General features: G+C 48.1%; 6 protein-coding genes and 3 non-coding genes across 11 annotated transcripts in view; 4 read left to right on the forward strand and 5 right to left on the reverse strand.

The window, feature by feature from the left end:
- LOC115409503 (toll-like receptor 13) overlaps positions 1-102 on the reverse strand; it is a 6,443-nt gene extending 6,341 nt beyond the window's left edge. The window contains exon 1 of the mRNA XM_030120714.1: positions 1-102. This exon is cut by the window's left edge and continues 16 nt beyond it. The gene's annotated coding sequence lies outside the window, so the exon portion shown is untranslated.
- A 10,133-nt stretch (positions 103-10,235) lies between these two features.
- Positions 10,236-14,706, reverse strand: LOC115409502 (toll-like receptor 13). Of its 3 annotated transcripts, none has more exons than XM_030120713.1 (4): positions 12,225-14,706; positions 11,783-11,900; positions 11,454-11,711; positions 10,236-10,498 (listed from the first exon to the last, which is right to left on the reverse strand). In XM_030120713.1, the coding sequence occupies exons 1-3, from the start codon at positions 14,704-14,706 to the stop codon at positions 11,480-11,482; spliced, it is 2,832 nt and encodes a 943-aa protein (XP_029976573.1). In that variant the 3' UTR covers positions 10,236-10,498; positions 11,454-11,479. The 3 variants fall into 3 exon arrangements, 2 of the variants coding, with proteins under 2 accessions (XP_029976573.1, XP_029976572.1); XR_003933961.1 differs by lacking the exon at positions 10,236-10,498 and adding an exon at positions 10,709-10,836 and having other exon boundaries at positions 10,946-11,711; XM_030120712.1 differs by lacking the exon at positions 10,236-10,498 and having other exon boundaries at positions 10,924-11,711.
- Positions 14,707-24,940: 10,234 nt separating this feature from the next.
- LOC115409966 (protein S100-A14-like) lies at positions 24,941-31,734 on the forward strand. The gene is made up of 3 exons (XM_030121332.1): positions 24,941-25,096; positions 29,620-29,751; positions 30,398-31,734. Exons 1-3 carry the CDS (start codon positions 25,088-25,090, stop codon positions 30,563-30,565), a joined length of 309 nt encoding a protein of 102 aa, XP_029977192.1. The 5' UTR covers positions 24,941-25,087; the 3' UTR covers positions 30,566-31,734.
- Positions 31,735-37,943: 6,209 nt separating this feature from the next.
- LOC115409919 (ADP-ribosylation factor-like protein 4A) lies at positions 37,944-41,760 on the forward strand. The gene is made up of 2 exons (XM_030121256.1): positions 37,944-38,076; positions 39,696-41,760. The coding sequence occupies exon 2, from the start codon at positions 39,769-39,771 to the stop codon at positions 40,372-40,374; it is 606 nt and encodes a 201-aa protein (XP_029977116.1). The 5' UTR covers positions 37,944-38,076; positions 39,696-39,768; the 3' UTR covers positions 40,375-41,760.
- A 132-nt stretch (positions 41,761-41,892) lies between these two features.
- On the forward strand, positions 41,893-121,059 carry LOC115409141 (uncharacterized). Its single transcript, XM_030120138.1, has 15 exons — positions 41,893-43,289; positions 43,490-45,667; positions 110,609-110,917; positions 112,316-112,460; positions 112,608-112,738; positions 113,190-113,327; positions 113,419-113,577; positions 117,671-117,836; positions 119,160-119,410; positions 119,550-119,714; positions 119,864-120,052; positions 120,191-120,304; positions 120,530-120,656; positions 120,740-120,854; positions 120,982-121,059. The coding sequence occupies exons 1-15, from the start codon at positions 43,148-43,150 to the stop codon at positions 121,057-121,059; spliced, it is 4,407 nt and encodes a 1,468-aa protein (XP_029975998.1). The 5' UTR covers positions 41,893-43,147.
- trnar-ucg (transfer RNA arginine (anticodon UCG)) lies at positions 55,588-55,660 on the forward strand. The gene has a single exon. It is a non-coding gene; the product is annotated as a tRNA-Arg (tRNA).
- Positions 58,087-58,159, reverse strand: trnar-ucg (transfer RNA arginine (anticodon UCG)). Its single transcript has one exon. It is a non-coding gene; the product is annotated as a tRNA-Arg (tRNA).
- On the reverse strand, positions 58,918-58,991 carry trnai-aau (transfer RNA isoleucine (anticodon AAU)). The gene has a single exon. It is a non-coding gene; the product is annotated as a tRNA-Ile (tRNA).
- Positions 121,060-128,038: 6,979 nt separating the features above from the next.
- Positions 128,039-133,343, reverse strand: LOC115409142 (gonadotropin-releasing hormone II receptor-like). The gene is made up of 3 exons (XM_030120139.1): positions 132,822-133,343; positions 130,234-130,435; positions 128,039-128,454 (listed from the first exon to the last, which is right to left on the reverse strand). Exons 1-3 carry the CDS (start codon positions 133,341-133,343, stop codon positions 128,039-128,041), a joined length of 1,140 nt encoding a protein of 379 aa, XP_029975999.1.
- Positions 133,344-136,999: the final 3,656 nt, after the last annotated feature.

The following is a 136,999-nucleotide window of genomic DNA, read 5'->3' on the forward strand; positions in this document are numbered from 1 at the left end:
TGACAGGTCCAGGTAAGTCAGGGCAGGAAGGGACTGGAAGATGGTCTCGTTGATGATTGACACCTCATTTTCACTCAGTTTCAGAAACTTAAGTGCTGATAGCTTAGCTTCAGCTAGGAAGTCCAAAGACCTGAGGTTATTGTTGGAGAGGTCCAGTTCCTCCAGGTTTGTGAGAGGCCAGAAGACTTCCGGAGACAATTGTAACAGATTACTGTAAATTATCTGAAGACTTCTCAGTCGAGGGGTGTACTTAAAAGTGTCTGGGTGTAAAGGGTTTGTGAAAAAGTTCTCCGTCATCAGTCGTTCCAAAGATTTCAGTCCACTCAGCACATCTGCTTTAATGAAATCATGGTACAACTCAACTCCTTTCACAGTGAGAGTCGTCAGGTTGACCAGATTTGAAAACAGCGAGATGTTGTATGGTTGAAATGTCCCTGGTGGCGTGCTGAATATAAAAAATACCCTCAGATTTTTCACACTTGGTAGCCCAGAGAAAAGTTCTCTGTAATACTGAAACAGAGACACAGTGAGACTTTCAAGATCATCAAGTCCATTGAAAGCCCCGAGTTCAACAGCAAAGTCTTTGTCTGTCCCTAAATCCAGATCTCTGAGAGATGACAGACTGCTGAAGGCTCCTTGCTGAAGTTCGTCCAGGTGATTATTATGCAGATTCAGTAACTTTAGTTTCCCAAAATATGGTAAAGTGAAAGCGCCTGCAAAAGCAATGACCTCATTTTCCCCAATATTCAGATCTTCTAAGTCCTTCAGTTTCTCAAAGACACATCCCTGGAGGACGGAGATGCGATTGGACATCAGATTCAGACTCTTCAGCCTGGTCAGATCTCGGAAGTCCAGACAGTCCAGCTCACTGATGATGTTCTCGCTTAAATCGAGGTATTCCAGCATCGGCAGCGCCTGGAGAGCCAGTGACAGTTTGGACAGCTTGTTGTTCTTTAGTGACAAGATTCTGAGGATTTTGGTGGACCGGAAGGCATGTTTGGACATCCTGACAAAGGCATTAGAGGTAAAATTGACCTCAGAGAGGCCTGAGCAGGACTTCAGCAGGACATCATCCACACTTTCTATTTCCGTTGTGGTTATAACCAGAGTTCTCAGTGAAAGACGTTGGCATGCAATGTCAACAAGGCCATCTTCTATCCATGTCTGCATTAAACTCAGGTCAAGTTCTTGCAGTCTGCCAGTGGTCCTGAACATTGCCTTGTAAGTGCTGAGGCTAAAGTTAGTTCCTCTAATGGATAACCGTGTCAGATTCCTCAGAAATGTCTTGTTGGCTACGTCCCACTCCATGTTCTCGAGGCATTCTTCAAAGCTCAGGTCCTGCAGGTGAGGGAAGATGTCTTTTTTGAGGCTGAACTTGGTCAGAGGGTTCAGGCTCAGGTCTAGAGACATGAGGTTTGAGGCATTCAGAGGCTCGTTGTCTGACTGGAAAGACAATAGCCCGTTATAACTGAGATCCAAAGATACCAAAGTTTTGAGTGTCAGGGCCGGAATAATATTGGCAATTTTTTGCAGTTGGTTGGCGGCCAGCTGAATGATTCGTATAGAGATCAGAGGCTCAAAGGCTCGGGCAGAGATGAAGAAGATCTGGTTTATGTTCAGATTGAGATGAATGAGTCCAGAAAGACCCTGAAACATCTTGTCTGTCAGCTTTGTCAGTTCATTGTTGGCGATGGTGAGATTCACCAGCTCTGTCAAGTCAATAAAAGCTCCATCGTCCATGAGAGAGATGACATTTGAGTGAAGCTGAAGAGTTTCGAGCTTTGATAGGCCTCGTAAATCCACCTTGGAGATCCTCATTATTCCATTCTCAGACAGCTCCAGGATCCTAGCATTCCTGGGAATGTCGTCTGGGATGACGGCCAGATGGCGACTCGAGCAATCCACATCCACATCATTAGCATTAGCATCTAAGTAGACTACTGTGCAGTTCTTGAGTGAAAAAGCGAGAGAGAAGTCAAGCAGAAATGAGCAGAGCAGAAGTGAAAGCAGCAGCAGAGCAGAACTTCCTGCAGCTCCCATCTTGACCCTGGTCTGAGGTCTGTCTGGAGGTCTGAAGGGTCCACACAGGAAGTCAAGACATCAAAACTCATGCTGAGCCATGAACCATGACTTCATCCAATTCACTGCTGAGGCTAATGCTAACATTAGCTTGACAAGAAAACAGCAAAAATACCTCCTGAAAACATCAGATGTCCCATGTCAGTGGCATTAGCATGGAGCTACAGTATACATCATTAGCATTGGCCTATTTCCTCTGTATTTGTCATTAGCATGTATGTACAGTGCCTAGCATTAGCATTAGAACGTGTCCGCAGTACGTGTCACTTGCCTGCATCCACAATATCTCTCACTGGCTTCTCATGAACACCCAGAACATTTAAAAAAGTTCCTTTGCTCTCCGGGTCTAATAAATAGTTACCTTACAAATACTGTACCAGTGGACATTAACTGTGTGAAGTAAAAGGTGCTTTAGTCCACAAGTTAGCTCATAACTCAAAGCAACTTTCTTGTTAACTTAAATAAAATTACTCTTTTGAAGAAGTAACATGGGCATCAGTATAGAAAGTGAATTCCTGATACGAACTTTTTGTAAAGTAACTTTAATAGGTAACTAGTAACTAGATAATGTAGTTTGTGAATTACCATGAAAAGCAGTTACTGTAGATTTAGCTGGTCACTCAGTGAAGTAACTTGTTTGCTAGTCATACAGGTAACTAGTTAGTGATAAGTTACTGTGTCCATTACTTGGAAAAATAGTATGTTCAGCAGTCAGCAGTCTCTCAGAGAAGTCAGAGGAGTTTCAAAGTAATCAGTGATGAGTTACTTACTCTGCAGGATGGAAGCGGCTGAGACGAGGGGCTGCAGGGTTCTGACTGAGGAGGAGGAAGTTCTCACTGCTCTTATCAGTTACTTCCTCCTTCGAGGAAAACATCTCCACCTGCACCTCAGTGCAAACAGTCTGAGAGTCATGTGGAGATGGAGGAACGCCTGGTTTGCTTTCGCGAGCAACTGAATAATAAAGTATCTCCAGAGTCAGACCACCTTCTTCCGGTCCAGGACCTCGGATTTGGAGGTATTGATTCTCATCCCTGTCACTTCACACTCGGCTGCAAACCGCCCCAGTGCATGATGGTCCAGGTTCCATGAAGCCAACAGGACAACACTATAAGCAAAAAGCAGAGAGGAAATTCTGTAGTCAGTGAACTGGACCCCCTCCGGCCCCTGGATGGACCTACAAATTCAGTCTATAAAAATTCTGAACAAGAACCGGTGATAGAGGGCAGTCCTGCCGGAGTCCCACATGCACCGGGAGCAGGTCCGACTTACTGCCGGCAATGTGGACCAGACTCCTGCTCCGGTCATACAGAGACCGGGCGGCCCTTAACAAGGGGCCCCGGACCGTACTCCTGAAATACCCCCCAAGACAAGACAGAATGAGTTGAACTACTTTAGACCAGAATCCAACCGACCGTTTTTCAGTATTTCTTTTTAAGAACAGCTTGTTTTTTTCAACTCAATGAGTTTATAATGTCCTTGTCACATAATGTCCTTGATGAATTCCAGTCTGGTTCAGGACAAATCACAGCACCTAGACGGTTTTTTTTTTTTAAGATTTTAAATGATGTTAGATCAAATTATGATGCACTTAAGTTAACAGTGTTGGTTCTGCTGGATCTTCTGGTGGCATCAATACAAGAGACCACACTGCTCTTTCAACTGGTTGAAAACACCTGGGCTTCCTTGGTGCTGTTGTCAGATGGTTTCTGTTCTACCTCCCAGACAGGACAGTCATGGTGAGTCTGGATACTGGCTCCTCCAGGGTCCAGAGTCTCATGTGGTTCATCAGCACCTCAGAGGATGTTCAGGTTTTTAAAACCAGAATCAAGACCTTTCTGTTTAGTCTTGCTTTTAGCAGATTTATGTAGTTTCTTGTTCTCTGATGGTGTTTCCTCGACTGGTGTCGGGAGAAAGAAGGGCTCTGAGGGGTCTGGAAGGTCATGTGGCCTCTGGGTGTTCTTGTCTGGGTGTTTTTAAACTGAAATGCTCTTTGAATTTTTTATGTATGAAAATCTCTTTATAAATAAACTTTGAGGAAGTGCTCATTAACACTCACTGGCTGCTTCCTCCTACTTGATTTGACACTGACTCATTACTTCCTCCTACAAGGAAAACATCTTCATCTCTTTTCTACAAATCTTTACCTGTAAGTGATCACTATTTTGATTGACTGATCCTCAGTGAAGCTTGATAAAAGAGGGAAGAATATCTCAGGTGTAATGAATCAACCCCCACTGCAGATATTATTACAGTTTTTTATGATTGCATAAACAGTAAAAACAAAAGAATCATATAACTATCAATACCTGACACTCAAGGAGCAAAACAGGACCAGATTTCCACCACTATAAACACAAAGGCAGACTCACTCTTTGCAGAACAACACACACAGTCATTTGCAGAACACGAAACACACTTGTATACATCAGTCACAGACGTTTATCCAGACGTCTCTTCCTTGCTGTTCCACAGCTCTGATGGACAAATGACCACAGCCATGAGCCGCTCGGTGAAACCCCCACATCAGGAGTGAAACAGGACTGCTTTACTGTAGACACACCGACCAGGTTTGAGCTCTATGAAAATGCAGCAGGGAGAAACATGATCGGCCACAGGGCTGTAACTACCGTGATGTCCCAGGGCAACGTGGGGGGAACATCAGCCTTTGAGCAGCCGTTTCCCTGAAGGGGGTCCTCCACCGGCAGGCCAACACGACCCTTACAACACAGATCACATGATCAGATGTTTGGACAGACTGCACAGCCTCCTCCCAGGAAATGACCAGATGCTCCAGGTCCTCCACATGGTCCTCTGGGACAAAGTGTCCTTCCTCCACTCTGCTCTGGTCCAGAACTGGTTTCAGCACCACCCACTGTTACAGTCCTGGACCTTCCTCCATACTCCCCATTTCTAAACCCCATCCAGGAGTCTTTCTGGGCTTGGCGGTGGAGAGTTTCTGACTCCGGCTCCAGACTCGGACGCCTCATCCAGGCCAGGGAAGAGGCTTGTGACCAAACTGACGCTGCAGCTGCGAGGAAGGATCCGTCGTTCAGGACGGTTCTTCCCTCGTTGTCTTTCCAACGAAGGTATTTCCTGTGATGTAGATGAAACTCTCTGGACAGATCCAGCTAGGCCAAGAGATGTTTAGTATTTCATTTATTTTACTCAGATTTCTTTTTGTTTTCTTCATTTTGTTTTCATATTGTTAACCTGTAGTTGTAGTACAGGACTTTTATTTGTCTGTTTAGTGGGTTTACAGTGTCGGGATGTGTTTTCTTGTGATTGTCTGTGTTGACTGAATGTGGTTATATGAAAAAAAACTTAAATCATATTTTCAAAAGTCTGCAGCATTGATCCCGTGACGTGTTTGAATTTACTATGTTGTATATTTGCTCTTTCTCTGTGTACTTCACTACAGTAATCTATTCCCTGAGAGGTCCAGAGGGAGAACTGCCACTGGTGCTGTAAGTTAAACACAGCAGTGTGTGACTGGTTCAAACAGATCTAAGCCTGATGCACTGTGTGTGTTTCATTTGGTAACACTGTGTGGTTTTTATAAAGGTGCATATAGTTTTTACAACAGTGTTTCATTTTGCACAGGATCTGAGGAGCTCTAACGTTCCCATCCGAGCTAATTGTGGCTAAGTTAGCGAAAACTGTCAGCTGACCCACCTGAAGACGGTAGACGAGCTGACTTTATGATAACACTGGTGATGGATGAAGAAATATAGCCGAAATGAGCGACTTTGCAGAGATTATGTCCCGCGCTGAAGCTCCCTTGCCGTGGCCCCCGCTAAGTGCAGCTAAATCGGTTGGATCTAAATAACTTCTGAAGGACTCCGAGCTGCACCATGTTTGTCTGAGTGAGTATATGAGCATGACACACCTAGAAATAAGGTCCAGGTGTCAAAAAACCGAAGTTGCTCTTTAAAGAGTTGGGACTTGAGCTACCTTGGGATGATGTGAATAATTTGGGTCTTGTTGATTTTTGTTTTCAGTTTTAATTCAAATATAAATATAATATCAAATACGACTGGATATAAGTGCAGACTGATAATGGTGTTGTGATTGGACCTTGTCAGTCAGTAAGTTAGTTTGAAGACACTTTTCCCTGATTAGTGATCAATATTAGATCAGGCTTTAGGTGATGTTCCACAGGCCTTGAACATTCTGTTATCTCTTCTGAAAGACCCACCTTCAATCCAGGTGTTCTAACAAGTTACAGGCCAATATCCAACCTTCCCTTCATTTCCACAATCCTACAGAAAGTTGTTGGAGTCAGTTTATATAAAAACAGTCTGGACTGACAGTCAGACTCAGACAGTCTGGTCTAAGTTACAAATGATCTTCTGGTAGCCTCAGATAAAGGGTGTTCCCTGTTCTGATCCCTGTTCTAATCCCTGTTATGTTCTCTGTTCTGGTCCTTGTTCTGGCCTCTGTTCTTGTACCTACTCTGGATTCTGTTGTTGTCGCTGTTCTGATCTCTGGTCTGGCCTCGTTCTGTTCTGATCTATCTTGTGGTCCCTGTTCTGGTCCCTGTCCTGATCCTGTTAGATCTCATTGATCCTGTTGTTCAGAACCTCCTCCTAGAAAGACTGGAACAGATGATCTGGATTAAAGGTCCAGCATTAAACTGGTCTGGATCATATTGATCAGAAAGGTCCCACTGGGTTCCTGTCAGTGACTCTTCAGCTCAGCTGAAGTTAAACATGGAGTTCCACAGGGTTCTGTGATGCTTTGACCTCCAGTAGCACTCGTTGTGTTTACACGGATCAAAACTAATCCCAGTGAACGCCAACCTGATTACTTCTGCATCAAATAAACATTTTGATCTGATCGTATTTGTCCCAGCAGATTGAAATTTCAGTTTGATCAGAGGGAGGCTATAGAGGTCAGGTAGGCTATAGAGGAGGTCAGGGAGGTTATAGAGGAGGTCAGGAGGTCAGGGAGGTTATAGAGGAGGTCAGGGAGGCTATGCAGGAGGTCAGGGAGGCTATAGAGGAGGTCAGGGAGGTTATAGAGGAGGTCAGGGAGGCTATAGAGGTCAGGGAGGCTATAGAGGAGGTCAGGGAGGTTATAGAGGAGGTCAGGGAGGCTATAGAGGAGGTCAGGGAGGTTATAGAGGAGGTCAGGAGGTCAGGGAGGTTATAGAGGAGGTCAGGGAGGTTATAGAGGAGGTCAGGGAGGTTATAGAGGAGGTCAGGAAGTCAGGGAGGTTATAGAGGAGGTCAGGGAGGTTAGACAGCTAGGGATGGGCTCAAGGGAAAGATGGGCATCTTATAAGTGGTGTAGAGGTGATTTCAAGGCTCTAAGTTGATTTTTGAAGATTTTAGAGGCCCAGTGCAGAATCCGACACTCACTGACAGATTCTGCAAAGTCAGCTCTAGCTCAGCCTGGGAAAGACCTAGACAGCTGGGATGGGCTCAAATGAAAGCTTGTTTATTACTAAACTCAGTTTATGTCTATTTTCCCTGTATCCCACCCAACCCTCAGTACCATTAGAAGGCTCCCAAACCTGTAAAGGTTCTCCTGTTGAGGAAGTCCATCTCCAGGTGAGGCCCAACTAGGAGGCCGAGGCGAGGTGAGGTTCCACTCTTCAGTGCAGCACAAATGGAGGAAGGCTCTCAAATACACGTTAAAAAACCCACTAAAAACCCAAGGCAAAAATGTGTCCTTTCCAAGGTTCTGAGCTCAGACCTGGTCCCCCGGATTAAAAATGTTCCTCATGGGAAAAAGAGTGCATTAAGTGTAAAAATGGGTGAAAAAAGGAGATAGGCCCGACGTTTCACCAGTAGGCTTCTTCAGGGGCACATCTGAATCAGCGTTTGAGGTGCTGCTGCCTTTTTGACTTCCTGGAGGAGGTAAAGGGGGCGTGGCTTTCTCCAGGGGGAGGGACTTTGGCAAGACGCCTTTCCCAGGCTTCCAGTGGTCTTTGTGAAGGATTTGGCTCCTTCTGGTGGTCTGGTTCCGTTTTGTTTTCCTCCCTTTCAGGACTCAATTGAACTCGCACATAGGTCGAACCCTGTCCTGGCTTTCCAAGGCTCTGGTGTAAACCACTGGGCCCCTCAGGGATATGCCGCAGAACCGGTGATCAGCTGGTTTTCCCACTTTAGATTCCTTAGAGAAGGGAAGAAAACGGTTCTATTAAGTTCACAGAGTGGCCCCGGAGCTTGCTGTGGAAGAACCCGGTGTTTTAGGTTCATGGAATGAAGGAGGCCAGCAGTTTGTCACCGGAAGGGATCCCTGTCAAGGGTCTGTGTAACAGGGGCCCCGTCCGCAGGGCCGGTTCTAGCTATGGGCAATGTGGGCGACCGCCCAGGGCGCAATCTGTATGAGGGCGCACTGGCGCCGTGCGCACGAGGAAAAAAAAAAAAAAAAAAACTTGCCAGTTTTCCAGACTTGCACCCATTTCCATGTCAAGTTAGTGGCGTGAGCGCTGCGGCGCCAGTCTCCGTTCAGGCTGTCCGGGGGGGGGGGGGGGGGGGGGGGTCAACGAGCAACTGCAGAGGTTGGCAAGGGGGGCGGTGCTGCGCAGTGGCGCGGGGAGGAGGAGGAGGGGGGGCAGACTGATGCCAACACATACTGCTTCAAAATTAATTGTATTTCATAATTAATACAGACCTACACGTAACTGACTGGGTTATGTGAAAAAAAAAGGAAAAAAAAAATCTACGTCAATTTGTTTACGTCACGTGACTCCTGACGGGTGAACCGTGACCGGAAGGCGCTGGCGAAAGGTGATGTTTTGATCATGGATCCAAGTAAAAGCCCAAAGAAGCCATCAGGTGCCCAGTTTAGAAAAAGAAGAAAAGAAGAAGAGGAGAAATGGACAAAAGGTTAAGGTATGCATATTTGTATGAGTGATGTGAATGATATTATAGGCCATTCATTATCCTTTTGCTAACATGTAGCTGAGCCACAGAAGACCACTGTATCTGGTATTTAGTTTTGCTGAACTACCAACTACTGTAATTGAGGCATCATGTCATGCAGCTAATGTCACCCAGAGGCAGCCTGGTACAGTTTGTGTTTCTAATGCATCAAGAAGTGTCTCTCTGGACTTGCCATCATCAGCATCAATCAGTTGCAAAAGAGATATCGTATGATGATATAATTGATGAATTTGCACCAGTGAAGGCAAGAAAAGTGAAGTTTTGGATTGCATTTCACACCTGTTGTTCATGTCAGTTCTAAACAGGGTGGAAAAGCCCAGGTTGAAAAATAGTTTACTGCAGGATTTTATTATTATTATTATTATTTTGCTTCATTCATTTTTAATTTATATGCTCTATTTTATTTATTGATTTTGTTTTTTCTTTGTTCTTGTTACTTCTTTGTATTTAAGATTATATATAGAGTTGCCTTTGTTACTTTGTTCGGATATTATTCAAGCGTGCACAATTTATATACTGTATTAATCTTGTTTATACTTTGTTTATGTATTTAAGATTATATTTAATAAAATAATCCAAAAATAATATAATGTACTTCTATATATTGTTGTTTTGGTGGTGGGGTTTGGCGGTAAGTTTTTGTTGGGCGTGGGGCGGGGCTTGGGGGGGGGTTTGGATGGCTCTCGCCCAGGGCGCAATTGTAGCCAGAACCGCCTCTGCCTGTCCGGATCAACGAGCCTGGAAGTCCTCCAAATCACTGTCTCGATGCTTTATGGGTGAGGGTTAGGTAGGGTTAGGGTTAGGGTTAGGGAGGTTACAGAGGAGGGAATGGAGGCAGATTGTTCAGACCATTGTTGCAGTGAGAGACCAGGTGATCAGTGGAAGAAGAGGACTTCATCACAGCTTTTATTAACATTTATCACTGACAGGAAGTCTGCTACACACCAAGATAACTTTTAATCTTTGAGTTCAAGGATTCAAACGTTTATTCTCCCACTTTCTTTACATTTTTTTTGAGGGACTAAAATAGAAAGTATAAAGACATACTGTATAATCATTGAAACATCCAGATTCATGTTGGAAATAAAAGAAAAAATCTTTTAACAAACCTACAACCCAGAGTGGACACATTATCAATCCTCTCCAGAAAGAATGAAAAGACAAACCAGTGAGAAAAGTTATGAAAAAACTGATGAAACCTGTGAGACACTTTGTGGAGACGAGAACAAGCCGTAATAAGGACAGATAATTCAGAAACAAGCCCAAAAAATAGTCAGTATTGACAACGAACTTTATAGAAAATCTCTGGTCCAAAGTCCCTGATAAAGAGCAGCCTGATGGAGACATGAGACCACCAAAGACCCTCACAGAGGCTGCTGGACATGATCCAGAAGGACAGACACGTGGACGGAGCACCAACCCAGACGAAGCTCCCACGTCAGGTCCAGATCCAAGCTGAAGGAAGGACGTCAACATGGAGACCTGGAGACGCTGGGGATTCCATCAGATCAGGAAAAACCTGGAATCTGGTCAAGAAAACACCCGATGGAGACAAAAGGACTGAGAAGACAACAGAAAATACATTTGTCCCACTTGAACTCCAGGCTCTACTGCCCCCTACTGTCCTCTACTGCCCCCTACTGTCCTCTACTGACCTCTACTGTCCTCTACTGCCCCAACCCTCTTCTACTGTCCTCTACTGCCCTCTGTTGCCCCCTACTGTCCTCTACTGCACCCTACTGTCCTCTACTGACCCCAACCCTCTTCTACTGTCCTCTACTGCCCTCTGTTGCCCCCTACTGCCCTCTACTGCACCCTACTGTCCTCTACTGTCCCCTACTGTCCTCTACTGACCTCTACTGTCCTCTACTGCCCCAACCCTCTTCTACTGTCCTCTACTGCCCTCTGTTGCCCTCTACTGTCCTCTACTGCACCCTACTGTCCTCTACTGCACCCTATTGTCCTCTACTGACCTCTACTGTCCTCTACTGACCTCTACTGTCCTCTACTGACCCAACCCTCTTCTACTGCCCTCTACTGACCTCTACTGTCCTCTACTGTCCTCTACTGTCCTCTACTGACCTCTACTGTCCTCTACTGACCCAACCCTCTTCTACTGCCCTCTACTGACCTCTACTGTCCTCTACTGTCCTCTACTGTCCTCTACTGACCTCTACTGCACCCTACTGTCCTCTACTGACCTCTACTGTCCTCTACTGCCCCAACCCTCTTCTACTGTCCTCTACTGCCCTCTGTTGCCCCCTACTGCCCTCTACTGCACCCTACTGTCCTCTACTGCCCTCTACTGTCCTCTACTGCTCTCTACTGTCCTCTACTGACCCCAACCCTCTTCTACTGTCCTCTACTGTCCTCTACTGTCCTCTACTGCCCTCTACTGTACTGACAGCTCGGCTGTCTGGATGTGAAGACATGTTCAAACTGCTGATCCAGTAGGTCTGGGTTCAGTTCTTCCTACTGTACCGGGACACTGCTGAGTGGCTGAAGGACTAGGGTCCACCCAAAAGGTCACTCTGATCCCGGGGGTCCCGGTCCGTCCCCAGAGCTCGCCGTACGTTCTGCCAGAAGACGGCGGGGTGCCCAGCGGCCCGCGGCCAGCTCAGGTAGGACCGCCTCTTGACCACACTCCTCATGCGGTGGTACGCAGTGAGGCGGTGGGCTGGGACGTCCTCCACGAACAGCAGGATCAGCACGTCTCTGTGCTCGTCGAACAGACGGTAGCTGTGAACGGCACGCGCTCCCATCAGTCGCTGTCTCAGTGAGTGCACTGAAAGGAGAGGCGGCGCCCCCACCTGGCCATCTGGATCTCTCTGGAACACCACTCGCTCTGCAGGTAGTGGCGGCTGATCACACAGATCGTCTTCCTGCTGCTGTAGATGGCGTCTGTGATGTTTTGTATGATGGGCCTGCCTGAAAAAAACAAACATCTTAGCAACATGCTAGCATGCTACCATTAGGTAACGTAGCACAAATGGCTGAACTTCAGTTTATGGAACGACTGGTACAGGAATATTATGACAACACAACACATGTTCACAAAAGAACTGAAAGGAAAATGTAAATTCAAGGAAGAACACTGAGGACGATCCACTTCAAACATCTGCTTCAGTAAAGAGACACTGCTTGATCAGAGTCTATATTGTTCGATCAGTTAATATTGTGTAATCTTATGAAGTTAAACTTCCACAGAGTCAACAATGTTCTGTCAGAATTCCTTCCTGGTTCCTCAAATACCTGGTTCAAAGTCTCTGTGGTGCAGACAGAGCTTCCAGCCCTGCTGTCCCTCCAGTTCTGGAACCAGCACTTCGTAGACCCAGGCCTCGTCACACACATTGTAGGAGACGAAGGCGTCATACTGGCAGCCGACGTCGCCCTTCCTCCTCTTGTTGTCGTAGAGGAAAGCCAAGAAGAGGTAGTAGGCATAGATGAGGTGAAACCTCAGGAAGTGGTGAATGAAGGAAGACAGGAGGACCAACAGGACGAGAGCAGCAGAGGAGACGAAGCAGAGGAAGCTCACATCCATCCAACATGAGCGCACATCAAAGTCCAGAAGCCGTTCTTCTCGCTGGCTGACGGGAAAAGCACAAATGTAGCGGTAGCCATTAGCTACCTGTGTCTGGTTGTTGCTTGTGGCCCAGCGGACGAACCCAGAATTGGAGCACTCACATGTCAGGGGGTTCTCTGACAGGTCCAGGTAAGTCAGGGCAGGGAGGGACAGGAAGATGGTCTCGTTGATGATTGACACCTCATTTTCACTCAGTTTCAGAAACTTAAGTGCTGATAGCTTAGCTTCAGCTAGGAAGTCCAAAGACCTGAGGTTATTGTTGGAGAGGTCCAGTTCCTCCAGGTTTGTGAGAGGCCAGAAGACTTCCGGAGACAGTTGTAACAGATTACTGTAAATTATCTGAAGACTTCTCAGTCGAGGGGTGTACTTAAAAGTGTCTGGGTGTAAAGGGTTTGTGAAGAAGTTCTCCGTCATGAGTCGTTCCAAAGATTTCAGTCCACTCAGCACATCTGCTGTAATAGGAACCAAAAACAACGGATCCGTTTTCAGAATGAGAGTTGTCAGGTTGGCCAGGCTTGAAAACAGCAGGATGTCGAATGGTTTGAAGCTCCTCAGTACGACCTTTAAGCTAAAAAATACACTCAGAGTTTTCAAACGTGGCAGTCCAGCGAAAGATTCTCTGTCATTCTCAATCAGAGACACACTCAGACTTTCAAGATCATCAAGTCCTTCAAAAACGTTCAATTCCACAGCATAGTTCCTGTCCGACTCTAGATCCAGATCTCTGAGAGAAGACAGACTACTGAAGGCTCCTTGCTGAAGTTCGTCCAGGTGATTATTATGCAGATTCAGTGACTTTAGTTTCCCAAAATATGGTAAAGTGAAAGCGCCCCCAAAATCAATGACCTCATTTTCTCCAATATTCAGGTCTTCCAAGTCCATCAGGTTCTCAAAGACACATCCCTGGAGGACGGAGATGCGATTGGACATCAGATTCAGGCTCTTCAGCCTGGTCAGATCTCGGAAGTCCAGACAGTCCAGCTCACTGATGATGTTCTCGCTTAAATCGAGGTATTCCAGCATCGGCAGCACCTGGAGAGCCAGTGACAGTTTGGACAGCTTGTTGGTTCGTAGTGACAGAACTGTGAGGATTTTGGTGGACCTGAAGGCATGTTTGGACATCCTGACAAAGCCATTAGAGGTCAAATTGGCCTCAGTGAGGCCAGAGCAGGACTTCAACAGGAGGTCTCCTAAGCTTTCTATTTCATTGTCTCTTATAAGAAGACTTCTCAGTGAAAACATTTGACAGGCAGTGTCAACGAGGCTGTCTATTACCCCCGTATCCATAGAAGACATCTCAAGTTCTCGCAGTGAGCCAGCAGTCCGTAACATTTCCATGTAAGAGGTCAAGTTAATGTTAGTTCCTCCAACAAACAACCGTGTCAGACTCCTCAGAAAAGTCTTGCTGGCTACGTCCCACTCCATGTCCTCGGTGCATTCGTCAAAGCTCAGGTTCCGCAGCTGAGGGAGGATGTCTTCTCTGAGGCTGAACTTGGTCAGAGGGTTACCGTTCAGGTTCAGAGACTTGAGGTTCGAGGCAGGCAGGTTATCTGATTGCAAAGACAGTATCCTATTCTGACAGAGTTCCAAAGATTCCAAGGTTGTGAGTTTAAGGGCTGGAATGACATCGGTGATTTGTTGCAGGCGGTTGACGTTCAGCTCAATGAGTTGTACAGCGAGCAGAGGCTCAAAGGCTCCGGCAGAGATGAAGGAGATGTGGTTGAATGACAGCTGCAGTTTGATGAGTCCAGACAGACCCAGAAACATCTCGTCTGTCAGCTCTTCCAGTTTGTTTTTGCACAGGTTGAGATTCGTCAACTCTGTCAAGTCAATAAAAGCTCCGTCATCCACGTGAGAGATGAGATTAAAGCTAAGCTTAAGACTTTTGAGCTTTGATAGGCCTCGTAAATCCACCTTGGAGATCCTCATTATTCCATTCTCAGACAGCTCCAGGATCCTAGCATTCCTGGGAATGTCGTCTGGGATGATGGCCAGGTCTCGGTTCAAGCAGTCCACGTCCACATCATTAGCATTAGCAGCTAAGTAGACTACTGTGCAGTTCTTGAGAGAAAAGGCGAGAGAGAAGTCAAGCAGAAGTGAGCAGAGCAGAAGTGAAGGCAGCAGCAGAGAAGAACTTCCTGCAGCTCCCATCTTGACCCTGGTCGGAGGCCTGTCTGGAGGTGTGAGGGGTCCACACAGGAAGTCGAGACGTCAACACTCATGCTAACATTAGCCTGACAAGAAAACAGCAAAAATACCTCCTGACAACATCAGATGTCCCATGTCCGTGGTATTAGCATTAGCATTAGCATGTACCATGTATGCAGTACCCTTACCTGTTTCCTTAGCTGTTTTCAGTTCCTTGAAGAACTCAGAGGTCCGAGACTCTTGACTCGGTCTGAAACAGAGAGTGAAGAAATGTTGACTTCTTTGTGATCCTCCTAACTCAGCAGAGCAGTGTACCCTCATTCAGGGGATCGCTGGTTTGACTCCCTTCTCCCTCATGGAGTCTGTCCTGTGCAGTTCCATCACGGTCTGGTTCAGATCGGCCACCAAACAGGACAGGCTCAGGCTGCAAACCCGCCCTCCAGCCCAGACCGGGACCTGTCCAGGGCCAGGAAGCGTCTCTGCAGACCCTTCAGCACAACACTGCTCTACCTGAAGAACCCTGGCTGCTGCACATCACACTGTCTTCAAGATGTTATTCTATATATATTGTTCTCAGCTTTCCTGTTCTTTCCTTTTTTTCTGAATAAATGTTCATTCCATTGTAAATATTGGGACTTCCTGTTTTTTCAGAATGTTTATATTTTATTTCTATTTCTCTTTATCCTGTTGCGATTTGTTTCGATTATTCTTTTCCTTGCATAGAGAGTGAACAAAAGCCAGAGTCAATTTCCTTGACTGTCATGAATTAACTTGGCCTTTAAAGCTGATTCTGATTCTGATTCTGATTTATTGATTTTACATCAGGGCTTTTGTCATATATTAAAGTTTTAAGTTCTTTAACCCCTGTGGCTCCTGAGTGGGGTCTCAGGAAAGCATTTTAGGTGATCGAGAGCACACGGTGAGGCATATAAATATGTGTGTGTGTGTGTGTGTGTGTGTGTGTGTGTGTGTGTGTGTGTGTGTGTGAACGACGGGAGGGGAAGCCTTTTTTCTTTTCTATTGGTTCTATCTTATATTTTAACTGCTGTAAAGCACATCGTGTTCTGTTTTACAGTGAAAGATCCTCTGTGAAGATTGATTGATTGATTGATTGATTGATTGAGTGAGTTATTAATTGATTGAGTGAGTTATTAATTGAAAATGTATTTTTTAGTCTCCAGATCTCAAAAGTAGCTACAAGTACTGTGAAATGGACAGTTACTCTGTAAAGTTACATGCTTTACTCCAAAAGTGAACTAGTGACTCACTGTAACTTTTAAAAAAAGTAACTCGTGCATTACTGTTGAAAGTGAATTCCTGGTTACGAATATACTATTTCTAAAGTAACTCGTCACTAGATAATGCAGTTTGTGAATTACCAGGAAAAGTAACTATTTTTCCAGTAACTGGTGGCTCAGTGAAGGAACTTGCTCATTACTCTCACAGGTAACTAGTTAGTGATAAGTAACTGTGTCCATTACTTGGAACAATAGTATGTTCAGCAGTCAGCAGTCTCTCAGAGAAGTGGAGTTAAAAAGTAATCAGTGATGAGTTACTTACTCTGCAGGATGGAGGCGGCTGAGACGAGGGGCTGCAGGGTTCTGACTGAGGAGGAGGAAGTTCTCACTGCTTCACTGACACTTACTGGTTACTTCCTCCTACAAGACAAACATCACTGCAAACCCAGTCGGTCAGATAAAGAAACGCAAGAGTTCTTTTCAAATGTAACTCACTCAGGAAACATGACAGCTGAAATAATGTCATTAACTGTAAAACATGTCATCAAATCAAATCAAATCAGATTTTATTTACAGAGCACTTTTCATATTAATAAAAACAACGCAAAGTGCTGAACAGTAAAAACAGTCATAAAAACAAAAAGAATAAAAACCTCGCAATCAAACAGTATGCACGCACCCACACACACACACACACACACACACACACACACACACACACACACACACACACACATTCTCCCATTAATTTGACACTGAGCATCTTGGGAGAACACCACCAGTGGGGCCGCCCACACCAGGAGAAATTGAGGGTCAATTAATACTGGGGCTCCAGCGCCTGACCCCCGACCCCGACAGACCAAGGGAACCCGCACAGCGAAGTGTGGACCCCCCCCAGGCCAGCCAGGACCAGAGGACCCGGGCACGGAGCTCAGTGGAGCTCAGTCTGCAGACTTAAAGCCGTCGAGATGGTTTGGATGCTTCTGATCTTCTCAGAGGTCAGAGGTCATAGTTGCATGATCACCGTCCCATTTGCATGATCACATTCATCTCTCGTCCCTCTTCATATTCTGCATGTGGACTGGGTCACCTCGTTGTCTTGGGGGCTGTTAGACTCATGGCTATCTGGATTAGCTCTCTCCTGATGCCCTGCTTTGTAATTTGACATCTGGATCCTCAGCTTCACATCCCAGATTGCTACGTTCCATGTACGTATGTAGCTATGTTCTCCAACAGACATCCGTAGGATGCTCTCTGTTCGATGTTCAGGTGTAGCAGCCGCTCGTCTGGAGTGTCGGTTCTGACTGATGAATCGTTGCTGTATGTTTCCTCTTTCTTTCTTTCTTTTCTCCACCTTTGTTTTTATCAATATTATTTTTTCCTGTGTTTTTGTCCCCCTGTCAGGTTCAACAATTCAGTGTGTCAGCATTCAAACTAAATAAAATAAAGTAAGAAATTACATTATCAAGAGGAGCCTTATTCCAGCTGCTTGGCAACAAGACAGCAGCCAGAACTTCATCCTCTTTGTCTTAATACTGGAGAGGACACACACACACACACACACACACACACACACACACACACACCCAGGAAGTCGGTGTTTTCTCTGAGCTGCTGTGGAGGAATCGAACCGGCCACTCCCTCACATGACGGCAGAGGCGAGGAGATGAGCCCAGACAGGTCGACTCAGTCCCAGCTCCAACGCTCCACGGCTCACCAGGAAGTGTAGTTCCTTTAATTCACTGCGAATGTTCTGCTCTCACTCGCCCGGCCTCGCTCTCCGGCCGCCGCTCGGCTCGTGATTTCTGAATCACTCTCTTTTCTCTGTGGGGGAATTCCGGGAGTGTCGAGTCTTTTCTCGGGAATGTTTGCTGTGAGTTGGGTGTGTGTGGGGCACATGCTTGTGTAGTGCGTGGGTTTTAATGCAGAGCACATGGGAGCCGCCGGGGGGAGCGACGCTGCTCGGGGAGGGGGGGGGGGGGGGGGGGGGGGGGGGGGGGGTTGTCTCTGCTGGGGCGTGGCATTCAGCCTTCCCTGTTCGTACTCCTCACACACCTGGAGGAGGAGGAATGCTGGGGGTCAGGGTGCCGCTCCCTCAGCAGCTGACTCAGCCCAGACTCAACATCTGCTGCTTGAATTCTGATGATTCACGTCCAGATTCCTCTGGGTGAAAATGGAGTGTTGCCCTCACTGACGATAACTCGTCCTGCAACTTGAGAGAACTGAGTGAAAAAACACCATGAAGAATGAAGATGCTGTCAGAAATCCCACCGAGGTACAAACACTCCAGTGCTTCCCGGAAAGAGTCTTTTTCTCACTTAAAACTTTAAATGAAGCAATTATAGCAAGCTGTAGTAGTTGTTCTATTGATCCTCTGTGTTACTGTTATTAAGTTGTCAAGTTTGCTCCTAGTGACTCTACAGCTCCTCTGTAATGACTCTACAGCTGCTCTATAGTGACTCTACAGCTGCTCTATAGTGACTCTACAGCTGCTCTATAGTGACTCTACAGCTGCTCTATAGTGACTCTACAGCTGCTCTATAGTGACTCTACAGCTGCTCTATAGTGGCTCTACAGCTGCTCTATAGTGGCTCTACATCTCCTCTATAGTGGCTCTACAGCTGCTCTATAGTGACTCTACAGCTGCTCTATAGTGGCTCTACAGCTGCTCTATAGTGGCTCTACATCTCCTCTATAGTGGCTCTACAGCTGCTCTATAGTGACTCTACAGCTGCTCTATAGCGGCTCTACAGCTGCTCTATAGTGACTCTACATCTCCTCTATAGTGACTCTACAGCTGCTCTATAGTGACTCTACAGCTGCTCTATAGTGACTCTACAGCTGCTCTATAGTGGCTCTACAGCTGCTCTATAGTGGCTCTACATCTGCTCTATAGTGACTCTACATCTCCTCTATAGTGACTCTACAGCTGCTCTATAGTGACTCTACAGCTGCTCTATAGTGGCTCTACAGCTGCTCTATAGTGGCTCTACATCTGCTCTATAGTGACTCTACATCTCCTCTATAGTGACTCTACAGCTGCTCTATAGTGACTCTACAGCTGCTCTATAGTGGCTCTACAGCTGCTCTATAGTGGCTCTACATCTGCTCTATAGTGACTCTACATCTCCTCTATAGTGACTCTACAGCTGCTCTATAGTGGCTCTACAGCTGCTCTATAGTGGCTCTACATCTGCTCTATAGTGACTCTACATCTCCTCTATAGTGACTCTACAGCTGCTCTATAGTGACTCTACAGCTGCTCTATAGTGACTCTACATCTCCTCTATAGTGGCTCTACAGCTGCTCTATAGTGACTCTACAGCTGCTCTATAGTGACTCTACAGCTGCTCTATAGTGACTCTACAGCTGCTCTATAGTGACTCTACAGCTCCTCTATAGTGACTCTACATCTCCTCTATAGTGACTCTACATCCCCTCTATAGTGACTCTACATCTCCTCTATAGTGACTCTACATCTCCTCTATAGTGACTCTACATCTCCTCTATAGTGACTCTACATCTCCTCTATAGTGACTCTACAGCTCCTCTATAGTGACTCTACATCTCCTCTATAGTGACTCTACATCTCCTCTATAGTGACTCTACAGCTCCTCTATAGTGGCTCTACAGCTCCTCTATAGTGACTCTACAGCTCCTCTATAGTGACTCTACAGCTCCTCTATAGTGACTCTACAGCTGCTCTATAGTGGCTCCAGAAGCCCTACTGGTCAGTCACATGTGCTGCTGGGTTGTGTGAGCTCCATTGAAAGGTAAGTTATTGCCTTTTTGCTTAAAGTTTGTGATAACATATTGATGTGTGAGAGTTTCCCCCGTGCATTAATTCTAGTTTTGGCTAACGAGACCAGATTTAAGACAATGGCATCCACACCTAGTGCTGCCTGTGAAGGAGAGCTACACAAACGTTAGTTGTTCCACTTTACTCAGTTAAGCTCATTTTTATGTTATGCTTGGTAAATCAGTAGAGTAAGCCAAGCAAGTAATATTTCAGTGTTTGCAACGTGCTACTAGTGCAGGACAGCTCTGCTAATGTTCGTTGTTTCACTCCAGTTTGTTTTGAACTTGTGCTTGGTTAATTAGTGGAGCTAATATAAAGCAGAGCTAAATGACATTTGGCTTAATGTAGTGCAACAGTAGCTCAGTTTGTGTTAGTACTTTTACACCACATAAAACTAAACGTATTTAAGTTATCAAAGAGATGGAGATTAATGTTTGTCAAGGGTGGAACGCTCCTGTGGAAAAAACCTTATCTTAAGTAACTTAATGTAGCTGGAAATGATTAGCTTTGTTTCAGTGAGTAAGTTAATTAATTAAATGCTCCAGGATAAACGTGCTGGCTTGTCTGTTTGGGGGCTAACTATATGTAAATACAGGGTTGACATTCTCTTGTCTGCTGAATACTCAGCGACACACTGCCATGCAGACACTCTGACAGAAAACTGTTTGCTCTCCTTGACACGTTACCAGGAGCTTTACTGATCTGTTTTTGACCACAGCGCTGCCTGCTCTTTAAACATAAAAACTGTATATAAATGCATGTATGGCTAGTTTACTCCATAATCAACAAAAAATGAAAAACAGACAGTGGCTCCAACACCATTCTTACACCAACGTTGGTACGTAAACCCAAGTTTTATTTTTTCTTTTAAAGCTCGGGTAGGCGATGTTGTCCAAAAGCACTTCTTGTCCTACTGAGTGAAATGCTCCCTGCCCCCTGGGAGAAGTCAATACATTATGTGGACGGAAAAAATCTGACAACTGTAGCGGCCACAGGACAGTAAAAACTCCGACCAATCGGAAGGCGCGGACCGCTCTTCAGGAACCAATCAGATGCCGTGCTCCACTGTCTGAACAGCCCCGTCTGCTCCGCTACGTCTGTGTGTGTGTGTGTGTGTGTGTGTGTGTGTGTGTGTGTGTGAGCGCGCGGCGCAGATCGCCTCACAAGACGCCTCTCGGTAATTACGTCGTGCAACAACGTATCATAGTTCATAGTAACAGTTCTTGAAGGCAAAGAGAGGCTGGCTGGATGCAGGACGACCTCTGAAGCTTGTGCACTGCTGATGGGGCTGATTTACGCCCTCATCTTTGCATATCCGCCAGCACTTTTGGGGGGTTTCAGAAACTTTTCCTGGAGCTGGATGGGATCAAGTTGTCCCAAATGTACAAGCTTTAAAGTCGAAGTTGCTGTGTGAAACGCTGTCACGCAGCAGGCATGTCTCCTCTTTTGGACTCTGCTTACACTCAGCAGTGCAGCAGCTGGTCTTGATGCGGACCTTCACTCTTGAGATATACACTTGGAACAAAAAGAACAAACTTTGTAGGCATTTGGGAAACTGTAGAAAGGTAAATGATGTTCTGCTTATGCCGTTAAGAATTGGCTCGTCGCCTCTGAGTTCACCTGCGCCCTGGCTAGCTAACTGTGGAAAGTCTCCCATTAGACCAGGGGTGGGGAACCCTGGTCCTGGAGGGCCGCAAACCTGCATGTTTTCCATGTCTCCCTACTTCAACACACCTGAATCGAATCAAGATTCATGGCCAAGTCCAGCAGAAAGCCAGATAACGAGCCTCATTGCAATCAGCTGTGTTGAAGCAGGGAGACATGGAAAACATGCAGGTTTGCGGCCCTCCAGGACCAGGGTTCCCCACCCCTGCATTAGACCAACGCACCTGTTTTTTTTCTCTCATTCTTGTTTACAGATTTATGCTAAAGATAAAGTTAACATTTTATTCTGTTCAATAGCTACTTTTTTAGTTGTTGATGTTTTAACACCTGAAGGCTTTAATTTGCATACTTCGACGTGCAGTAATCCAGCGTGGCTGGAGACTGGCTGAAATGTTCAGTTTTAGTATTTGAATGGCACAACTGCAAATTTGTGATTACAGAAAGAATTGTAGGAAGAATTGTTGTTTGGTGTTCATAAATAAACTATATTTTAGTTTTGTGATTTCTGTTATACTTCTATTAAATGTAAAGATAAATTGAAATTTGAGAACATTTAGCAAAATAAAATTAACATTTACAAAGTTATAGTAAGTAAATCAACTTAATACAGATCAGTAATGAATTGTTCAACAAATAAAAACTACCCAATTATTTCATAACATTAAAGGGACTTAAGGCAACTTTTCAAAATGTACCTCAGTGCTGCCGCGATAGGCGCTTTGGGGAACTGCAGCCACCAGCCGAGGCAGCACGGGAGCGCACACAAACATTTTACAGAATGTCCGGCTTCACAGCGCTGCACCAGGGATGCTCCTGCTGTTTACTACGTCGCGGATTACTGCAGGACCACAGCGCATATTATGTGATTTTTGTAAGCATCCATTTTCACTCCCAAATGCAGCTGAAGTTCCCTCCATGAATCAAACGCATATCCAATATTTATTCGGGTGCTGCTTCGGTCATATTTTTATTTTTTTTAATTTATTTTTTTGACTCACGAGATAACGCTGATAATAGGGCTGCGTTAATCGATTACTTTTGTAATCGATTAATCTAGGAAATAGTTCTTCGATGCATTGATTAATCTAACGATTCATTTTTAAATCCGTTGCGGAGCTCCTCTCCGCCTCCGTGTTCATGCGGCGGGTCCCTGCGTCTCCGCCCGGGAGCAGAGATCCGGAGCTCTCCCGTCAGCCTCCGTGGGGCAGCTCCACTCGGCCCGTGGAAGCCGCCGCCTGCTTCACGCGCCTCCGTGGAGCAAGCCGCGGTGCGGATCTCCGCTCCCGGGCGGAGACGCGCTCCGTGCCGGCCGCGGAGCGCGCGGGGACCCGCCGCATAACCACGGAGGCGCGTGAAGCAGGCCGCGGCTGCTGGAGCTCTCCCGTCGCCGCCGTGGAGCTCCGGGCCGTTTACCCAATCGGCCCCAACTCAGCAGGGAGCGCTGCTGAGACTGGCCGTCTGTGAGAGCTTTGGGACGGGGGAGGGGCTCACGCAGCACCGCTGCTGGCTGAGAACAGCGGAGATGTCCTGTCACGTCTCCAGAGCACCAGAAAAAGACGCTAAATTTGTCGCTAGTTACTTTTGACAAAAAAAGTTGAAAAGAGGCTTTGGAAAGTCGCCAGATTTAGCGAGAAAGTCACCAAGTTGGCAACACTGCCCGCCCCTGATCCCAGCAGTGTTTGAGTCCACGTCCACGGCGGCCATGTTCTTCCTATTTGGCAACGCGCATACAGCGTCAATTTACGTCACATCCCCACGATTCCGCGGGAAATTCGGACCCCGAACAGCAACAAATTATTTGGCACACAGCCTGTATAAGGCAGCAGACAGATACGCGGATTGGCCTGTTATTTTAGGTTTTTAATGCTTCACGACCCATTAGCATTGAATAAAGTGGAAATGCATGTGTAGTTTTTCACAAATCTTGCCTTAAGTCCCTTTAAATACAGATTTATAGTGTTAACATGTTGCTGTCTGAAGTAATTCACTTTATTTCAAATAAATACAACTTCTAACTTTATGATAATGAAGTGACATTTGCTTGATGTCTTCACAACTGTTACTTGTAATGGTACGTATATGTCACTTGTTTCTGGGAGGTACATTCTGTTTGATTTTATAGCAGTAAAATTTACTTAAAAAGAGTTAGAGCAAATTGTTACGAGGATTTTTTAAAGTAAATCTTAAAAGTTTTTTTTTTCAGCGCCGTGCTCTATAGCTGTAGCTCTGTCCTGTCACGTTGCATCAATAAAGTTCCTTCTTTCTGTATGATGATGTCATTTAGAACTTTACTGATTGGCTACAGTGTGTCAGTTTCATATGATGTTATCATCTAATTTGACCTGGATATGCAAATAACCAGCTATGCAAATTAGATGATGACATCATTAGAAGTTTCCTGACTGAGTTTGTCAACAATGTATCAGTTTTAAATCAACATTGTTGTTTTAAACACAAAGTGCCTCACATTTCACTCAATTATCAACATTTTAATGTCAGTATTGGTTAACATTATGCGGGCGGGGGGGGGGGGGTGGGGGGGGGATGCAGGGGGGTGTCAGCAGCAGCTGAAATAAAGTAACTTGTAATCTAACGTCATTACTTTTAAAACTAACTTTTCAGTAAAGTATTGAATGGTAATGAAGTTACTTTTTAAAGGAGTAATCAGTAATCAGATTACTTTTTCCAGATAATTGCACCAGCTCTGTCTGGAAGTGTAGAAAATGCACGTTAAAGACGCATCATGTGAACACATCTGAGCTGCAGCAGCATTTGTTCAAACGTTTGTGTGGTTTGAGTCCGGACTGCAGGGCTGTCCACTGATCCACAGGGACAGTGTGATCTGAGGGGATCACACACAGTTTGGATCCTGAAACTTCACCACTGGCCTCCCTCAGAAGGCTCCCCTGCTCAAAGTGGAGAAACGGTTTGATTCTCTGTGTTGCTTCATCGCAGACGGTCTGAGATCAGTTCAGTCAGAGAAGGAATGTGGCTCCACCTGTTTCCCTCCACCTCTCTCTCTCTCTCTCTCTCCCCCACCTTTTTTTTCTTTAATTTCAGCTCATTTCCACCCACATGTCTCCGGGGCTTTTCCCACAGTCTGACTTTCTCCTGTCGAGTCACATCTACCGAGAAGCTGCAGGGCGACACCGAGCCGGAGGGATCCTGAGTGACGGAGGCCTCCTGGTGGCAGGGGTCAGGGGGTCAGGGGGTCAGGGGGGGGGTCTTCACAGCCACCTTCATGCTGTGGTTCCATGCTCAGTCCATGCATTGTCCACTGCACGTGCAACAAAACCAAACAGTGAGACAGCTGCAGCAGGTTGTAATCAAAGCCTTTAACGATGGTTTAAATAAATGACTAGAAGCTTCCAGAGATCTGTCAGAGTCCTGCTCTCTTCATGTGACAAGATCAACCCAAGTCTTCCACATGTGGAGTGAAATGCACGCGCACGAGCATGAGCAGCGCGTGCAGGCTGGCGGTGCACATGTGGCACAGTGGAAAGCTGGGAACGGCTGGGAAGCGTCCTCTTCCTGGATCGTCTCTCTCTCTCCTCCCACCGCGCGGAGGGAGGACCCGGGAGCGCAGCCAGCTGCTGATCCACTGACACACACTCACACACACACTCTCACACACACTCGCAGCAGCAGCAAGACGCACGGCTACTCCGCTCCCACCGCAGACATGAGTCAGGTAAGGACTCCGAAAACCTCCAGATCCGAGCAGGTATTCCGGGGAAACGTGGAACGAGCGTCGGATGTTCCTGATCCTCACTGCAGAACCCGCAGGCTCCCTCTCCAGCCGGAGAACTGTTTCCTCTCGGTTCCGTTTGCGCACTTTATAAAAAAAAAAAAAAAAAAAGAAAAAAAAAAAGCGAAGTTTACGCACGCATTTTGCGGCGCGTGGCGGTGATCGGACGCGTCCGCGGAGCAGCGGCGAGTTTTCACCGAGTTTCAGGAAATTCTCGGCTTTTCCAAGCGCCAGCAGAAAGTTTCCAGGCGGCCCCTCCCTGAGCAGCAGCGCGCCACATCTCCGCGAGCACGCGCATCTCCTCTGTCGCTGCGCACTTTCTGTCACTTTGTAGTGGAGCGCGCGCTCCAGCTTCTGGTCCTGGCCTCTCGGAGTTGTTCTGGACCAGTCCGGGTCAGCGGGCCGCAGCAGCGCACGAGCGCGTCGCCGTGCGTCCGGAGGGTCATTCCACTCCTGTGGTCCAGTGGCCAGCCCCCCTGTGGGGACTCGAACCGTGTGACCGACTTCTGCTGTGGACGCCTCCCTTCACTGATGGGTTCCGTCCTCAGACGCTCCTAAGATCAGCCGGTCAGGAGACCCGAACCCAGTCAGGAGACCCGGAACCCAGTCAGGAGACCCGAACCCAGTCAGGAGACCCGGAACCCAGTCAGGAGACCCGGAACCCAGTCAGGAGACCCGGAACCCCGGCTGGAGGCCCGGAACCCGGCTGGAGGCCAATCCACAGTCCCGGCTGACCCTGGCCCTGGTTGATCCACGGTCCCGGCTGGTCCCGGTCCCGGCTGGTCCCGCCCCGGTTGAGCCCTGTTTGCTCCAGCCTCTCCCGCCCCCGTCCTACCTGAGTCAGTTATTTAAGGTGTGTCTCTGTGAACACAGACAGAAAGACAGTTTTCCTTCAGAGTGAAGCGTTCCGCCGTGCCGCCGCCGCCTGGATCCTCACATCCTGAGGTGTTTTCTGTCAGATACGTGTTTTATTAAAACTCATGGCCGAGCAAAAAACAACAAAAAGTATCGATGATTTCATTTCAATGAGGCCGTTGACTCCAGACGGCTGCTGGACCAATGGGAGCGCTGCAGTCAGCATGGAGACTCAGGTGTGGCTGATCATCAACGCCTGAGGAGCCCAGTCGCTGAACGGCTCAGAGTCCTGAGGTTTGAATCAACCATGAGGATGTGGTCTGACTGGCCCTCACGTCATGACACAATGGAACATAAGTAATGGTTCCGGTTTTGATATTGTAGTTGTTGTTCTGATGTTTTTGGGTCCAGAAAAGCTGAAAAGGAAAATGAAAAGTCGGTTTATTGGCTGCTGTTTATTAAAGGATGAGGCCAGACGCTGCTGCAGCGCTGGAGGGTTCAAACATGTGGTTTAGCCTGTTAGCGCCGCCGCCGCAGAACGTTCTGGATCCACACTGAGCCGGATGTCACCATGACGACGACACAGCGCTCCACTGTCAGTGGCAGGAGAACAGCACGACTCAGGAAACCAGGCGCTGTAGAACCTTCAGATCAGGAGCGGGGCTGAGGCTGGCGCTGGTCTGTATCCTGCAGTGACTCATGGGATCAGTCACAGGGTGTGGCTGTTCCCTGCGGTGGCTGTACCGTGCAGTGGTTGTACCGTGCGGTGGTTGTACCGTACCGTGCTGTGGTGGTTGTACCATGCGGTGGCTGTACCGTGCGGTGGTGGCTGTACCGTGCGGTGGCTGTTGTACCATGCGGTGGTTGTACCATGCGGTGGTTGTACCGTGCGGTGGTTGTACCGTGCGGTGGTTGTACCGTGTGGTGGCTGTACCGTGCCGTGGTGGTTGTACCGTGTGGTGGCTGTACCGTGCCGTGGTGGTTGTACCGTGCTGTGGCTGTACCGTGTGGTGGCTGTACCGTGTGGTGGCTGTACCGTGCCGTGGTGGTTGTACTGTGTGGTGGCTGTACCGTGCCGTGGTGGTTGTACCGTGCTGTGGCTGTACCGTGTGGTGGCTGTACCGTGCCGTGGTGGTTGTACCGTGCTGTGGCTGTACCGTGTGGTGGCTGTACCGTGCCGTGGTGGTTGTACTGTGTTGTGGCTGTACCGTGTGGTGGTGGCTGTACCGTGCGGTGGTGGTTGTACCGTGTGGTGGCTGTACCGTGCCGTGGTGGTTGTACTGTGCGGTGGTTGTACCGTGCGGTGGTGGTTGTACCGTGCGCTGGTTGTTGTACCGTGCGCTGGTTGTTGTACCGTGCGGTGGTTGTTGTACCGTGCGGTGGTTGTACCGTGCGGTGGTTGTTGTACCGTGCGGTGGCGTTTGCTCAGACAGGAGCAGCTCGGTTCGGTTCCTGCTGACTCCGCTGCAGCTCATTCAGGAGTTTTACATGAGAAAAGCTCCTCAGAGGCTTTTCTCATGTAATGAGAGAAACAGAGAACCAGCTGGAGGTGAAACTGTCCTCTTATGGTTTACCCAGAAGACTCTGCTCAGGTTTCACATGAGGAACTGAAGCCGTCTGGTTTCTCATCAGCAGACTCGGATTTTACTGGATCAAACATTGAAGTCTTCACTCTGTGGAACGCTGGAGCCTTCAGCTCATGAACCGGCTCTGAATATCCGGAGCACAGAAGTTTAGTTTCCTCTGAGTCTGAGACGATGTGGATGTTGATGAAGAGGGGCGTCGGCCGAGACGGACTCCGGTATCAGGAAGGCTCTTATCACACACGTCCAACCAGTCTGAGGCAGAACCTGCCAAAAGAGACGGCCGGCCACGAAAACAGGACTCTCCTGCAGCTCACTGTCAGTTTTATACTTTATCAGCTCTAAATCCATCAGCACTGCTCTCAGTACAGTATAACCCTATAGTCTCTCTTCTGTCCATCCTCTCCCTGTTGCTGAGTTCCTGTCGAGCCACCTCTCTCTTATTGTGTTCTTGCTGTCAGCGGAATTTTCAGAAAGTATTTATCGTCTGGATTGAGATCTGCTGGTAGGGTACATCAGTGTATTGTTAGAAAGTACACTCGATGTGAAAACCAAGAATTAATTGTATTTCTTTCAGCGATCTTAGTATGAAATGTAGAAGTTTTATTGATTTATTTTTTGAACAGAATAGAATAGCACTTTAGGCTGTGGAACCTGGTCCCAGAGGGGAACGGGTCTGGCTGCTTGTGTGGAGTCTTGGGTGCTTTGAGCTCTTCCTTGTAGATTTGGCCTCTCAGGCTGTCAGTTGTGGTGTTCATGAGGTCTCTGTCACGGTCATCGATTGTTTTGATGTACCTGTGAAAATGGTGTCTGGAAACGGTCCAAGCCGGTGTCAGACGAAATCATGCCTCACGGCTCAGTTCCTGAATCTCCAGTCAGCCCTGCTGGTCTGGGTCCCCGTCATGTGAGGGGACGGGTCGACGGGACCGACGTCTGTGGCATACTCCTGGTTTCTTCTTCAGATGGTTGGATTCCACTCAGAACGGTAGCTGGTATTTCCTCTGACAGGTCTGGTAGGACAGGTAGAACAGGCAGGACGGTCCCGTCTGTCCGGTGTCGGGGCCAGAGGAGCCCAGTACCGAGACCAAACACTTGTTGACCAACTTTACGTTTTCAGGCACTTTGTCCGTCAGTTGAAAACATAAATAACCCCTGATAATGAGACCTGAGCGTCCTCTGGCCTCTGGACCAAACTGTTGACACGTTCATGAGTGTCACGGGATGAAGCAGACTGGTTGATGTGAGTGACGCCTGATCGGTCCGCGTTCTGATCAGTCCACGTTCGGATCGGTCCTCGTTCGGATCGGTCCGCGTTCTGATCGGTCCTCGTTCGGATCGGTCCTCATTCGGATCGGTCCGCGTTCGGATCGGTCCGCGTTCGGATCGGTCCTCGTTCGGATCGGTCCGCGTTCTGATCGGCCCGCGTTCGGATCGGTCCTCGTTCGGATCGGTCCTCGTTCTGATCGGTCCGCGTTCGGATCGGTCCGCGTTCGGATCGGCCCGCGTTCTGATCGGCCCGCGTTCTGATCGGTCCGCGTTCTGATCGGTCCGCGTTCTGATCGGTCCTCGTTCTGATCGGTCCGCGTTCTGATCGGTCCGCGTTCTGATCGGTCCTCGTTCTGATCGGTCCGCGTTCTGATCGGTCCGCGTTCTGATCGGTCCTCGTTCTGATCGGTCCGCGTTCTGATCGGTCCGCGTTCTGATCGGCCCGCGTTCTGATCGGTCCTCGTTCGGATTGGTCCGCGTTCTGATCGGTCCACTGGACCTAAACAGACGTTCAGACTCTATTGGAGACATTTGGGGATATTTTTATGATTATTGGATTCATCTCTGCATAATTCAGTCAGCTCTGCAGTAGAACCCAGGTCCTGAATCAGGTGCTGAACCAGGTCCTGAACCAGCTGAGAGGAACTCTGCAGCAGCTTCGGTCCGTCGGTCTGTACTCGGTGTAGTTTTTGCTTGCGGAGCTGCAGGTTGAGTCCAGCACCTTGTCCCTGTCCTCACCGTCTTCTCGTCCTCTGTGTCCAGACGTCAGACCTGGAGAACGCCATCAACACTCTGGTCAGCCAGTTCCACTCTGCTTCAGGGAACAACAGCGGCACTCTGAACCCCAGCGAGTTCAAAGGCCTGGTGTCCTCACAGCTGCCCAACCTGATGAAGGTGAGCTCCTCCTCCTCCTCCTCCTCCTCCTCCTCCTCCTCCTCCTCCTCCTCCTCCTCGTCCCTCCAGCAGGACACACCCTGGACAGGTCTCCAGTCGATCACAGTTGATTTAAATTACCCCCCAAAAAACAAATGACTTAATGTTCCTGAAGAAATGCTGCTGCTTCCTACTGGAAACGTCTGTTTTCAACTTGTGTCAAAGGATCAATTTGAAGAGAAACACTTCAAAACAGACTACAGCGAAAAGGGCGACAGCCGGCCAGCTGAAGAAGCAGCCAGGCCCTACACCGCCCCCCGGTGGCTGAAGGAATCTGGATGTCTTGAATATTTCTTCCTCTTATCTGGAGGCAGACTGAGCTGAGTGCTCATGTTGTCGTCATGTTTCTTCGTGTATAACAGTGACACTCTTCAAACTCCTCCTCTGGTTACCATGGCGATGGAGACGCTGTCCTCCATCAGCATAGAGGTTGCTCACGTTGCATATCAGCCATGCTGGATGCTGAACATCGAGGCAAATCGCAGAAGAGGATCCTCAAAGGAGAGGATTTAGTTTAGTCTGCCGAGTTACGCCCTCACCCAGGACTGCACTGCATGCTGGGAAACCTGTCGATGTCTGACCCTGTGAACCCTCCTCTCCTCTTCAGGGTGTGAACCTGGAGCACGGCCTGGGAGACATCCTGCGGAAGATGGGCGTGGGCGAGGGCGAGGGCATCTCCTTCAGCCACTTCTGGAGCCTCATCCAGTCGCTAGCCGGCTCGCAGTTCGGCAGCATGAGCGGCGGCCAGAGGGGCTGCTCCTGCATCCTCCTGTAAGGAGCGGCGTGCCCGGTGTGTGTGTGTGTCTGTGTGTGTGTGTGTGTGTGTGTGTGTGTGTGTGTGTGTGTGTGTGTGTGTGTGTGTGTGTGTGTGTGTGTGTGTGTGTGTGTGTGGGGAGGGGGGGGGGAATGATCTGACTAAAACACCACAGTGTGCACGCCGCTCTCCTCATCACATGTCAGACAGAATACAAAGGTACAAAGTCTAATTGGCCTCAGTGAGAAATGACCCCGACCACACAGGCTCCATATCGCCGTTCTACCCAGCATCCTTTGCAGCAGCTCAGATTCAGACTGGTGTGCCCTTCGACCCCGCGCCCTGGCCGGACCGGGAGCGTCTGGCGGTGGCGTGGACGGGACTGGGCCGGCGGTTAGCTCGCTAACGGCAGCAGCGGTCTCTGTAGCGCAACGCGCCGGCGTCACGGCGTCACGGCGGCGCGGCGGACCTCTTCGAGGCTCGAGGCCGTCCTGGATGGAGGAACCGTTCCGCTGGGGTGTTTCTGACCAACAGCACCCCTCTGTGGCCATTTGGGGGAGTTACCGTCTGAATGGAGCTGCTGCAAAGCGACGCTGAGCCCCCCCATGTCCAGACGTGCCTCTGAAATGACCGGGTGTGGGATTTCACAGCTTTCACAGCTGCATTTCTAACCACTTAAAGCTCAATGAAACATTGGATTCCATTAATCGAGGCGCAGCCATAAAAAATGAAGATGCTTTTTTGTTTTTTGTTTTTTGTAGAAAAACAATAAAACCAGATCCTGTGGTGTTTTCTTTAATTCCTTCCTTATCAATGACCCCAGCTGCTTATTTACCCGCCAAGGCTTTGGATTATCTATAGAAATACTGCTTCATCAGCGCTGCTAGTAAAAAGGCTAATTCATCAAGAGCATCTGCAGCCACACATCTGTGATGTTAAAATCTCATTCTGAATGTTACGGTGGCTGTTGAGCTGTTTATGCTGTTCTAGAAATGCTTAACCTTCCATGCTGCTTTTGCTCCCTACATGTTTATCAGTGACGAACCGTGTCTCGTCCTGCGGTCCTTCACACCAGCAAACCGCCACCCTGTCGTTCCGCTTTTTTATGTATTTATATTTTGTAACTCTCTGTATTCTGTCCTGTGGCCCCGTTGCAAAGGGATTTAATAAAAAGTGTAGAGGGAGTTCCGCTCCGTGGTTGGTCTTGTTTGATTCATTTCGACATCAGTGAATAAAACCCAGTCGTCTGAAGGCAAGAAGAGCACCGAGAGGAGGCGGAGAGCAGGAAAACACATTTTGAAGAGATGAAACCTGCAGAACCAGACCCAGAGGAGACTCACTGAGAACCGAGGAACCTCCAGGAGGCAGAACTCTGAGAACCCAGTGTTCTGCTGGATCATCTGGGACTGACGGCTCTTTAGGACCTGATGGAGTCTGGCTGTTCAGAAGGATTCTAGATTCATTCTAGATCTATCAGTGACTGGTTCTCTCCTGGTTCCTGCTAGAACTCTACTGCAGCATGTGGAGTCCGATGAAGACTCTCCAGCAGTGGTTCTCCCAGTGATCTGCTCTGGTCTGCAGTAACTCCAGGTTCCTCTGTGCTTCTAGATGTTCAGATCATTTCTCTCTCAGGTGTTTTATGAGTTCAGCAGCACAAAATCGGGACTAGTCCAGACTTATAAGTGCAACACTGTAGGATTCATGTTTTCATGTTGATCTGATGTAAATGAAGGAGTTAGAAGCCAGTTAAAGCTAGTTAAGTTGTTTTTACGGTCCTTGCAGAGGACATTCTTTCTAATGGTAGCCTACACGACACCAAACTGCCTCACTTTGCACGAGTAACTGATAGATTACATCCACCTGAAACTGTTAGATTACTCTGGTCCTTCATGAAGTTCGTTTCCATTTCCCACCGATTTACATATAATCCAAGTCTGGTACTGGAGTCATTTCCATGAGAAGGTAAAGTTAATTTGGACAACTGAATGTACAGATTAAAAACATGAAGCGAGACTTTTAAAGGATTCAGGGTTTAATTCCAGTAAGAAGATCCAGCATCAGAGTGTCATGTGACATGACTGCATTAAGACACGAAGCATCTGGAAACCCAATAAACACACAAGACACTGATAAACAGCTTCCACCTGTTAACAAGCGTCAAACTGCTTTTCTCTCAATACGCCACCGTGTGGTACAACGTGGTGTTACGGGACTAGAGGGGTCGGCATTGGGCTGGGCTCTGATATATCTGCAGGGAAAAACAAAACAAAACATATCCAGCTGTTCAACAGTTTCACAGAATTGTCAAAAGTCCAACAATATCCTACTCAAGTGTATTTTCCCCCAATCAGCCTTGGTCCTGAACTCCATCCAGTCTAAAGGCCCTCCAGGAGTCCTCCTGAGAACAGGCTGTCTCTGCCCATGTCTGCTCCAGGACCATGTCAGGGAGAAGGTGCAGCGTTCTGGGTACCATACGCTAAAGTTTCTACCCTATTAAAGCTGCAGGCAGCGTGGGTGGAGACCTCGCCCGACTGCGACTGAGACACCAGTCATTGTACGTGGCGAGCTAGGCAGCGACCACGCCCAAAAGTTATGCTATGGCAAAGGAATCGTGGCCTTGGACCTACTCAGAGGTTACCAACATTTTGATTTTGAAGGTTTTATTGTGGTGGCACATGGTGCGCCGGATCTCCACCAGCGGGTCCCGGGTACTCGCGATGTGCTTGAGGAGGATGTTCTCAGGTTCTGTGAGCCACACTGGCTTCAGGCGCCTTGGTTCTGGAGCATAACCCGGAGCTCGCCTTGCTTCATTCTCCTCGAAGGGTTCCGTTCAGGTGCTCCAGCAGGGCGGAAGCTCCGGGCCGTCGCTCGAACAGGCCGACGGCCGATCGAACCGCCGCCGCCGCTTCCTCCATCATCACGATCGTCTGGTGGTTCGACGTCGGAGCGTCTTTCACGTCAGGCCGACCGAACGTCCCGTCTGCACGAGGACTTTCCTCCTGGTGGAGTTTCCTGGTCCAGACAAACCCAGAGACATCCGGTCTGAGTTCAGTGAGGCTTAGTGAGAATATTAGCTTGTGTTCAGAAGTTACTGCGCTAGCACTGGGATGGAGGGGAGCTGTGAGCTCTGCTGCCGTAAAGGTTAATTATCTCAACAGCCTGAAAATCAGAGCAGTCCGTCTCTTTCCACATGGCTCGGAAATACAGATACAAAAAAGAAATATACATTTAGATATCTGTTATTTTCATGTACTGGAGTGAAATTTGATCAGTTATAAGAGCCGTTTCATTTTGAGAGGCTTGAGGAAGAAATGCTGCATCTCATCATCATCTCATCATCATCTCATCATCATCTCATCATCATCTCATCATCATCTCATCATCATCTCTCAGCTTCTCTCAGCTGATTCAAGCATCGTTTGAGGCTCGAGGAGAAATGTGGAAGTGACCCAACACGGTGTTTTCCCGACGATCCAGAGTCATGTGACTCAGCTGTTACCTGGAACAGTGACGAACCACCAGGTCCTCACAGCGCAGGAAGCTGCAGTGTGTGTGTGTGTGTGTGTGTGTGTGTGTGTGTGTGTGTGTGTGTGTGTGTGTGTGTGTGTGTTTTATACCTCTTGTTACAGAGTTTTATTGATTAAAGCCCAGTCAGATGTAAAAAAGCAGCATTTGGGATGACAGAACACGTTTATAGAGAAATTGCTCCTCGTTTGGTTGATTTCAGAATCACTCGACACCAACATGACCGATGGAAACAAATCTGGTTTGATTCTAACTGAACCTCTAAAAACTAAGACTTGAGGTCAGGAAGTACCTGAAACGAGTGCTTCAGGTAAAGCGGACATGTCGGAAGGGTTTTTGCTCCTGATAGAAGTGGAGCTCAGGTGACTGAACGTTGGGTGTGTCTCCAAGGTTTCATATTCTGAAGATCTCCAGTTTCTGTGTTGACAGAATGAACGCTCTGTTGGGTTTTAACAGGCTTCACTGCAGCTGCTGAAGCTCTTATTTGGAAACAGGTAAAACCTTGAGCGAAAACTGGTTTAGATCGACCAGCTGGGTCTGCAGCTCCAGGCCCTGGACCAGCTGGGTCTGCAGCTCCAGGCTCTGGACCAGCTGGGTCTGCAGCTCCAGGCCCTGGACCAGCTGGGTCTGCAGCTCCAGGCCCTGGACCAGCTGGGTCTGCAGCTCCAGGCCCTGGACCAGCTGGGTCTGCAGCTCCAGGCCCTGGACCTGCTGGGTCTGCAGCTCCAGGCTCTGGACCAGATGAGGATCTGCAGCTCCAGGCTCTGGACCAGATGAGGATCTGCAGCTCCAGACCCTGGACCAGCTGGGTCTGCAGCTCCAGGCCCTGGACCAGATGAGGATCTGCAGCTCCAGGCTCTGGACCAGATGAGGATCTGCAGCTCCAGGCTCTGGACCAGATGAGGATCTGCAGCTCCAGGCTCTGGACCAGCTGGGTCTGCAGCTCCAGGCCCTGGACCAGATGAGGATCTGCAGCTCCAGGCTCTGGACCAGCTGGGTCTGCAGCTCCAGGCCCTGGACCAGCTGGGTCTGCAGCTCCAGGCTCTGGACCAGACGAGGATCTGCAGCTCCAGGCTCTGGACCAGCTGGGTCTGCAGCTCCAGGCTCTGGACCAGATGAGGATCTTCCGCTGGTCTACAGTGGCTCCATCAAGATTTGGTAACATTTTGTTGTAATAAACATTTTTAAGTTATTTATTTTTTAAGTTGTTTTCAAGATGAAACTCATATCTTATATCTTAGGGAGGGAAAAGGGATTTTCAAAAAATTCAAAAATAGCAAAAGAAATAAAAGTCTAAATGATCTGAAATGGTACAAAGGGATAAAAAGGATAAAAAGAGTTAAAAAGAAAGAAACTAAAATAGAAATATGACTTGAATGTATAAAACTGTTGAACTTTCTAATACTGGTTAAGCCAATGAAAAGAGAAGAAATGAAGAAAAACATCCAGAAAATCATAAAAATGAAAAAGAAAACCTCTAAATGAGATCTGCTGGAGTGGAACCCTGATAACCCAGCTCCAACAAGCTAATGAAACACTCCCCCCCCCACACCATTCTGCTGAAACCTGTGGGTGAGCGCGAGGCCGCCTTCAGAGCTAAACCTCGCAGCTCTCTGCTCCGTGGCTCCATCTCCATTCTGTTTGTCTGAAAACGAGGAAAAGCTTCTGTTGCTCGTCGCGGTTCGGAGTCCTGTTGGACCCGTCAGCCCTCCTCCTCAGAGACCGGACCGAGTCCTCTTCCTTTCGGACGCCGCTGCACGTCGGAGCTTTCCTCGGCGAATTCCTCAGACGCGTTGGACTCAGCAGTGCTGATTCCTGCTGCCGAAAGCAGCAGAGAGACGCCGGCGGCCAATCGGAGCACGGCGGTGAGCCGGAGGTCACTGAGCGCCCGGCGGTGAGCCGGAGGTCACTGAGCGCCCGGCGGTGAGCCGGAGGTCACTGAGCGCCCGGCGGACGGAGCGGCCTCGCCTCGTTCCTGCAGCCGACGGGTTAGATAGACATGGAAATGAGCAAACGCCACAGTCAGACATCAGCGACAGGAGCGCAGTGTTACTGTTACCGATCCAGAGGTGAGACGAGGCTCCCAGCTCAAAGCATGACCTTTGACCCCCATGGCTTTACCCTTGTTGATGCCTGCTTTTATTTGATTTCAGTTTTCCTTTTCTTTACTGTGGATTTAGGGTTTTATGTCCTAATCTTCACACATCACACTTTGATTCTTGCTGTTATCTTAATTTACCTTTCATTTTTGATAATGTTTTTTTCCTACCACAGAATGTACTACTTTGAGATTTTGTCCCAGATGTCATGTCACATAATAATAATTTTAATAGTAATAATAATAATAATAATAATAATAATAATTATTATTATTATTATTATTATTATTATTATTATTATTATAAATAGATTTTTTTGTCAAAATGACACTTTTTACGTCAAATATTGTTTAATTCTGAAAAATTGCAAAGAGCAGGCACAAATGACTTCCTGATTCCTGGATGACAACAAAAACAACAATAATAAGACTAAGAATAATACAACAAATAGCCTCTTAATATGAAATTTAAATGAGATAATATACAATGTAATATAAAGAATAATATATTTAAATATAATTACAATCATTTCTGAAGAGTTTCCTTTCCTGATCAGTGCCTGAACAGGATTGTTTTATCCTGGATTCATCTCAGGAAGCGTTCTGGACCAGAAGACAGAACCGTTCTGGAGTTTTGAAGCTGCAGATGGGAGGAACGACTGCAGATAAAGGAAGGTCCTCTACCGTCCACCAGGGGGCGCAGCAGCGCCTCCACCTCTCTCAGGTAGCTCTCTTTAGACTCGATCCTCACTGAATTTCAGCTGTAAACAAATAAACTGTCACTGCGTTCCTTAAAGTCAGCAACCTTCTCAAACATTCCTCTGAAAACCAGGAGAGAAATGTTCCTTAAAAAAATAACCGAGGAATTTCATTTGATTCTAGTGGTTGTTAAATTTCCGTGATGTCCGTGAAGGCACCATTCACCTGTCAATCAATAGGCTCACCAATCGTAGTGAAGCCTGTGAGATCCCCTCCTGTGATTGGCTGGGACGCAGGAGGGTGGGTGCTTACTGTGTGTGTGTGTGTGTGTGTGTGTGTGTGTGTGTGTGTGTGTGTGTGTGTGTGTGTGTGTGTGTGTGTGTGTGTGTGTCTCGCTCTCTCTCTCTCTCTCTCTCTCTCTCTCTCCATTTGTTCTTTAACTTTCGGTCCTCGGTTCTGGAAACGAGCTCGTGACTTTTTTTTTTTCCCCCACAGATGAAACAAGTCAGACAGGAAACAAGCTAACAGGAAGCACCACCAGTCATTTCCTGTTTCCTTCACAATAAACAAAGGGACCCAGATCATTGTCATCCGACCGCTGGAATCAGAGGCTCTGCCTCCACCTGGCAGTAAAACATCTCTGCTGGTTTCAGGCCTAAAGAGGAGCGAGAGGAGTGAGAAGAGGCAGGGCGGCGAGCACAGTGACGCTCCTTGTTACTGGATCCGGATCTGAAGCGGTTGTCTAGTACGCAGGATAAGGACGTGTGGAAACACCGCTGTGACTGACTGATCCTTTAATGACCCACGTGTTTCATATCCATCCTGTTTTCATTAGAAAGCTCGTCACAGTAATCGCTTCATGTTCGCCTGCTTCGTCTGATACAAACAGCAGAGACGATCAATAAATACAAACAGATCAATAAAGACTCCATCAGTTTCTCTCCACAGGAAGGCGAATCCTCCAGACAGCTGCGTTCGTTTGTACTCTCAGCTGAGCCGCGAATCGAACCCTGTAGCTCCACTCGGCATTATTTTGAAAAGCCCTACAGGAAGTGGGCGGTGCCCTGGTGGAGCTTGACTCCAGCTGGGTGGAGAGAGGAGCTGGGCTCAGACTCAGCCAGTCGGTCGGTGTGTGAGGATGTGAGGAGGCGACGGCGGCCGGGGCCACTTCCTTCGCTCACTGGGGCAACAGGAGGCAGCGGAGGTCCAGGTGAGTCCCTGATCCTGGCGGATCGGTCTGGGTTCTGCTGACATCCCATCAGGATGCTTTCATTCGGCTGCAGGAGCTTCTGTGACTGCTCTCAGTGCTGCCTCATCTCCTGCGTTGTCATGTTACATGTGCGGGCCTGGCGGTCCGGTCTGGTCCGGTCCGGTCCGGTCCGGTCCGGTCCGGTCTGGGGGTTCTGCTCTGACAGATGTGTGGAGCTTCACTGGATCTCCTGACCAACTGCTGCACCTGCTGCTGCGCTGGACCGGAGTTCAGACCGTCCGTCGGCCCCTCCCACGGGGGACGTCGATTTCATGTCAGTCCACTGAGGACGAGTGAGCGGCAGTTTCAGGGGTGGGGTCTCCTCACCCGGCTCTCCACAGAGCGGGGCCGGCGAGCGGCGCGGGGCGGGAGCGGTCGCTCTCACACACTCCTGGAAACACGACGTGTCACCACATCTGGACGGGCTTCACATGTGTGAGGCGGCGAGGACGAGGCTTCTCCCTCATCGGTCCGGCAGCAGAAGTCGGTCCATGTTGCCAAGCAACACGTTCTCTTTCTGTATGTTAGAGCGAGCCGCTGACCGGCTCGGCGCGAGAACCCCGGGTCCTGCCCTTCATCTTCCTGAATAGAAATCCTGCAGGGCTGTGCTGATGCAACACGTGCCGCTCTCCACCCTGCCGGGATTTTACTTTCTAATTCCTCGGTGCAGGAGGAAGGCTGAGGACGTGCAGACTGAAGGGAGACGGGACGCTTCAGTCGACTGGCGCTCCACAAAGCTCTCAGTCCCTTCCATTACAGGTTAGTACCTGGAGCCAGGTATCTGGAAACAGGTTAGTACCTGGAACCAGGTTAGTACCTGGAACCAGGTTAGTACCTGGAACCAGGTATCTGGAACCAGGTTAGTACCTGGAACCAGGTATCTGTAACTAGGTTAGTACCTTGAGCCAGGTTAGTACCTTGAGCCAGGTTAGCATCTGGAACCAGGTACTCTTCCAGTACCAGCTCCCCTGCGGTTTGAAGTGACCTGAACATGTGGCGTCGGATGCCAGCTGGCCTCTGATTGGTTTGCAGTGATTTTGCGATGAGAGAATCTGAAACACGCACAGCGTCTACATTTTGATCATGATGACTAGAAGCTGTTGGCTCCCGTCGCCGTTGGTCCAGTTCTTCCCCTCTCGTCTTCAGCTGGATTCTGCTGAGCGGCCTCTCCGGCCCGTCTGGACCTTCCCAGCGGTTCATCTCATCGCCCCCGACCTCCGGCTCTCTGTTTACCTTACGGCAAACAAAAAGCCACGGAGCGAGCGGCAGGTACCCCGTCGGCCGGATGGCCGCTCCGCCCCCGCTGAAGAGGCTCTATTGTCATGGAAATGAGTGAAACTCGTGGTGGAGTCGAGCGGAGCTGAATGTAGAGCTGTGTGATGAGGATGAGGATGAGGGTGAAGATGAGGATGAGGATGAGGGTGAAGATGAGGATGAGGATGAGGCTGAGGATCAGGGTGAAGATGAGGACGAGGGTGAAGATGAGGATGAGGATGAGGATGAGGATGAGGATGTGCCGTCTGCAGGCAGACAGGATGTTTGTGTGCTTTGGCTCACTCTGCGTTGTGTCTCCCCTCCAGCGCCTGCTGCGGTCCTAGAGAGGAAACCCTTTGAGGGAAGACTTGGTGACGGCGTTGTGCGCGGCGAGGCGCCATGGGGAACGGACTGTCGGACCGCGCCTCCCTGCTGCCCTGCGTTCCCTCCTTCAAAGCTCTGCACATCGTCATCCTGGGCCTGGACTGCGCCGGGAAGACCACCGTGCTGTACCGCCTGCGCTTCAATGAGTTCGTCAACACCGTGCCCACCAAGGGCTTCAACACCGAGAGGGTCAAGGTGCCTCTGGGAGACCGCCGCCGGACGGCGTCCTTCCACTTCTGGGACGTGGGCGGCCAGGAGAAGCTGCGGCCCCTGTGGCGCTCGTACACGCGCTGCGCCGACGGCATCGTGTTCGTGGTGGACTCGGTGGACGCCGAGCGCATTGAGGAGGCCAAGACCGAGCTGCACAAGATCACGCGGCTGGCGGAGAACCAGGGCGTGCCGGTTCTGGTGGTGGCCAACAAGCAGGACCTGAGGAACTCGCTGAGCCTGGCGGAGATGAGCAGCATGCTGGCCCTGGGCGAGCTCGGCGCCGCCACGCCCTGGCACCTGCAGCCCGTCTGCGCCATCATCGGCGAGGGTCTGCAGGAGGGGCTGGAGAAGCTGCACGCCATGATCACCAAGAGGAGGAAGACGCTGCGGCAGCAGAAGAAGAAGAGATGACTGGGCGCCGCCGCGGGGCGGAGTCTGTGAGCGGGCCCGCGGCCTGCTGGATCTTTGTGTTTACTGCGAAGGAAACGCGGCGTTCGCTGGATCTGATCTCTTCACCGGAGCTGTTTGTTCGGGTTGCGTCAGGCGACGGGCGGCGGGTCGACCTGTTCCTGTGGGCTCGCGGGAGGTGAAGGGTCAACCTGCACAGGAGCCTCCGTCACCACCGACGCCGTTTCCATGTTTACTGTTCAGTCTTGTGCTGCATCCCGTCACCAACAATCAAAGTTAGTATTTTTCTACCAAAGCTCTGAAGTTTACATGATGTGACACGCAGAGACCTGATTCCACAGAAAAACGCTGAATCACTTTAGCTTCGAGACAATATGTGAAGCACAGAGGCCGCCGGGTCTCCACCCACAGCTGCAGCCACACAGCCACTCCCAGTCCTCCTCATGCTTCAGTCAGTCAGAATGAGCGCACCTTCACAACTTCTACTGAAGCTACATCTTCAGTTGGAGATTATTCCCTTTTCGATGAGCTTTGCTGATGTGAAGTTGATTCACAGTCCACCGCCCACCTTGGAAGACTTTATCAAGCATTAAAACAGCACCTGTTATCAAACAGTCAGAGAGAGGCGGCGATGACAGGACCTGCAGGCCGGTTCCACGTAAAGACGCTGGCTGGCCTGTCAGTCTGATCAGAGATTTACCAATCCTGGATGAACCGTTGGAACGAGATGCTCAAGTACAGTGAACCGGATCACACAAAGCCGAGATGCTGGTTTCCTGTTGTTTCAGTTTCAAATCCACAGAAAGGACTTTTACAAACCTGCAGAACTGTTTTTGTCGCTGCTTCTCTGTGTTTTGTTTTACTTTTTAAGGTTTTTTTTCTCACAGTTTTCAGGAAAACAGAAAAAAAAAAAAACCCTTGGTCTGTTTGGCTAGCAGCAGTTTGTTCTTGTTGTAGTGGACTCTGTTGGCGTGGATCCAGGACTGGAACCGGGTCGTGATGTGGTCCGGGCCTCGGCTCCCTGAAGCCTCAGGGCTGAAACGCTGAACTGATCCCAGACTCCACTGCTCCTGTTTACCGTCTTTAACCTGCAGCACTTTACTGACCACAGTGTCCCCAACTGTGAGAGGAGGGAAGAGTGAAGACTGGATGAAAGACTCGACCCGGGTCCGACTGCTGGTCGCCGGAAAGCCATGCTCCCCGAATGCTGCTAAATGCTAAGCTAACGTGTGTGTTGGCAAACCATTGGTGTGGGCGAGAGAATGAGAAGAAGGAGTGTTTCTGCTGCTGTGTCTCTGCCGTCCTCCAGTGGTGTAACCATCGTACATATTGTGATCAGACGACAACAGAAACCACGCTGTGTTGACTTTATTAAACTTCCTCTCTGCACACGAGCCCATTTCTTTCAACCAGCAACAGTTCGGGAAGTCTGTGGAGGCTGAGTGTGTTTGTGCTCAATCAGCTTCAAACCAAAACTCTTTACTTCAGTTACTGCAGGATTTATTGAGACTCAACAGTGTTTTCTGCACAAGCATGAAATAAAGCTAAACTATTGAGAAGTCATTTCGGAAAGGCTCAAAATCTGTAACTTCAGCCGTGTGTTACGATGTAACTTCATGCGTTTTACAGCATAAATACATGCATGTTACAGCGTAATTTCATGCGCGTTGAGTGCAGTTATATGCATTACAGTGTAGTTGCATGCGTGTTAGCAGGGCCGGCTCTAGGCATAGGCGAACTAGGCGGCCGCCTAGGGCGCCATCTGGTGGAGGGGGCGCCGCGGCCGCCAGTCACCCGTTCGCCTCGTAAATCAGCCCCGCCCACTCCACATCCACATTTAGAATTCGGCGGCGCTGATATGGGTGTATAAAGACAATACAAAGAGAATTCACGGAGTAGCGCCACGGCCGCGCCAATCAGCGCCGCCACTTTCTGTTTTCAAATTTTTTCGGCGAATTCCGGTGGCAAAACCGGAAGTGACGCCGTCACTGCGTGTAGCGGAGATTACGAATTTTGTGTTCGCTTTCCCCTAAAGGGAAAATAAAAAAATAAATAAATGAATAGAACTTAAAAAATGAATGCCTATTGTCGCCCCCCCCCTTTCGTGTGTTGTGTCTTTAAAAATAATAAATATCAACAAATGACGTTCATCAATTGTCTGTTAAGTCACGTGACGGATCGGAGGACCGAGATCGGAGTTGAAAGTAAACAGATAAACAGAAAAACCGGTCGGACAGTGTTTTGTTGAAAGATGAAGAGGCCTTCTAAGCCCTCAGGTGCACAAAACAGGAAGAAAAGAAAAGCGGAGGATGAGAAGAAATCACGCTATAAAGGTGAGATTATGCCGTCATTTTTTTTTTCTGGCTCGTTAGCTGGATTGTTAACCCCGCTCAGACCGGCCCGCCGGCGGGCCGGTCAACTTCTCACGATGCATTTATCAATTATTTTGCATATTCCACAGACGTACTATGTACCGTTAGAAAGCTGATATTCTCATGAATCCGCTGGTATAAACCACTTTCAGATGTGATCTACTCTATGTCTGTCTAGATGCACTTAAAAAATATCTACAGACGCCCCAAACAGCTGCTGGAGAGGGCTCATCTGAGCAGACATCCACACAGACACCACTCTCTGAAGCATGTAAGCGGCCAGTTGTTGTCCCTGACACAATTCTGTGTTGTTGTTGTTGTGTTTTGTTACTGAATGCTACAACCTGGAAAGGAATTACAGTAATTGTAATCATTACAGACTTAAAATAAAGTTTATTTATTAAATGAAACAGAAGGACACAATAAACTTTATGCAGTGGTGTGACAGTATGGATGTACTCTGTTTGAATACAGCTACAAGTCAAGCATCATGCAGCAGCAGCAGCATGATCACAACCACTTCTGAAAGTCAGCATGAAGAAGGTGGTGAGTTCTGTTATTACAGTTGCAGTGGCATTACTGAGCAATACTACTGTTATTCATAACTTATGCTTCTGATGTGTTTATTGCTTGTCCTCAGTTTTGTTTATTGCTTCCTTGTCTTGTAATTTGTGAATTATTGTTTGACTTTATGAATACTGAAGGATTAATATCTATATTCTTCCATATGTTTGATTTTCTTGAAGGTACAAGCACACAGCCCGAGGACACCCTGACCCCGTCAACACATCCAGAATTACATGATGAGTCTCTCAAGGCAGCACCTCTAGACCCTGGTGACTGGCCATCGTTGTCTGATACGGCGAGGGTGGAGTTAGTCCACAGAGGGCCATATCAGATATCATCTGACTTTGATTTTCCTAAAAGAGAAGATGGGAGAAGTTGTCATCACCACCACTTCCATAGACAATTAATCAATGGAGAAAGGATAAGAAGAAGTTGGCTGGTTTATTCCATTAAGAACAATAGTTTATACTGCTTCTGTTGCAAGCTGTTCTCACAGAAGACATTTAAACTCATCGGTGATGGACTAAGTGATTGGAAAAACTGCAACGAACTTCTAAAAAGTCATGAGAACAGTCCAGAACATTGGAAGCACATGCAGTCATGGAAAGAACTTGAAAGTCGTCTTGACAAGGGCCTAACAATAGACAGAGCTGAGATGACACTAATAGAGGCTCAAAGGAGGAGGTGGCGTGAAATCCTGACCAGGGTGGTGGCCATCATACAGTCACTGGCAGAGAGAAACCTCGCACTCAGGGGAACAACGGACAAACTTTATGAACCAAATAATGGCAACTTCTTGAAAGAAGTTGAGCTCATGGCCAAGTTTGACCCTGTGTTAAAGCAGCATGTTGCTGATGTGCAAACACGTCTTCTCCATACATCCTACTTAGGGAAAAATGTTCAAAATGAACTCATTGAATGCATTGGTGGAAAGATTGCAGAGGCAATGGTCGAAGAAATTCGACAAAACAAATACTATTCAATAATTTTGGATTGCACCCCAGATTTGAGCCATAAAGAGCAGCTCTCAGTCATCATTCGACATGTTGCAGTTGAGGACACCCCACAAATCAAAGAATACTTTATGGGGTTCCTTGAGGCAGAGGACTCCACTGGAGAAGGCCTTTCAACCCTCATTCTCAACAGACTGGAGGAGCTCAGCATCCCATTTGAAGACTGCAGAGGGCAGTCTTATGATAATGGAGCAAATATGAAGGGGAAGAAGAAAGGAGTCCAAGCCAGACTCCTGGAAAAAAACCCAAGGGCTTTATTTGTGCCATGCGGAGCACACACCGTGAATCTGGTGATCGCTGATGCAGCAAAAAGCTCTACTGATGCCACTTCCTACTTTGGTTACCTGCAAAAGCTGTTCACACTGTTTTCTGCCTCCACTCAGCGATGGTCCATCTTAACAAAACATGTGACCACAACGCTGAAATCCTGGTCAGATACAAGATGGGAGAGTCGGATCATGAGTGTACAGGCTGTGAGATACCAGGCTGCAGAAGTCAGAGATGCACTTCTAGAAGTTAGGGACAACGCCACAGACCCACAGATAAAAATTGAAGCACAATCTCTCGCTGAAGAGGTTGGATCTTACAGATTCTCAATCTGTACTGTGGTCTGGCATGACATCCTGACTAACGTTCATCATGTCAGCAAACTACTGCAGTCAGAAACGATGCAAATGGATGTTGCAGTTGACCTTCTGAAGAAAACTGAAGCTTCCCTTGTAGCCTACAGAGAGAGCGGCTTTGCTTCTGCACAAGTGTCTGCCAAAGAGATGTGTGACAACATGAATGTGGAGGCTGCTCTGAAGCAGAAGAGACTGCGAAGAACTAAGAGACAGTTCTCCTATGAGGATCCTGAAGAGGAAATGACAGACGCACTGAAGAAAATGGAAATTTCCTTTTTCAATGTGGTGGTGGATGTTGCCATTGTGTCACTGCAGGAAAGATTCCAGACATTAGGTGAAGTTGAGAAGAAGTTTGGTGTGCTGGTCAACTTTCCTGACCTGACCAATGAAGAACTAAGGAACCACTGTGAAACACTCAGCAACACCCTGAGCTGCAATGGACAGTCGGACCTGGACTGGAAGGAACTGGCTCAGGAGTTGCAGAGTTTCCCAGACTTAAAAGGCAAAATGACAACCCTTGAACTCCTCAGCTTCCTACAGGAGAAGAAACTGCAGGAAGTTTACCCTAATGTGTGGGTGGCCCTGAGGATCGCTGTCACCATTCCTGTGACAGTTGCTGCTGCAGAGAGGAGCTTCTCCAAATTAAAGCTCATCAAAACATACCTGCGATCAACCATGTCTCAGGAGCGGCTGAATGGACTCGCACTGATGAGCATCAACCGTGAGGTGTCGAGGACAGTGTCATTCGATGATACCATAGAAGCCTTTGCGGCAAAGAAGTCCAGACGTGTGGACTTTTAGTGAAATGGAACGAAACGACACAAGAGTGACTTGAAAGTTTGCTGTGGCTCAACCTTTTCAGCCTAGGACTCCAACCCATAATGTTCATAGTTATTTAATATTTATTTCTTTACTTAAAAGTTTGCTGTTGTTGTGTGAATAAAACAGTTGTTATTGTTCATTTGGCTGCTGTCATTCAAGTGTGCGTGTGTGTGTGTGTGTGTGTGTGTGTGTGGGGGGGGGGGGGGGGGGGGGGGGGGGCGCCGTGGGCCAATCTCGCCTAGGGCACCAAATCGGCTAGGGCCGGCCCTGCGTGTTAGTATAATTAGATGCATTACAGCGTAATTACATGCACGTTACAGTGTAATTACACGCGTGTCAAGCATAATTATATGCATTACAGCATAATTATACGGAAGTTGCAGCGTAATTATATGCGTTACAGTGTAATTACATGCGTGTTAAGCATAATTATATGCATTACAGCATAATTATATGCGTGTTACAGCATAAATATATGTGTTACAGCGTAATTATATGCGTTACAGCGGAATAACATGCATTAAAGTATAATTACATGTGCATTACAGCGTAATTATATGCATTACAGTGTAATTACATGCGTGTTAAGTGTTATTATATGCGTTACAGTGTAATTACATGTGTGTAGCATAATTATGTGCATTACGATGTAATTACATACGTGTTACAGTGTAATTATGTGCGTTAGTGTAATTACATGCGTGTTACAGCGTAATTATAAGTGTTAGCATAATTATATGCATTACAGCGTAATTATACTCGTGTTGCAGCGTAATTATATGCGTTACAGTGTAATTACATGCGCGTTACAGCATAATTATATGTGTTACAACGTAATTATATGATTACAGCAGAATAACATGCACTAAAGTATAATTACATGCGCGTTAAGCGTAATTATATGCATTACAGTGTAATTACATGCGTGTTACAGTGTAATTATATGCGTTAGTGTAATTACATGCGTGTTACAGCGTAATTATAAGTGTTAGCATAATTATATGCATTACAGCATAATTATACGCGTGTTGCAGCGTAATTATATGCGTTACAGTGTAATTACATGCGTGTTGCAGCGTAATTATATGCATTACAGTGTAATTATATGCGTTACAGTGTAATTATATGCATTACAGTGTAATTACATGCGTGTTACAGTGTAATTATATGCGTTAGTGTAATTACATGCGTGTTACAGCGTAATTATAAGTGTTAGCATAATTATATGCATTACACCATAATTATACGCGTGTTGCAGCGTAATTATATGCGTTACAGTGTAATTATATGCGTTACAGTGTAATTACACAGATTACAGTCTAAATGTGTGTTACGGTGTAATTACATTCGTGAATTAGTGAATAAATAACAGTACTATTAAACATTCAGTCACTGATTTGAGCATGAATCATCAGACTGGCATAGCAAACAGAACAGACATTCTTTTGAAGACTCGGTTGGTGTTTTCATGCAAAACACATGAAATTGAAATGCTGAGCTCTGAGGACTATTTTCAAAATAGATCAAATATTGTAGCTTTATAGGAGAATCAGTCACCAACAGCACTTTACTCTGGAGAAGAACACATCTTCAGTGGCTTTAAAGCGGCTGTATCCTGCGTTTTTAGCTCGTCCAAACCCTAGAAATGGCATTAACATGGTAATAGTTTATTTTCGGCGCTAAGTTAAAGTCATTTTGTGTGAAATAAAAGATTTTCTGAGGCTAATTCTGAAACCCAGAAGAGAAAACGCTCTGTTTCACTGAAAATCCCGCCTCTCCCCCTGTGGACTTTGACTGACAGCGAACTTCAACCAATCAGCGCTTCAAAACAAATAGGCTGGCTAGCTTTAGCTCTTTAGCTCTAGCTTCTCCACACGCAAAAACGTCTTTTCCTGTTAGAAACTCACCAAGCGCAGACCCTCCAGACCCTTCAGACCCTCCAGACCCTCCAGACCCTCCAGACCCTCCAGACCCTCCAGACCCTTCAGACCCTCCAGACCCTCCAGACCCTCCAGACCCTCCAGACCCTTCAGACCCTTCAGACCCTCCAGACCCTTCAGACCCTTCAGACCCTCCAGACCCTCCAGACCCTCCAGACCCTCCAGACCCTTCAGACTCTTGCTCTTGCTTGACTGTTGCTTTCAGACGATGGTCAAAGTTTATCTCCGTAATCGGAGTTACAAAAAGCAGCAACGCTGATTGTCGAGGGCCTGCGGGAGGGAGGGGGGCTCAGGGGAGCCATCTTCTCTGTGTGACGTCAACGTGGGAAAACAGAGCGTTTTCACGGTGTGGGAGGGGCTGCCTCTCTGAGCAGCACAAACAGGAGGAAAGCTCAAACACACAGGCACGAAGGAAAAAAACGCTTTGGGGTGTTTTTGGTGAGAACATAACTATATAACAAGGTTAAAACATACAAAAGGTGAATTGTGCATGATACAATGATACAGTTCCTTTAAGACTGAAACTGAAAAATACATCAAACAAAATGACATTTAAAAGGATTCAGACAGGAGCCTGCACCTGGCTCAGGGGGCTGGATCAGACACAGGGGTCTGGATCAGGTACAGGGGTCTGGATCAGACACAGGGGTCTGGATCAGGCACAGGGGTCTGGATCAGGCACAGGGGTCTGGATCAGACACAGTGGTCTGGATCAGGCACAGGGGTCTGGATCAGATACAGGGGTCTGGATCAGACACAGGGGTCTGGATCAGACACAGTGGTCTGGATCAGGCACAGGGGTCTGGATCAGATACAGGGGTCTGGATCAGACACAGGGGTCTGGATCAGACACAGTGGTCTGGATCAGGCACAGGGGTCTGGATCAGATACAGGGGTCTGGATCAGGCACAGGGGTCTGGATCAGATACAGGGGTCTGGATCAGGCACAGGGGTCTGGATCAGGCACAGGGGTCTGGATCAGATACAGGGGTCTGGATCAGGCACAGGGGTCTGGATCAGGCACAGGGGTCTGGATCAGACACAGGGGTCTGGATCAGGCACAGTGGTCTGGATCAGGCACAGGGGTCTGGATCAGGCACAGTGGTCTGGATCAGGCACAGGGGTCTGGATCAGGTACAGGGGTCTGGATCAGATACAGGGGTCTGGATCAGGTACAGGGGTCTGGATCAGGCACATCGGTCTGGGTCAGACACAGGGGTCTGTACTGAGAGTGTATACCAGGCGAGATGCTTTTCTTGGTTTAAAAACAGAAATAAATGGTTTCAGTGGGAGAGAACATGAAGAACATGAATCTGTGAAGTGAAAGTTCATGATGTTCAAGACCAGATCAGAGATGTAGTCAATTCAATTCAATTCAGCTTTATTTATGAAGCGTCAATTACAACAGAGTCCTTCCTAGACACTTCTACAGAGAAAACCCAACAGGTTCATGGTGGGAAAGTCCAAGTGTGTGTGTGTGTGTGTGTGTGTGTGTGTGTGTGTGTGTGTGTGTGTGTGTGTGTGTGTGTGTGTGTGTGTGTGCCTTGCCCTCAGAGCTGGGTGTGGTGTCGGGCTGAGCTCCGCCCTCTTCCCATGACCCCCAGCAGCCGAGCGGCTCGGGTCTCAGGGTCACTTGTTCCCAAACATCCCGATCAGAGAGAACTTCCAGGAAACACAGGAGTCCTGACGCACTGGGCAGCGTGGAGCAGGTCTGCGTCAGGACCTGGAACAGACCTGAGACAGACCTGAAACTCCAGGACCTCAACCAAACATGAAACAGACCTGAAACACACTTTATGACCCCGGGGCCCGAAACCGGCGTGAAAATCCAGGACCTGAAACACAGGACCTGAATCTTCAGGACCCGTGTCTCCAGGACCCGTGTCTCCAGGACCCGTGTCTCCAGGACCCGTGTCTCCAGGACCCGTGTCTCCAGGACCCGGCTGTCCGGTCAGGGGGAACAAAGGACGACTGAGCTGGAAGCTGCAGAAACAGGAAAGGGCCGATCAGGATGAACGTCACGGAGGACACACAGGGTCAGGACATGAGGGTGGACAGGGACACACACACACACACACACACACACACACACACACACACACACACACACACACACACACACACACACAGAAATACAAGCTGAAGTGTGCTGTTATTCCAGGCTGCAGCTCTGTTCAGGACAGTCAGTCAGTCTCACACTGACGCTGCTCTCTGTTTTGCAGCTGCTTCACCAGTTCATCCATTCCTCTGTTTCCAGAACCAGAGCCCCAGATTGAAGACCCCCGTCCTCCTCCTCCTCCCCCTCCTCCTCCTCCCCCTCCTCCTCCTCCTCCTCCTCACAGTGTCACAGGTTCTCCTAGAACCAGACCTTCGGACTGAGCCTGATGGGATGCTTTACGTCTCCAGAGAGCAGATTCTGGCGAGCCGCTGACGTCAGCTCAGCTGGTAGCGTTTCTTCCTGGACAGGAAGCACCGCCGTGTGTGTGTGAGTGTGTTCAGCTCTGTTCTCTCAGAGTGTGTGTGAGGGAACCGGGGCGGGACGGTCGCCCTGCTAATCTGATCCCAAACAGCCGAGCTGTGAAGGGTGTAGCCGCTGTCCTCCGAGCGAACGTGATAAGAGGACAGGAGCCACTCCCCGCCGTCCCCGGCTTCCTGAGAAGAGCCTGGCTGTCTGCCACCGCCCAGTACCCCCCTCCCCCCCCAGCCCGACCCCCGACCCCGAAGAGAGGCCAGGAAACAGCTCTGCTGTGCTCCAGTTTCCAGTGGAGGAAGGACTGCTGCTCACAGATATGAAGAGCGCTCCTCGGCGGCTCCTCGGCGGCTCCTCGGCGGCTCCTCGGCGGCGGGACGAGTCCTCGGTGACAGACGGCCTAAATGAAGACGCGCTATGAATAGCAGAGTTATGAGCGCCGCGGCGGAATGCTGCTGCATTAATAAATAAATGTGAAGCCATGTTTAGACCGGTTTGCCTCTCATGTGTCCGACTGAAGCCTGCTGCCGAAACACTCAGACGTCTGCCTGTGCCCATGAGCCAGGCACATTCACTGGGTAGGACGGTCCAGATGAAGAGTTCATCACGTCAAAACACACATAGACAATACAGACACATGCAACAGAAAGAACATGAGTGTATTCATGTGTGAATGTCTCCCCGAACCCCCGTCCAGTCTTCAGCAGTCAAACTGTGCAGCGCTCGATGGTCTTCACGGATACTGAGTTGATCGCTGTCGATCAGGTCTCATCTGAAACGTGTGTTCTGACTGATCTGATGTTCATGATTCGTGCAGCTAATCCTCCGTCCTTCAGCAGAGATCTGCTGTTTCTGAGGGGAGACGTTTCCTCAGCTGGCTCCACACGGCTCTTCTCTGCAGACTTTACATATCCAGATCCGTCCATCTCTTCTGACTCTTCACTGCTGTCCTGCTGTTTTACTGCTGTGTTCTCCACATCTGTGCCACAGATCGTCACCCTGAAGGCTTTTTCTCTTGGTCCACAGTCAGCCAGCTGTAGTAAGTTTTGAAGTCTTTCTCCACAAACACCCTGAGCTCCACGTAGAGCTCAAACAAGACTGCAGTGAAGCCCGGCTTTAAAATACATGTGAGGTGATCCATGCCCCCCCGAACCCACCAGTCCTCCAGGACATCTGCCAGCGTGACGGGAAGCGAACATAAGAAAATGTCTGTTAGGACTGACAAAACATCCAACTGGTGACTGGCCAGAGCCTGAGAGCCTCGGCAGGACTCCGTCCAGGCCTGGTTACTGTGTTTACTTTCCCCGTCCAGCATGTGATGCTAACGAGTGCAAACATCCAGAGAGCAGCCTGGACTTGAACTTATGTAATCCAGACCTCTGGATAGCTTTTATCTCTGTGTAAACACTCAAATCTCCTGTGAAGTTTCAGGGAAAGCTCAGATGTTGGGATTGTTTATTGGAACCGAGCGTCACTTTGACCCCTGTGGAAAGAAAACTGACGGCTGAAAGTTTTCCACTGAGGGAAAACATGTATCTGAACTTTACTGTCATGGAAGCAAGCAGAGCGACTGGACTTTGTGACGGAGTTTAAACTACAGCCAAAAGTCAACAGTCAGCTGGAGCTTTGGTTTTAAATTTTTAAAGCTACACTGACTGTGGTTCAGGGTGTTTTTAATTTTGGAATGGGTCTATTCTGAATCAAGTAATTCAGGATTATATTCATGATCTTAGTGTTTATCTGGGAAAACCGGAGGATCAACTCCTCTCACGCCGGGGTCTGTGCAGCGTTCTGATTGGACGGTGCGGCCGTGACGTAGCGACGTCTCCAGGAAGTAAACAGCGTTTTTCTCGTCTTTCTCTCTGGATTAACTTTGACGCTGCAGCTTTGAAAATGTCCTCGTTGTTCTGCTCCCGTTCATCCGCTCCTTTCATTATGTCCAGTTCTCCTGAAACTGCCGTTAAATAAATAAATAAATTGTCTCCATACGAGTCGAACTCAGGCCCGCCATCTTGGAATATTGCGTCATCATGACGGAGCAGAACGAGCCGAATGAAGTTCTGCTTATTTTACGTATAATTTCGCTTCCAGAGCAGAATAACCCCCCACCCAGTCTATTCAGATTCAAACTTAATTCTGAAAAAAGTTTTCAGGTGCTTCCATGATCATTTTAGACTTACAGCAGAATGAGCCTTTATTCGGATTTATAGAGGAATAAAAAGTCCCATGTAAACCCACGGATTTAGAAACGGAACAGAGGAATGATTGTTGGTTGCCACCTTCTACAGACCCTGCTGTTCCTGTTCTGTTTGTTGGTTTGTTCCCAGTTTAGCGACTGTTTTGTTCCTGGTCTGTTCCTGGTCTGTTGTCCGTCCCTGCTCGGCCCTAACCAGCGTAGAAAGGCTGTAACCTCTCTGAGCTGTGGTATTGATGGATGGAGTGAAAACATGTACAGAAATGTAAAAACCCTTTCAGTGAGATTACATAACTCATGATGTGCTGCCTCGCGGCTCAGAATGAATCACATCAAATCTGCGGCGCGACCATTAAATGATGCCATCCTGGTTCCCTGCATCCATCAGCTGGTTCCAGACACAGCACCACCGAGAGGCCCTGAGGATGGAAAACACAAGTCAACGCTGAACCAGCTTCAGAAGGCAATTCCAAACATCAAATTCATTTGAATAAACAAACTAAACAAGGAAAAACAAAGAGGAAAACAAGCCACCAAACCTGGGAGGAGTTTTTTTTAAATTTTTTTAACTTGACTAAATATTGGACTCTATGTCACAGTACTACTCTTGACGGTTAAACTTATTAAACATACTCATTTACATAAAACTATACATCAATCAACCAATCAATTGATTAGTCTATCAGTTGTCAGTTAACAAAAAAAACCAAATCTGTCTCTTCATCCACCAATCAGAATCTTCTATTTTATTTATACACTCTAGTCTCTGATCCAGAACATAGCCTGCTCCGGAGCTGGTCTCTGATCCAGAACATAGTCTGCTCCGGAGCTGGTCTCTGATCCAGAACATAGCCTGCTCCGGAGCTGGTCTCTGATCCAGAACATAGCCTGCTCCGGAGCTGGTCTCTGATCCAGAACATAGCCTGCTCCGGAGCTGGTTAGCTGTTCAGAAGAAGTTAGCCTGGTAGTTTCCCCAGTAGGAGTTTAGCCTGCTTCATGGAACAGAAACCCGGGTTAGCACTGTGTAGTTCTGGTCCCAGGAGTCCGGCAGGACTTCAGGACTTCTCCAGAAAAAGGTCCAGAGCGAACACTTTAAATTCACTGACTTTAGCTTTTGTGGCTCATGTGGAGCTGAAAGTGGTCCAGCAGAAGCTGTGGTCTGTGAGCATGCAGCAGAATAGAAACAGCTCAGAGAGGAGGAATGGTTTTAAAAAGTTATTTCTCCCAAAAGTGGTTTGAAATGTTCAGATTCTTTCTCTTTCAGCACTCCTCCGTGAAAACATGAAGTGTGTGAACTGTTCCTGAAGCCGAGCACGTCGAGCTCCTCTGTGCTTCTGAGCAATGCAATTTATGAGCAAGTCAAAAAGTAGGACGTTTAAAGTCATTATGAGGAGGAGGGGCACTGAGGAGACCAGATCCTTCATGTGTTCTGATCCAGAGTGGATCTGATGAGGGGAACTGTGTGTTTCCCTGTTCAGATGCAGCATTTCCTCTCTGAGTATTAAACGGTTACATAACTGGGCCAGTGTGCTGCTCACTGATACGGATCCTGATCCCAGGCTCCCCTCCAACCTTACATAATCTCTAAATGTTGTTTCTTCTGGTTTCGGAGGGAACGGCGGGTCGAGGAGGCCGCCGGCCGCCTGGAGTCTGCACAGCGACAGCGGAGCGCCGCGTGATAACGGCGTTTAGTTTGGCTTGGCGCTGGACGGCTGCTCTTCCTACCGGAGCTTCTGAAGGGAGTGAAAAACACTGACTGATCATGTCGGAAGGTGGAGGAAACAATGTCAAAGTCAACGTTACCATCGATCAACTGGATTAAAAACGTTTACAGGACAATACAGGACAGGATTTACATGTCTGAAAAGTGAACTTCTTGAATGTCTTCATGCTCCTGGCAGGCCGCCAGGATGAGCCGTCGCCGCGTTTTGGACGATGCTGTTGCATTGTGGGACCTAATAATGGCCGAATAACAGCTGACTGTAAATTATTCAATCCAGCTAAACCGATGAGCGACCGAGGCAACAGGAAGGAGGTTAAAGGACAGCAGATGAACACAGGGTCAAAGACGGCAACATGGTTGCAGCACCACAGAAAACCGGCAATGGAAACTTCAGACATTATCAAAAGATCAAGTTTGTGACAGAATGACTGTAATTCCATCTGCCATGTTAGCATGACCGGTGTCGAAACGTGGTGAAACCGGCGCTGCCCCCGATGGTTCTTTACAAGCGAGATGAAGGCATTTTTCCAAACACAAAGGGACTCGAACACTACATTTTCTGACTCACATGTGGAATCAAAACCAAAGCAGCTCCTAAGTTTGTTAATTTTGTCTGAAGAGGAATAAAGGAAGCGTCATGGTAGCTCGGTGGGAGGAGGGCGTACGGTCCGTGTGTCTACCGAGGCGTCCAAAAGGACTGTCACGCATGACGGTTGAAGAAGATTTTTACACAACAACATTTGAGAGTGTCTCTGTTGAGAATTGATTGTAAGGCCTACAGATGAACAAGTTACCATTTCGATGACCAACAGGACGCTTCAACCCCAGAACATCTGAAGTTTACCCGTTCTGGCTTTTTGTGGTTGCCTCATCCTTGTCGTCCATTTCCGTCCTCTGTCCCTGGCACAGGTCCGTGAAGCTCCACGGCTTCACTCAGGTTGGCGTGTGACGCCACCACCAGCCAACCCCCGCTGCCCGCTGCTCCTTCAGTAACTCCTCCAACATGGACAATAATGTCCCACCATCATGTTACCAATAACAGCATGAGGACAGACATGAGCCCTCTGCGCCCCGGTCTCAAAGAAGTGACAGTCAAGGCCTCTTTTATTTGTTCGCCCCTGCTGGATGGCGCTGGAGTGTCATGTGATCTTTACATTTGTACGATTGATTTGCAACCTGAACCTTGGATCACAGAGTCGTGAATGACAAAACTGTGAGTCAGCCGCCAACCTTTGTGTCTTTCTTTGGGTTTTAATGTGAAGATCTTTTTGGAAGTTTTCACAGTTCACCACCTCAATCAGATTTGCTAAATAACTCACCGAAAACAAAGTCAAGGACTGCAATCGATAAACTAAAATCACTGTAACGCTGTTTGCAGATAGAGAACCGTGTTTACCTGTTTAAAAAGTTTACTTTCTTTTGTTCTTGAATTGGCAAGGATGTGAGCTTATCACTTTTTGGCTTTTTGGTGTCTGGAGTATCACTGAAATGTGACCACGTGGCCTAATGGACAAGGCGTCTGACTTCGGATCAGAAGATTGAGGGTTCGAGTCCCTTCGTGGTCAGCTCGCTGGGATCTTGTTTGTGAAGTTGTGTTAAGGAGATTCTTCCTGAATTCAATACGCAATGCAACTGATGATTCACTGCTTTGGCTTAATTTGCCATTGTCCCTGAAGTCAACATGCAAACTTACAACTTCAAGCACAAACCAGCTAACAGGTGGGACAGGAGGCCATGGAGAGCCAGGACACTGACACCTCAGATGCTCACAAAAGATTAAGGCTTTGACAAAATTTCTGTTTTCTAATTCCGTCTGCTGTTTTAGCAAAGCAGCAGAGGTTATGTGGAAGTTTGGTGAAACCGTGGTGAGTCTCCATCATGGTGCTCCACAAATGAGACAAATGGACTTTGTTGAACCACAGAATGACTTGAATTCTCAAATCTGAGACATGCCGTTGAAGATGGACGAGTCCACCGTGCTCTGGTAACGGCGAAGTCCAGAGCAGCTCCCGCTGACGTCATGACAATCCCAAGATCACAGAGCGGACAGCTGCAGTTATTTCAGTGACAATAAGCAACACTTTAAAGGAGGAGCTCGGCCTCAAAGGAATGACCTGATATGCTGATGATTATAGCGTTTACCTTTAATCTTTAGTAGGTCTCAAATGTTGTTCTTGAGGAAATCATTCCTGTTTTCATTCATTTATTACTTCTAACATCGTTGAAAAAAAGTCATAATTTGCTGGGAGAGTAAATAAATAACCATTATTTGACGAGGATGATTGCAATGCTTTTATTTTGGCGAATTTTCTTTGTTTGCAGTCAGTTGTTTACTGTTTACCCAAAGGAAAGTGTTTTGGTTCAAATAAATGTTGTGAACTATCATTTGAATAGAAAAGTCATCAATCAGCAGGGGGGGGGGGGGGGGGGGGGGGGGGCTACATTTAGAGTTTCAGCCGAAATGACCCGGCCTTTAAGAGATGGGAACCGCCTACAGTTGTGGACCCATCATCCAACTGTCCTCACCATGAAGGGCCCCAGAAGGAACGCTACAACGATAACCCCGCTTTAACTCCAACATCAGAGCAGTGCTCCAGGCCAGGGATTCAGCACTGAGGCCAAGAGACAGGAGGGCTGCAGGGGGGCCAGAGAGGACCGGACCAGAGGGAAGGCTCCAGGGGGGCTAGAGAGGACCGGACCAGAGGGAAGGCTCCAGGGGGGCTAGAGAGGACCGGACCAGAGGGAAGGCTCCAGGGGGGCCAGAGAGGACCGGACCAGAGGGAAGGCTCCAGGGGGGCTAGAGAGGACCGGACCAGAGGGAAGGCTCCAGGGGGGCTAGAGAGGACCGGACCAGAGGGAAGGCTCCAGGGGGGCTAGAGAGGACCGGACCAGAGGGAAGGCTCCAGGGGGGCTAGAGAGGACCGGACCAGAGGGAAGGCTCCAGGGGGGCTAGAGAGGACCGGACCAGAGGGAAGGCTCCAGGGGGGCTAGAGAGGACCAAACCAGAGGGAAGGCTCCAGGGGGGCTAGAGAGGACCGGACCAGAGGGAAGGCTCCAGGGGGGCTAGAGAGGACCGGACCAGAGGGAAGGCTCTAGGGGGGCTAGAGAGGACCGGACCAGAGGCATCAATGCTTAAACAAAAGTACAGACAGCAAATCAAGGCCAACTTCAGGAAGAAGAATCCCCACTCCATGTAGAAAGAAATACAGACTATACTGAATAAAAACAACGCCACAGCAGCCCTGCCTCCTCCGCTGCTCCTCTCCCAGGCCAGCTTCACATCTTTTTCTCCTTTTTGAGGAGGACAACAAACAGACAGAAGCCCCTCAGCTGACAGCATCACAGCATGATCAGCCCTCCACCATCCAACAGCACCAGGTCCTGTGAGTCCTGCGTGGCATCGGTACCAGGAAAGCCCCAGGACCAGATGGAGCACCAGGGAGGGGACTGAAATCAGCCTGCTGCAGTACTGACTCACATCTTTAACCAACTGCTCTCAGTCACATTGAAAGCTCTAGCACATCTATCAGGATGCTGTCTGGTGGCTTCAGCTCAGAATTTAGCTCCATCAGCCCCGGCAGACTCATCAACACCTGCAGACTCCACAGCTTAGACCCTCTCTCTGTCTGCGGATCAGGGACTTTCTGACTAGCAGTCAGATTTCAAACGTCAGGATGGGAAACTCCACCTCCTCCACTACTGTCCTCAGTTCCTCAAGGCTGTGTGCTGACTGACTTCTGACTGTGCTGCTTCTCATGGCTCCAACACCCTCATTAACAGATGATACAACCGTTAAAAGTAGTTATGTGGGACCATACAGGGTGGAGGTCGCAGCACTGGTGGCCTGGTGCAGTGACAACCACCTCAAACTCAACACCAAGAAGTCTCTTCTTCATAGAGAGAGTCCTCACCTGTGGCAGTACAGCCAGCTGCCCCCTTCAAGGGACCATAGAGACCACAGGCACAGTTCAACACAGATGAGCTTCCTTTTCAACCACGAAGGGACTCGAACCCTCAATCTTCTGATCCGAAGTCAGACGCCTTGTCCATTAGGCCACGTGGTCACATGACAGTGACATGAAGTCATCCAGGAAGAAGTGACCTCACGTCCCTGGTTCAGGTACTTCAGGTAAAGCTCACCTTTCACACATGTAAACAAAGCCCTCCATTGAGTTCAGAGTCTCTAAAACTGTTTCAGGCACTTTATTCAACTGTCCTACTGGTTTGGGGGGGTGTGATACCCTGGCTCCAGGGGTACATGGCCGGAATGCTGGGGGGCCGCTGGTGGCCGCCCGTGGGGGCCGGTTCACCTGGGTATGGGTAAATCATACCAGAGTGGGTGGGGGGCCGGCTCTTGGGCTCTGGGCCCGGTGGGACCCCATGGCCTAATGGACAAGGTCACACATCTGGCTTTAGTGGTGATAAAAGGTTTTATTTACTGGTTTTCTACTGTTCACATGGATAATTCAGCAGTATTTACGTGTCAAACTATGTTGAAAGCAGAACTTTATAGTCACTGTCGACTAGATTTGCAAAATATAAACCAAAACCGACTTGATTCATTGTTGAAAAGTTGAAATGAGGCTGTGGTTTCAACACTGATCAGATCTGAAAAATCTAAACAAAATTCAACAGCTGCTCAACACTGAGGCTGATTCAGCAGCGTCAAAAATCGCACCCAGGTTTGAACCGATTGCTCCACGCCACGGTGAGGTGGGAGGACCAAACACTGCTTGTTTTTGAATTTGCTCCTCATTCTATCTAATAAGAAGCAGAACTTTCCCGACTTCCAGTTACGTCAGACACACAATCAGCAGTCCAATGGCCAGTATGGGGGTTGAACCCATGACCTTGGCGTTATTAGCACCACACTCTGACCAGCTGAGCTAACCGGCCAACCACATTGAGTGGGACGTCCCAGATGGATCGAGGAAAGCTACATTTCAAGTTGAATTTGAAAATTTGTCAGACATGGTGAAAACCATGCATCGGTCCATCTCTTTCTCGGCCTACAGGTTTCATCCTATCAATCTGAAGGTTTATGAAAATTGTTTGAAGGCATCGATTATTGATCATGGAACGCCGTGGTCTCAGCAGGGCCACAAATTGTGGGGTTTCGCAAAGAAAAAAAAAAAAAAAACCTAGTGAAACTAAAACAGCTGTAACTTCACTGTATTGACCAAACTTCCCCAAAGTCACCAGGATTCCTGAAGACCCAGTCCTGAACACATTCATAGGAACATCGTTTAGATAGAGATCGTTTGATCCGATCAGCGTGAAAGCTGGTGGAGGCCATGAAAAGCCATGGATGAAGAACACTGTGGAGAATCCTGAGTTTTGACAGCAGGCCGACAGCGGAGCAGCTGAGTTTTCATGTTGGAGCCTTTTCCATTGTCCTCTCTCCACCAAACTGCTCAGGATCCGTGAAGATGCAGCCCTGAACACGTCCGCCTATCAGCAAAACAAAATCACTGTTTTTTTATTGAAAGCCATAAATCTAAGCTGGCTGATCCAAGCAGCCTCAGACTTGGAAAGAGGAGCTTGAAGCCTTGGTGACGACATCCTGAGAACGTGGTTGGTTCTCTGAGGGCGGGGCTAACGTCCGTCTGCTACGCCGCCGTCTGGAGGCTCTAAAACTCATTAAATCTGGCACAGCAGCCAGGCGTAGTGAAAGTTTATATATTTCACTGGATTCAGACATTGACGGGGGCTAAATGGATCCACAGCGCCACCCACAAACTTAAAAAAAAACATAGAGTAAATCCTCTAATAAAGACCTGTATTCCATTAAAACCGTCTCCTTTAATGACCGGGTGCGTCTTTGAAGAAAGCTCATAAAAGCCGCCTCCCAATATAAGCCTGTTTTTTTATCTTTTCTTTTTTTTCTGTGAAGAGCTACAGTGCTGTGCTGATAGTAATCTGTGCTACAGCGCCAGTCCTCCTGGTGTGGCGACTGTGTGTATTACATGCGTCCGGTAAAAATGGCAGATCGACAGAAAACCAGGCGCCAGCCTCCGCTCATAAAACATGAAAATAATGCGGAAGTGCAAAAAAGCTGTAATTCCGGGGAAATTCCAGCAGGGGGCGATGATGCTGGTTTCAAAAAGAGCCCAGGTCTCATTGGAACCCATTCAAAAATGCCGATTTTCAGAGTGAAAAGAGACATATAAAGCTCCCGCTAGGACAGGTTCTGGTCTCTGTCTCTGGTTTCTAGAACCTGCTGCTTCACCAGACTCTGATTTTCACAGAAATCATCTGCTGATTTTATATTACGAGTTAAAGTTTTGCATAAATGGCCCTATCACAGCGCCTCCTCTGTCCACGTGATGCGGTCACGTGACGGGCGGGACCAATCACATTTACATCCGGTTTCAAACGTTCAGTGTGGAGACGTCCTGCTGGACTCGCCGAAGTCTTCAGAGCGGCGGTTGGGGACTCTGTGGGTGACGTCAGGAAAGGCCTGTCCATTCATACACAATCTATGCAGAAAACATTAAACTCGATGTTGAGATTTTATTTTTTTTCACATCGATTGAAAAAATAAAATCGAAGTAGTCGAATTAATTCGATATATTCCCCAGCTCTAAACGGCACTACTGTTTATCACTGTTTTAGTACGGTTTGATACTTGTTTTCAATAAATGAGCTCAGTACATTGTACTGGGTTCAAACTTACACTAAAGATCTTTCTGCTCTTTTTGAAAATGTTAAAATACAAGCCTCTCTCTTATACATGCCTCCTTCCATTAAAAGCCTGGTGCCGCTACAGCTGAGAGAAATAAAAGCCCCGGCTGCTATAAGAGGATTTACAGTAATAATAACACTAACCAGAGCTTCAGATCTCCCATGTCTGGAATGGGTGTATTCTTTAGTTTAGAAGGTAACAATGATATAACAGTTATTAAACATGTCTGATATGTAAAATCATCTTTGTGTAACTTTCATTAAACAACAAGTAATAATTCCAAAATTTAAATTTATTAACAAGAGAAGTTAAAGCAACACAGGTTCTAACCAAGCATGGTGTGTGTGTGTGTGTGTGTGTGTGTGTGTGTGTGTGTGTGTGTGTGTGTGTGTGTGTGTGATTAGTGCAGGTTTATCCTGGCGGAGCGCTGAAGGTTTGAACCTGGCTGCTCGCCAAGACTAATTCAGTGTGAAAGACAGGAAGCGCCCGTCTCAGAGACAGGAAGCCAATCAGCCGTGTCCGTCCTCGTCCCTTCCTGTCAGGCTTCAGGGTCTCGCTGCTCTCACTGCCGGTGTTTTCATACGATCACAACACGTCACCGCTTCAGCAGCTTCTCCTTCAACACCAAACCCTGTGTTCCCCAGACCCGAGGCCCCTGATGGAGAACATGCAGTTATCAGCAGGGTTCTGCAACCTTTCTGACCCGAAGAGCCATTTTTGTGAGTTTCCACTAATTCGAATGCAGCTCCTGAAGATTCATACGTAGTTTTGATTCACTTATAAAAACTGGATCTTTTGATACATTCATGAAGTTTTAACTACAGTTCAAAATAGTGAACCTTTAAACACATTTAATCAGTTTTTGACACCTGATTTTACCAGTTCTGTTTCTGTTTTTAAGCTTTTTTGTTGCCAATTTTGAAATGTTAGCTCTTTTAGCCATTTTACCTCCTTTTCATCAGGTTTGCATGTTTTTCTCTAAGAATGTTCTGTTTTTTCTTTTAGAAATCTAGACATTTCCAGCTTTTAAGACACTCTAATTTTTCTTATTTCCTGTGGTTTTTGCTTTTTCTCCAGATTTTGCTTGCACCTTTTTTTGAATACTTTCTGAAGCAAGAGTCACAAAACGTTTGTAATCGTCCCGTGGTCACTATAATAAAATTCGTGAAATGTTTATTCACGTTTCGTGTTGTGAAGCTTCATGGAGCCGCTACAGAGGGCCTGAAGAGCCACATGTGGCTCCAGAGCCGCAGGTTGAACACCCCTGCACGTGTTGGGCCTGCAGACACAACGCCACCTCCAAATGACCTCCGGCTAAGCCCCGCCCCCTGAACACATGCGGACTGGTAGCATTCAACTACCAACTCCACAGAAGCGGAACGTTCCCGACATGAAGCTGCAGAAACAGTGAAGCTGGGGCCTTTTTATTATTATTATTGTTTTTTTTGTTTTGGTTTCTGGGCCTTGTTTCAGTTTTTTAAGACACAGAAATGTTGACGCGGGATCTTGGGGAAGCTAACATGCTAGCAGCCCTCTGGAGGGTGCGGCGGCGTCCCGGTCATGAAGCGAGCGCGTGGCTCTCCAGGGGAGGCTGTGATTGAGGCTGTGATCGGCAGGTTGCATGCTGGGAGCTGAGCTTCCTGAGGCGGCTCCGCTTCCTGTTTCATCTGATTCAAAGCCGCTTCTTCCCCGACTCTGCGCCTTTGTTCTGACTGAACGTGACTCCCAGAAGCCTCGGCTCCTCTTCTCCTCCCACTTGTCATGCCGCTCACACCGCCTCTCCGTCAGCCCCTCGTTCACCTGCACCTTGAAGAACGATCCTCAGACTTAAAGCGACGGCAGAGGTCCCGGTCTGGACCTGGACCTGGACCCGGTGCAGGGGCCAGCAGACTGAGGCACACACACACACACACACACACACACACTGACTGGAGGGATGGAAACGTCTGATCAGAGTGAAACGTCTTCGTCTCCCGCTCACTGCCAGAGAGCATGATGGGACGGCTGCAGTGCCGGACCGGGGCGGTTGAGTCTGGCGGTTCCCTCAGTCCGTCTGAACCTCTCCTCTCACTGTTCCACAGCAGGCGGCGCTTGTTCAAAGCTGCAGGTTCTTCTCTCGCAGTGTTTCCTGCGGGCCGATCCTCTGAGCCGATTGGCTGAACCGGCAGCGTTTGAACAGAAAACTGTTGTTTCTAAGTCCCTAAACCTGAAGTTGTAATTTCTTTACCAGAACTGTGCCAATGAAATTAATCACACTTTGATTTTTTTCCACTCTATCGGGGGTGTTCAACCTGCGGCTCCGGAGCCACATGTGGCTCTTCAGCCCCTCTGCAGCTCCACCAAGCTTCCAGAATGCAACATGTGAATAAACACTGAATTTATTTTCATTGTAGTTACACACCGTTACACACTGTTCAAAATGATTCGTTACTCTTGGTTCAAAAATGATTCAAAAAAAGTACAAATAAAATTGGGAAAAATAGCGAAAACCACAAGAAATGAGGGACAAAGTGATAAAACGTCAAAAAAAAAAATCTAACAGAATTTCTAAGAGAAGAACATAAACATGGTTGGACAGAAGCAAGCAGAGCCGCTGTAAAGGAGGTAAAATGGTTTAAACAGCTAAAATGTCAAAACTGTCAACAAAAAACACTTGAAAATAGGAGCCAAACCGTTAAAATCAGGTACAAAAGTAGATACATTTGATCAAATGTTCACTACTCTGAATCATAACTTCATGAATACATCATAAGATTTTTTATTTTTATGTTTTGTGAATCTTCCAGAGCTGCATTCGCCTCAGTTTCAAGGTTAAATGTTCTTCCTGGCTCCAGAACTGCTGCACTGAAACGGCTCTTGCGGTGGTGAAGGTTGCAGAACCTTCGACCGGATTCCGTCCTGACCGCTTTACTGAGCACTCTGCGTCCAACAGCTGGTTTCAAACAGGCGTTCTTTAAAACTGAAATTCTTTCATTAGTGTATCATCAGCGTAGAACTTGACTCGGCGCCGCAGCTCTCTGAGTCTCTTCCAGCCTCGCTTTGCGCCGTTTTGAGAGCTTCCTTCCATCCAGCCGTGAGCCGGAGGCCTCTCCAGACGGCTGTGAGCTCGCCGGCTGAGCCAGAGCGAGAGGAGGCGACTCCAGAACACATCAGGAGCCTCAGCGACCCCGCGACCTTTCACCTGGACCCTTCCTGACAACAGCAGGTGACGAGAAAGTTACAGAAACATAACTTCACCACATTTGGAAATGAAGTCCTAAATAAAGCAGCATCCCATAATCCTTTGCTGCCCCGCCCTCTTTGGGGGTTGCTGGCGGGAACGAAGGTGCACCGTCTGCAAAGCATATGAACAGACGAGGACTGAAGGGAAGAGAGAAGAAGATGACGCCTCTCTTTCTCTTCCTCTGCCATTTGGAGCTGTTAGTTTTGTGAGTTTTTCTTTTGTTTCCACAACAACATGAAATAATTCCTCTGCTTTTCCTTTAAACCAAGATTTTGAGGCATTTATTCATTTCATTCTTTAACTGAGGGATGTTGTGAGGAACCAGTTCCGCCTCCATACAAGGAACGTTTTGAATAAATATCTGGTTTATCAAACTACTTCGTGGTCTTTCGGTATAATTGGGTGATCAGTTTAAATCAGCTTTATTTATAAAGTGCCATTTACAACACAGGCTGCTTTTACAGAGAAAACCCAACAGATCCCCATGAGCAAGAAGAACCCAGCAGAACCAGGCTCAGAGGAGAACCAGCAGAACCAGGCTCAGAGGAGAACCAGCAGAACCAGGCTCAGAGGAGAACCAGCAGGACCAGGCTCAGAGGAGAACCAGCAGAACCAGGCTCAGAGGAGAACCAGCAGAACCAGGCTCAGAGGAGAACCAGCAGGACCAGGCTCAGAGGAGAACCAGCAGAACCAGGCTCAGAGGAGAACCAGCAGGACCAGGCTCAGAGGAGAACCAGCAGAACCAGGCTCAGAGGAGAACCAGCAGAACCAGGCTCAGAGGAGAACCAGCAGGACCAGGCTCAGAGGAGAACCAGCAGGACCAGGCTCAGAGGAGGAGAACCAGCAGAACCAGGCTCAGAGGAGAACCAGCAGAACCAGGCTCAGAGGAGAACCAGCAGGACCAGGCTCAGAGGAGAACCAGCAGAACCAGGCTCAGAGGAGAACCAGCAGAACCAGGCTCAGAGGAGAACCAGCAGGACCAGGCTCAGAGGAGAACCAGCAGAACCAGGCTCAGAGGAGAACCAGCAGGACCAGGCTCAGAGGAGAACCAGCAGAACCAGGCTCAGAGGAGAACCAGCAGAACCAGGCTCAGAGGAGAACCAGCAGGACCAGGCTCAGAGGAGAACCAGCAGGACCAGGCTCAGAGGAGGAGAACCAGCAGAACCAGGCTCAGAGGAGAACCAGCAGAACCAGGCTCAGAGGAGAACCAGCAGGACCAGGCTCAGAGGAGAACCAGCAGAACCAGGCTCAGAGGAGAACCAGCAGGACCAGGCTCAGAGGACAGACAGATGGATTCTCTGGGCCAGCTCGGTTCCGGTGGATCACGGAGCTCTCAGAGTTGCAGAGAGACGATGGTCAGAGACTGGCAGCAGTGGAACATGAGGAGGGAGGGAGCAGAACAGACGAGCTGAGTGTCGGTTCTCCGGTGATTTTAACCTCCAGCAGCACCACTGAGAGACGGTCCAGGAAGTCCTGAACCAGGTCTAACTGGAGCTTTACTAAAGAGAAAGGTCTCAGTCTCCCTGGGACACTGGGTCAGGACTTCCTGCCTGGAGGGTCTGGGTCTCAACCACATACTGAGGAGGACCAACATCACGGAGCCAGTCCGGGACGTTCGTGGATAAGAACTGTGGGTAACGGGGAACCCAGGAGCTGCTGGAGGGTTCTCTCTGAAGCTCTCCAGAAGCTGAGCACTGACAGCAGACTGAGAAAGAACCGTGAGGGGAACATCGGGTGAAGGAATCAGGTGTAGGAGTGACAGTCCTGCTCTTCTAGTTCCTGAACGCCTCATGCAAACCTTTCCTGTCGTCCAGTCTGCTGAGTTTCCTGTGCTCTGCTGACACCTGGTGCTGCCCGGTGTGAAGTGCTGCTGTGGTGGAGAGCCTCCGACCGACCTGCTGCCGGAGCGCTCTGCTAAACCAGGAGCCATGAGACGCCAGACTGTTTTCTACGGCGCAGCACTTGTTGATAGTGAAAAGAAGCTTCATGAAGGCTTGGATTTCTTCACATTGCAGTCTGTCAGATGTGTTGAGGCATTTGATTCAGGTTCAGGTTGGAAATTCAAAATGTAATGCCTCAATGTCAAAACATATGCCCGAAGCTCATTTATTTACAGTAAGCAGGGGATACTTTGTTCCACGTTTATTTAGTTCACATGGTTTGATTAAAAGACCTGCAGCTCATCCTGTGAAGAGCGTGAAGTGGTCGATGTGGTACTTGCAAAGGAACGACAGATTATACGGCAGACAGCTTAAAATACACATAAACACCGAACATCACCGGTTTGTATGCATGTTGTAAGATGATTCGTTCTATCATGTATCCTGTAGGTGGTGCTCTATGTCACACCAAGGGATCTGGCAAAGAAATCACTGGCTCCCTCTGTCTCTCTCCCTCTGTCTCTCTCCCTCTGTCTCTCTCCCTCTGTCTCTCTCTCTCCCTCTGTCTGTCTCTCTCCCTCTGTCTGTCTCTCTCCCTCTGTCTGTCTCTCTCCCTCTGTCTCTCTCCCTCTGTCTGTCTCTCTCCCTCTGTCTCTCTCCCTCTGTCTGTCTCTCTCACCCTGTCTCTCTCTCCCTCTGTCTGTCTCTCTCACCCTGTCTCTCTCTCCCTCTGTATGTCTCTCTCCCTCTGTCTCGCTCTCCCTCTGTCTCTCTCACCCTGTCTGTCTCTCTCCTTCTGTATGTCTCTCTCCCTCTGTCTCTCTCCCTCTGTCTGTCTCTCTCCCTCTGTCTGTCTCTCTCCCTCTGTCTCTCTCTCCCTCTGTCTCTCTCCCTCTGTCTCTCTCCTTCTGTCTGTCTCTCTCTCCCTCTGTCTGTCTCTCTCTCCCTCTGTCTCGCTCTCCCTCTGTCTCTCTCACCCTGTCTGTCTCTCTCCTTCTGTATGTCTCTCTCCCTCTGTCTCTCTCCCTCTGTCTGTCTCTCTCCCTCTGTCTGTCTCTCTCCCTCTGTCTCTCTCTCCCTCTGTCTCTCTCCCTCTGTCTCTCTCCTTCTGTCTGTCTCTCTCTCCCTCTGTCTGTCTCTCTCTCCCTCTGTCTCTCTCACCCTGTCTGTCTCTCTCCTTCTGTATGTCATGTGATGTTCATTTAGTGTGTGTGTGTGTGTGTGTGTGTGTGTGTGTGTGTGTGTGTGTGTGCGTTCTCGTATTTCTATCCTTGTCGGGGCCAAATGTCCCCACAAGGATAGCAAAACGTGGAACGACGTGCCTTGTGGGACCTTTTTCCGGTCCTAAGTAGGAGAAACAGTGTTTTCTTGACCATGTTGTTGTTACTGAAAAAAGTAAAAGTGCAAAAACATTTCTTTAGGGTTAGGCTTTGTTGCGGTGTGGGTTAGGGTTAGGGTAAGGGTCAGGGTTAGGGGCTAGACATGAATGGGAGTCAATGGAAGGTCCCCACAAGGATAGAAATACAAGACTGCGCGTGTGTGTGTGTGTGTGTGTGTGTGTGTGTGTGTGTGTGTGTGTGTGCAAACAGCTGGACTTCACTGACCCTCTTGTTACCCAGAACCAGCACCGCAGCATGGCCATGATGAGCAGACGCTCTGTACTCAGACCACTGAGGATCCACTACTGAGTCTGGATATCGATGCTGCCTGTGTGTCGCCACCTTGTGGCCATCATTGGTAAAGCAGCAGTGCATGAAAGTCTGTGTAGGTCAGAGGTTCTCTCAGTAAGCTGTGATGCTGCACAGGTGCCCCCCCCCCCCCCCCCCCCCCCCCCCGGATTGACTAAGGTCCAACAAAACAATTTCCATCGAAAAACAAAACATTACGAGTTGCAAGGTGAGTTGGATCGTCTCAGACTTTCAGGCTTTTTCGGGTTACTATTCTGTCGTTTTTCTTTTTTGTTTTGGAGAGCTTTACTTACTTATTTCTGTAATTTGTGTGTTTATTCCTTTATTTCCAACATGAATAACTGCATGTGTGTGTTTTAATCGACCCTTGGGGACAAATAGTGTTTTATAGATTGACTGTTAAACCGCATGTATTCCGTGGTGCGTTGAGTCGTCACAGAGTTGTGCCGACAGGCTTACAAGAAAAAATATTCACTCTTGTATCTTGTCTGTGTATTTCTTCTTTTTAAAATTTACTTGATTTAATTATTATTATTGTGTGTGTGTGTGTGTGTGTGTGTGTGTGTGTGTGTGTGTGTGTGTGGATAGTAAGGTGTGCTTATTTTCAAGCTACTTTGTTTTCTTGTTAGTCTCGTTGTCAGTTAACACTTGCCTGACCACAGCAAGCCAAACATGGTCATTAATAATTAAATATTGAACACCTGGCAGATAGCAGGGCATATCCAGACAGAAATCAATACATTTACTGCACTTGATCACAATTTATCACGACTCTTTCTTTTTATAGATGGTTTTTCATGCTATGTGAGGCATAAACGGCAGCCTACTTCCACCAGGGCCACGGTGTCTTCATAGACCTTCATGCCAGCAGCCGAGGCACTCACTGTGGGCCGAAGAAACCCAGAGGGGCCATCTCCCAGAGGTCTGACTGGCCTGGACTGTCTGAGGACCTCCATCAGTGGGTCAGTCACAGCATTTGCTTTCCTGTCTTTCTGATAATCTGTGGTGGTTTTATATTCTGGCCTGTCCGTTATAATTTTACACCTGAAATTCTTGAACTATGCTGAAGTTGAAATGTTTTTTCATTTGTCAAGGGCACACAGATGGGGATAAGGAGATTCATTTTATGGTTCTGTTGGGTTTTTTTAGGTTGCCCAGTGTCCTGAATGCCAGGCCAATAGTGTTGTAATCAAACAGGAAGTGGAATACCAGCCCTTTAAAGTAAGAACTGAATGAGTCTAACCCTTCTTCTTTTAAACAAAAATAAGTTAACAGGAGAAAATAACAACTTGCTGGAAATATGAGGACTTGTATTTTGTGTGCTGCAGGTCACTACACCGTCTGAGCTTGTGGGTATGGCTCTAAGAGGCAAACTGAGGACCACTCAAAGCAGAAACCAGTACAAATGTGTGCTGATTGATTATTTAACAACGTGGCTCCCGGCTTATGCCATAAAATCCAGGAATGCTCAGGAGGTCAGTCGGTGCTCACTGAAGTTCTTCTATCAGTTCGAAGCACCAAAGCGAACACTGACGGACCGAGGCTGGGAGTTTGATGAAGTATGTTAGAAAAGCTAAAAACATTCATCATTCACAAAAACGTCATGATTAACTATGTGCCGCTTATTGACTGTTTTTGTCACCTGTTATTCCCCCTGTGGATACTGTTAATTTTCTGTCTTCATGTATTTGTAAAATAGATCAACAGAAATGTGTGAAAGATTCCGGGCATCAAAAGACGCCTGTTCGCCCTCATTCTTTATAGAGCACTGGCCAAACCGGTGCAAGGCAAGCCAGATGTGCGGGAGCAGCATTCAGATGCTGTAATGTCTGCAAACCAAGCGGCGAGTCAGCACAAAGTTCTCACCATTCTATTCACTGTTCGGGAGAGAAGCGAGGCATCCGTCTGAAATCCCAGAGCATCACCAGGTAAGATGCATCGTGCGTGTTGGAAAATGTTTTTAAAGGTGTGCAGAAAAGAAAACTGAATGTGAGCTCACTATGGGCCTTACATTAGTGTCATCTCTCATCTCATCTATCAGGCCACGTAGCCCAAACTTTCAAAATTCTATTTTTGAGTAAATCCGGGATGGAAGTGTTTTTTTTTTTTTTTTGTCATTGGATAATGCCGGCGCACAGACTGTACCTCAGCCTGCTCACCATTTACCAGCCACTGATCACGGAGCCCTCATCCCTCAGTCGGTCTGGCCCCAAACACTGAGAATCCCGCCTGCTTGATAACCACCAATCCCATTGGTTCTCCTTGCTCAGGTAAACTTGAGCAGCAACTTGAGAAAACCCGGCATGATGAACAGGACAGACTGCCGTTTCTGTGCACCTTTAAGAGCTTTAAACTGAGAACAATGCAGTGCTCCAACAGGGATTTGGTTTAAATGTTGTTTCATTTGGTTTTTAATTCATTCAGAAGGTGGAGAGCAGTGTGGAGGACAACCTCTCTGAGGAAGTGACAGAAAATCTCCTCAAACTGGATGACGCACTTCAAAGTGCCATCCAAAATATCAACAACACCCCGAACCCAGGAGGGGTGAAAACGCCCTGCTCTCCAGAGTGGGTCCCTATAAGATATTTTACAACGATGTCTTTAATTCAGGTCGTCAGATGGAGTTTGAGAGTTGAGGTGAGGTTCTGAAACTATTTTACTTTACACTGATTTCCTGTCTTAAATATTTTCAGGTGGACACACACACGTCTTTCTTTTTTATACGTTGCCCTGCAAAAGGGGTTTAACTTTTTTTTTATTACAGGTTATAAATGCATATCTCACAAAACGTGTGGAGAGGAATAACCAAAACAACCCCACAGGGGCGTTTTCCATTGACACGTTTGAAATGACAAGGGTTTGGGAGAGCAAGAAACCGAAAAGTAAGGTGATAAAATATATTCTGTCATGTTTTTGTACTAATTAATACAACACAATATAAAAATATATAAAATAAGACATTTTTTGTGTGTTATCTGATGTTACAGGTCGTACCACTGCTGTATGAATTCATTTTGGGCGTGGTCAGTCAGGCCCATCGCTGGATGCTGGTGGTACGTTCACAACACATTTTGTGTGTGTGTGTGTGTGTGTGTGTGTGTGTGTGTGTGTGCGTGCGCATGAATGCATGTTTGTATGTCACTACACAGTTATCGTTACGGCATATTTATTGAGTTTGTATCTTGTAGGTGATTTACCAGCCAAAAACACCACCCTGTTTCTGCACCCACTGGTGGAAAGAGGCAGGACGTCACGAGGTCATATATTAGGAATTCATTTCTGTTGTCATAGAAAGTCTAGTTGCATAAGTGTATCATTTAAAACCATGTCTATTAGTGTCAACTCCTTCATGAGACACAGGGGGTTAAGTCCTTGGAGGTGGGCGAGTGAAACAAGAACCTGCTGGATTCAGCAAGACGCCACGACGAGTGAAGGTATATTATAACATCAACAATATGATTCATCATTGCTCCGAACATGGCTTAATGTTTGTCGTAACACAGATGCCTTTTTGGTAACTATGGACATAATATGACAGGGGTGTCCAAAGTGCGTCCTGGGGGGCTGCAGCCCTGCATGTCCTCCACGTCTCCCTGCTTCAACACAGCTGAATCTCATGAGGATTCATGGCCAAGTCCAGCAGAAAGCCAGATAACGAGCCTCACTGCAATCAGCTGTGCTGAAGCAGGGAGACGGAAAACATGCAGGGCTGCAGCCCCCCAGGACCCACTTTGGACACCCCTGCAATATGACTTGATATGTAAGAGATGTGTAAGATATGAAGATGTAAAGTAAAATATCATGTTTTTTGGGGATTTTGCTGTTATGTGTTACTTACACAAACATTAATTCTATTGTTAATTTTGGACATTAGATGGTCAGATGACACTTCCGGTCTGCCTAATGTTCAAATATAATACAGAAATACATCTGTCATTCAGTTTGCTGAGTGCATCTTGGATGGGCTGCCTCCCGTGTTTGACGCTTAACATCCAGTGTCAACAATGTCAGAAAGGAAATTTATGTTCATCTTCTTATGAATACAGGTGTTTTTTTTTTTTTTCTATATTTCCTTTTCTAAGTCTAATGCCATCACTCTGACAAACATTACTGACTGACCCTTTTTCTTTTTATTGCAAGATGACCTGACAAACCTCTGTCATCTCTGTGGGGGGTACGCAGGGGACGCTCTGTGGGTAAGGGTTTTACCCATCCTTCCTAAATCTGGCTTTGTTTTAAAAAAAATGCTTAAATATCACAAATTCCAAACAATATAATCATCAGTGAAATTGTTTTTCAGGTCGGGTGTGATGTGTGTCCAGGATGGTGCCACAAAAGCTGTGCAAGATACCCCAACAAGGACAGAGGTCGTGTGTGTGTGTGTGTGTGTGTGTGTGTGTGTGTGTGTGTGTGTGTGTGTGTGTGTGTGTGTGTGTGTCCCTTGGTCAGTCACTAGGCTGTACGACTGTCTCTGACCAATAAAAATCGTTCTTTTTCTCAAAATTCATGAATTCTGTGATGATTTGAAACACGTGGTCACATCATGTTTCTAGTATAGTAAGATGTCAAATGCCGTCTTGTCATTGCGATGATCACATTTATTACAGGGTGAAGACTCAAACCTTGCTGAGTGATGCCCCTTGGTCGAGCTCAAATCTGGTCATTCTCACTCTGCGGTGTTATATGAAGTCATTTTGAGGCAAGTATCCCTCTATATGAAAAACCAGAGGCAGGTAAGCAAATTCAGCTGGTTTTGACGTGGTAATGTCCCTTTACTCATTGTTCACACCGTACAAAGCACTGCTTGGGACGAAATTACTCTGCTGAGCGGGAGTGTAACGAACAGGACTCACGGTACGAAATGAAGATGAAAGAAAATCCCCAACAGTAGGAAGTTAAGCAAAAATCTCATTTTCTTTATTTCATTCTTTATGTCGACACACAAAAAATAACGCTGCATCAATACAAAATAAAACATAAAATGTCATTTAAAAAGTTCTTTATTGTGGTAACTACAGCATCACCACATAACTGCTGCCTTCTTCAGTTCAAAACAAAATGCTTTTGAAAAAGCAAAACTTGTGTTTGTCATGGTAGTTGTTCTCCCCGCAGTATACGGCGAGCTGTAGCGGCACATTTTGCACACGCTTCCTGTTTCATCCGCAGACCGTCCTCTGGTCGTTCACATGGGAGGCCAGAATAGACCCACGCCACCGAGGGAGCGTCAGCTAACTCAACTTGGTCTTCCTCCATTTTGAAACAGGTGTTTTGCTATGGCAGGCGAGGAGGGTCAAAAATCATCAGTGTCCATGGTGTGCGGCGCCCTTTCACGTTTATTTCGTGTGTCTTTGAATTTTATTGTGTCATTACGTCCCTGCTGTGGAGCGATCTAGTAGTTTTGGTGCAGAAAAAAAGAACAGAACAGCTCGGTGACACTTATCTTTATCAGCGTAAATCCAGGGCAGATTAAAATCACCAACTCGCCTATTCTACAGCGACATCAGGCAGCTGGACCTACAGGAGGCTTCAAACGCCAAACGCAAGTAAACATCATTCGACGATCATAAAGGCTTGTTGTTTGTGGCCGATGAAGACTGCTGCAGAGCCACAGCAGCTCCCGCACACCGGAAATTACTTTCTGGCAAAAACCAAGTTTTGGGCACGACGCCGGCCAGTCTTTAAACTTCAGAATCAAATCCAGGCTCGACACGATGCATGTAATTCTGAGAGGGGTTGTGTGTTTTAAAATATGTTGTGTTTTCAGGGTCAATTTCAATCAATCAATCAATCAATTTATTTTTTCTGTATAGCCCAGTATCACAACAACAGTTGCCTCAGAGGCTTCAAGATGTTACATTTGTCGGTAAAAGTAAAAACAGTGAATAAGCATAATGGTAATATGTCAATATTTACAGTAACGAGACAAAACGAAGCAACCACCGCCTTCGACCCTCACATCCGGCAAGAAAAAACTCCAAAAACCCAGTGGGAAAAGAAGAAATCTTGGGGAGAACCACAGTATGGAGGGATCCCTCTCCCAGGGACGGACAGCTTTGGCAACAGCTAGCATGAGACAATAAAAAGTAAAGCCTAGGACAATGTTGAGGACAGTTCGTTGGACGGTCCAGCACAAGAACCACGGATCCCAGCAGTAGAACCGAAGCCAGTCCACGGGCAGGACCGACAGGAGTGTCCTCCCGGTCCGGACGGAGCTTGTTCATAGGCCTTCGTAATAGTGGAGTCAGCAACTGAAACTGGAGAAGACTCCCCCTCGAAGGGGGGGACAGCAGGGGAAAAGCAATGAACGGACTAAAGGGAATAACATTCAGACATTAGAGGACAGGGCTCAGTGCACCGTACTTCCCACAGCATTCTAGCTCCTAGGGCAGCTTTGTGGACACTTAACTGTTTAAACTAGTATTTAGTTAGTATAGTTTAGTTTAGTTTAATTTAGTTTGGTTTAGTTTAATTTAATTTAATTAGGGTCGATTGCTTTAGTGCAGTGACTGGATTCCTTCATTCGCCTCTGGACGTGAGAGATCAGCCTCGCCCTGTACCAATGAACACACTCTCATCGAATGGCGACTGAACGATCCGCTGGGCAGATGGTGGTTTTGTTGAGGATCTTGTCCTTCCTGTTAAACACAAGTGGAGAAAATGAAAACATAATAATGCTGCTGAAGTTTCTGGAGGTTGTTCCACTACTCTTTCCACCGGTTGCTGCCCTCTCAACTCTCTCAAGCCTGAAGCTCCTAGTAGAGCACCATCTGAAAGACTTCGCAGTACTTTGTCCAGATGTGACTGCTATATGGAAACAACATTACCGTTTGCGTCTCCCGTCACAGATCCAGGCACCCGGCCCCTCAGTCAGACAGATGTCCATGTCCCTTCAGTCCAGGCATTGCTTTTTCAAGCAGTGGCCTTTGAAAAGCAGTTTTAAGAACATTTGTAAATCCCCTGTAGACATAACCGGCTGTATGAATGTAGTCTAAGTGTGTGTGAGAAACATCCATTCTGAGTGAGAAATGGGCCCTCTGTCTGAGGCCAAAAACGTTAACCATGTGAAGATAAAAGGGTTTTTTGAAGCTGAGGGAGTGTCTCTGTACCTTGCCTCTTTCCACAGTTGAATTAGCATTATTTAGCTGATGAGGCAGAAGTTCCTCGTCCTGCTCGGGCCAATGCTTTTGTAAATGTTAAAAAACTTCTTGATCACACAGCAAACTATGACTTGACCTTCAGCAATACCAAGTACCTCAGTCTGATCTCACTGGCATCACTGCATACAACTCCCTTAAATAAAACCAGTAAATACTGGAAAAAACAAACAAAAACACAGTTTACACTTACTTCAAGACAGATACAGATAATACCTCGGCCTCAAAAATCCATGGAAAACAAAATAAACCTTGTATCTTCTGAACTACAACTCAGTTCCAGATATTTTCAAGATTGTTTGACTTTGTCGTAAAACATGTCCCTGCGTCTCTCTGAAATGTCGCTTTTAAGTGGCTTCATCTTAAACCAAGTGGGAAAAGACATTTAGACTAAAAAAAGACCGTTACACTTGGCAAGACGCGCATGTCCGTGTGTAACCATGCTGTTTGTTTAACGCATGCATTTCATGAGCAATGAAACCATCTAAACCGCATCCTGATGGTCCGTGAGCTTCCTGCATAAGTCGGCGGCGCGGCGGACATGTAGCTGCACGAAAGACGTGATCTTCGTTTTGTGTTGTATTTTATTGTTTTGTATTGTCTGTTTTTGTATTGTATTTGTGGTTTTTTGATTTAGAGATGCTGGGGGGCTCTAAAAAAAAAAAGACCTGCCCAAACTGTGGGCAGAAGATATATAATGGTCTGAAGGTTTGTGGTTTCATCAGTCCCCACAGCCTCAGCAGGTACGCAGGAATGAAAAGCTGTAAAAGTTCGGCGGTCAGGTGAATGAATGGAGTTCCTCAGAGACCAGAAACAGCTGAAATCCCCTGTGTTGGATGATGCATCCATTTTGTTATGTAGTGTCCAGAATACTTTCATACACCAGAAGGGAAACACGTTTGTTTTATTGTTTGTTGGATTGAGTAACTAATCCGTTGATCTCCAGCGTGAGAAGCTGCACGCCGTGGGGTTAAGCCCACGCCTCGCTCAGCTCAGCAGCAGAGACCTGCCTCGCCAACATGAGGAGGGTTTCTAAATGATGTGTGAAGGTGAGATTGTATGAATTTAACAACCGTGAAATGCACAGACATTCAGATATTGACTTAATGTGCACTGCACGATGTACAGTGTCAATGTTAAATATTTTAAATTGATATGTATAGTTTATAAAGTTGTGCCTTTGCCAAGCAAAATCTAAAAAGAGCATAGCTTCATAGTTGATTTTATTTTTCACACTTAAACATACAGTAGACAGTACTTGTTCATGTTAAATGGAGCTGAGTAACCATTTTCTCATTTTGTTCACACTCGATATTACTGGTATAGTTTTTATTTTTGTTTGGTATGGGCATCAGAAGTCACACAGGACGAAAAACATGCACAACATACATGCAATTTCTTGACACTTGTCCACAGGTGGTTTTTTAGAAAACATAATGAAATGTACGTTTGGATTAAAAGAATAAAAAATCACATGAGCTCTAAAGCAAAGAGGAATGAATGGATCAAGCTTGGCTCACATGTTCCAGACTTTTTTGCAAAGTTAAAAAAGTGCTCAGTAAGCAGCTCCCCTCGGGAGGGGAAGGGGAAACTGATTTGATTTCACAATGAGATGCTGAATTCTACTGAAAATGATGATTTCATTCTTTAGTATTTTTTAGGAATTCAAAGAACGTAAACTGACCATGAAAGAGGTCTAGGTTTAGTACGTCTGATCTGGGTTGCCTTCTTTAAAATCTGCACGTCATTGCTTGGTGTAATATAGAACTGCAAAGCCAAAGTACCAGTGTAAGAAATATGAGAGAAAAAAAATCCGTCCTGAGGATCAAGCACTGTCCATTACTGAGGGGACGACAGGTTCAGGTTCAGAAGTCAGAAAACTTTGCTCAGACCATCAAACTCATGATTCTGCAGACTCAGAGAAAGGCTGAATGCTGTCACAGTGACAAAGCAAAGGTGCGTGCACGTCTGAGCATTTCCAGTGTTACGCAATAACTAATACACGTTCTGCACTTTTGTGAAAACAATATCTTCCTTCTCAACTCTAAGTTGCCCTCACAACCAGCTCGAGACCTTCCCCGTCCATGCAGCACTAAAGACAAGGAACAGGAAGGTCGGACAGTGCTAATCTTCCCATCAGTTAACTTGCTTTCCTGATTTTGTGCTCATTATTTTACGTTTCTTCTGGGGAATGCTGTTGTGTAAGTCAGTATCGATCTGCTGATGGAAACATCCTGTTGAAGTATTTTAGCTTGCAGTGTTGGTAAGAGACTAATAATAAAAATCTTGAACTATATCATTAATTCATTTATTTTATTCCCTGTAAATGTGCAAAATGTAAATAACAAAGACGTACAGTGGTTTAGTCTGCTTGACACAGGGGAAGGCAGAACATCTTTATGACTGGAAACTCTGCACCTTAAGGTGCGTTAATTAGCTCTGGGTCATGTACAGTTACATCGATTTGTATCATTGAGCTGCATCTTACAGTGCAGAGCAGTGTATCGCTCTCTGGTCATTCTTGACAGGACATTTTCTTGGGTGGAGGAAAAAAGTACAAAAAAAATTCAGTTTGGTATGGATGAATGATGGTTTGGGTTTGGGGTTCAGTAGAAAAGCCACAATTCTTCATCATTATTATCACTGTTCACGCTTGTCGGGATACAGGGGTCATTTTCAGGAAGGAGGTTCAACAACCTCTGTGCCTCACCATGACCTCTGAGTTGAGTCACCCTGAGGTGCAGCTCTGGAGTTGCTGGTTTCAGAGCACGATCGTCGTTACCTCAGTCGACTCCAGTGAGTTCACTCTGAGTGAAGTCGACAGCAGAAACCATCATCAGTGGAGTACAGATTCCACTGTTTGCCATGGCAGCAGGCACATCAAGCAACAGACCTCCATGTCTCTTGACAGGATGCTGCATGACATCCTTATCAGCAGTGTTGGACAGTTCATGTAAACATGTAGACATGTTTACATGAACTGTCCAGTAACCAGAGTGAAAAGGTGATGGAGACGGCACAGCCGTCGGCAGGCAGCGGTACGAAGGGGGAGGAAATAGTGATTGTGACGTCTGGCTCTCTGTGGACGGCGTTTCTCTGATGCAAATACTCTTCTGAAGGCATATTGTTCTGAGAAGAAAAAAACAATATTTTCGTGACCCCAGCCAACAAGCCAGGCTACACTGGTCAGTAGCAAAACCAGGACAGGAACTGGATCACAGGACCTGAACTATCCCGTGGAAATGGAACTGCAACTGGAAATACAAAGATTTATGGCTCGAGGGACTTCACAAGACTTTGAGGTGAAACTACAGTAAACTTGAAAGTGTAACACGTCTTTACTCAAGAGCTTTCAGTCACCTTATTTCAGCTGGGTTTATTAAATTTATAGACACTGAAACGCTGTTAAAATATGTTGTAATCACTGACATATTAATTCCAGTTGAGTTCCATCAGTGCGACCGACAGCTCAGTGCCATGTCTGTCTGTCTGTCTGTGTTTTCATTCTGTCTCATGATTTGTCAGCAGGATTGTGCCAAAGCATCAGGTGTGTTTTCCACCAATCCTGCAGGGACTGGAACACAGATGAACCGGTCACATTGTGGAGCCACGAGGACAGCGACCGCCCCATGAGAGGCGCCACGCTTCTCAGACGTTAATCGGCCATAACTCAGTGCCCGCTACTCGGGTTGATTCCAGACTTTGCCAAAACACTGTCCGAGGTAATCTGCAGAACAGGTCAGGGCAGTGTAATTATAAAAGGCCTACAATCCAGTTTACTCCTTTGTTATTTTATTTTATTTTTTTTTTTAAGGAAAAATGAACTGAGGAACATTAAAGTGCCAAAATTTGACCTTGAGACAGGGAGCAGAAGTGATGTGAAGTTGCTGCATCACACTGCCCCACAGCGTCAAGCGACTGTCACGTCAGTGTACACTCCTACCTACTCATGTTTCTTCAGCCGTCCTCTGTTTCTGCCCAGTGGTGAGACCTGGCCTCCATCCTGGCAGCCAGCTGGGTTCCGATCCCAGCGGCCTGCCATTATGTTCCCACAGTAAACAGCAATGAACTCATCTGCCGTGCTGGTTCATGGAGTGACCACTCTGAAGATCTGCAGGTGTCGTCATGACATGTAAACTATGAGTACCATACATTTTACTTGGCATCTCACTGCATTTTATTTGATTAATTTCACATAGGGTAATTCATTTCATTTTAGAGAGAGACGGTGATTAAATGGCCTAACATCCTGGTGAATCATTTCAGCCTGATAGTACGCTGCAGTCAATTATATACTGAACTACAAAGGAAACGTTGCACTTTTCACATGTATGTCTTTTACACACAATACTGGAATTTGATACGTAAATTCAAATTTCATGTTTTTTTAACATCACAGGGGGCCCAGGGGCCCACACATAACAAATAACAGAAACAAACGACTTGAACAAACACACAACAAACAATCCCAGTGTCATGACAGTGGATCGTTCTATGTGGTCACTGTACAGTAACAGATGCAATGTTAATAAGTAGAACAAGATACAAGCACCAGTTATAATTAGGATTTTTAGTACAATGAAGAAATTAAATACACATTGATAGCAGCTGTATTTTCATTTTTTTTTTGAAGGTGGAAATGGAGTGTGACAATTTTAGTTTCTCATGGAGCTCATTCCAAATCTGTGGCCCTCTGGACTCAATACTACAGCTGGTACATTTTAGTCTTCGTTTTTTTCCAGTAACTTTATTGATGTTCCCGGTGGTATATTTGTGTATTGATGAAAGATCGGAATGAGGTTGCATAGTTTATGATTTAGTTTATGAACAGTTTGGTACACGACACAAGCATTCTGGAAGTAGTTCTGTTCAGCAAGCCTCAGAAGTTTATAGCGATAGAAAAGTATTCTTGTCGGTGCATCAAACTCAGCCCATGATGAAGCTCGTATCATTTTTTTTTTTTTTTTTGAAGTATCTCATGTTTTTGTAAATAAGTTGTGAGAAGTGCAGATCGTGGTAGAAAATGTCTCAACTTAAAAAATAAAGCAGCATATTTAGACAATCTTTTTGTAAGGTCCTCAATGTGACATTTAAAGTTAAGAAATTCATGGATTAGAATCCCCAGGAATTTTGTAAAGCCAACTCGTAGGATATTCTGTCCATTAATTTGTAGGTCTATTTGCTTAATGTCTGCTTTTTTATCAGAGCGGAAAACAATTCAGTTTGTTTTACTGACGTTAAGTCAAGCTTATTGCATCTGGACCAGGTGTCAGTTTTCTTTAACTCTGTTTATGATTTGCTCCAGCATGTTTGGGTTTTTATGAGAGAAATACAAGTTTGTGTCGTCTGCAAATAATACTTTATGCGGTACAGGTGAAGAGTTAACAAAGTCATTTATATATAAGATGAAAAGAAGCGGCCCTAAAATGGAACCCTGAGGATTCCCGTGATTGATGAATTTACTTGATGAAGTTTGGTTATTTACATGAACATATTGTTGTCTTCCATATAGGTAGAAACCAATCCAGTGCTTGGCTTCTAATGCCATAGTGCTCTAATTTCTTAAGATATTAATCTTGATGGTATCGAATGCTTTAGATAGGTCCAGGAAGATGCCAATACCGTAGTCACCTTTATCCATCGCATCATTTATTTGTCAGTTAGATCCAATACAGCCATGTATGTTGTATTTTCATTATTCATTATTGTAGGATCATTATTCTGAGCTGTTGTTAAAACTTCATGAATGTATCTGAAGATATAGTTTTTGTATGAGAATCAAATCAAAATATAAAACTCAGGGAGCTGCATTCGCCTCATTTTAAAGGTTGGATGTGCTTTATGGCTCCAAACCAACTATATAATATATACTATATAATATATTGTACACATTTTTGGGAAGCTCTTGACCTCAACTATTGTGTCAAATGGCAAACCAGCAGGGTGGATCAAAAATTAAGGTCAAATATGGCACAAAACGCCTTTCCTCTCTTTTAATAGGGACAAAACATCACATCTGACCATAGATATGTGCTCCCTGGCCCAGAAGACATTTTAGAAGCTAACAATGTTCCTGGTCTGAGATTAACATAATAGGGAAAACACATCAGGACTAAACTCATTATGGTGCAGCACTCACCACTCCACCGTCTGCTGTGCGTCCGTACGGTAAGGTGTAGCCTTGTACCGTTCTTCCCGGGTCAGGGTTGGTTTTGTCACACCAGGGTTCAGAAACCATCTATCCACTCATAGGGCTCGAAAGGACACGTGGTATCTCGCAATGCATTGTGGGCAATACGGGACAGCGCGTTCACGTTTACAGTGTTTACCGCGTATGATCCCGTGCCGCGCTGCGACAGACAGAATTAAACACGAGGAAAAATTTACCAAAACAGAAAGGCGACGGACCGTACGGAGACCAGCTGGACCGGTTCAGACCCGGCTGGGCTCACTGTGGTCCTGTTGTGGGAAAAAGGCTGCCTGAAGTGAAATGTCCATCAAAGCATCGCAGCAGAAAAAAAAAAAAAAAAAAAGCATGGCAGCAACGCGCTGCAGGCTTGTCAGGGCACAAACTTCAGTGATGGCATTTTGTCTTGAAGAAGACAGTAATACTACAGCCAGACTATTTGAACTGTAGCTTTGAACTTTAACAGTGTCGCTGCGACACAAGAAGGTTGGTCATAAACAGAACAGACTTGGGAACAAGAAGTGGTCTGACATTACTGCATGGGTGAAAGGAGCAGCCTCACAGAGGATTTCCCATTAAAATGAAGTTTCATAAATAGCTACTGGGCTACAATATTATTTTCACCACAGTCTTATTAACTTATTAAAGTAGAGGCTGGTTTTTGTCACCGTATGAGCAGTAACAGACCGTCCAACGGACTGTCCTCAACATTGTCCTAGGCTTTACTTCTTATTGTCTCATGCTAGCTGTTGCCAAAGCTGTCCGTCCCTGGGAGAGGGATCCCTCCATACTGTGGTTCTCCCCAAGATCTCTTCTTCTCCCACTGGGTTTCTGGAGTTTTTTCTTGCCGGATGTGAGGGTCTAAGGCGGTGGTTGCTTCGTTTTGTCTCATTACTGTGAATTTGACATATTAACATTATGCTTATTCACTGTTTTTATTTTTACCGACCAATGTAACATCTTGAAGCCTCTGAGGCAGCTGTTGTTGTGATACTGGGCTATACAAAAATACATTGATTGATTGATTGATTGAGTAACAGCTGAGGAGGTTTACCTGTCCTGACATAAGGAAATGTTCAGGAGAAACATTAGAATGAATCAGAGGAAGACTGTTAGCCATCAGTTTTATTTACAGAGAAACAGAAGTTGGTCACATGTAATCAAGATAAACAAAACAACACGAGCGGTTCATCTCAGCACACATGGACTTCATTTCACCTTTCATACGTTCACAACGGACACACTGCTCATTCTCCACCATGTCTTCTGTTGTGGAGCCTGATAACCATCAGGTGTGTGAGGTTCAGGTGTAGCAGCTACAGTAACTGCCGTCACAATCTCCTGTCTCCTTCTTCTCCGTTGGAATCTTTGGTAATCTGCAGCTTTCTCCTCCGTGTGTGGAGATGTAACGACAGCTTCAGTCTGGATGAGTTTCTTTCACTCCATCAGCAGGTCTCCTGAAAAACACACACAAGCCCATTATGACTTTAACATGAGGTCAGTTACAACGTAATCTCAAAGTCCATCTCCTATGAGTGAGGACAACTATCATATAAATTCAAAAGTTATCAACCAGGAAGTGGAGGAAAGAGAGAGAGTTTGCCCTGAGCTAGCGTGGCTAACGCTAACACTCCAGCATGTGTCGGGTGACGGCGTTGAAAGTGACGTTTGGTCGTCCGACGCTGCTCTCCAGGCCGTTCGGCGTCTCTGTTAGCTCTCATATCCGAGCTCCCTGCTGCTGAGAAAGAACAAATCCCTTCGTTCTTTCTTTCACTGGAGCGATCGAGGGAACGACTGTGGCTGTTAACGACACAGCACGACTGCACCATGTTTCTAACTTGTAAAAACCTGCCAAACAAAAAACTAAAGAACAAAACGAGTTTCAGCGTCCTGAGAAGTCCACAATGCATTGCTTTTTTCCCACTGCTTACGCCATCGTTTTGAGCCCGATTCTTCAACAAGAAAACCATCACCACATCATATATGCTTATAACCTGAGAAAAGATGTGCTTCTTCACTGTGTACATAAAATGTGACTTCAATGACAATGATCAGATGGATTTTAGGTTTAGGGCTATTGAACGTAGCTCAAGGGTTCCAAGTTAAAACCGTGTCCATCTATCCAGTGCAACATGATGGACTAACTGCCATCTGTATCCATATATAGGAAGGTTGAGAAGTGAAGGAATCAAGGTCATTTGATTGGAATTCAATTCATTGACATTTGTAATTCTGCACATATAATATATGCTCATCACTCAGTCAGAGCAGTTTATCTGCAGGCGGTGGCTTCACGTACAGCGTCTTCACACCCTCTGTAGACGCAGGAGAAATGGCCAGTAGCTGAATAAACATGTACACTGGCCTGATCAGTTTCACAGCATCTCATGAATTTATATATTTATTGATGGAATGGTCAGCGTGTCGGTGTGGGCCATTTCATATGACAAAAAAACATTACAATATCACAGACATATTCTTATCATCAAAGTCCTTTTCTCACATGGCTGTAGACCTTCATGAGTACCTGTTGTTCACGTTTTGGGTCTCTTTTATGTTACAATATCATGTTGTGCTCACTTAGCTTACAACTATATAGTCACAACATTTCACTGAATTACCCATAATACAATGGTCAAGTGATGCTAAAATGTAAACTGTAAATATGCAAAAACCTACAATAAATCTCCTTTACTTTTACTGATTATTAACGGCAGTTGTGAGAGGATGTAGTTCAACATTTCCACCTCCTGCCTCCCCCGTTCATCTCTTTGACTCCTGCTTTAACCTTCTTCTTCCTCTGACTTGGGGCTAGCATCGCCATCGTCCTCCCGCTCCTCAACATCCGCCTGTAGGTGGCGTAAGTGAGTTCCATGGCACATTTACGGCCTCTCTGCGTTGTCCTTTGAGTGTGTGCAACCTCCGCCTGAGGACACTGTTCAGACCATAGGTTCATCCACTGTCAGGTCGCCAGTCTGCAGAGGGAAAACATGAAGCAGCACGGCTCGCTGTCAGAGCGGACATGGCCATTGATATCTTTACATTCTAAATTATGCAAAAACACTATGCGTAACATAAATGGGCCATTACATCTCAAACTGTTAGCAAGCATGTTAGCAAGTGTTGCTCAGTAGATTAATGTGTGATACAGTGCATGACAGTTACTCAGTCGACTCATCAGATTGAAATCTGATATTGAAGCCTTGTCAGAACAGAATGTTTTGGAAAGAACAATTTGACTTCAGCCTCTGCATTCAGCACAGTTGTGTTTTACCCATGTACGAAATTCAATGTTAAGTCAATCAATCAAACAACTTTATTCGTCCCCAAAGGGCAGTTAAAATACGAAGTGATAAAGCTGACAGACTTGACAAACCTCATTTGTTTAAAGTGTGTTGAACTACTGAAACATGTACCGTGTTGTACTGTGTACTGTCATGATATATTTTGTATAATTTGTATATATTGTTATTTGTTATGTCGACTCACCTCATGTCTGCCGTTTGTTGGTGTTTCTGTTGTGTTGTGCTGTTTCTGTTACTCTGTTTTCCCAATCAAGGAAATGAATGAATGAATTGTGCTGTACTAGTAATTACAGTATAGAGGGAACAACAAAACAGTTTTTAAAATCATCTGTAAAATAAACGACCTTCGGGGATGCCTTGTCCCTGAGTGTGTTGTGTGTGAGTGGAATACTGACCTGCTGTAGTCATGTATTTAGTGACAAGAGCTGCCATTGCTTTGCTTTGATAGTTGAAACATAAAGTCATAAATGATCTCTAACATCTCATAACTGAAGCTTTTCGTTTTGATGGGGGAGAAAATCTCTCATGAACAGATGAAAACCAAATCATCAAGGTAACGACATCCAGCCTGCAGACTTTTACTTGTAATCAGTGGAACACCAGAACACACCTGGGACCATGCGCCTCACATTGTGCTGTATGGACTCTAACGTGCACAACGATAAGAAAAGGCCTCATTTCAGTCAGGCAGCAGCTCCGGCAGCCCCTCCGCTACTGTCCAGGTAGGGCCAGTATCTAACAGGAAGCAGGTGCAGCTTGTCAATGTTATGAAGAACGTGTTCTTTTTGTTTTTGTTTTTTTGTTATTGACTTGACAGCAGTGTTAACCTATCATCTCTCATGGCATCAGTGAGAAGATGAGGCACTGCTGATGGACTGGCAACAAGACAGAGGATTACTTGCCTGGAACATCCAAGCTGAAGAGGTTTATATTAGCCTTCTTTGCCCCCTCTCTCTGGAGGTACGTCGGACAGGCCAACACCTCTCCACGGAAGCGGTTTAGTCCTCGCAAAAGAAAGCCATGGCTGTATTAACAGAAGGATACCCAGAGGGTGAACCAGCTGACCCAACAAAGCCTGGCTCAGGAACATTTCCATATCATCTGGGTGCCGAGAACAAAACAGAAATCTTGCCCTTCGGAACGTATGGATAAATAACACATCTAAACCAAAAGTGTGTGTGGCTTACAATTCTAAGACTTCATCTTGATCTTGTATGCACACACACACACACACACACACACACACACACACACACCTGCAAACTGCAACTTCAACGCCTTCCTCATCGATCTTGCCAGCAGACCTTTCGGCCATTTCTCGACCGGTCGAGAGCGTTGCAGTGCCACAAACAGACATTTGTCTATGAAGTAACACAAACATTTACACACACATTTTGATTGTAACTACATACAACAATCATAATAAACACACCGAAGCTTTCTTACACTTCTCATGTTGGACCTCCTCGTCCAGGAATCAGCCGTCATGTCGGGGTGGCTCTGCAGTCCTCTCCACCTTCAGTTAACATGACAGGAAATAATAGAAATCAACTGAAGCAATGTCTTCATTACATTCCTGGACAATTATAAAATAAACATGTCTAATGCCTGCACCTACCCTTTGACTTGGAAGAGCGATAATGCTTCCTGTTCCCTTACAGCCAGCATGTCCGGGGAGCATGCTGCACCTGGCACATGTCTGCAGAACGCAAATTCAAAGGAGCTGCTGGAAAGTATCCCCACAGATGCTGGCTGTCTGTATGTCAAAAGATGTTTTATCAGCACTTTAGAAAGGGGATTATGTGGATCACAGTGACAGACTCCAGTTTCATTGGAGCAGACTTTCCCTTCCAGCTTGTACAGATCTGTGTTCCAACATTTTCAGAAAGGCCTGCCTGGACAGGCTGCAGCCCGCTTCATGCTCAAACGTACTGAACACATCACATTTACACAGGTCTGCCGGCCGCTGGTGGCCGGCCAGTCCCGAGATCTGGGGAGGTCTTCCACATCAGGGGTTAATTCTGCAAAGCAGGATGGGAAGGGTTTCTGTGGTAAGCAGACATCACATTTTCCTGTGAACCAGAAGACACTGCAGCAATCAAATTCATGATCATAATATACTTTCACAGAGCGATTTACTGGATCTTTCACAGAGCGGAGGCTGGCTGCTGTCACCTCTCACCACAGCTGTTGTTGGGGATTGGGCTGAGGGAACCCGAGGACGAGCGCTTCCCTGTCATGGAAGACGCTCCTCTTGTGCTTCCACATCACATTTTACACAAAGGAACTCTGTGTCCAGTGGTACAGTCCAGACACAGCGCAACAGCGTCCTGAGCAGAACATCTGGAGCGCTTCCGGGTGACGAGTCTCAGCAGAGAGTTTTGAATTCTAAAGCGTCGTCCGAGATATTTTCAGTTTTCATTAGTGAGAAGCTGCCTCTGTTCCCAGAAAGAAACCACGTTTGTTGTTTCTGGAATCGAGACTTCTACAAGAGTATCTCTTAACTGAAGAAGACATGTTTCTAAAAACCAAGAAATAAAAGTAAACAGGTGGCGCTGTCAGACCTCGGTGAGACACACCAGGTGGTCCAAAGAGAGGAAGACAGGGAGGACGCCACCAGACTTCAAAATAAAACAGGAAACCAGAACGGAACAGGGAGAAGAGACCGACTGGTTGTTCAACTTACATCCAGTTACACTGCTGCCCTACAAAATAACAACCTAATATATTAAAACTTTTTGCAAATACAGTATAGTGATCAAATAGAACCCTGACTGTGACGTCTGCTCTTGACAGCTGAATTGAATCCTGCTGTTTTTCTTTTTTGTTGGAGGAGCAGCAGGATTTTCTTTGGCTTCATTCATGTTTAAACAGTTTGAGGTGAAACTTAACAAGTATAACAACGAAGTTGTAAGTTCCAACATAAAACGGCAGCATTTAAAACCGAGCATGACTCCGCAGCCACACACAACTGACACAACTGACACTTCACAACACATCAGTAACAAGCAGGAGCAGTGATCACAGACTTGGGTCATTGTTCATCATGAAAATCCTCAAATGCACCACTAATCAATGCCGCCATGTGGACCCAGCCTCTGCTGGATCAGCAAAGATCCTTGCAGCAGAACCGCAAGACATGGCTCACAGAAACACACAACAAATACAAACACAGACAACACAAAACACTTTAAAAGTGCTTTTGGTTTGTTGGTGAGTGTGTGTGTGTGGGTGTAGTGGTGTGTGACAGTAAATGTTGAATGAAGCTGCAAAACAAGAAAAAGAAAAACAATTATTAGAACCAATTTCACATTTAGTGAGCATTTATTATTTTCTGTGGACAAATTTATTATAATCAATTAAATATTTGAACCTAATCTGAACCACGAGGCCAATGTACAGTAGCCAACAAATTAATGTACAAATAACACACACACACACACACACACACACACACAGCTCCGTAATGCCCTCAGTCACTTTGGGTGGGAGAAGCCAAACTACAAAGACTACAGCCTGCAAGCGGCCTCTGGTCGACAGAGTTCCTGATGAGATAGATCACAAAAGGCAGGTAGGTGTGTGGAACGCAATCATTTAATATAAATCAACAATGTTAACTAATATATAGTATATAACGGTATATATGTTGTAGCAGTAGGACATTTGTGAAGTTTTTAGTTTGAATTTAGTTCCAAGGAATGAATAATCATTTAAAGACGGTATGGGAGGGCAGGTAGGCTGGAGCTTGTAATGTAATTTGTTTTCTGGATGTGTTCTCGCTTACTCGCAAGTCTGACTAACAGGTGTGTACTCTCCAAGTACGCGAGTGTGCACTCACATACTAAGAACTGGGAACCGGCCCACGTCTGTCTCAGGGGTCTGAGTCCAGAGTGTCTCCACCTGTAGTGTCAGCTTTCCTCCAGCAGAGGGCGATCTCCCTCCTCACTCCAGCCCACAGCTGGAAGCAGATCACTGACATTTAGATTAAATTACAGAATCAGCTGCAAACTTCAGTCCAAGTAAAGGACGGAATCTGAAAAATAACCTTTAACTCCCTTTCTAAAGCCAAATGTTTTTGATGAGAGGGTACACACACACACACACACACACACACACACACACACACAATGTAGAATTTAAAGAGTGGACAGTGCAGATATTTGTGTTGGAATGTAGTTGTTCAAAGTGAAGTGGCGAGCAGCGCTGACAGATCCCCGGTTCGACTCCTCTCTGGGTGCTTCAGGTTCCTCTGCTGCCAGCAGGTGGAGCAGTGAGCCCATCCAGCAGCTCGGGGACAGGATCTGCTCCTCCCAGCAGTCCTCTGGAGCCAGGGAGGTGCTGCTGCTTCCCCTCCTCCTGCTCCCCCCCCCCTCTCGCTCCTTCACAGCTCACACTGCTCCTCTCTCCTGCAGGGAGCCTTCCAGTCCATTTCTACAGAGGAACTGATCATTTAAGGACACACCGCTCCACCGCTAGCTGCTGTGCAGCAGGTTAGCATTAGCCACAGGAAACAGAGGTCCCGTCCCCCTTTCAAAATAACGCACCGTTTAAAAAAACCACGAGGGGTTAAACTGGAAACATCGATTCAGTTAAGGTGAAAATTTCAGGAGCGACACCCCCTCTGGACCCCCGCCTCCCTGGACCCCAGCAGAGTACAGATCACGTCAGTTCTTAATCTTCAGAGTTTCACTGACACGATGATCCAGATGTTTTGTTCTGCTCCTGCAGATGTTTAAAGGTTCTCCAACAGAGTCAAAATGTACTTTATAATTTAAATGAACTCTTGGTGAATGTTTGACGTGAAGGATCCTCACACACTGGACCTCCAGACCAGATCCACAGACCTGGTTCTGGTTCACAGTCATGGTTTCATCAGGCGTTCAGGATCAGGTTCTCTGGACAGGAAGAGTTTTCCGTGTGTCCATCCTCTTCTCTTCATGTGGTGAAATCTTTACATGTGAACATTTTCCTCCTCATTAAAATCTGTTTGGATTTGTTTGTAATGTGATTAGTTCTCATGTCAGGAAGGCAGTGGTGCTGCTGAGGAGAACGGAGCGTCAACATGTCCTGCAGTGAAGCTCCATCTCTGTCCTCAACACTTTATCATGAGAGCATCAGTAAAGGTTTGGGTTCTCCTCTGAATTCATTCTGGAGAGAAGGGACCTGGTCGTCTTGGCTCCTCTGTTCACGTTCTGCCTGACTTTTGGACTTTGGGAAACTTCGGGGGCGAAAATTTGGACATTGAGGAGCTTTTAAGGTTTATTTCATGACTTTCAGCATTTTGTGGCGTTCTTTGTTCAAATTATTTCAGAGGAGCGCTCGAGCGACGAGTGGCTGGTTTTCTGTGGGGGGGTTTCTTGGTAAAATAAATGCTGGGTTTGGACTCACTTGAATGTTTCTGTTCTGCTTGTTAATCACCCTGCTGTGTTTATCCGCCGTGACCTTCTAGAGCATCGCTTTGGAAAAGACAGGCGAGGTGATAGACCATCTGAAAATGTACATCAGTGGAGAAGCTCTTGTTGTGTAAGAGGGAACTTTCTACCATGACCATTTATTCATTGATTTATTTATCTATTTATCAGGGACAACGCTTGTTGATCAATACTTCTGTTTCAGTAGTGGTGTAAATCTGCCAAAGTTTGCCATGAATGGCACGTGAGGTTTTCTCAGACGAATCATCATCAGATCTTCCCTCCCCTGCCTGCTCACACCTTCTGCACAAAATGATCACTGCGCCCAGCTGATTCTGTCGACACCTCCCCCTGGTGCGCGGCCACGCCCATCTCGGCGCAAGCGCAGCGGACCGGTCAGAAACCCATTCACGAAAATATGACTGTGCCACCGCCGGTTTGCGATCTCTGCGTTGCGCCGTGAAAATACGGTCCCGTTTGTCCACTTTAGCCTGTGGGACACGTCTGCCTCCGTCTGCCTCCGTCTGCCTCCGTCTGCCTCCGCTGCCTCCGTCTCATCCAGGTCAGGTTGTTTGGGCAGCGTGCCTGGAGGCTCCAGTGTTCTCCGTGTTGCCACACCGTCACCAAAGGCCTTCAGCTCTGATGGATGTCTCCTCTGAAAACATAAATATACAAATATTTTCATTTCTATGTAAATCACTGCCCATATTCAACACTCAGCATTTTATATGCTTATAGATATGTTTCCTACACCCAATGCATTTGTTCATCAGAATGCAAAATTTGGTCACAAAAACATATGAAGTACAATAATGAACATATACAATAATAAACAAGAGAAACTGTGATCTAAATGATGAATGTATTCACATAATGTGTCTTAGTTTGGTTCATATAACGATCTAATAAAAGAACAGACACAACTTAAACAACTGTAAGTTGTGAATTCGTTTTGAGGATGCCACTGGGAAAGATTTAGCGCTTCCACTCTGGCGTTAAAAGTGAAGGCTTGGAAAAAAGAGCGCGGTTTGGCGTTTGCATGCAAACAGAGAAAAATGGAGACTGGCTTTGTGCCTCCATCGACGCTGTGGTGCTGGAGTGTGAGTTAGCTGAGTTGTTTTGGAAAACGGAGGGAAGAAAGTGTCCGTTTATGAAATGACTGCATCATGAATTGCGATGCTTTCTCAGCTGCAGGACTACTAGGTTAAGACAGATGCTAAATGACTAGCTTGAAAATTTGTATTTTTCAGGAACATACCACAGACGGATATAGAATTAAAAAGCTGCCGAGTCATGCCTGGACTGTACAGACCACAGGCGGAGACAGCAGCTGCTGGATGTACGCTGATGTCTGTGATACTGGAGACGTCAGGTTGGCAAGCTAACTTGCGCGCACGATTAGCCGGACAGCATTAGCTAGCTAGTTACCATTACAGTACCAAGTCCAACAGGTTGCTACTTCCAACACATTAGCAATGCTATCCATTATTTTGGGATCCAGTTAGCCTGTTTGGTGTCAGTTTAACTCTGGAAAGGAAACAAGAAACATGACTCACCTCAACATGCTTGGATGGCGAATTTTTGTAGGCAGAAATTGTCTTCTTGGGCGTACATAGTCTGCATCGCTGAATCACTCCTTTAGATCTACAGCAGTCTCTAATATAGGGCCAGGGCTGCACTGCATTTTTTGAATCTGTCCTCGACCTCTGCACGGGCGTCCACATCGCCTTCACGCCTAAACGTTGTAGAAACTGCAGCCGCTGACAGGACAGTGGATCCAGTGGACGCTCACACACACTGCTCCTTCTGCCCTCCTAACCCACAGGACTCGCTAGGAACTTGTGGCAGTGCAGCCACTCGTAAATGATGAGAACGAGGGAAAAACAATATATCGCAGAGGCCAAGAATTTGTTCCACAAAATTGAGGATGTGTCATTTTTACTAAATAGCAGCGGACGCAACAGTCCCAATGAAGCATAAGAACAGAGGGGAACAGCTCATGTAAACAGTTACAGTGATATATTTGTAAAAACTCAACATGAATGAAAACATGAAATATCAGAAAAAACATTCAGTGCACTTTGTGTTGTGTTAATGTGTTCATTTTTTTTCACATGCACGTTCACTTCTTTTGTTTTTTTTGGTCTTCACTAAAAATGTTCCCATTCATGAGATCTACCAGGAAACAGCATCGTCGTCTGCCAGATTCTTGTCATTTGCAAAGAGCTGAGGCTCATTTGAGCATGTGTCAGCAACTGGAAAGCATTTTGTATCATCATGAATAAAAATCAGTTTTGGGCCGAGACTAACTCCAGTAACTCCAGTTGCAGGAATTTTGCTGCTTCCCGTCGCAAAAGCCGAGACGTGTCCAAGATTTAATGACTGGATGAGAGTCTTTCAGCTTCAGTGAGGTCCCTGTGTGTCGGCGTTCCTCCACCTCCTTATCTACAAAGGGTGAAAAAGGTACAATGAGAAAATATCAAAATTACATTAGTAATCAAGTAGTCGCAATCAAGCTGCACACAGAAAGAGAATGCACTCAGTCTCAGTTATCTAAGAAATGAAAAGTCGATAATGTGATATTGTTTTATCACATTATATGTTGTTGCTATATCGACTTTAACAGACCCCCCCACACACACCTTTACCAGGTCCAAAACGAGTGCAGCAGTCTGTCCATCCAGGACTGCTTCCAGAGCTCTGTGTCAGTGTCATTCAATTCATTACGCTTGTTTTAGAGAAAACGGTTTGATGAAACTCCTCTCCATGTGTTCACTGCTGTCAGTTCAGGGCTGAATATTGGGAATAACCAGTTCACATGCCTGAGCAGATGATCAGCTGGAATATCCCCATCTGAACCACAATGCACAGAGAGGCATGAACATCCTGGAGGTGACTGATAAAAGCTGTGGTATTCCTACTATTTAAACTATTGGTCTGTTTTTATAATTAAGCAAGAAGTGTTTGTCATGGAAAAATGTTGTTTATGTTGAGCAGAGAGGAGGAACTGTCTGAACTGAACAACCACTAACCCCACTAACCCCTCCCTTGGTCTTCTGTCACTCCCCAGAACAGAGCAGCTGGGTTTTAGGACATCCGCTGCGACTTCACCACTTCCTGTAGGTTTTTCTAAAAGAGCCCTGATGCTGGAATTGTTTCTCGGGAGTGGTAGAACCTGTGAAATCACAAGCAAAAGTCCATCCCAAGCTGTATGTTCAAAGGTTTCCTGTCATGGGGCAGTCCACGACCAAAGGAGAGAGAGGGCCGGAGGCTGGAGCTCTCCACCCTGGACTGTAATGGCTGACATCGACCGTCCAGTCGAGCTGTTGTCCATCCTGAACATGTGAAATCTTCAGTTTGAGAATGAAGCCATTTGGAGACTCTAAAAGGAAAGGGCAAAAAAGAATGACACTTTGAATAAAGACACCCATCCGCGGTGCTGCTTGAGAGATGGACATAGTTTACTACAGTATTCTAATGAATGGAAAGTGTCGACAGACAAAGATATATTGTTTTGTGTGATAAGATAACAGCAGTGACATGAAGAGGAGGAGTACGTCAGTGTTTCTTCCTCCTGCTCCTCATTGTTCGGCTCACATAGTGATGACTCTTTCATATTATGTAATTGGATGTCTGTTTTTCTTTTTCTGATATTTCACTTATTGTTTTACATGTTTGAAATAAAGCTTTAATAAAAAAAAAATATATATATATAATTTAAATATATATATTTATATATACAGGACTGTCTCAGAAAATTAGAATATTTTCTGAAATGCAATTAAAAAAACAAAAATGTCATACATTCTGGATTCATTACAAATCAACTGAGATATTTCAAGCCTTTTATTATTTTAATATTGCTGATTATGGCTTACAGCTTAAGAAAACTCAAAAATCCTATCTCAAAATATTAGAATACCATGAAAAAGTATACTAGTAGGCTATTTAACTAATCACTTGAATCGTCTAAATAACTCGAAACACCTGCAAGTGTTTCCTGAGCCTTGAAAAACACTCAGCTTGGTTCAGTAAACTAAATCACAAGTATGGGGAAGACTGCTGATCTGACTGCTGTCCAGAGGACCATCATTGACACCCTCCATCAGGAGGGTAAGACACAAAAAGACATTTCTCAAAGAGCAGGCTGTTCACAGAGTGCAGTTTCAAAGCACATTCACAAAAAGTCTGTTGGAAGGAGAAATGTGGCAGGAAACGCTGCACAGCCAAGAGAGATGACCGCAGGCTGAACAGCATTGTGAAGAAGAGCCGCTTCCAGAATTTGGGGGAGCTTCAGAGACAGTGGACTGAAGCTGGAGTCCAGGTATCAGAAGCCACTGTTCACAGACGTGTCCGGGAAATGGGCTACAACAGCCGTATTCCCATGGTCAAGCCACTTCTGAACTCAAGACAACGGAAAAAGCGTCTGACTTGGGCTGTGGAAAAGAAGCACTGGACAGTTGAAGAGTGGTCCAAAGTCCTCTTTTCTCTTTTCATATATACACGTATATATAATAAAGGATGGACTGAAGGACAGCCCAGAGGCCCTAATCATGGCTGCACAAGAACAGGCCCTGAACACAAGATCAATAAAGGACACCAAACCAGACCCCAGGTGCAGACTGTGCAAAGAAGCCCCAGAGACAGTACAGACCATCACAGCAGGGGGTCAGGTGCTGGCAGGCAAGGCAGACATGGAACGGCACAACCAGGTAGCGGGCATCATGTACAGGAACATATGTACCCAGTATGGACTGGAGGTCCCAGGGTCAGGATGGGAGACACCTCCAAAGGTGGTCGAGAACAATCGAGCCAAGATCCTGTGGGACTTCCAGATCCAGACTGACCAGCAGGTGATGGCCAATCAACCTGACATAGTGGTGGTGGATAAACAGCAGGAGACAGCTGTGGTGATAGATGTAGCAATCCCAAGTGATGGAACATCAGGAAAAAGGAGCAGAGAAGTTGGAGAAGTACCAAGGGCTGAGGGAAGAGATAGAGAGAGTGTGGGGCGTGAAGGCAACAGTGATACCAGGAGTGATCGGGACACTGGGAGCAGGAACCCCCAAGCTGGGAGGATGGCTCCAGCAGAGACCAGGAACAACATCTGAGAGCTCTGTTCAGAAGAGCACAATCCTAGGACCAGCTAAGATCCTGCAGAACCCTACAGCTCCCAGGCCTCTGGTAGAGGACCGAGCTGGAAGGAGACAGACACAATACCGCCGGGTGGAGAGAACAACATTTGTTTTTGTTTTATATATATATATAAAAGACAGGTTATATATATCAGACAGGTTAGTTTTACCCTACTGATGATGTGTTGTTGCAATAGTAATCCTGCTATATATATATATATATATATATATATATATATATATATATATATATATATATATATTTATATATATATATATATATATATATATATATATATATATATATATATATGTATATATATAATGGATTCTTTTGTCAGAGGAGAGAAAACAAAGTACCAGTACCTTAGACTCAACTGAACTATTTGGCCTAAAGAATCCCAAACCCAAGAGTTCAACTCAAACTTGAATATATTTGTCACATGACATCAGGAGGAAACATTTCCATGCTAATGTAACTCTTAGCCACAACAGCAGTGTTTCCGGGTGATGACGGTCTATCATTCTCTGTGCCTCGTCTGATTTGTGCTGCCAAGTCTCCTCGAGCTTATCAGGTCACACTCAACATCACACCTTCAGGACGGAGTGATGTATTGATTTTTAAAGAAATACCAACGTATTTCAAACCAGGTTTAGGAGGAATTCTCGTCTGGCGCCTCCAGGGTCTTCTGCATCCTCAGTGGTGTCTTCATCGCTCGCTGAAGTGACACACAGCGGATCGACGTCTGCTAAACAATGAACAGTGAATAACGGGGGAAAAAAGGACCAACGTTAAGCAAAACTTATCTGTGAGAATATGACTGTTTATACATGAGTCTGCACAGAGAGCAGCTTCCTTTGGCCCCAGCAGTAATTCCTCTGCATCATCACGGCACTGGCAGGGTCAGCAGGGTCTGACGGAGTTCCCTCTGGGTGGCAGACGGTGCCATTCTCCATGTCACTCAACAGACCAATGTAGGGTGGATTATTGACACGTTTCTCAATTCCAACTGCATATGAAGCCAATAAAATGTATTAACACAGCATACTTTTGAAATAAAATGATGTTTGGATGGATCATTAAATCAGAGGACAATTTTCAGATATTGTACTTGAAGGGAAAATGTTACATATATTTAAATTCTGCATCAAATTTCAGTCTTAACAAGTCACAGATGTGACATGAAGATAAGTACCACTCACCACAGTGACACTACCACTGTCTCAGCTTGAGAGGAATGACCACAGAATGCAATGTCTGAGAGAAAAGAGAAGCATTACGTTTTTCAGTTATTGGTACATTCTGATCATAAATTACAATGACTTCATTTAATAAATATACTTGAAGAAATATGACTTTCATACATTTCATAAACCCGAATGAAATAACCCAGTAACTGACTGAGTCACGTGAGTCAAATGTGCCTCTCTTAAAAACTGTTGTTTCTGAAGTGGGAAAATTAAAGATTGTTTCAAAAAAAAAAAAAAAAACACACATTTTGACTATACTCTTTCATCATTTGACATACAAAAAAAAAACCAAACATAGGCAGATAGTTTTAGTTCTGACTAATAAATGTATGAACACTAGTGTGCTGTACACGAACATGTACTGCTGTGGTTTCCTCCACATTATGCAACACGCTCACCGTGCTGGAAGTTCCATTTCTGCAGGAATATACAGACCGGTGCTGAAACAAACGCAGGCAGCTTCTTCAGCTGTCCATGGGAAACTGGACGTGAGCCTTGGTTTCATCAGCGTCTTACACCCTGCATGGGGCTCAGGTAGTGAAATGGGAGTGTCTGATGCTCAGAGAACCCAAACGCTCCTGAACAGAGCTGTCGTTTCATTTCCCAGTTGCTCCTCAGAACATGCTGTGGAGAATGACAGTTTTCCAACAAGGCCAGCCTGAACTGCCTCGTCCGAGTCTCACCTCCAGGAATAACAAACACTGAACTGTTTGGTGAAAAAGGCAAGCATACAACGCCTTGGTGTCTGTTTTGACACGCCTTCAGTCCAGATCTCCTGATCGAGCACCAGCACGTCGTGGGATGGATGAGAGAGGTGCCTATTGAAGAATAATTAGTAAATAATTCTACCAAGTGCATCTTTAATTTAGAAGTCATAGGCTTAATTCAGTTTGCCCACAGCTATCCTGATTGGCACACAACCTGTCAGCCTACTCTCATTTCCAGTGTGTCCGCCGTCTGGTTATCTGGCTCATACGACAGCTTTACTGACTGCTCTCTCTGACGTGGCGGTAGCGGCAGAGCGAGATGCATGTCAGGGCGCCGCCAGAGGCGTCTGTGGACTGGAAACCTGAAGCAAACAGCCGCATTAGAATGTCTGGCGTGGCGGAAGAGCCCTGTCCTGAACGTAAAGCAGGCAGACTGGGCCAAAGTAGTTATCCAGTGTCAAGTAGTTCATTACTGATGAACCTATAAAACACTGCTGCAGCTGACATCGCTCTCCACACTGCTTCAAATCACTTCGAGTCACCACTGGTAGTCGAAGTACTCAATTTCATTACTCGAGTAAAAGTACAGACACTACCAGTGAAATACTACTCAAATAAAAGTAAAAGTTGGCAAATCAAAAATTTACTTAAGTAAAAGTAAAGAAGTATTTGCTTTAGAAAATACTTGAGTACAAAAAGTAAATCGTTTGATACTGTGAATCATAATACAGCACTTTGAAATATACATACACATAAAAAAACATTATAGATAGATTCCATAGCTCTCTCTCTCTCTATGTATGTGTATATATATATATATATATATACACACATACGTATATATATATATATATATATATATATATATATGTATGTATGTAAATATATATATATGTATGTATGTAAATATATATATACATACATACATATGTATATTTATATATATGTATATATACATATATATACATACATATGTATATTTATATATATATATATGTATATATATATATATATATATATATATATGATTAAAGAATGCTCCTGTTCAGTTAATGCAGACATAAATGAAGAAAGTATATGTATGTAAACTGTGAACACAAGTTTATTTATATTTTCTCAATTACCAGCCAGTGGTAATCACAATCAGACAACCCACCTTCAACTTTGTGCAACACATTGGCAAAATAAGGCTAAAAGACAAATAAAGCCAGTTGAAGATTCTTCTACATCAGTAAATAAAGCAATTCGTCAAATGGCACCACCAAAACAACACAATTAATAGAGAAATCAAAGGCTTTACATATTGCTTTGCTCAAGCTAAATAAGAAAAAAGTGGCTCAAGTCAGTTCAGGTTAAACTATTTCATCCTATCCCTTCATGCTGCATGAAAACTGAGCAAATTCAACTCCAAGGCCAAAGTTTAATACGGCCTTGTTAAAAGAGGCATATCATGAACACACTCTTGGAAAGATGACCGCTCAACAAGAGCAAAGGGACGGTTTCCTTGAACAGCCAGTCTCTGAAGCGCCCTGTCGATCCTCTGAGAGAGCTGTTCAGCATCACGTAGTTTCATTTGTTTAAAAGTTGTTGATGATGTTCCTTCTGCTCATTTTGGTTTAGATGCACTGGCAGTCAAATCACTGGACTTCCTCAGGTGGGATTCATGTTTCCTCTATAAATGCAAAAAAAGAGAAAAAATTAATATTTAGTTTAATTGTACACAGTATATAGAAACAAAATGAAATACGGTATATGAATACACGTACAATTACAAAATACAAATTTATTAAAATATTGCAAAATATGTTTTTTATTTAAAGGTGCATTAAGGAGTTTTACAACCTTAAAAATACTTATTTTCCACCATAAATATGTGACACATTTTTAGCGATGTGTACAATGTGCCCTGACATATTCATTACCAGAACCTCTAACAGGCTAAACTGTCACTTGAAAGTCACAGTGCCGGTCCGGCTCCAGAGTTTTTTGGGGGAGAATTTGAGAAGAATGTGACGTAATGCGCGCTCCGGCTGGCCTGATTTAGTTAGGTTTCGTTTTGTCCGCCATTACTCCACCAGATGCTTAGTGAGCAACAGCTGAGCAGGATCTTCCAGAAAGTCAGAACAGACTGGCTTCTAGCACTGCAGCTCCACACACACTCCACCAGGGAGAAGACACTTTAATCTTACTTGAGTGCTACTAAAAGAGCGAGGAAGGAGTTCCCCTCTTCCGTGCACGTGAGCCACAGGGACGAGTGTTTCACTAAGCTGCATTACGCCCAAGGCCTGCAGGGGGCGCTGTTTCACATAAAACTTGCAAACTCCTTAAAGGGATACTTCAACATTTTGGCAAATTGGCCCATTTAGCGCAATTCCTTAGTCATTTCGAACAGCATACTTTCTTTTTTTGTGAAGGTGAGCTATTGTTTATTCACAGGTGAGTCAGGGAAGGTTTTCGGGACGGACACAATGGAAGTGGATGGTATTTTTGTTCCCCCTCGTCAAACTCATCAAATACAAAATCCAACAACCCCAAAACACTTTGGGGGACACGTTATAATCCGCACATTCACTACGCTGTGGAACACCAACAAATAATACTGTAGCGTTACGACACTGAAGCAAATACTGGGAACTACTTTTTCTTTTGAAATCACTACGCCCAGACGCCATGTTTAGTAAGTAGTTCCGTCTTAGCAATCTTCGCATAAACAACTCAATCTCGTAATTTTGCATTAATATTTCACAGCGTAGTGAATGTGCGGATTATAACGTGTCCCCCAAAGTGTTTTGGGGTTGTTGGATTGTGTATTTGATGAGTTTGATGAGGGGGAACAAAAATACCATTCACCTCCATTGTGTCCGTCCCGAAAACCTTCCTCGACTCGCCTCTGAATAAACAACAGCTCGCCCTCACAAAAAAAGTAAGTATGCTGTTCGAAATGACGACGGAATTGTGCTAAATGAGCCAATTTGCCAAAATGTTGAAGTATCGCTTTAAGGCACCTTTAACATTGAGATATAGAATAATTTTTCATATGTAGACATTTTTAACAAAACATGAATTTGTCTCTCAAATGGAAGAAAAGTTAGCCGAATATGAGAAAACTGACCTAAATGTTCACAAAATATCCCCTGTTACGCAGTTATTGAATTTTGACATTCGGCGCGCCATGGCCATGGACTAATTTCCATCTGTATGATGAGGAAGCTGCTCTCAGGAAGCCTTGAATGAAGGTTCTGGCCGTCCTGCTGCAGTGCAGAGAGCGTTCAGCGGAAACTAAACAGCTGGTCAGCGAGCTTGTCAAAGCAGTCGCTCAGATTAAGAGTTCGGATGCGTGTGCTGAAAGTTCGGCAGAACTCTGACGTCCTTTATGCAGGTGGCTGCTCGTTCGGCTCCACTCCGTTCAGCTTTGTGCTTTCTCCTCGTTCGTTTTCTTCTCCCGTCCTGTCAGTGTTCCTCTGTCGGGTCCTGCAGTGCTCTCTCTCACTTTGTTTTTTTTCTACCATCCCAACTTCCTTCTGTTTTTTTAAATCGCTGAATGAGTAGTACGCTGTAATTACGTCAGTCAGCTCGCTGGTGATAGCATATGATTTTATTGTTTACATTTCCCGGCCGGCCTCGACCATCATGCATTGCGTGCAGGTGACCTGGTCTTCCAGGTCTTCCAGCTCTAGACCAGACCAGCCAGGTTCTGCACCACAGGACCCCCATCGACTCGACTCCAGCTTCAAATCCGGGTCAACATTTGGTCTCAGAACGCTCCTTTAACTGTGACTTTCCATAAGTTGAATCGGAATTTTACCATATTCTGCAGAGAGCTGTGAGCACACCGCCAGCAGCAACAACTCTCTGGACGTCAAAGGTAAATAATGAAGGGCATCTGGTGAGGACCGGTCCACTGTGGTCCTTCCAGTGGACGGCATGCGGCTGTGTGGGCTGGAGAGAACACTGGAGAACATCGTTCAAGACTCCGTATCAGGAGAAGAGTTCTAAACTGAACTGGGTCTATTGTGAGTGAACTGAGTGAACTCTGAGCTCTGACAGGACCGGAGTCTGTCTCCGGGCTCCTGTTGGCTCAGACACGTTTCCTCCTGTGAACTCCATCAGCAGGCGGTTCTGGCCCGACTCACTGTTCTCCCTTCAGTTCCCTGATCTCTGGTCTGTGGCTTTGACTGATCATCTCTCCCACCCTCTGTCCTCTGACCCCGTGACCTCTTGCTTTGACCTCCAGCAGGCTGTCCTGACGTCCTGCCCGGCCCTTCTCCGCTGCATCACTTTGTTTACAGGTTTAAAACCCGAGGAAGTGAAGGAGAAACTGTTGGTGAAGAAAGCCTGGAGCAGCATCCGTGAAGAGTCTGTCTGGGCTTCATGACGGCGGAGGGTCGGCTCCGGACTCAGCTGGCCCATCACGGAGGAGGGCGGGGCCGGAGCCCCTCTGTCAGGAGCTCTGAGCTGTGATTGGCCCAGAGGAGCCCAACCTGCCAGCAGCAGCAGAGAGCATCACTCACAACAATGAAGCCGCATAACTAATGTGGCCATCTTCACCGTCCCCTCATTCCAAAGCGACGCCTGGACCAGCAGCCGGGCAGGAGAGCAGCGGCAGAACCAGCAGAGAGACGAGGACGAAGCAGGACCGGGACCGGGACGGGGACGGGGACGGGGGCCGCCTCTCTGGATTACCCTGGAGAGCTGTGTGTTTGGGAGCTGCTGAAAGGTTCTGAAAGGCTTTAACGTGGAGGAGGCTGGGAGACGAGCAGCAGAATGAGAGCAGCTGTGTTCATCTGGGCGGCTTCCCTGTGTCTGAGTGAGTACCGAGTCCCGGCCGAGTCTTCTCAGAACCGAGCCGCCGGTCTGCCTGGAGCCCAGCGCTCTCCCGCAGTCCACTGCCCTGAAGTCATGATGCTCCACACGCTTCATGAATTTAAAGTCATGTTTCCCCAGTATGTGTGTGTGAACATGCAGGAAAGTGTGTGTGTGTGTGTGTGTGTGTGTGTGTGTGTGTGTGTGTGTTTTGATAAACTCTGAAGAATTCCAGTTAAATGTCACTTTATAGCACATTTCATCCCCACATCGGGACGTGAGCGCGGCAGCAGGGAGAGGATTTCTGGATGGAGAACTTGTGAGGAGTGTTTTGGGAGGAGGTGTGTGTGTGTGTGCGTGTGTGTGTGTGTGTGTGTGTGTGTGTGTGTGTGTGTGTGTGTGTGGACGGAGCGGCCGGAGCAGAAGGTTTGTCTGCTCTTTAATTCAGGCCACAGAGCGGGGTCAGAGTCAGTGACCTCTTGGCTTATTTGTGGGTGTTGGGGTTTTTTTGGGGTGGGGGTGGGGGGTGTTGGGGGTGTTGGGGGTGTCGGGGTGTCGGTGGAGCAGACTGTGAAGTGGGAGTCATGGACACAATGGTCCTGGTGACCTGACCCTCACACCCTCATCTCCATAACACTGACCCCGGTCTGCCTGATGCAGGCCTCATTAATGATATGTGTCTATACCCCCCCCCACAGCTGCCCGGCTCCAGACACCTCTCCTCCATCACACATCCACCCATTGTTCCAGACTCACTCCCATGCTGGAACTTCCATCCATAAACAAAGCAGGAGTTCCTCCATGGGACCAGCAGAGCTCTGAGTCTGAGCCGGTCCTTCAGATCCAGTCCGTCTGGTCCTTCAGATCCAGTCCGTCTGGTCCTTCAGATCCAGTCCGTCTGGTCCTTCAGATCCAGTCCGTCTGGTCCTTCAGATCCAGTCCGTCTGGTCCCTCAGATCCAGTCCATCTGGTCCTTCAGTCCGTCTGGTCCTTCAGATCCAGTCCGTCTGGTCCTTCAGATCCAGTCCGTCTGGTCCCTCAGATCCAGTCCGTCTGGTCCTTCAGATCCAGTCCGTCTGGTCCTTCAGATCCAGTCCGTCTGGTCCTTCAGATCCAGTCCATCTGGTCCTTCAGTCCGTCTGGTCCTTCAGATCCAGTCCGTCTGGTCCTTCAGATCCAGTCCATCTGGTCCTTCAGTCCGTCTGGTCCTTCAGATCCAGTCCGTCTGGTCCTTCAGATCCAGTCCGTCTGGTCCTTCAGATCCAGTCCGTCTGGTCCCTCAGATCCAGTCCGTCTGGTTCAGATCAGCTCGTCCTGGTATTCTCCATCAAAGCAAGTAAAGCAAGTGTGTGAGACCTCTGGCTTGTTTTTGAATCCCTCTGAGCAGTAAACCTCCTGATAACAGAGGATTCAGTGAGAAACACACGTTAGACCCGATAAAGATCCTGGTCTGGGGCAGTCGGTTCACAGACCCGGACTCCGGCTCCGGCTCCGGCTCCGGCCGGGGTCCGGGAGGAGCTCCTGGCCTTCAGAGCGTCTCCACTACTGCTGGAACAAGTTTCCAGTGGGAAGAAAGTGTTCTGCTGGAGGGAGGAGAGTCTGAGTCCGACTCCTGAACCAGCCGGGTGTTTTTTCTTAAATCAGCTGCTCCTGAAGAGGGCGAACAGAGAGCCTCTCCTGGGACCGACTGGAAGAGACGCTCTGATCTCAGCTGGTCAGTGGGTCAGGAGGGAGGTCAGGTTGGACCTGGAACCATCAACCCATCGAAACAAAGCCGCAGTGTTCTGCTGGGATCCACAGCATCTGTCCCTGAGGCCGTGCAGTGGATGTGGTGCTGTGGTGGAGCGGTGGAGCAGTGGTGTGGTGGAGTGGTGGAGCAGTGGAGCAGTGGAGCGGTGGTTCTGTTGCTTTTAGAGTGTCTCTCCAGTGGTTTGGCTCATTTCTTGAAACAGAAATTCCATTTTCCAAGCTCTCAGATCTTTTGTCAGAACAGTGTCCAGGCTCAGCACCACGGTTCTCCTGCTGAAGCTCTTCTCTCCAGAACGGTTCTCTCAGGTTCCACAGCTGCGTTTCTTTCCCATAAAAACAGTCAGATCCTCCAGGATGTGAAGATCCTTCTGAGCAGCTTCGGCTCGTTTCTCCAGACAGACCAGACGTTCTCACACTCCTGGTTCTCTTGTTAACAACAACCTGGACGGTTCAGCAGAACCTCACGGTTCTCCTGTCAGAGATCATCTCTTCAGAACAGTTCAGTCAGCAGGAAAAACTCCATGTCTTTCAGTGTCCTCAAAAATCTTCAAAATGTTCAGATGTTCTGTCTTTAAGGCAGAGGAACACTGACATGTCCTCGTCTCCCTTTCAGTCTGAGTCCAGTCCTTCAGTCACTGTGGTTCCTCTGACAGGTTTTATTTTTTCTTCTTTGGGTTGTTTAGCTAACAGAATACATGTTGTATAAGAAAATTAAAAAAATCATCTTACAGAAACCAGAACTTTCAAGTTCTGATTCACTCACTGCTGTCGTTCCTCCAAGGAAACTTAGTTTTATTCTCACTCAGCTTCATCGCTCAGAGCTCAGCACACCGAAACAAACTCAGACAGGATGACTGTATGAAGACCACAGCGCTGTAAATAAAGCTGGACTTTCACAGCTCACCCCCCTGTCTGTCCCCCTGTCTGTCCCCCTGTCTGTCCTCCTGTCTGTCCTCCTGACTGTCCTCCTGCCTGTCCTCCTGTCTGTCCTCCTGTCAGTCCTCCTGTCTGTCCTCCTGTCCTCCTGCCTGTCCTCCTGACTGTCCTCCTGCCTGTCCTCCTGTCCTCCTGACTGTCCTCCTGCCTGTCCTCCTGTCCTCCTGTCTGTCCTCCTGTCAGTCCTCCTGTCTGTCCTCCTGTCCTCCTGTCTGTCCTCCTGTCCTCCTGCCTGTCCTCCTCACCCTCACGCTGACAGATCCCTGTCTGTTCCTGGTGTTGAAGTGTGTTCTTGAGTGAGTTTGACAGCTGATCAGACTGTTGATCAGGCGGTGACTGATATCGTGAAATGATGCCGACATGTTTTGGAGAGAAGAACCATGAGGCGGAGGATCAGCCAATCAGTGTAGCTCAACATGATCTGTTCACATAAATCTAACCTCACTGTGATTAATCGTTTGAGACACTGAGACTTTTCCAATGTGATGAAATGAGTGAGAAACACGGTTCTGCTGCGAGCAGTTCCAGCACGGTTTGGAGATTATTTTGAGAATGTCATTTGTGTTTGAAGAACTGAGCAGAACCAGTGAAGAAGAACTGAAAGTCCATCTTCTGCCCTGAAAGTTCCAACGGTAACACTGTGCTTGAAGCCCCCTGTATAACACATTATAGGTACATTTATGAAGCTTTGTGATGCCATTATAGCACGTGGAGCTATAGTTATAGTTAAAACTCATCAATGATCACAGTGCCAGGCCCGAACCCGAACCCCAACCCCAACCCCAACCCCAACCTATGCTGTATAGTGGGTTATAAAGCATTGTGATCATTTATGAGTGTTTAGGACTACTTATAACAGCGGTACTCAACAGGGTCCAGAAAGAGCCGCAGAGGCTGCTGGTTTTTGTTCCAACCAAGCAAGAGCAGCTGGACTCCACCCAGTCTACAGGTGGACTCACTGGAGGAAATGGGTGGAGTCCAACCAAACAGGAGCACATCAGACTCCACCCATTTCCTCCAGTGAGTCCACCTGTAGACCTGGTGAAATGGGCGGAGTCCAGCTGCTCTTGCTTGGTTGGAACAAAAACCAGCAGCCATAGTGTGTTATACCGGGCTATGTGCAACGAGCTGATCCATTCCTCTGGGTTCTCCTCGGTTCTTCTGGGTTCTCCAGGGTTCTTCAGGGTTATTTTGGATTCTTTAGGGTTTGTGTGGTTTCTTCAGGGTTTTTTAGGATTCTTCTGGCTTCTTCAGGGATCCTCTGGGTTCTTTGGGGTTCTCCTGGTTTCTTCAGGGTTCTCCATGTGGGCCACAGTTGTGGAACATTCCACCAGTGGAGGTTAATGGTTCCTTTCAGCTCCACAGTTGATTCTTTGTAAATCTCTCAGAGTTATTTCACCTCTGTCCTGAAAATACAACGAAATTTGGAGAGCTTCTCCTTCTGTGGAAGTGTAATAACTTAAAAAAGTATAAATATTTTAAAAAAAAAAGTAGCAGCAACTGCAGTGGCAGACATATAAATATCAGAACACTAGAGATCCATGTTTGGGCCTGATGTCGATGATGATGGTGCTGATATCCTGTGAACACACACACACACACACACACACACACACACACACCCTTCTCTCACCACACACACACCAGCTGATGGGATGTGATCCAGTAATCAGTCATGATACAGGTTAAGAACCTCTGGTTCCAGTGGGTGAATCCGAGCCGATGGGGAAACCCGGTCTGGAGCAGCGACTCTGGTCTCGTCTGAAATGTCCTCAGAAAGTCGTCAGTTGTGTGAATCTGCTGCCAGGCCATCAGGATAAAGAAGTGAAATGAAGGAAACTGAAGGAGAAGTGAGACTAACTCAGCATGTTTTAGGATCATAAGGTTGAAAAGAGGCGAGTGGGTTCAGGAAGGTTCCAGCAGGACCCTGGTCCAGAGGAACTGGTGTTAATGGGTGTATCTTCACGGTGTGTGTTCTCCTGCTGAAGCCGATGCTGGTCTGGAGACAGCTGTGGGAACAGGAGCAACATCCTCCATCCTCCATCAACTGGTTCCCAAGTCCAAGTCTGGCTCTGCTTGTTATTCCGGCCCCCCAAAGACCCAGCTGATTCTCACGGAGCGTCTGGAGGGGGAAGATTGGTAAATTATGATCGGGACCCCCTCGGCCTGATCTGTGTGAAATTCAAGGGCAATGGGCTCAATAAACAATGGCAGAAGAGAATGGCTCAGTCTGGACCCCCCCCCTCCCCCGGCCCTCATCTCCATATCTATCCCCTCACCTCTGACCCCCCACACCCCCGACCCCGGAGAGGGGCTCCGGCACTCATTATCCCTCTAACTTCAGATGAAAACGGCTCCATCTGAAGCTGCGAGGGACGAAGGCCGTCTCTTCCCCGAGCCTCAGCGTCTCCACGGCGATACGGCGTGGGACGGCGGGACGAGCGTGGACCTCTCCGGTACACGCTCTGAACCCGGACCAGGTCGATCCCCAGACCGACCAGGAGTGAGCCGGGAGGAGGTTCACAGGTTTCAGTTCAAATTCCAGTTTATCATCCCACAGTGGCTCTTTAACTCTTTTAACTGCCTGAAAATCACCAAATCCGTGTTCCACAAGTACCGAACTCTGAAAACAGGCTGAAGGACGAACAGGTCATTCAGTGAGAGAACACCGGGACCCGTCAAAGCGGACATCAGATGGAGTCTGTCCTGTTCCTGTCCTGTTTCCTCTGTAAAGAGTCTGGAGCTGACGGTGTTGTAACTGGCTCTTTCTAAACGAAGTGGACTCTGATGGACCGGACCAGCTCCGACTCTGAAACTCAGTCCACCTCCAGCTGTGACGTCGTGTCCCTGCCTGCTCCTGGAGTCCTGCTGGACGGCCCACCTTCAGTCACAGCCTGCTGTCCAGAACCTGTGTTCACTCAGCAGCACCTTCCCACCCTGTGGCCGCTCGGCCCCCTCCCTGGTCCGGTCAGGGTGCCGGGCTGCAGACCCGTGGGGGTGGAGGGGCTCCGTCAGTCCTTCAGGGACAGCTGACTGGGGGAGCTCTGCTGAGAGCGGCTCACTACAGAGGACAGACGCTCCAACATGGAGCCTGGTGGAGCGGCGGCTCTGACAGGAAAGAGGGAAAACAGTAGAGATACAGTAGTAAACCAGGAGAGAGAGAGAGAGAGAGAGAGAGAGAGAGAGAGAGAGAGAGATGGACTGATGATAGATAGATGGATGGATGATGGAGGATGGAGGATGGATAGATGTATTGTAATGAATAGACAGACAGATGGATGGAGGATGGAGGATAGATGGATGGAGGATGGATGGATGGATGGATGGAGGATAGATGGATGGAGGATGGATGGATGGATGGATGGATGGAGGATAGATGGATGGAGGATGGAGGATGGAGGATGGATGGATGGAGGATGGAGGATGGAGGATGGAGGATGGATGGATGGAGGATGGATGGATGGAGGATGGAGGATGGATGGATGGAGGATGGATAGATGGAGGATGGAGGATGGAGGATGGATGGATGGACAATGGAGGATGGAGGATGGATGGATGGAGGATGGATGGATAGAGGATGGAGGATGGATGGAGGGTGGAGGATGGAGGATGGATGGATGGAGGATGGATGGATAGAGGATGGAGGATGGATGGATGGAGGATGGATGGATGGATGGATGGAGGATGGAGGATAGATGGATGGAGGATGGAGGATGGATGGATGGATGGATGGAGGATAGATGGATGGATGGATGGAGGATAGATGGATGGAGGATGGATGGATGGAGGATGGATGGAGGATAGATGGATGGATGGATGGAGGATAGATGGATGGATGGATGGAGGATAGATGGATGGAGGATGGATGGATGGAGGATGGATGGAGGATGGATGGATGGTTGGAGGACGGATGGATGGATGGATGGAGGATGGATGGAGGGTGGAGGATGGATGGATGGAGGATGGATGGAGGATAGATGGATGGAGGGTGGATGGAGGATGGATGGATGGAGGATGGATGGAGGGTGGAGGGTGGAGCAGGTCTTTAAACAGACTCTGTTTGGTGACCAGATTGCCTTGCGGCCCTCCAGAGGTCCCTGGTCTGTCTCCAGCAGAGAGTCTGGGTTCTTCCTCTTGCTGGTTCTGTTGTGGAACCTCCAGAAAGTCCTGTGGAGGTTTTCAGAGGCCGTCTGGAAGTCGGGTTCGGGCCGGGCGGCCTCGAGGCCTCCGCAGACCGGGCTGCTCGCAAGTTCAAGTGCAGCTTGAGAGCGAGGTTCCAGAGCCGCTCTGAGGTTCAAGGTTATTTGCATTCAAGGACATTAGCACCAAAAAGAAGTGAGACAAAAGTGTGGGAGTCGCGCAGGTCACGGCGGCGGGCGGCGGCGGGCGGCCGTGGCATGGGAACGTCACCTCGGAGATGGGTGTGAAAGGAGCCGTGGAGACGGGAGGCTGGAGTGGATGCAGATGAAGGGGCAGATGGCGGCCTCGCCGGCCCGCCACGGATCTGGAGCTGTTTGGGGGTTGGGTGTAAATACGCGTCGTGACAATGCCATTGTCACTGCTGACCTCTGGGTCCGTGGAGGGTCTTCTGCCGCTGTTTCCTCCCCCTCTGGACGGGTGGCTCAGTGGCGTTCGGCCTCCATTGTGGCTCCTCGTCTCAAACGCCGAGCGCCGCTGCCTGCCGCCATTGTCCTCCGAGAGACGGAGGTTTGAGGACCTGGGGACACGAGACAGACTCAGCCTCCGACACGCTTTTTAAAAACCGTCCCAGCCAGAAAAACAGGAACACCCTGCGTCCATGAGAAACTCAGATCAGTGAAGTCAAGTCACACCTCAGCTCTCAGATTTCAGAGAGTCTTGGACTTCCTGGTTCTCCAGATTAGATGAACATCTGTAAAGAGAAGGTTCTTGTTCTGGTATGGCTTCATTGTTTTAACTGAAGAGCGGCAGTCCTGGAATCAGGGACCAGGCTCACAGTGCAGTCTGCAGGATTTATAGAATCCAGTAGGAATCAGTAAAAATCAGAGGGGAGCATGAACTCACTGATTCATCCAGCATGAACTCACTGATTCATCCAGCATGAACTCACTGATTCATCCAGCATGAACTCACTGATTCATCCAGCATGAACTCACTGTTTCATCCAGCATGAACTCACTGATTCATCCAGCATGAACTCACTGATTCATCCAGCATGAACTCACTGATTCATCCAGCATGAACTCACTGATTCATCCAGCATGAACTCACTGATTCATCCAGAGAGGAAGATCAACAGCGACAGGAGGAGCAGGGACCTGCTGACAGACCGGAGCCCGGCTCAACAGGGTCTGTGGCAGAGGAGGAGGTTCACCTGGACCCTGTCCAGCCCGTCCGGCCCGTCTCACCGCTGCTGTCCCTGTCCAGCCCGTCCAGCCCGTCTCACCCCTGCTGTCCCTGTCCAGCCCGTCCGGCCCGTCTCACCGCTGCTGTCCCTGTCCAGCCCGTCCAGCCCGTCTCACCCCTGCTGTCCCTGTCCAGCCCGTCCAGCCCGTCTCACCCCTGCTGTCCCTGTCCAGCCCGTCCAGCCCGTCTCACCACTGCTGTCCCTGTCCAGCCCGTCCGGCCCGTCTCACCGCTGCTGTCCCTGTCCAGCCCGTCCGGCCCGTCTCACCGCTGCTGTCCCTGTCCAGCCCGTCCAGCCCGTCTCACCCCTGCTGTCCCTGTCCAGCCCGTCCGGCCCGTCTCACCGCTGCTGTCCCTGTCCAGCCCGTCCAGCCCGTCTCACCCCTGCTGTCCCTGTCCAGCCCGTCCAGCCCGTCTCACCCCTGCTGTCCCTGTCCAGCCCGTCCAGCCCGTCTCACCACTGCTGTCCCTGTCCAGCCCGTCCAGCCCGTCTCACCCCTGCTGTCCCTGTCCAGCCCGTCCAGCCCGTCTCACCCCTGCTGTCCCTGTCCAGCCCGTCCAGCCCGTCTCACCACTGCTGTCCCTGTCCAGCCCGTCCGGCCCGTCTCACCGCTGCTGTCCCTGTCCAGCCCGTCCGGCCCGTCTCACCGCTGCTGTCCCTGTCCAGCCCGTCCAGCCCGTCTCACCCCTGCTGTCCCTGTCCAGCCCGTCCGGCCCGTCTCACCGCTGCTGTCCCTGTCCAGCCCGTCCAGCCCGTCTCACCCCTGCTGTCCCTGTCCAGCCCGTCCAGCCCGTCTCACCCCTGCTGTCCCTGTCCAGCCCGTCCAGCCCGTCTCACCACTGCTGTCCCTGTCCAGCCCGTCCGGCCCGTCTCACCGCTGCTGTCCCTGTCCAGCCCGTCCGGCCTGTCTCACCGCTGCTGTCCCTGTCCAGCCTGTCCGGCCCGTCTCACCCCTGCTGTCCCTGTCCCCGCCCGTCCAGCCCGTCTCACCCCTGCTGTCCCTGTCCCCGCAGGCTGCCGGTGCTCGGAGTCGGAGCTGTCCTTCCTGCAGGAGCCCAGCGACGTGATCGCGGTCCGGGACCGGCCGCTCATGCTGCACTGCCAGGTCCGCGGCGAGGAGCCGGTGGCCATCAGCTGGAGGAAGAACGGCGCGCCGCTGGCCGCCGGCGGCCGAATCCGGGTCCTGCTCAACGGCACGCTGCTCATCGGCAGCTTCCAGAAGCGCCGGGACGGCGGCGACGGCGACGTGGGGGAGTACGACTGCGCCGCCCAGAACCGCTACGGCATGCTGGTCAGCCGCAAGGCCAAGGTCGCCCTGGCCTGTGAGTGGACACACACACACACACACACACACACACACACACACCTCCAGCTCCTTCACTCCACAGTCCAACACCCAGCATCACCCTCACTTCCTGTTTGAATACCACAGAGACGACAGCAGGCCTCAGAACCCGCCCACCTGACGTTTATGCAGCTACATGAAAAATCAGTCTTAAAATGTCTCCACTTTGCTTCACAAATGAGCAGAAAATAGAATTTTACTTAAAATAAGACGATCTCCCTCTGATACCACGAATCTCTGAAGCTTTACAGAGTCGCGGCGAGGGTTGAGCTCACATGATGCTCAAACAGCTTCCTGTCATCCCCAAGTTTAACACGATTTAACACCATTCTGTTCATTTTAATTTCCGCTCAGAATCTCTTTCTGAGCCTTTCATGAGCCGGAGCTCCAGCTGACGAGGAGGAGGTGATTCAGGACGAAGCTCTCACACAGCGGGCTGTCGTTTGACACCAGCCTCTCGCTTTACAAAGCGCTCTGAACGTTAAAGTCGAGTTTATTCAGAGCAGCTCGGTGTTTTCTACGAGCAGGAAACACCACAGCAGCACACACACACACACACACACACACACACACACACACACACACACACACACACACACACACACACACACACACACACACACACAGTCTTGTATTTCTATCCTTGTGGGGACCGTCCATTGACTCCCATTCATGTCTAGCCCCTAACCCTGACCCTTACCCTAACCCTAACCCACACCACAACAAAGCCTAACCCTAAAGAAATGTTTTTGCACTTTTACTTTTTTCAGTAACAACAACATGGTCAAGAAAACACTGTTTCTCCTACTTAGGACCGGAAAAAGGTCCCACAAGGCACGTCGTTCCACGTTTTGCTATCCTTGTGGGGACATTTGGCCCCGACAAGGATAGAAATACGAGAACACACACACACACACACACACACACACACACACACACACACACAAACACACACACACACACACACACACACACACACACACAGACTGTTTAAAGAGCCTCAGAGGTGTACTCAGCAACAGCAGACCCCCGAGGAGCCTCTGAACTTCTGTTGTCAACACGTCTCATGAAGGAAAACCTATAAATAACACTCCTGTACATGGCTACACACACACACACACACTCTGTTCTATCTGACTGTACTGCCCCTCACCTCCTCCACCCCACCAGAACTAATAAGAGCAGGGGTTTATGGGTAATCCAGCTAAATGATGACTTCTTGGGGTCAGTGTGACGGGTTGCCATGGCGACGCTGTCTCATTTGCAGGCCTCCTCTTCAAAACACACCCTTATTGATTATGGGCACTAGGTTATTAGGAAATGTGTGTGTGTGTGTGTGTTTCTGAGCTCGTCTGTGTGTGTTTTCTCTTCCCAGCTCTACCGAAGTTCTACACACACCCGGCGTCCATGAGCGTGGACGAGGGAGGCGTGGCTCGCTTCCAGTGTCAGATCAACGGCGTCCCTGAGGCGCAGATCACCTGGGAGCGAGACAGACAGCCGCTGGACACCGGAGACAGCAGGTAACACACACACACACACACACACACACACACACACACACACACACACACACACACACACACACACACACACACACACACACACACACATACACACACACACACACTTGTCCAGAGTGGCCGGATGACCCCCCCCCCCCCTTGCAGGTACACCCTCCTGCCCATGGGCGTCCTCCAGGTGACGGGCGTGAGGCAGGCGGACGCCGGCGTCTTCCGCTGCGTCGCCACCAACATCGCCAACACGCGCTACAGCCACGAGGCCACGCTCAACATCACCGGTACGACAGCGCCCTCTGTCTTCCTACTTCTTGTGACTCTTTGACTCTAAACTTGAGCCAAGACTGATGAATCATGTAGCAATTTGAAAATAAGCTAAATGTTTATTCAGGCATCATTTGGTGAAGGATTCATGCAGACGGACAAGTTCAGTTTGCTTGAGTTTTGAAGTAAAGTGCAGACAGACAGAGACAGACAGACAGACAGACAGAGACAGACAGACAGACAGACAGAGACAGACAGACAGACAGACAGAGACAGACAGACAGACAGACAGACAGAGACAGACAGACAGACAGACAGACAGACAGACAGACAGACAGAGACAGATAGACAGACAGACAGACAGACAGACAGACAGAGGACGCCTTGTGGAAACCAGGCGTCTCTGTCAGTGTTTCAGTGTTTCTTGTCTGGTCTGGACCTGCCGCCGTGACGTCCTCCCTGTTGCAGGTGGAGCCGCCAGGAGCTACAAGGAGCCCGTCATCTTATCGGGACCGCAGAATCTGACCATCACCGTCCATCAGACCGCCATCCTGGAGTGCATCGCCACCGGCAATCCCAAGCCCATTGTGTCCTGGAGCCGACTGGGTACCGGCCGCTCCGACAGCACCGCGCCGCCGGGGGCTGAAAACAGCCTCCACGCCAACAACGTGTGTGTGTGTGTGTGTGTGTGTGTCAGACGGGCGCTCCATCGGGGTGGAGGGCATCCAGGTGCTGGGGACGGGGAACCTGATGATCTCCGACGTGTCGCTGCAGCACTCCGGGGTCTACGTGTGCTCCGCCAACCGGCCCGGGACCAGGATGAGGCGCACGGCGCTGGGCCGCCTGGTGGTGCAGGGTGAGGAACACGTGAATGTGTGACTGGGGGACTGTGGCAGTGTGAATAAAATAGTGTGAATGTGACTGTGTGAATATGACATGGTGAATGTGACACTGTGATTGTGATAGACTGAATGTGACAGTGTGTATGTGACTGTATGAATGTGACCACATGAATGTGACCGTGTGACATTGTGAGTGTGACTGGGTGAGCGTGGCAGTATGACTATAACAGAGTGAATGTGTAAATGTGACAGTGTGAATGTGACTGTGTGAATATAACAGTGTGATAATGACAGTGTGACTGTGACAGTGTGACTGTGACAGTGTGATGGTGTGAGTGTGACAGTGTGAATGTGACAGTGTGAATGTGACAGGGTGAATGTGACAGTGTGAATATGACAGTGTGAATGTGATAGTGTGAGTGTGACAGTGTGAGTGTGACAGTGTGAATTTGATAATGTGAATGTGACAGTGTAAGTGTGACAGTGTGAATGTGACAGTGTGAGTGTGACAGGGTGAATATGACAGTGTGAATATGATAGCGTGAGTGTGACAGTGTGAATTTGATAATGTGAATGTGACAGTGTGAATGTGACAGTGTGAATGTGACAGGGTGAATGTGACAGTGTTTGAGCCTGGTCCTGAGGATGAACTGCAGCTCATGGATCAATAATCCGATCATTCAGCTTCACCTCCATCCCGGCTCTCTCTGCTGAGCTGAGAGAGGGCTTGATGCCCCCCCCCCCCCCATCACTCCCAGTGATTGGCAGCACCTCTGGGTGGGCGGGGCAGGAGGGGGCCTCTGTAATATATTCATTAATTTATTGATCAGGTTCTCCTCTGTTCTGAGCTGCAGGGAACAAAGAGGAACGAGGCTGCATGTTCTGCAGAGCATCGCTGTGACAGTCAGTCCACTCTGATCAGAGAGGAGGACACACACACACACACACACACACACACACACACACACACACACACACTAGGCGTATTATTTCCCCAATCTGCATAATCCAGCTGCAGTCAGGTTCAGTGCCGGGGCTGCTGGGATTAGACGAGGGCAGATCTGAACTTTCTCACAGTCTCAGTCTGCTGTGGGACAAAGACAACAACATACGGAGACGCAGGGCGGAGTGCCTGTGGGGGGCGGGGTTATGAGGATGAGGAATGACCTCCAGCCTCTGACCTCTGACCTTGATTAAGGGCACATGTGGGTGAAACAGCTGAGCAGGGGGTGGGGGGGCGTGGTCCCAGGGTTAATTTGGAAGGACTGAAAGATGGATGGCGCCCCAGCTGAGAGCTGAAGGGGAGCAGGGAGGGGCCATGGAGAGAGACACAAAGCAGGCACACCCCCCCTCCATCACCCGACCCCCCCCAGACCCCCCTAGACCCCCTCCAGGACCCGCCCGGACCCCCAGCACTGTCTGCTATAAGTTCACTTCACACATTCCACATGCAGATTAGAGATGTCTCTGTGTCACACACACACACACACACACACACACACACACACACACACACACACACACACACACACACACACACACACACACACACACACACACACTATATCTCAACTTTGAGAACTTCTTTGAGTTTCCACCTTATTGGACATTTTAAAACATTTTACACTTCTGATGCGTCTTCATCTCATAAGCGCCCTGACTGGACAGTGAAGGGTTAAAGGTGTCTCTGGTTCAGGGGCCTTTTATTTTCTTGTCCTCTGAGGTTCCTGCTCTGCCTCTGATCTGCGATCTGAGAGGCGCTGGTCGAGAGGAGGAGGGACACACGAGACCGTTCAGGCTGACCTGAAGGTCACACTCAAGGTCAACTGAAGCCTGGTCAATACTGAGTATTGATCCACTGACCAGAGCTCAGCTGAGGACACACGAGGAGGACAGGAAGTCTCCTGAGACACCGTCAGCCCCCAAACACCCCACCTCCATCACCCCACCTCCATCACCCACCTCCATCACCCCACCTCCATCACCCCACCTCCACCTCCATCAGCCCACCTCCATCACCCCACCTCCACCTCCATCACCCCACCTCCATCACCCCACCTCCACCTCCATCGCCCCACCTCCACCTCCATCACCCCACCTCCATCACCCCACCTCCACCTCCATCGCCCCACCTCCATCACCCCACCTCCACCTCCATCACCCCACCTCCACCTCCATCACCCCACCTCCATCACCCCACCTCCACCTCCATCACCCCACCTCCATCACCCCACCTCCATCACCCCACCTCCACCTCCATCGCCCCACCTCCACCTCCATCACCCCACCTCCATCACCCCACCTCCACCTCCATCACCCCACCTCCACCTCCATCACCCCACCTCCATCACCCCACCTCCATCACCCCACCTCCACCTCCATCACCCCACCTCCATCACCCCACCTCCACCTCCATCGCCCCACCTCCATCACCCCACCTCCACCTCCATCACCCCACCTCCACCTCCATCACCCCACCTCCATCACCCCACCTCCATCACCCCACCTCCACCTCCATCACCCCACCTCCATCACCCCACCTCCATCACCCCACCTCCACCTCCATCACCCCACCTCCATCACCCCACCTCCACCTCCATCACCCCACCTCCATCACCCCACCTCCACCTCCATCACCCCACCTCCACCTCCATCACCCCACCTCCATCACCCCACCTCCACCTCCATCACCCCACCTCCATCACCCCACCTCCATCACCCCACCTCCACCTCCATCGCTCCACCTCCGTCCCTCCAGTAGAATTAAAGCGCTCATGCATCTCATCACTTTGCAACATCTTTGCTGATTTTTCTTCATTTTATAATCTGAATTTTTTTTTTTTTAGTGAATTTTCAAACTAAAAACTTTTTTAAGTAATTTGTTTTTTAAAGAGTTTCTAAAAATTGCACTGAAAAATAACACACTTCTCTCTTCTCAGAGACATCCTCATCCCTACATTCACTCATTCACTCATCCTCCGGCCTCCAGCTGGCCTGCAGAGCTGCTCTCGTTCATCTTGATCAGCTGATTTCAGTCTCTGATCCGCTAAAGAAATGTAAAAACCTGCAGCGCAGAGCAGATGAGTGTGTTGTGTCTGAAGAGCCCTGCTCTGCTGACATGTCTTTTGGTTAGAATGCTGCTGTTTTGGACAGGCTCCCTCCCCCCGTCCCGTGGCGGGGGGGTGGGGGTTCACAGTGGGGGTGCAGGTCAGTAGATCAATTAGATTCAGGGTGCAGGGTGGGGCTGGTGGTGCTGTGGGGGTGGCGGTCCTCCATCCCGCCATTAACGCATGTCTATTGTGCCTGTTGGGGGTTTGAACCGTGCATCTGTCCGGGAGCGACGGGGTCATCCGCCCTGCGGGGTGACGTAGCGAGACGCTCCGCCGTCTGCAGCCAGTTCAACAACAGCAGTCATACATATGATGGAGCAAACGGACGCCTGAGCCTCCACCTCATGAAGCCTCCACCTCATGAAGCCTCCCCCCCTGAAGCCTCCCCCCCTGAAGCCTCCACCTCATGAAGCCTCCACCTCATGAAGCCTCCACCCCATGAAGCCTCCACCTCATGAAGCCTCCACCCTCATGAAGCCTCCACCCTCATGAAGCCTCCACCCCCTGAAGCCTCCACCTCATGAAGCCTCCACCTCATGAAGCCTCCACCCCATGAAGCCTCCACCTCATGAAGCCTCCACCCTCATGAAGCCTCCACCCTCATGAAGCCTCCACCCCATGAAGCCTCCACCTCATGAAGCCTCCACCTCATGAAGCCTCCACCCCATGAAGCCTCCACCTCATGAAGCCTCCACCCTCATGAAGCCTCCACCCCATGAAGCCTCCACCCCATGAAGCCTCCACCCTCATGAAGCCTCCACCCCCTGAAGCCTCCACCCCCTGAAGCCTCCACCCCCTGAAGCCTCCCCCCCTGAAGCCTCACTTCAGAGGGGTTCTTGTCTCAGTAAACAGCAGACCGACAGTGGAGCTGCTGGTTTCGGACAGAGCTGCTGTCTTTCTCGTATCTTACTTCAGTTTTGAGCTTTTTTTCCGAACTGGTGCAGCTGACTGCAGCGTTTCCCCCCCTCCCCCCACCGCACCCCCCACCGCTCCCCAGCTCCTCCAGAGTTCCTGCAGTGGCCTCAGTCCGTGTCCAAGACGGCGGGCGGCAGTGCCGTGTTCACCTGCGTGGCTCAGGGAGTCCCGGAGCCTCACCTGATCTGGCTGAAGAACGGCAAGGTCCTGATGCCCGGCCACAACGTCAAGCTGACCAACAACAACAGGTAAGAACAGAGGAGGAGCCACCCAGGTGCACCCAGGTCTGTGTGGCTTCATTCCATGTTCCATCTGTTAAACCTGCCGCTTATGATCACTTATTACCAGTTATTACCACTTATTGTCAATCAGTACATATTATTGCCACTTATTACCCTGCAAACAAATGGTAGCCAAAATATAAGATACAAACACTAAATTAAAGAAAATGACTTTTAAAACTAGTGAAATAGTCTGTCCTTGCAGCAAGTGAATTTTACTTAAAGGTGAATTAAGGAGTTTGCACGTTTTATGCAAAACAGCGGCCCCTGCAGGCCTTGGGCATAACTGCAGCTTGTGAGATGCTCATGGATGTGGCTTGCGTCCATGTATGTGTACAGAAGAGGGGAACTCCTTCCTCGATCTTTTAGTAGCACTCGAGTAAAATGTAAGTTTCTTCTGCCTGGTGGGTCTGTGCTGGAGCTGCAGTGCTAGAAGCTGGTCTGTTCTTACTTTCTGGAAGCTCCATCCTCAGCGCTGCTCAGTCGTTGCTCACTAAGCATCTGGCGGAGTAATGGCGGACAAAATGACACTTAAAGATATCAGGCCAGCGGGAGGCGCATTACGTCACAACACCTCAAATTCTCCCCAAAAAAACTCTGGTGCCGGACCGGCACTGCAGCTTTCAAGTGACAATTTAGCGCTGTTGGCGGTACTTATAATGAATATGTCAGGGCACATTGTACACATCATTGAATATTTGTAACATATTTATGGTGGAAAATAAGTATTTTTAAAGTTGGAAAACTTCTTAATGCACCTTTAAAAGGAGAACAAGAAGAATTAAAAATAAATCTGTCTATCTTAAATTTATCTTAAATCAAGTGAGATGAGACGTTTTGACGGAAAACAAGAAGAAAGAACTTGGTAAGATTTTAAATTTTTGCAGTTTTTGCAGTTTATCTCATACAGATAGAAAAAAAATAATACTACAAACATTTGTGGACTTTTTTTTCTCTTGATTCTGAGATTATAGTCAAACTTAATGAATTCTCTCCAGATTGTTTTGGATGTCTGGATGTCTGTGGTGAAAATATTTATATTTTAAAGCCTTATTTTTACTGACAGCCTGCATCAGTTGTTCTTTGTTGCTGCTGCTCTGTAGACCTGCAATACGCAGATCGACCACAAGGTGGCAGCATGCTGAAGAACCTGAATGTCTGCATGATGTGCGCTGATGTGATTCATTCTGGAAAGTCAGAGATGTAACTGTTGCATCAGCCCGGCGTGTTCACAGCGGTGAATGAGGAGTTAGAGTAGGAGTAGCTGACTCTGGTCTGGACTCTGCGCAGCACCCTGGCTCTGACCCGGATCAGCGCCGAGGACGAGGCCATCTACCAGTGCATCGCCGAGAACAGCGCCGGGACCAACCAGGCCAGCGCCCGCCTGGCCGTGGCCCAGGCCAAAGACCTCCCCGAGGCCCCCGAGGGCCTGGCGGCCTCCGCCCAGTCCACCACCACCCTGCAGATCACCTGGAGCCAGCCCCCACCCAACGTCACCGAGAACATCATCGGATACGTCCTGCACATCCGCAGGATCGGAGGTGAGCGACCGTGCAGCAGCACGACATTCCCTTTGACCTGTATGCATGCAGTAGTCGCTCACAGCAGTGTGTGCGTGTGTGTGTGTGTGTGTGTGTGTGTGTGTGTGTGTGTGTATGTGTGTGTGTGTGTGTGCGTCAGAGCCTGACAGTCTGGAGCTGCAGGAAGCCATCAGTAAAGGCACGTTTCGTCACGATGTGACCAACCTGGAAGCGGCCACCACCTACTCCCTGTACCTGAAGGCCTACTCTCCGCTGGGAGCCAGCCAGCAGTCGCACACCGTGGTGGCCACAACGCTCGGCGGAGGTGAGGAGAGGAGAGGAGCCGGGCTGGACCAGATCCAGAACCTTCCTTCTGTCCTCTGTGCCCTGGACACTGCCAAAGTCCATCAAGCCCTTCACTCTGATGGCCCGTCTCTCTTTTCTGACCCTCCTTCCTGCCTCTGGTCCCCTCAGTGCCGAAGGCCCCCACCTACTTCACCAAGGTGCTGAACAGCAGCGCGGTGCAGGTCCTCTGGGAGCTGCCCGGTAAGCCCGGCAAGGCGGAGGGCTTCCGGCTGTCCTACCGGAGGGTTCCCCAGCCCGAGTACCAGGGGCCGGTCCAGCTGCCCAGCCACGTCAACGCACACACCCTCAGCAACCTGGGTACGAGTGTGTGTGTGTGTGTGCAGTGAACGTCTTCTCTGGAATGGTCACTGTGTTTGTGTTTCTATGAGTGAGACCTGAAGAGCGCTTCATTTTGCGCCGGCTGCTCTGGACCTGCTGAGTGTGTGTGTGTTGCAGAGTCTGGAGCGGTGTACGAGGTGAAGCTGGTGGCTTACAACGGAAATGGAGAGAGCGACTGTTCCAAGAGGCTGGTGTCCCTGGCAGAGGACGGACCGGGCGGACAGTCCAACGGTGAGGACGCCACTTCCTGTTTCAGCTCCCCTGAGAGCAGATCACTTTAAGCCACGTTACCTTTTAAATCTGCTGAAAATGAGAGAAAGTCTCATTTATTCCTGAGAAATGTCGGTCCACATTATGAGACGAAGCCTGGGTGTGGAACCTGTGGCATGTCAGTGTCCAGTTTGTCAGGCAGACAGTTCCAGGCTGACTCTGTTTCCATCTCGCGGTCGTTCCCAGGAGGAAGCAGCTTGTGTCAGTGCACGGAGGGCGGGGCGTCTCTGGGCAGCATCGTCATCGGGATCCACATCGGCACCGCCTGCATCATCTTCTGCGTCCTCTTCCTGATGTTCGGATACCGCCGCAGGTACGTAGCGTCCCGCGGTCCCCAGCTCTCCAGGACGGGGACGGGGACGGGGACGGGGTCTGACCGCGGCCGTCTGTTCGCAGCACACTCTGCTGTAAAGGAACCCAGGACAGCTGGTTCGTACCGAGGACCAACACGGAACTCAACGGCATCCCAAAGGAAGGAGCCACCCACCTCCAGATGGAGCCGGTGTCTCAGGTGGGACCGCCGCGTCTTCAGCCAGTCCTTACTTTATTTCTGTTGTTTGTTTTTTAACTAAATGTATTGATGTGATTCCTTCTTCTTCTTCTTCTTCTTCTTCTTCTTCTTCTTCTTCTTGTGTGAGCAGGTGGTCCGTCCGGCTCAGTGCCAGGTGGTCATCGAGCAGCATTCGGCAGATTTACCTGGCACGGGCACTGGATAACACTGGTCGATAAAACCCCCCGTCCCCGTCCCCGTCCCCGTCCCCGTCCCCGTCCCCGTCCCCCCAACACCCAGCTACTCACCAAGGAAACACGCGGCCGCCCTCCGCCTGTCGGGCGCTCGTGCTTTTCATTCCCCACCCGCTGCTGAAACCAAGAGATTAAGCTGGAAAGCTGCATTCAAAACTGCCCACTGCAGCGAACGGCAGAAGCTGTAGGAACGCTGTGAGAAAGTCTCTGCATGCTGTAAAACTACCTTCACAAGACCGCGAGCAGGATCTGTTCCGTCCAAAAACCCAGAATGAAAGTGAAACAGTCTGAAATACAGGCAGTCTTGCCTGAATTCTACAGGTTCTCCACGGTCCACGGACTGGGAAGTCCACGTTCCCTGCACCGGGCCGTTTTGAATGCAGCCTCAGGAGAGCTTCCTGATCCCATGCCACTTCTGACCTCCCGTTCGAAGTTCTACCTCAGACCAAAGCGTATTGCCTTTATTACCTGTGCACATGAGCGTGTGTGTGCGTGGAAAAAGCCTTCAAGAAGAGCCGTGCTCCAGTCTCTCCACACGCGTTGCCTTTGCAGAGGGAATCTGATCTCTAACCAAAATACAGTATTTGTCAGAGTTTCCCTGGTAAAGCACCGGTGGAAGGGTCTGAGTGCGGTCCTAAAGCCAGATGAAGCCAAATATTCCCCTCCGAGACGTCCCCTCGGCGTGTTTAATGGCGGGACGTCCACTTTGCCTTCATTTTCTCTGCAATAAGAAAGGGAAGAAGAAATACTGCGGCCTTCGAAAACTGCTTCCAGAAGTTTCCCTTTAAAGCCATGTGGACGAGCTGCGCCGCAGACGTCGTTTCCTGAGCGAGACGCTCTGCAGGCCTGCGCTCGTCTGAACCAGCTGCTCGTGCCAGCCCGCCTCAACCAAAAGGAAAAACCACCTCATGTGGAAAGACCAGTGTTCCCAGTGCGCCGTGCCAGCTGCCAGCTGCCAGCCGGCAAGTCCGGGGCCCCCCCAGGAGCTCCGGACCCCTCCCAGGAGGCCCGCCATGGAGGGCTGGCCCTGCAGGGAGTCCCAGAGAGCCAGCTCAGCCTTAAAAGCCTCCTCTAAAGCCAGGATGCCTTCAGATGTTCCCCCTGATGGTCGCGGAGCCTCGCCGGGAGGTTCTGGCTCTCGCGTGACCGTCTCCAAAGTGGTTCCGGTGCAGAGGACGTGGACGAGACGGACCACAGCTGCACCGCCGAGCTGTTAAAGTCCACCTCCTCGGTCCTCGCAAGACCACAGGAGCCAAAAAAAGACTCGCTGCCAGGCCGACTCTCCGCAAGCCAAACCGGTCCTCCTGGGACCTGAGGGGCCTGCAGCTGACAGCTGACCCGGTCCTGACCCGGTCCTGATCCGGTCCTGATCCGGTCCTGATCCGGTCCTGAACTGGTCCTGACCCAGGCCTGAACTGGTCCTGACCCAGGCCTGAACTGGGCCTGAACCGGGCCTGAACTGGGCCTGAACTGGGCCTGACCTGGTCCACACAAAGACTATGAAAACCAAGCTGAATGATACCCAAAGATGTAAACACGTCCTGGTTTTCTTTCGGTTCTTTTCAGTTTTTTCTAGCGTAGCCTTCAGTTTCTGACGCTTGTGTCCCAGATGGTCACCGGACTGTAAAGTGCTTTAACTCAACTCACACCAAATGAATTTTCACTCTGATTTGTTTTCCGTTCTCGCTCAGATTTTCAGTTTGGAGTCATTGACGGTGCCCATCGACACGGAGCTCTTTATTTTGTTTATTCCAACTTTTAAACTTTAAAGAGTGGCCAAAAAAAAAAAAAAGTGATATTTTGAAGAATTTTTATGTCAATATTATAAAAGATAACAGCTTTCTTTTTCTATACTAGATGAAACTTTTGCCAAATATTTAGCTTTTCTAAAGTTTATGTGACCAAATACCTGTAACGTTGATATTTTTACATTTTCCACAACCAAAGCACAGAAAGTGCAGCTCAGCCTGGAGGACTCCGCAGCTTCAGCAGATCTTTACTGTCAAATAACTGCTGCTTTTCATCAACACATCGTTCAGATGCCAGTTTATATTCTCTACAGACGAAACGGAACGATCCAGAACGACGTCCCTCAAGTGTCTGGATCTTTCTATTAACAGTTTGTCCTCCGGGTCGATCCTGACTCTTGACGCTTCATTCATGCTTTTGTTTCTCCTCGTTTCCTTTATAGACAAACTGAAAGCTGTTGAACCAACGTGGAACCAAAAAGGAAAAAATACCTGTGAATTTGTTAGCGTGTGTAGCATTAAGCTAGCTTGATGAATGGACGTTTCTCTACCTCTTTTCATTTGAGACTTTTATTTTTCCTGCTCTGCAGGAGACGTTGCCTCGATGAATGTTTTGGAACTTTATGATTATTGTTCTTATTTTTAGTGCCGATAGTTTGGCTGCAGACGCTTCAGGCACCGGCTGTGTTTGAGCTGTTCTGTTAGCGCGGTTCTCCGGTGGAACCCGGTTCTGGACCGCTGCCGGTAGAGAGGAAGACGTAGACGCTGGTAGTAGACGACGCTTTAACGACTCCGTGGTTCGGGCCACTCCCGAACCCAAAGCTTTAACCTGTTCTGCTCCCTGTGAAAAGGTGTGAAATGAAGACGGTTCAGACGTTCTGCAGGACGAACAGAGACCAGCCGGAACCCGGGCAGAGCCCAGACCCGAGCCCAGACCCGAGCCCAGACCCGAGCCCAGACCCGAGCCCAGACCCGAGCCCAGACCCGAGCCCAGACCCGAGTCCAGACCCGTCTGGAGGACTTTCTCATGACGCAGCACCGCTTTAGAGCTGCTGTTTCCACGCCCGCAGATTGAACACATTCCTCAGCAGTTTAGCTGCTCCGGGGATTAAAATGCTTCTGCCGATTAGTTTGAACGGACCTTTGAAGTAATTATTTATTTATTAAGCTCTTTTTGTTTTTGTGTATTTATGAGACAACACCAGCACTTCACTGCTCTCTCAAACACAGGCCCAAAACATTCCCGCTTCAGATGATAGGGTTCTCCAGCAGCTCGGTCTCTGTTCCACTGCAGAACTCTCCGGACTGGTTACTGTTGCCTTTTCTCTTTTGCTCGTCACACACCGAAATGCCTCAAACCAAATAAAGACACTTAGATGAACCCAGCTGTCCGGGCCTCTTCTCTCTGAGCACTTTCTCCAAATCCAGCTCTGAGTCCAGCCCTGAGTCCAGCCCTGAATCCAGCTCTGAGTCCAGCCCTGAGTCCAGCCCTGAATCCAGCTCTGAGTCCAGCCCTGAATCCAGCTCTGAGTCCAGCCCTGAGTCCAGCCCTGAATCCAGCTCTGAGTCCAGCTCTGAGTCCAGCCCTGAGTCCAGCCCTGAGTCCAGCCCTGAGTCCAGCCCTGAGTCCAGCCCTGAGTCCAGCCCTGAGTCCAGCCCTGCCAGGCTCCCAGCTCTAACAGGCTCTGCAGGGGGCGCTGGAGAGCAGGGCGCTCAAGAAGACTGTAGCTACAAACCTTCTGTTCTTCTACTGAAGAGTGAAACCTGTTTCAGCTCCTGAAGGGAAGAGTTCCCATCCAGGAAGTGAGCCGGTCACATGGTCTACGGTCCGGTATGTGTTCATGATGGTTTTAAGTTATTAACAAAACAGAACAGCTGATGATCAATGTGGTCTAAACCTGATCCCTGACGGTCTGAATGTAGTCTGGATGTGGTCTAAACTGATCCTGGCCCGGTTCGGGTGCACTGGGAGCTGATGGAGGAGGCGGTGAGCAGAGTCTTCCTCCATCAGCTCTTATCTTCCTCCCAGCTGCCTCCTGCAGCGTCCGGCCGCAGACGGATCCTGATCACTCTGATAGATTACCATCAGATCCAGTCCGAGGGGCATTGTGCCTCCATGGAGGAGGACGGACAGGCTGATTGAAGATCTGCGAGATAATAGGAGAAGGGGGAGGAAGAGGAGGAGGAGGAAGAGGAGGAAGAGGAGGAGGTGACAGGAAAACACGGACTGAACAACCACAATACGAGGGGGTACCCAAAAAAAACGGAATTTGGTCAGAAAACAATAATAATAATAAGTTCCGACTTCTGGCCGTCAGATGTGCTGCAGGTAAGCCTCATGCACATCTGTGAGAAATCTGAGCTCCCAGAGTGACACTGACGCCTGTCAGGAGCTATTTATAGCAACAGAGTGCAGAGGAGGTCTGCGATTTTTTCCAAAATGGCGACATTGACTGTGAAGCCAGAGCAGCACAAACATTAAATTCTGCTTTTTGCTGGGAAAAAACAGCAGCAGAAACACTCAGCTTGTTGCAGCAAGCCTACAAGGATGCTGCTCTGGGGAAGACTCAGGTCCATGAGTGGTCCGGGGGTCTGAGAAGGGCCAGATGTCGGCGCGTCAGGTCCGCTCAGCCGTGAAAACAATGCTGAGCTGCTTCTTGGCTGTCCAGGGTCTCGTCCACAGCGAGTCTGTCCCTCCAGGTCAGACTGTAAACCAGGACTACTACAGGAAGTCCTCAGACGCTCCGTGAGGATGTGAGGAGGAAGCAGAGCGTCGTGGCGGAGTGGAGCCGGTTGATCCACCACCACAGAGCGCCAGCGGACACGGCGCTGCGCCTCACGCAGTTTCTGGAGAAGAATGAGATGAATCTCCTCTCCCATCCGCCTGATTCTCCAGATGAAGCCTCCAGTGACTTTTTCTTGTTCCCCAGGTTGAAGAAGCAGCTGAAGGGACAGCGGTTTGCAGATGTGGAGGAGGGGACAGAAAAATCGCAGCCGGCAAAAAATGGCACTTTTACGCACGAGTCTGACGACGCATTGGTGAAGTGGGAGACACGGCTGGAGCGCTGCATTAATGCAGATGGGGATTATTTTGAAGGCGACAGTGGTGTTTTATTTTGAAATGTAAGAAATAAAAAGTTATAATCAAATTCCGTTTTTTTTTGGGTACACCCTCGTATGACCGTCACGTAGGAGTTCATCCAGATCAGATCGTCTGCTTTTGGTTTCATTTTCAACAGAACAAGAAGCTTCAGTCTTTCAAGCATGTTTAATCGTCCAGTAACTGTTTGAAGTCGTACAAATGAAGTAAATGCAAGTTAACATCAGACATACAGACAGAACAGAACAGCTCTACTGGGAACATCACATGACTTCTCATCTACACCTTAACCTGCTGAAGCTCGTTAACCTGCTGAAGCTCGTTAACCTGCTGAAGCTCGTTAACCTGCCGAAGCTCGTTAACCTGCCGAAGCTTGTTAAGCAGTTAACTTCAGTCTCTATGAACCATTAAAACACAACCTGCAGTTTTTGAAGACTTTATAACATCCATGTTAGATTTTCACATCTTCTATCACACACTAAGAAGCATTCCCATCAGTTTAAATGATTTTTTCTTTGCATATAGACTCAAACCAAGCTTTTACAGTCATGCAGAGGACATTAATCATTTAGATAGTTGAATATTATCAATAAGTGATGTGCTGCAGACTACTGGCCTCTCAATCACTTCTGCTCCATGTTTCTCAGCTTTAAAGGAAGATTTAAGATAAATTAAACACTTCTGTGCTATTGGAATGCTTTTAAAATGTCTGAAGTTATCAGTTTCAATGAAAAACAAGTCAGATTTACACAATTTAATTTTGTCCCTTTTATAAAGTCAAACACATGTCAGACTCATCTGTGCTTAAAATTCAGAGTTCACACCATATGAGATTAATCCAGAGGCTAAGTGCTCATCAGAGGACACGTTGGACCTGGACCCTGGTAAGGCTTCCACTAGTTTGGGACTGTAATTTTCACTAACTTTAGACATTTCTTTTAATTGATTTACATCATGTTGTGAGGATTTTCCCACTGAAAGCTTCTGAAAGTTTCTTGTTGACTATTAATTTTCCATCTAAGCATTATCATGTCATGTTTGTGTTCAGAACGGAAATGAGCCGATTGTGCAGTAACAACAATCAGAAGACATACAGGTGTGTTGTGCTCTCTCGGTATCTAATGTCAGGAAGTTAACGGTTGGATCTAATCTGGTAACGTCACTCAGTGCCAGGGTAAATCACACGGAGTCAGTCCTCCATCCAGCAGCAGGAGAAACAACACTGTAAACAAACAAACACTGTGGAGCAGTCCAGCAGCTGCCCCCCTTCGGTCCGTCATGCTGGTCCTGGTGAGGACGACTCAGAGCGTCCAGAGTGTCTCAGAGCTCAGGAGGCCACGAGGCCAGACCCCCAGGACCACCAGGTCTGGACCACCAAGACCACTGAGTCCAGACCACCAAGGCCACCGGATCTGGACCACCAAGGCCACCGGATCCAGACCAACAAGTCCATCGAGTCTGGACCACCAAGGCTACTGGGTCCAGATCACCAAGGCCACCAGGTCCAGACCACCAAGGCCTCCGGTTCCAGATCACTGAGGCCACCAGGTCTGGACCACCAAGGCCACCGAGTCCAGACCACCAGGGCCACTGGGTCCAGGCTGCGGTCCTGCCAGTGAGGTGAGTGAGGATGTGGAGAGCCATGTGGAGGAGTGGACCATCTTCCAGGTTGGGCGTTGGATCGGCTGGTCCATGAGTCTGTGCTCTCATGGCGAGTGAGCGTTTTGCATAGTGATGTCCTTTCACCTTTACTGTCCACTCCTGTTGACTTATTCTGACCGTCTGTTTCCTCTGAAGGCTGGCGTTCCACATTAATCCACATTGCTCTCTCAGCGATGAGGGGACATCGCCGGTATTTCCTACTAGCTCCCCTGTGTTGATCCTCCTGTGAAGCGACGGTACCTCCTCTGTGACCCGGTCCAATATTTCTTCAGGTGCCACTGGAAAGACCATACCAAGAGGACTCAACAGGAAGAGGCTCAGAAGGGTCCTCTGCCTCAGGGTCCCTGACGGACTGTTTTCATGATCAGCAGAACAGTTTGGAGTCGCGGTGGATGGAATGGTTCGGTGGACGAGTGAGCAGAGTTCCTGAGGCATTTCCCGTCAAGGATTCCTGCTCTGTGGGTTCGAACTCAGATCAGACTCCATCTCCTCAGCGGCTCCGGCACACCTGGCAGACAGACGATCCACCGAGCGGGGAGAGGCGTCGGCGGCCCGCCGCCGGCGCCAGCAGCAGGCCGCCACGTCAGCAAGGTCCGCGCGGAAAGACGGCGTGTAGAAGCCGTAGATGACCGGGTCGCAGCACGTGTTCAGGTTCCCGAACACAAACAGTATGTGGTGCACATACTCCGGTACGCTCTGGATAATGTCTGGTTGGAACCAGTACCAGATCCCCAGGAGGTAGTACGGAGTCCAGCAGATGACGAAGGAGCTCACGATCACGATGGTCATTTTGAGCGTCTTCATTCGAGCTTTGGGAATCATGTCAGTTCCACTGCGCCGGAGACAGTGCTCCCCATCTGCACGAACAGAGAGAAGCATTAAAAACAGGCAGGATATCAGGATGCTCAGATATCATCTCAGGATATCCTGAACTCAAGAGAGAGCAGCTGTTTCAGGACTGGGCCTGTTCACTTCTTTCAATTAAACAACATGAGATGATGACATGTTGACTTATGGACTAGATCATGGTCACTGGCTCCATCTAACAGGAGATAGAGAGGGACAAGAGGATCAAATTATAAAAAGAAAATTAGATGATCAAGCATTAAATACATATACAACAAGAAGCATGTTGAAGGCAATTGGAGCCCATTGGAACCAGCTGGAGCCAGCTGGAGTCAGCTGGAGCCAGTTGGAGACAGATGAAACCAGCTGGAGTCAGTTGGAACCAGTTGGAACCAGTTGGAACCAGCTGGAACCACCTAGAGCCCGTTGGAACCAGTTGGAACCAGATGGAGTGCATTGGAACCATATGGAGCAAATTGGAACCCGTTGGAGCCAGCTGGAACCAAAATGGAACTTGCTGGAGGCTCCACTGTTTGTTAAGTCTTAACAAGTCAATCAGTGCCATCTAGAAATTCTAAAACGCTCTTTAAAAAAAAAAAAAAAAATACTCAATACTCAGGAAGTACTTTTCCTGTATAAATATAACCTAAAGAAGGAATCAGGGCCCTAAAAAATGCTTGAAGTACTGCACAGCAGCTATATGCTTCAGGTTTTTAATTGATCGCAAATTCAGATCACTAACTTTACCAAGATTCTGACTGTACATGAGAGTTTATTATCGTTGGTGTTGTGGTCAACATGAATTTCTGACTAGAATTTCAGACAAAAGTAATTAAAGCTCATGTGAAAACAAATTTCAACAAAAATGAGTCTGCAGTGATCAAGATAAAGACATCTCCAGTAGGGTATGGTGATATGTACAGTCTATGATAGTCCAGTTCAGTGTAGGGTACAGTGAAGTCCAGTCCAGCATAGCGTATGACAACACCGTCCAGATATCTACATGTGGATTTACTGTGACGAGGATAGGATGAAGAGCTGTGGTGTTTGAAACAGATGAACAGACAGTGAAGACTTGTCCGTCAGCAACGAGCTGAGCTGGAGACCACCAGGGTCCACGTCTCTGAAATCAGGGACATGCTGGCTCAGAGTGACTCTGAAGCATTCATCACGTGTTCCTCCAGTATGGATCACTGTAATTCACCGTTATCAGGAGACCTGAGAACTGCTGGAGAGCCTTCGTTTGATTCAACATGCTGCAGGAGAGGAGAGAGCACATCACTGCAACGGAGCGCTGGCTTTTTCTCTGTGACAGTGTTGAGAAGTGACTGTGTTGTGATTGGTGCTACATAAATAAAGCTGAATTGAATTGAGATTTTTTCCACTGAAGCTTCAGCAGGACTTTAGAGACAGGATGAAGTGAGAACTGAGCACAGAACAGTCCAGAAGCTCCAGTTCCTCCTGATGCGGACGGCTTGATTCCCTCTGGGAGGTGGAGGCTCACGCCACTCATGGACTGACGTCAGAGAAATCTGCCTTCATATTGTCAAGTTGAAAACATCCCCAGATTCCCCAACCCCAGGTCCTCGTCTTCATATGAGTCAACGAGTCCGAAAATCACATTTCAGGTCAGACAACAGACAGCATGAACATCACTCTGTCACATTTCACCGTCAAATCAGCAGGACTGGAGAAAAGCCTGATGATCTGATCCAAACAACAGATCAGATCAGTGTGTGTGTGTGTGTGTGTGTGTGTGTGCGTGTGTGTTCTCTGGGAGTCAGCTCCACCTTTGCCTCTGTGCATCTGTCCATTGATCTTGGTGAGGATGCGGGTGTAGCAGGAAGTCATGACAAGCAGCGGGAAGACATAGAGCGTCACAAAGTGGAACATGTTGTACGCCGTCTCCTGCCAGCGGAACCGGAAGCTCCCGTGAGTCACACACTGAGTGAAGTCCACTCCCTCAGCCTTAACGGTCCGAAAGATGAACAGCTGAGGATGGAGAGAGCGGAAACACATGAGCAATGAAGGCGGCGGTTTGTGTTTACGCTGCAAACGCTGCGTTTGCCGGTAAGAACACAAACGGCACGTCAGATCCATGATGGGCTTTCAAGGTTCTCTGAAAACATCATTTTGAAATGTGGAACACAACATCTAAAATGTGTCCGTTTGGGGGGTTCACGGTGAGAAAATTGATTTCTTGATACAATTTTCTTTTTGAAGTTTTAGCATGCTTCAAAATAAGAGCGTGGCATGAACACAATAAGGAATGCTTTTATCACCAGAGATCACTATCACTTCAGCTTACATGTCCTCCAGCGTTCCAGAACATTCTGTTTGCAGGATCTCATCAGCAGCAGCGTAAAGCCAAAGAGACTCCCACATTTCAGAAGGAGCCTTATCAAACCCCGGACCGACAGCCCTCAGGCTGGACGGACGCTCCTGATGGCTACCCTGCCTGCTCTGCAGCGGCTCAGAGTCCTGCATGTCTCACACAGGTCACTCCATGAAGACAGAGTCGTGTGAATATCTTTCGTTTGTGCAGAAACAACGAGGAGCTGCCACTCGTTCTGAGCACCAAGCCACACATGGAAAAACAGAAAGTTTATTGAGCTGATCAAAAGAGTGAAGAAACAGAGTGAGAGCCTTATTGCGTACAACAGAGGAACACACATGTCATGTCATCAGAGCTCAACACGTGTATGTGGAGGACTTTCATTGACAGACACACTGCTCTACACACACAGCTCTACACACACAGCTCTACACACTGCTCTACACACACAGCTCTACACAGCTCTACACACAGCTCTACACACAGCTCTACACACACAGCTCTACACACAGCTCTACACACAGCTCTACACGCACTGCTCTACACACAGCTCTACACACAGCTCTACACACACAGCTCTACACACACAGCTCTACATTCAGCTCTACACACAGCTCTACACACAGCTCTACACACAGCTCTACACACACAGCTCTACACACAGCTCTACACACACAGCTCTACACACTGCTCTACACACACAGCTCTACACAGCTCTACACACAGCTCTACACACAGCTCTACACACACAGCTCTACACACAGCTCTACACTCAGCTCTACACGCACTGCTCTACACACAGCTCTACACACAGCTCTACACACACAGCTCTACACACACAGCTCTACATTCAGCTCTACACACAGCTCTACACACACTGCTCTACACACACAGCTCTACACACACTGCTCTACACACACAGCTCTACACACACAGCTCTACACACACTGCTCTACACACACAGCTCTACACACACTGCTCTACACACAGCTCTACACACACTGCTCTACACACAGCTCTACACACACTGCTCTACACACACAGCTCTACACACAGCTCTACACACACTGCTCTACACACAGCTCTACACACACTGCTCTACACACACAGCTCTACACACACAGCTCTACACACTGCTCTACACACACAGCTCTACACACACAGCTCTACACACAGCTCTACACACTGCTCTACACACACAGCTCTACACACTGCTCTACACACACAGCTCTACACACTGCTCTACACACACAGCTCTACACACTGCTCTACACACACAGCTCTACACACTGCTCTACACACACAGCTCTACACACTGCTCTACACACACAACTCTACACACTGCTCTACACACACAGCTCTACACACAGCTCTACACACACACTCTACACTGCTCTACACACAGCTCTACACACACTGCTCTACACACAGCTCTACACACACACTCTACACTGCTCTACACACAGCTCTACACACACAGCTCTACATTCAGCTCTAAACACACAACTCCACACACAAAGTTGTAAATACACAGCCCTAAATGCACAGCTCTAAATACAAAGCTCTGCACACTCAGCTCTACAGACGTCATCCTCATCCTCATTCTCACCATCACAACTGTCCTAACCATCTTGGTCCTCTTCATCGTCATCTTTAACATCATCGTCCTCATCACCAGTATCCTTATCATCACATTTATCATCACCATCATCATCATCATCATCATCATCATCATCATCATCATCGTCATCACATCGTCATCATCTTCTTCATCTTCATTATCATCATCATCACCACTTCATCATCATCATCAGTAAATCTGCTTTTGACTTCTTGCCCTGAGGAAACGGAGCCTGTAACTTTTCTAGAAGACTGTTGTTCCTGATTCTCGTACTGTGCAGCAGGTTTTTCATGATGTTAAAAACAGAGAGTTGGTCAAACGCAGGTGAACCTTAACGGCAATGCGGTTCACAAATTAGAGTGTGCGGAGGAGTGTGTGATCAGTCAGGACCCGTGTTGAGCTGACAGCGGGAGCGGCGGTACCTGAGGAGAAGCCAGCAGCAGGCTCATGATCCAGGCCACCAGCAGCATGCGTCGGTTCCTCAGCCCGGCGTCCAGGGAGTCCAGAGGGTGGAGGATGGCGCGATAGCGGTCCAGGCTGACCACCACCAGGATGAAGGCTGCCGAGTGCATGGCGAAGAGCTTGAGGAAGCAGAGCAGCTTGCAGAGGACGTCTCCGGCGTACCACTGCACCGTGATGTTCCACACGGCATCCAGAGGCATCACCACGAAGGTCATCATCAGGTCCGCCGACGCCAGGTTGGAGATGAGCGGCCGCAGGTGGGCCGCCAGCCGATAGCCCCGCCCCCAGCGCACGCTGATCAGCACCGACAAGTTACTGACGGCGGCGAAGACAAACAGCACCATGGTGGCCGCCACCCTGCAGCGGGCCGCCACGGTGAAGGCCGGAGCCTCCCAGGACGGAGGGACGGCTGACGAGGACACGTTGACCCAGGAGGACTCGGAGACCAGAGAAGAAGACCACACTGAGAGGTTTCCATCCATCCTGGAACACAGGGAGGACAGAAGGAACAGCAGCATGAGAGAGCAGCAAGGGACAACACCAACCAATAACAGCAACACCAACCGGAAACAAGGAACAGTAACACCAACCAATAACAGCAACACCAACCGGAAACAAGGAACAGTAACACCAACCAATAACAGCAACACCAACCGGAAACAAGGAACAGTAACACCAACCAATAACAGCAACACCAGCCGGAAACAGCAACCAGTAACAAGGAACAGCAATGACAATGAACTGTCTCACCCGCTCTTCGCTTGCTAGGTGATTCCACAGAGGTTAACTTTGAGAAGAAAGACTCCTGTTTGCTCCTTGTATCCTCATTGAATTCAGAGATGGTCTCCTGGACCACATCACACTGCAGAGAGGGTCTCCAGGGAGGCGGGGGGATCTGGATCCTGCCCGGTCACGGCCTGTGGCTGCAGGTGCAAGTGTTAATAACGCTAATGCTACTGCAGCTAATGCTACTGATACTGACTCTAATACTCCTGATGCTAATATCCCGGTGCTAACGCAGCCCCAGAGCTCCTCCTCACTGCTCCCTCCGACACACTTCAGTCCCAGTAAACAGGCTGGACGCTGCCATTAGAAGCAGCTCTGTGTTTCCCAGAGTAGCTAGCGGTGGCGTTCCACTCAGTTCCAGCGGTAACAGAGGCGCGATCATGCTAATGCTCACTCTCCCACTGTGATGTGACTCGGCGAAAAAACTAAAGTTTGCAGAGGTCCTGATCTGGGCTGGTTATAACTGCAAACTTTCAAATCCTTCGTTCAAAACAGTCCAAACTCCTGAAGAACCGTCCAGCTGAAGGAATCTTCTGGAACAGGAGGTTCCTGTTCCACCTCCTGAAGTGTTTCCACACACCTGCCTCAGGAGCTCACAGTCTTCCAGTTTCAGAGGAACATGAGGCTCCTGCAGAGACGAGGTCCGGCTCCAGCTCCGGCTCTGGCTCCAGCTCCGGTTCTGGTTCTGGTTCTGGTTCCGGTTCTGGTTCCGGCTCGCGGACGAAGATGTGAAACGTTCATGTTGGTCCTTCCAGGATCCGTGTCTGACGAACAGTTCTCCATCATTCTGGCTCCAGCCGAGCTGCTCCAGCTGCTCCACACGAGCTTTAATAACTTCACAGAAGACGGAGGGAAGCTTAGTGAGTCCACTCCTCACTACGGGGGTCAACATGTGGCATGTGGGCCAAATACGACCCGCCAGGAAACACTGCAAACTTCAAGTCTCCTTTCACTAAAGACCCCTCTGGATCAAGCTTCTGTTTTTCCTCCATCGCTTCAGAGCGAAGACAGAAAATAAACACACCCAGCAGGAACTCAGGCCCAGGAAAGAGTCTCAGTTTGAGTTTGAAAGCTTTATTTTGAGCGTGCAAAACAAAGTGAACAATTAAAGAAATGAAAAAAGAAAAACAGATTGTCCTGTATCTTTCATGACAAGGAGAAAGAAGAAGAAATGCTACTTTAATCCTACCCCTTCACATCATTCATTATATGCCGTAGAAACAACAGTTTCTCAGTTTCTCAATATTACCAGATGATAAGTTATTCTTTGCTTTTTAAATCATTTGAAATGTTTTACATTTCAAAACTTTGATTTTGAGAAGAGTGGATTTGTATGTTCTCAAAAGTCAACATTGTGGACGATTCGCATTGGTGTTTTTTGCAGAATGACGAGTCTCTTCAGGGAACCACCATCAGTGACACAGTTAGCGTTAGCTTTAGCGTCTGCAGAGGCCTCTCTGTGAGGCTGGATTCCTCATGGCTGCTCTGGTATAATTCAGCACCGCCCCCTAGTGGCCAGGAAGGACGAAATAGAGCAGAAGTTCTGAAAGTAACTACGGTTCTAATCCCCGATGAGCCTCGCCAGCGCCCCCTATCCACAGCTGGTACAACATGTTCAGCTTCACATCACAGACATCGCAGGACTGGACCCTGGTCTGGTCTTTCCTGGACACGGCATCAGTGTCCACAGACCGGTCAAGCTTGCAGTGTACACCCCAAGTACTTATAGGACTGCCCCACCTCCATGTCCACCTGTAGGACTGCCCCACCTCCACCTGTAGGACTGCCCCACCTCCACCTGTAGGACTGCCCCACCTCCATGTCCACCTGTAGGACTGCCCCACCTCCACCTGTAGGACTGCCCCACCTCCACCTGTAGGACTGCCTCACCTCCATGTCCACCTGTAGGACTGCCCCACCTCCACCTGTAGGACTGCCCCACCTCCACCTGTAGGACTGCCCCACCTCCATGTCCACCTGTAGGACTGCCTCACCTCCACCCGTAGGACTGCCCCACCTCCATGTCCACCTGTAGGACTGCCCCACCTCCACCTGTAGGACTGCCCCACCTCCACCTGTAGGACTGCCCCACCTCCATGTCCTTGCCCCTGATGGTCACCTGCTGCAGTGGTGAGTGTGGGTTCTATTCCCATCAGTCCAGGCTTCTCTGAACAAATCTCCACAGATGAACAGCTTCAGCTTAACTCGTTGGAGTGTGAGTCTGATTCTCCCGCCGGAGTCACGTCACGGAGACGATAACAGAAGCAGAGACCGTAAAGTCGCCACTGATTCAAGAGAAAGCCTTCTTGATCCGTCTCTTCTTTCTTTGAAGAAGATTCCGGAAGATCTGAATTTAAAGATTTCTGACAGCCAGAGAAGAGGAGAAGAGGATGAAACTGATGGAAATCACACCTGATCAATATTTCTGCAGATAACCTGTTTATCACCTGATGATAATCTGTTTATCACCTGATGATAACCTTTTTTTTTTTATCACAGAATCTGTTTATCCCATGTCTCCAGATGAGTTTTGTTTTTCCAGCAGTGGGACTGAATCAGAGGAGAATCAGCATGGCTCTCCGTGGTTCTCCATGTCTCAGACTCGGACCCAGGCTGGTCATTGACCCATCAGTGGAGAAGCTCTGCAGCGCCCCCTGCTGGACGAGCTCCTCAGGTACACATTCAACACATAAACAGTCCGGTCTGCTGCTGTCAGCACGTTACTGAGTGTAATCTGATCCTGTTCAGGCACGAGGACACCGGAAAACCAAACATCTGGAGAAAAACACCCGGTGGACGGATCTGTCTCCGTCCCCCCTGTCAATACTGCAGGAGGAGAGGAGAAGAGGAGGAGGAGGAGGATGAGAAGAGGAAGAGAGGAAGAGAGGAGGAGGAGAGGAGGAAGAGGAAGAGGAGAGGAGGAAGAGGAAGAGGAAGAGGAGAGGAGGATGAGAGGAGGAGGAGGAGAGGAGGAGGAGGAGAGGATGAGAGGAGGAGGAGGAGAGGATGAGAGGAGGAGGAGGAGAGGATGAGAGGAGGAGGGGCGCGCCCTCCACCCGACCAACATGCTGTGAAGTGTCCGCAGTGACACGTCCTTTATCTGCAGGAGGCATCGGCAGCATTTCTCACCTGGACTGTAGTGGTGCAGTGAGCAGGACTCCACCTGCTTCTCCTCCTCCACCTCAGACCGAGCTGCAGCGGCAGCAAACCCAGAGATCCAGCCTGCAGACCCTCTTCTATCAGCCCCTCTTCTATCCTCCCCTCTTCTACCTCCCCTCTTCTATCAGCCCCTCTTCTACCTCCCCTCTTCTATCAGCCCTCTCCCCTCTCCCCTCCGCCTGCAGGTTGGCTG

Source organism: Salarias fasciatus, chromosome 22, assembly GCF_902148845.1.
Source record: "Salarias fasciatus chromosome 22, fSalaFa1.1, whole genome shotgun sequence".
Classification (NCBI taxonomy): Eukaryota; Metazoa; Chordata; class Actinopteri; order Blenniiformes; family Blenniidae; genus Salarias; species Salarias fasciatus.

Coding starts and splice junctions, on each gene's coding strand:
- LOC115409502 (XM_030120713.1), bottom strand. CDS start 14,706: ATGGGAGCTGCAGGAAGTTCTTCTCTGCTGCTGCCTTCACTTCTGCTC. Junction 11,901..12,224: donor CCACAGAGACTTTGAACCAG/GTATTTGAGGAA, acceptor TGTTTTTTTCAG/GCAGGCCCATCATACAAAAC. Junction 11,712..11,782: donor AGAGAGATCCAGATGGCCAG/GTGGGGGCGCCG, acceptor TGCCGTTCACAG/CTACCGTCTGTTCGACGAGC.
- LOC115409966 (XM_030121332.1), top strand. Junction 29,752..30,397: donor AGCTGCCCAACCTGATGAAG/GTGAGCTCCTCC, acceptor TCTCCTCTTCAG/GGTGTGAACCTGGAGCACGG.
- LOC115409919 (XM_030121256.1), top strand. CDS start 39,769: ATGGGGAACGGACTGTCGGACCGCGCCTCCCTGCTGCCCTGCGTTCCC.
- LOC115409141 (XM_030120138.1), top strand. CDS start 43,148: ATGAAACAGAAGGACACAATAAACTTTATGCAGTGGTGTGACAGTATG. Junction 112,739..113,189: donor GGCCACGCTCAACATCACCG/GTACGACAGCGC, acceptor TCCCTGTTGCAG/GTGGAGCCGCCAGGAGCTAC. Junction 119,715..119,863: donor GGCCACAACGCTCGGCGGAG/GTGAGGAGAGGA, acceptor TGGTCCCCTCAG/TGCCGAAGGCCCCCACCTAC.
- LOC115409142 (XM_030120139.1), bottom strand. CDS start 133,343: ATGGATGGAAACCTCTCAGTGTGGTCTTCTTCTCTGGTCTCCGAGTCC. Junction 130,436..132,821: donor TGCTGCTGGCTTCTCCTCAG/GTACCGCCGCTC, acceptor CTCCATCCTCAG/CTGTTCATCTTTCGGACCGT. Junction 128,455..130,233: donor ACAGATGCACAGAGGCAAAG/GTGGAGCTGACT, acceptor CTGTTCGTGCAG/ATGGGGAGCACTGTCTCCGG.